The sequence below is a fragment of the Rhinichthys klamathensis genome, unplaced genomic scaffold (assembly GCF_029890125.1).
Source record: "Rhinichthys klamathensis goyatoka isolate OS25496 unplaced genomic scaffold, OSU_Roscu_1.1 h1tg000111l_1, whole genome shotgun sequence".
NCBI lineage: Eukaryota > Metazoa > Chordata > Actinopteri > Cypriniformes > Leuciscidae > Rhinichthys > Rhinichthys klamathensis.
Genome location: NW_026606649.1, coordinates 4,156,379 through 4,275,736, shown reverse-complemented (window position 1 = coordinate 4,275,736; position 119,358 = coordinate 4,156,379). Strand labels below are relative to the sequence as shown.

Sequence of the window (119,358 nt, the reverse complement as noted above, 5' to 3'; positions counted from 1 at the left end):
TGGCCACTACGGACATGCTAAAACCCTGAATAGGGCTAGACGGCTCTTTTATTGGCCCTACATGTCTGCAGACATTTCTAAACATTGTTCTCGATGCGCGGCCTGTCAGTCATGACGTTCGCCTGTGCCTCGACCACAAGCTCCGCTCATTTCCATTTCTCCTGATCGACCATTCGAAATCAGTCGACTAAAGGCAACGGTTATGTTTTAGTGATGATGGACCTGTACACTAAATTTGTAAATCTGTATCCTTTGAAGGATCAGACAGCTATCTCTGTGGCAGGTTGCATTTTTGATCATTACATACCGCAACATGGGGTTCCGGATGCCTTGCACTCCGACCAAGGCAGACAATTCGAATCTGATCTCATTCAGAATCTCTGTAAGTTATTGGGCATTAAAAAGCTCCGCACATCTCCGTACCACGCCCAATGCGACGGCGCTGTGGAGTGCTTCAATCGCACCTTAAAAGATGAGCTTGCCAAATATCTCTTTGAGTCTGGTAGGGAATGGGACGAGCACCTCCCACATGTCGCATTAGCTTACAACACCATCAATCATTCCAGTACCGGGTTCACTCCATTCTTTTTAGCACATGGACGCGAGGCCCGCGTTCCCTTAAACATGCTATTTCAGGACGGCACCTCTGTCACTTCAGCCACATCGGGTACGCCTGCAGCGTTTGCTAATTCACTACGACACAGATTATCCTCTGCTTATCGGTCAGCAACTGCCTTCCGGGACAAAGCACAAGGACAGCAACGACATTACTATGATCGTCATGTGAAGTACACTCCATACAAGGCGGGCGTCTTGGTACTCCTTGATGACCCAGCCAACAAACATAATAAACTACGTCCTCGCTGGGTGGGTCCTTATGAGGTTTTACATTCAATAGCACCTCTTGGTAGTCTTACCCCAGTGGATTTTGCTGTTCGTGATACTTCCAAACCACACGCCAAGACCAAAGTCATTCACTATAACCGCATGAAGCCATACATCACTGAGCACTCACAAACACACGCACCCCCCTCACCTCAGTTAACCGCCAAACCAAACACTCTGAACACACTATCAGGTCTCCTTCCACCTCATGTTACGCCAATGGCCCCAGGATCTCCCGCTGGACCCCTCAGGCCACGTTTGCCGCCAGCACACCAACCTTTGCCGCAGTACGGCCCCTTACCTGATGTTGCAAAGGACAATGCTAGAGACATTTGCCCCGCACCTTCCTTGGTACAGCCCCTCCAAATGCCAACTTCGGTGGTAGTGGGAGTACCCGCTGGTTCCCCAGTGTCCCCGGTCACTCAGTCCTCCACACCACACGAACGTCCAAGATTCCGTCGAATGCCGGCTTACTTGAAAGACTTTCAATTGTACTAAATGGTGTAGTTTGAGGTTCTGATGTGATTTGGTTCTATCATTATATGCATCATTCTATGCCTAGTATAAGTTTTTATATATATATATATATATATATATATATATATATACCACTGTAAGTTGTTTAACAGTATAACAAGTTCATTGTTCTCAGGGTTATACAGCAGTGAAAAACAAAAACAATTTAATAATGTGTACGTTTCATGACATGCACTGTTATAACACGTTTTCTTATGGGGTTTTGTGTCGATATACATAGAAATGAGGACATTTCTTATAGGAAGGGGAGTATTATGTAAGAATTGAAATGGGAAGGTTTAAATAAAGTTACGCGAGATATCGCGAGCGTGAGGGAAAGGAAAAAACGTGAAAAAGAGGAGGGGTCGAGGAAGCGGAAGAGGAGAGATGGGGAAAATAGAGAAATGAACAAGGTAATCGGGTGAAACGATGCAGAGTCGTAGTTAAGAGAAATGTTGAAATAAACACTGAGTTCTGAGCACAGAAGTCTTGTCTGACTCCTCTATCAGGTGACCGCGACAGATACAGAAATAGTCAAGAACCCACGCATAATACTCGGTAAGCACGGATTCCTCAAGACCCGCGAATCTGAGTATTACACAAGCAACAGCTTTCAGACCTGTGTACCTACTCATGTGCCATCTAAACCTTCCTGCTGGTCCATTTTTTTGCAGGCCAGATGGACTTGCACCCATCAAAGGCCAAGGCACAACCAAAGAAGATTTATATGACCATTATATGAGGAGACAATCCTTTAACGCAGACCCCTAGCCAGCTAAAGCTGCAAAGCATCATGCCAGGACCAGCTAGGACCGTAATGCAGACCTAAATTACTAGTAAGTATCGATAAGCCAGTCATCTACTGCTGGCTATACTGCATCTTTACCTCTAAGTTTTCAATATGTCCTTCCTGGCGCATGTTGGTCTCCAAGCAGAAGAAACTGCTTTAAATTTTAAATGCCATCAATCTACAAAAAACAAAAACAACAACATTGACTTGTGATTGAGCTTGGAATCTTAACAGAAAATAACTTGATTTGGCTCTTCTAAGCATCTAAGATTTGGCATGGATTTGGGACTTTTGGCTCCCAATCCTGACCAGTTTAAAAGCAGTTATATAGGAGATCTTAGTTTGTTTCTTGTTCTTTAGTTATGTTTCAATAGAAATTGCTAGCAGGAAACATTTAGATATTTCTCAGCCTTTACAAAAGATTTAATAGCCTCCCCCTGCTTTTTTAGAGTCAATTCCTAATTTTCAGATCTTCAGTTTGATGCTTAGAAGAGCCTATGATTCTATATGAGCCTATATTGACCAAAACACTTCATACGTGTATCAAATCAACGTAACACTAGCAAAGGTTTTCACCCAACAAACACACGTCACTCATAAAAGAACAACCTAAAAAAACTAACAGGTAACATTTTTTTCTTCTTTACAAAACAAGAATGACAGTGTATAGGGTTACAAATTTATTAAAATGTTTAATTTAGATTTCCCATACTATAGTATATAGAAGTTTATTAGTGTGAATTTATTTAACTAAGGTAAATGTCACAAACCTGTCCTGATCTTTCTATTGCAAGTTAAATTGATACCATCACCTTGTGTTTGTAAGTTCCCGTCTCAGTACGAGAAGGCCATGCCTTTACTGTTCGCGTGTTTTAGCGGGTGAAGAGTCATGCTGAGCAGGTTTGAAAACTGCTACTTTATTACTGAGACCATTTGTCTTGGGGTTCCTGTCTCAGTGCGGGAAGCTCTGCCCATCCGGTTCTCGTGTCTCTCATTTACATGCTTTGTTTCAGAGTTTCTCCCCCCCTCGATGTAAATCCCTCCTACTAAAAATGTGTATAAACTTGCAATGTAAAGTTCCCTTAGTTAGACTTGACGAACAAGGACTGCAGCTACCAACAGCTCATGTTTCTTAATAAAGAATTCTGCTTAAAAGATACAACCAAGTCTCCTGGGGCCTCATTTATAAAACTTTGAATAGGATTTGCGTCAGAAGTGGCGCACGGATGAAACATAGGACGTGCGTACGCACAGAAATATTCGGATTTATAAAACATGCCAGGACCAGCTAAAACGCCCACAAGTTAATATTCATCGATTGCGAAATCATGGCAAACATAGAGAGGAAATCAAAAAAACGTAACTTCACTCAATGTGAAGTAGAAGTTATCGTTGGCGAGGTGGAAAAGAGGAGAAAAAATGTTGTTTGGAGGGCACAGAGTGGGCATTACTAATGCCAAAAGGGCACTTGAGTGGCAAAAGGTTGCAGACGCCGTAAATGCTGTAGCCTCACAACCTCGGACTGTGGCCGAAATAAAAAAGAAATGACAAGCTACAGATGTCGGTTATAATCTACTTGGAAATGGGAAATAGTTCAGCGCAAATGTAATTTCTTGCAGCTTTCTGAATGGTTGAGACATACGTCATACGTTATTTTATCAAAAATAAAACAAACTAAAGGCATATGTATGAAATACCTGCATGAATACCATGATTCCGTAGCTGATAAAGACATTTTTACTATAAAAACAACTTTCCCCAGTGGACAAATAATACATCTATCTATTTATCTATCTATCTCTCCCTAGTTATCTATCTATCTGACTGACTATCTAGCTATATATATCTAGCTATATCTGCTCCGCCAGACGGACACATTGGCGAGAATATCAGTTTTGTACATTATTTCGTTCTGTTTACCATCTTATTTATGAGGATGAATTGTATAACATGCCAATATTATTGCAGAACATATTTCACTTTTCTTTTTGCAAATATGTGTTAATTTGCATTTCTGTTGCAGATCGATCAAACGGGTGTTAGTGTAGGCTGTTAATTGTAATACTTGCTTTGTGAAGTCTTCGTGTTATTTATGAGAGGCAGTATTGCCATTTATTTTACACAACGGTCTACAGTTTCACACACTTTCACGTGTTTCTTCCATCTGCCGACGGTGTCACCATTTCTCATTTCACCCGTTTTTGTGCGTACGCCTGGGTCAGAGCTTGCGTGAAGGACCGCACATTTTACTGTCAAGTTTGCTTTTTATAAATACCAATTATTGCGTAGAGAGCGGTGTACGCCTTCTTTTGTGCGTACACAACGTTTATAAATGAGGCCCCTGGTCTTCGCTTCTGAGTTCCTACACTTTAGAAGAAAAAGTTCACAACAGATGGTGCCCTGTGACCCGAATGGAGCTGCTCACCTGAATCCAAATTGAAACAAGCTCAACAAAGATCTCAACAAAGAATGAACTTTTCTGACTGAGTTCCAGACGGAATCTTTCCGTACAACTAATGATTTGGTGAGTTTTCACTCTATTCAAAGAACCACTGAAGACCAGTACAAATTTGTTTTTCCTCTGCGCCGCCAGAGAAAGGTTAACAGACAGCTGTAGAGTTTGGTTAACTGGTGTTATCCTCTAAAATTTTCTTTTACAGATGAAAGTTGATCCTCTGTTGTCAGGCAGGGAAGATTAGCATTACATGTTAATATTTTGCTGATCCTCTGTTCACAGAGAAGGATTAGCATTACGTGCTAGTTATTTGTTTTTTTGTTCATCCTCTGTTCACAGAGAAGGTTAGCATTACGTGCTAATATTTTGTTTTATCCTCTGTATCAGGCAGGGAAGTTTAGCGTAAAGTACTAGTAATATTGTGTTATCCTTTGCTCTGCCAAGGAAGGTTAACAATAGTTGATCTGTTAACAAGTGTACCCTCTGTTGATCAGAGAAGTTTTAGTGTTTTTGATTGTGTGATTACAAAGACACATTACAAAATGGTTAGAAGGAATGCTAGGCTGGTTCCAACAACTGAAAAAGGTGGTCTTGCTACCCCTTTGTGGTCAGATAGTGAATTTAAAACACTGTTAGGAGAACAAATGAACCTAATAGTCACTGATAAAGTTAGACAAGAACTATCGCAGAAATATGAGATTCATCCAGACAAGACTTGGACGGTAGATGAATGTAAAAAGGTACTAGGAGCAAGTGTTCACAAGAACAATGTGGAAGGAATTATCTGTTGTCACAAAGAATTTGGTTTAGCCCTAGCTACAGAACAGTCTAAACGCAACTCAGAGCTAGAGAAACAGATCAAAGAGCTCCGTGCTAGAGTATCCCGTTTGACTAAGAAATTGAACTGCAACAAAGCTGCAGCAAAAACTGATGTGGAAGAAGTTAGTCAGCCTGATAACAATTATCCTGACTTACAAGCTTTGTTTGAAACAGATGTAGCCATCCAATCAGTAACTGATGAGCCTGTAAATTCAGTGAAGGTATGTGGTGCTAGAAAAAGATCACAGGGAATCGAGGAGACGGAAAGTGTTCCTCCCAACTCTTCTGTTGTCCAAATCCAAACTGTTGCCAAAGCGCTAGGACCTAGAGATATAGAGAGAATATCGCAGAGCTTACCCTCAGCACGCACACATTTTTCTGAATTTAGAAGAGCATTGATCAGCAAAATGCGTCTCTACAGCATGTCATTGGCAGAAGTCACACAGCTGATGACACAAATTCTAATTGAATCTGAATTCAACAGTTTTGAATCTGCAGTGACTTTTGAACTACAACATGCCAGTAGAAGTGATATGAGAGAAGGTGTTTTGAAAATCCTAAAGAATATCCTAGGACCCAAAATAGATTGGTCTAGAATTACTAGTTGTGTACAAAAGAAGGATGAAACTGTTAGTGAGTACAGTTTCAAAAACTGTGATTTTGTCAGTCAGCTACAGCACACAGCGGGATAGCTGACACTTCAGAGAAGGTGCTAGATGATAATGGTCCCCTTGTTCGCACATGGTTTGATGGCCTTTTGTCAGAGCATAGAAAAGCATTGCCTTTCTTAGATGTCACATGGTCCACTAGAACCCTGCAAAGTAATTTAGACAAGTTGGCTGCATGGGAAAGAGATGCTGATGTTAAAGCCAAAGTGAAAGTAGCAGCAGCATCCTTTAAGGTCAATGTAGAGAAGCAACAGAAACGTAAATGTCCTTAGAGAGAGGGCAGTTGTTATTATTGTGGTAAGCATGGACACTGGAGAAAAGAGTGTAGGAAAAGCAAAAAGAACTTTAGAGAAGTTAACAATGTTGCTCAGCTCCTACTCAGTTTGCTTGCTACTCTGAAGCAGCCCCTCCCCACGTCACTAAACTTGTGGGGCAGCTTGTTGAGGTGTTAACCATTTGGACTGTGAGTGCTTAATTTCCCCAGTAACTTACAACAGAGATAAAATACTTATTTTTGTTTAATAGAACAAAAGGAAAGTGACTGTCTCAGCTTTCCTTTGGGGGACACTGGTTAAGTAGACTCACAGCCTTAAATGTTATGTTACAGCACAGGCCCTTCATCAGTAATGAGTTTAGGTCAGGCTGTAAACGTAAAATGCCCTCATGTAGTGACCGCAATAATGAATCAAGCAAAAGTCACTTTTGTCACCTCCTCCCGTTGGGGAAATTGGTTAACTACCCTCACAGTACAGCGTGCACCAGTCACAAACCCATCCTCATGTATGATGTCTACAATGACTGAAGTTGTGTTAGAGGATGAAGGAGCAATGACTCACGATTGTGTTACGCAGATCAAGGTACACACGTCACCGGACAGGTAGTCAAAGAAGTGTCTAGAATGTTGCAAGCCATTAGAGCCTAAGTGGCACGGACCATATCAAGTGATGTTGATTACAGCAGCTGCAGTATTGTGTTAGGGAAGAATAACCTGGACTCATGTATCACACTGTAAAGTTGTTCCCCCACCCACAGGGATAGGATAGGGCACAGGACAGTGAGGAGCCCAGGGAAGATCCGATTGCAACAGGCGCCGGTGGCCAAACCCTGCGGTGAAGACTCCCACATAGGCCTTCCCCCTCCACAGTCCATCCATACCTCACTGTTTCTTTAGGTGTCGCAAGAATTGAGAAATAGGGAAAGAAGGAACAACAATAGCAGACTCGGAAAAGGATACAACCCTAGTGTTTAAACAAATACTGCTATAACGCTAGTGTTTAAAGAAATACTGCTCTCTGTTTTTGTTTTCTTTCTTCCTCTGTGCAGATACCACTTGATGGCTGTCCCGAGACCCATATGCACAGACCTCCTCACTTGCGTATGAAGCCACAACGTTCCAGAAAACAACTAGACCCACTTCCGAGCCAACTATCAAAAAAAGAAAAAAATACACAACGCAGAGACCCACATACGGAGCCTTCAGTCATCCACCAACATGATCAAGATTGTCGTACTACTAACCATCATGGACATCGCACAAAGTCTGGACTCCAGAAACCACATATTCTTAGAGCTGATGAATATGTCAAAAACGCCTAGTTTGCTGGAAAGATTGTTTGCATGCCACACCCGAAGATGGCTGCATTTCAGGACTCCCTTGTGCACAAACAGGGTGGTCCAACAAGACATTCTTGATCTTTCAACTAAATTACACCAGATGACTGAAGATAATTCTTCATGGTTCGGAAACTTGATTGGTAAACCCTGGCTGTGGGTAAAGGAAATAGCAATTATGTTGTTGTTTGTTCTACTGGCGTATTATCTATGCGTCCACAGTATTACGTTTTTCATTCAACAAATGAATCACGTCTCTCACGAAAAAAACACAGTTCAGAAAAGACTATTGTACAGTCAAAGACCCAGAACCAAATATGAAGAATGAAGACCCGGAGTCAGGATTATAAAAAATTAAAGAAAAGTTTTACTGAAGATAGTTTGCAGTTTCATCAGCAGAAGTCAGCTTCAAGACTCACACAGGAGTTCGTAGGCCGCCTCACTTACAGTTACAAAGATCACAGCAGTTATACCATTTCCAAGGTCTAAGCTACGTCATTGCTTACAGGTTGAATGATTCTCATTGGCTAAGAAACATGAGAGCCTAAACAATTTAACACATGTGAGGAGATAGGGGTGCCTATCGCCATTAGTCAAGATAGTTGTCGTCCACTCATTAGATTTAGGTCTGTGGTGGCCTCGCAGGTTCGAGAAGGGCGCCGGGTTGTCTGGTCCGAACGTCCAGAACCTACATAGAATGTCATACGCACACACACAAATAACAGACACTAGCAAATAACAGCTCCCATCAAGGCTGAAGAGAGTTTGAGCTCCTTATTATCAGTTAAGTATACCAAAGCATAATGCTAAAACATTCACTCGTTTGGGAGAAAGACAGATAACTGGCATTTACTCCCAAGGAAGGAAATATACTGGAAAGAATACATTTTAATACAACAATTAAAGTTCGATAGTAACGCTCAATATAGCTTGACCATCTGTCCAGCGAAGGATCATATGTGTCCACGCTGCCTTTAGGACCCTCTACTGATCCCAGAGAAAGAGACAAACGGCCTTGTGGGTTACGTGGCCTTCGTGTCCTGCGTGTACTACGTGCAATCTCAAAGTAAGATTGGAATGCACCTAAAAGAAACTGGTTACTTACATCACATGCATTTAAGAAAATATAATTTCACAAGCACAAAGAATATAAAAATGATTATGTGATAATGAATATATTTGATTATTGATTTTTATAAAGGAAGTATATAAGCATTCAAAAGGATATATGATTATAGATGTATTTGAAGAGGCAAGGGATTTTGACCAACCCTTCACTATTATCCGTAAGAACTTCACGGACACTAATTGCATGTTTGTTTTCTGTGTCAGCATGCAATTACAGAAAAGCAAACACAGAGCATGAGTTTAGGTGCCTGTAACGATCACAAAGTTACAAGAGTGAACTTTTAAGTGTCTAAATTTGTATTTTGTGAGAGTTATTAGAACTCTCGTAGGGGGAAATGTAGGATTACAAATTTATTTAAATGTTTAATTTAGATTTCCAATACAATAGTATTTTATATTTAGAAAGTTCATAAATGAGGAGATCAGGAAATCTCTGCAAACGGTAGGGGTTCCCAGCGGGATTGTCCTGATCTCTCTGTCGCCTGTTGTCTTGGGGTTCCTGTCTCAGTGCGGGAAGCCCTGCTGAGCAGGTTTGAAAACCTGTATACCTCATTACTGAGACCATTTGTCTTGGAGTTCTTGTCTCAGTACGAGAAGTCCTGCCCCGTCCTGTTCTCGTGTCTCATGCTGAGCAGGTTCCAAAACGTACTCGGTTACTAACGTAACCTCGGTTCTCTCTAGAGAGGGAACGAGTACTGCGTAATAGCTTACGCTAGGGGAAAACCTCTTTTCCACGAGATATTGAAGCCAAAAATTATCCTTAATTTTTTATTAATGTAAAACGCTTTGCAGCAGCAAGCAGACACAGGCGATACAGCTCGCGCGCCTATTGGCTGCTCTTGCGGCAAATGCAGCAGCCTATCGAGAGAGACTCTGCGTGATGTAATGACCAATGGGGGCAACTCGCGCCCATATCGTCACGTACCGCCAGAAAGGGCGTGGTCTCACTCTATAAATATGCTCGTTAGGCTGGTACAAGCTGGTTTTCATCGCCGAAGCGAATTAGAGCGTATTCCAAGCACGGCAAGATACGCAGTACTCGTTCCCTCTCTAGAGAGAACCGAGGTTACGTTAGTAACCGAGTACGTTCTCTTACGAGAGTATCTCTCGTACTGCGTAATAGCTTACGCTAGGGGAACACAATGCAACACGCCGTGCGTACAGGGATCCAACACCAAAGTCCCAGGGGCCGAAGCTCAGGGCTCATATAGTGCATAATCACCATAAACTCACATAGAGTGGAGGAAGAGAGGCTGGAAGCGTCATTCCTTATAAAATAGCACCCAGCGGGGCTATCATATGACATTAAAACGCGCAGCCAGGGTGAAAGCTTTCAGCCTGATCTGGGTGGCCATACGTGTGTCAACACTCATGGGGCTGCAGTAAACTCAGCATCTGGTCCGCACAGCGGGGCAGATAGCACTGAATTTTTTTGACCGCCAAAAGCTTAGCTTGTAAGGCGGGTACCTCCAGGTTATAGTATTTCATAAATGTAGACGGCGAGGCCCAGCCCGCGGCCGTACAGATATCTTGCAGGGAAACCCCGCTAGACCATGCCCACGAAGAGGCCACGCCTCTCGTGGAGTGCGCTCTGACACCCAAGGGGCACTGCAGGCCCTTTGCAGTGTAAGTGAGCGCAATGGCATCCACTATCCATCTGGATAGGCTCTGTTTTGAGGCGGCAAGTCCCTTGGAGCGCCCGCCAAACAAAACGAAAAGCTGCTCAGTCTGTCTGAAAACAGACGAGCGCGACACATAAGCTCTTAATGCCCTGACGGGGCAAAGGAGACTCGCGTCCTCCTCCTCATTGAGAACCGGAAGGGCGGACAGGGAAATTACCTGAGCCCTAAACGGTGTATTGAGGGATTTCGGCACATACCTGTGCTTAGGTTTGAGAATGACCTTCGAGTCATTAGGCCCAAACTCCATACATGACACGCTTACTGAAAGCGCCTGTAAGTCCCTTATGCGCTTCACTGAAGCGAGAGCCATGAGAAACACTGTTTTGAACGACAGGTGTTTCATGTCCACCAGCTGGATTGGCTCGAACGGGGCGCCTTTCATGGCCTCCAGGACCGTGGAAAGGTCCCACGTCGGGACTGAAGGGGGCCTGGGAGGGTTTAGCCTTCGAGCTCCCCTAAGGAAACGCACGACTAAGTCGTTCTTCCCCAGCGACTGGCCAGACACCGGTTTTGCAAACGTTGCTATGGCCGCCACATATACTTTGAGCGTGGATGGGGTCCTGCCCTTATCCAGTAGCTCTTGAAGGAAGGAGAGCACTTCCGATTGTGGGCATTTTCAATACACTCATAACACCATCGGCTGTGGCCGGAATACCAGAAAATACACCGTTTATGTGATTTATCTGGGTCGCCGTGGGAACAGCATTTGTGTGCAGGCAAGCGGGCATGGTACTGGCTTGCTTACTGCAAAATACACTGGAACTGTGTTGTTCTTAAGGCAGTTAATAATTTAATAAATAAGTTAAATGTTTAAAAAGCATTTCTAAGAGTTTCTTATAAGTATTTCATGTTTATTTGTAAGTTTTATTTAAAAAATATTAGCGGACAATTTCATTTCCTGTGCGGCCGCGCTAACTTCCGGTTTCGGTTTCATGGTAAACAGAGCAGGCGAAATCCAGCATCGTATGATCAGCGATCTGTTGCCATTCCCTTTAAAGCACTGTCAAGGCAATGCCGTAAGTTTTTATATGTGTTTATAAGGATCTTAAGTAATGTATTTTTGTATTGTCTAGTTGGGAAATGCATTTTAAAGCGCCGATGAATGACTTTATTCTCGTCTGTCTAGAGCTCAGTTTTTCTAAGAGCATGTTGTGTATGCTTTCAGTTTTCACCATCTGGAGAAGAAATTAAAATGCAAAAACGTCCCTTGTGGTCCTGGTCTTCTTCAGTGGTTTATCTACGTGTTCATTTGGCAACATAACAGTGAAAAGGCAGCAATCAGAGCTTCATCGTGGTCAAAATGGCAGCTAGCAACAGATCTGCTACAAACGCTTCAGGTCTTTCATCTTCATCTGCAAGCAGTGCCGCTCGTGCTCGAGCCAAAGCAGAAGCGGCTAGGGTAAGAGCCTCATATGCAAGCAAGGAAGCACAGTTAAAACTGGAAAAAGTGAAAATCGACACAGAGCTACAGGTGCTAGAATTACAAAGAGAAGCAGATGCCGCAGTAGCTGAGGCAGAGGTGCTAGAAGATGCAGAGGCAATACGAGATGGGCATGAGAGCCGAAGATCAGAATCAGATAGAGTTAAAAGAGAAAGAACATGTGAATATGTGAAATCTCAAATGGATGTGAATAAACAAAATGGCCCCGCTCCAGCCACCTGCAACCAAAGTGTTGAAATAGAGGGCACATTCATCACATGGAATCCTACTGAAAATGACGTTTCAGACGCATAACCTTCACCTGTTAACACTAGGCCCCAATGCCACAACCAACACACATCCGTGGCTTTCCAAACCACATCTTCCTCTCCTATAGGTGAGACTAAACCAAAAAGTAAACAAACAAAGAACGCACTCAACCCATTCTCTAGCCCTTTCGTGCCTCCCTAACAACTCACCTGCAAGTACGTCACACCAAGCAGAGCCACTTGCACAATACATGGCACGTCGTGACCTCATCACTTCAGGTCTATACCAATATGATGACAAACCAGAGAATTTTAGAGCGTGGCTCTCCTCATTTACTGGGGCTACAGCAGACGTTCACCTCACGCCAACACAAGAGCTCGACTTGATGACAAAATGGTTAGGAAAGGAGTCAAGTAGTCAAATTAGACGCATTCGCTCTGTGTATGTCAATAACCCTGCAGTAGCTTTACAGAAAGCATGGGACAGACTCCAAGAGTGTTATGCGGCTCCTGAAATCATCGAAAAATCGCTCTTCCAGAGATTGGACAGTTTTCCTAAAATGACAGCAAAGGATAATGTGAAACTGAGGGAACTTGGGGATCTGTTACAGGAGATTCAAGGAGCAAAAGAGGATGGGTATCTGCCCGGTCTTCTCTATCTTGACACGTCACGCGGAATCAGGCCAATTGTGGACAAACTCCCATATGGAATTCAGGAGAAGTGGATGTCACTAGGTTCACAATATAAAGAGGATCATCATGACTGCTTTCCACCTTTCAGTTACTTTTGCAAGTTCATATGCAAAGAAGCTAAGAGACGTAACGATCCAAGCTTTAACCAACAGTACAGCCAAACCCAATTACATTTAGAAAGACCCAACCTGAGAAACTTTAGCTCCGCCAAACCCATCTCCGTAAATAAAACTAATATTACACCCCCCAACAAGGACTTTAAAAGCAACTGCCCGCTGCACAATAAGCCCCACCCACTCAATAAATGCAGGACATTCAGGAACAAACTGCTCGATGAAAGAAAGGCCTTCCTTAAAGAGAAAGGAATTTGTTTTAAGTGCTGTGCCTCGGACACTCATCTCGCTAAGGACTGCAAATCCACAGTAAAGTGCTCCGACTGTGAAAGTACCAGCCACGAAACAGTAATGCATCCTGGCCCTCCACCTCAAACCTTCAAGGCTCCTGCTCAAACCTTCAAGGCTCCTGCTCCCGCTCAAGAGGATGGCGGGGAGGGAAAAGACATCTCAGACAGCATCACAGTAACCACAACATGCACCAAAGTGTGCGATCCAGGTCAGTGGGGTCGTTCTTGTTCAAAAATATGTCTCACAAAGGTGTATCCAGAGGGTCGCCAGGACAGTGCGGTTAAGGCTTACGTCATACTCGATGATCAGAGCAATCGATCCTTAGCCAGGCCAGAGTTCTTTGATCTGTTCAACATTAAACATAAACTAGTCAGTTATGACCTAAGAACATGTTCAGGCCTCGTTGAAACATGGGGGAAAATGGCTGAAGGCTTTCACATTGAGTCTTTAGATGGGTCTGTGGTAATCCCACTCCCTCCTCTCATTGAATGTCAGGACATTCCTAACGAAAGAAGCGAGATCCCAACACCAAACGCTGCAAGGCACCAGCCACACCTTCGGTCCATAGCAAAGTACATTCCAGAGCTAGACCATAAGGCAGAAATACTTCTACTGCTAGGGCGAGATGTTCTACGTGCTCACAAAGTAAGGGAACAAGTTAATGGCCCTCATCATGCGCCCTTCGCCCAGCGCCTAGATTTAGGGTGGGTCGTAGTCGGGGAGGTGTGTGTAGGTAAGGTCCACAAGCCCACAGTCAACTCATTCAAAACAATTATTCTTGAAAATGGCCGCCCCACGGTTTTTGGACAGTGTGATAACTTCCGACAGCTCAAGGAAACGCCACACAGTAACAGGCACACTAAGACTCCAGAGCAAAGTCTGGGACAATCAGTTTTCAACCGCAGCAAAAACGACAATGAGCCAGCTCCCTCCATAGATGACACACTCTTTTTAGAGATCATGGATGAAAGCATGTACAGAGACGATGACAATAGCTGGGTCGCCCCACTTCCTTTCAGAGAGCCTCGCCGGAAAATGCCTAACAATAGAGAGCTAGCAGTCAGACGTTTTTTGTCTCTCAAACGGAGCATGCAAAAGAAACCCCACATGCAGCAGCAATACGTGGAGTTTATGGGAGGGATTTTCTCCAGCGGTCACGCTGAGATAGCGCCCGCACTTAAGCAAGGAGAAGAATGCTGGTATCTCCCCACGTTTGGGGTCTACCACCCTCAAAAACCCAACAAGATCAGGGTAGTTTTTGATTCCAGTGCCCAAGAGGACGGTGTCTCACTTAATAGTGTACTCCTCACTGGCCCTGACTTAAACAATAGTCTCATTGGGGTACTCCTCCGCTTCCGTAAAGAAAGCATTGCTGTCATGGCCGACATACAGCAGATGTTTCACTGCTTCATGGTGCGTGAGGATCACCGGAACTATCTTCGCTTTCTGTGGCACAAGGACAATGATGTTGAAAAGGAGGTCATTGATTATAGAATGAAGGTCCATGTGTTTGGGAACTCTCCATCTCCCGCTGTGGCTGTTTACGGTCTGCGCAAGGCCATTGAAGCTGGAGTGAAAGACTATGGGGCTGACACAGTCAAGTTTGTGGAGAGACACTTCTATGTCGATGATGGACTGATTTCTGTGCCTTCTCCAGCCGAAGCGATCGACTTGCTCCAAAGAACGCAAGCTTCACTTGCTGAGTCCAATCTGCGCCTGCATAAGTTTGCTTCTAATTCACCAGCAGCCATGCGAGCCTTCTCTCCTGAAGATTGCGCACCAGTCCTGAAAGATCTGGATCTGAGTGGTGAGGAAACACAATCACAGCGCAGTCTAGGCCTAATTTGGAAAACCATGACAGACACATTCACATTTTCAGTGGCCACAAGAAACAAGCCATTTACTCGCCGAGGTGTCTTGTCATCTGTTAATAGTGTCTTCGATCCACTAGGCTTATTAGCACCAGTTACTATTCAGGGAAGAGCTCTACTCAGAGAACTCACCTCAGAAAACTCTGATTGGGACACACCACTTCCAGAAGATAAGCAGAGCAAATGGGAAGCTTGGAGGGATTCGCTGCAGGACTTAAGGGAACTCCATGTCCCAAGAACGTACACATCTACCTCTCTCAGTCAGGCAAAGCGCAAATAACTCTATGTCTTTTCAGACGCATCGACCAAAGCAATAGGTGCAGTAGCCTACTTGAGAGCTCTGTATCCAAATGACAAAGTTGAGGTAGGGTTTGTCATGGGTAAAGCAAAACTAAATCCTCAGTCAGAGCCCACAATACCAAGACTGGAACTGTGCGCCGCTGTCTTGGCTGTAGAGATAGCTGATCTTGTCAAGAATGAGCTAGACATAGTGTTTGACGCTGTTCACTTTCATACAGACAGCAAGGTGGTCTTGGGCTACATCTGCAACGAATCAAAAAGATTCTACACATATGTTCACAACAGAGTGCAGCGTATTCGCCAGTCTTCAAAGCCGGAGCAGTGGCACTATGTGCGCACCGAGGAAAACCCAGCGGATCACGCATCACGCTCGCTCACAGCATCTCAACTAACAAAAACAACTTGGTTCACCGGACCCTCCTTCATCCGTCGCTCACCCCCAGAGGCAAAGAATGAAAACGACAATTTTGACTTAGTTGAGCCTGACAAAGACTGTGAAATCAGGCCACAAGTGAGAACTTGTGCCACTCACCTTCAAGTAGTCTCCTGTAAGCGCTTTGAGCGCTTCTCCACCTTCAAGTCTTTGGTCCGTGCAGTCGCCTTCCTCATTCACATGGCAAAATCTTTCAACGGCTCCAATTCAAACCATGGATGCAAAGGGTGGCACATATGTCAGTTTCCTCGTACACCAGATGAAATGGATCAAGCAAAACGGGTCATCCTCCAACAAGTGCAACAGGCCACCTTCGCAAAGGAGCTGTCTGCCCTCAACGTTGGCAAATCCATCACCAAACAAAGCCCTTTGCAAAAGCTCAGCCCAGTCCTGGACAACGGCATCATTTCTGTTGGAGGTCGACTCAAACACTCAGAGCTCGAGAACTCTGAAAAAAAACCGATAATTCTCCCAAAAGACAGTCATGTCTCTATCCTGCTCACTCGCCACTTCCATGAACAGGTCAAGCACCAGAGTCGTCACCTAACAGAAGGTGCAATAAGGGCTGGAGGTCTGTGGATAGTCGGTGGAAAGAGACTAGTTAATTCAGTTATCCACAAGTGTGTTATCTGTCGCAAACTGCGGGGAAAGCAGGAAGAGCAACTCATGGCAGATCTTCCCCCGGAACGTTTGAAAACATGTCCTTCCTTTAGCTACGTCGGCCTTGATGTTTTCGGGCCTTGGACAGTAACCACCAGACGTACCAGAGGTGGACATGCACAAAGTAAGCGTTGGGCTATCCTGTTTACCTGCATGAGCTCAAGAGCCGTGCACATGGAGGTAATTGAGTCCTTAGACACCAGCAGTTGTGTAAATGCCCTGAGACGCTTCTTTGCCCTGAGAGGCCCTGCCAAAAAACTTATATCGGATCGTGGCACTAATTTCATTGGGGCTTCCAAGGAGTTAGGAATGGACAAAGCTCTGCAACTATACCTGAATGATCAAGGTTGCAGTTGGGAATTCAACCCGCCTCATGCGTCCCACATGGGAGGCTCCTGGGAGCGCATGATCGGCATTGCACAGAGAATATTGGATTCAATGCTGCTTCAAAGTAAGGTGCAACTCACTCACGACGTATTGTGCACACTTATGGCTGAAGTGTCTGCAATCATAAACGCCAGGCCACTCCTTCCAATTTCGTCCGATCCAGACAATCCCTTCATTCTCTCTCCCTCTATGCTGCTAACCCAGAAATCGTGCCTTATACCTCCTCCTGGAGATTTCTTGGACAAGGACCTTTACACCAAGCAATGGAGACAAGTTCAGGCTCTTGCCAACCAGTTCTGGACACGCTGGAGGCGAGAGTACCTGCCTTTATTGCAGCAGAGGCAGAAATGGACTGTATCTTGTCGAAATCTGCAAGTTGGTGACCTTGTTTTGCTCAAGGACAAGCAGGTTCCACGGAACAGCTGGCTCATGAGTAGAGTCACAGCAACTTTCCCTGGGAAGGACAATCGAGTAAGGAAAGTCGAGGTCACAGTAAATGACCAAGGCACTCGAAAGACCTTTTTGCGACCAGTTACTGAAGTCATTCTTCTTTTGCCAAAGGACTGAATCCCGCTAAGTTTTTGTTGTTGATAGTGACCTCACTGAGGTCAGGCGGGGAATGTGTTGTTCTTAAGGCAGTTAATCATTTAATAAATAAGTTAAATGTTTAAAAAGCATTTCTAAGAGTTTCTTATAAGTATTTCATGTTTATTTGTAAGTTTTATTTAAAAAATATTAGCGGACAATTTTATTTCCTGTGCGGCCGCGCTAACTTCCGGTTTCGGTTTCATGGTAAACAGAGCAGGCGAAATCCAACATCGTATGGTCAGCGATCTGTTGCCATTCCCTTTAAAGCACTGTCAAGGCAATGCCGTAAGTTTTTATATCTGTTTATAAGGATCTTAAGTAATGTATTTTTGTATTGTCTAGTTGGGAAATGCATTTTAAAGCGCCGATGAATGACTTTATTCTCGTCTGTCTAGAGCTCAGTTTTTCTAAGAGCATGTTGTGAATGCTTTCAGTTTTCACCATCTGGAGAAGAAATTAAAATGCAAAAACGTCCCTTGTGGTCCTGGTCTTCTTCAGTGGTTTATCTACGTGTTCATTTGGCAACATAACAGGAACAGTCACATTTTCTGGAACTGAACGAGCAAAAATTTCAGTGGAAGTCTGGCCACGGCGAGACTGAAACACCGTCGATTTCCTAGGAGGCTAGGAAGACTTGTGTTGGTTTCGTTTTACAGAAACCGTGGTAGTGTTTGTGGGCACTGGGTTGTGGGCACATTCACTACATTTAATGCACAATTGACATGCGTCGATTTCATTTGTGCGAGCCCTGTACCGTGGCGGGCTGTGTTTGTGTGTAGAAATGAACACTGGGCTGTGAGCATTTTATTACACTTATAACACCATCGGCTGTGGCCGGAAAACCAGAAATACAATGATTACATGATTTTTCTGGGTCGCCGTGGAAACGGCCTTTATGTGCAGGCAAGCGGGCCGAGGTACCAGCTTGTTTACTGCAAAATACACTGGAACAGTCGCATTTTCTGGAACTGAACGAGCGAAACGTTTCGGTGGAAGTCTGGCCGCGGCGAGACTAAATTTTTATCTGCTGCAAGAGCCGGGATCCAACACGGGTCTCTCGCGCGAAGGCTTCGGGTTCTGCCACTGGGCCACAGGGGGAACTACATTAGCGCAAGCAGTTAAGAGAGCGTCATCACAGTTTTGTGTGTGTCGGCGTTTGTATGCAGGTGTGCGTGTTATACAACAGGCTCATTGCTGCAATAATGACATTTTCAGCCGCTCAAACTAGGAGCTGAGAAATGTTTGAGAAATAAAGATTAGTCCGGCCTCGGCGGGGACTAAAACACACTCTTTTCTCATTTGCCGGTGACGCACGCCGATGGGGGGCGGGGTAGATTTCTTATAACGTAAAGAAAGCTAGCCGCGGTTTTAGGGCTCGCGGTCTTGATGCTGGCCCGTTTCCCTGACGACTCGCGCGGCGGTTGCGCGGGCGCCTCCCAGTCGAGGCCGATGCTTTCCACGGCCTGAGAGAGCAGACGCATCAGCTCAGTCTCAATGCCGGCTCTCTTACCAGTGGTTTGGCGGGAAACGCTAGCGGAGGGGAGGTCCACGGAGCTCGCCCAATCCTCGCTATCAGATGCCAGAAGAGAACAAGCCTCGGTGGGTTCGTCGAACTCGTGGATGGACGCGGCGGCAGGCGGCGGCCGTTGTCCGTCAGTGAGCGACTCGAGCGAAGCCGGCGAAGCTGGCGGGCGAACTGGCGAGCTTTGGCGGGCTGGAGAGAGCTCGGGAGCGCGCTGGGCGCGGCGCTTCTTGCGGCGCGGCACCACGGCGGGCTGTGGTGAAGGCTCGGAGAATGATGCCAGGCGAGTCCTCAGAGTCACCATAGGCAAAAAGCTCGCAATGAGGGCATCCGCGGTCAGCGAGCGCGATGGCCGCGTGATCCTCACCCAGGCAGGACACACAGATGACGTGACGGTCCCCGTCGCTGAGTGGGGCGCGGCACGAGCCACAGGATGGCATCTTTAAAAAGACGCAGCTCTTTTGTGATGAGAAGTGTGAGTCGCGTCAAGTAAGCGAGCAAACACTCTCAGCAGAGTAAGGATACAAAGTGATACAAAAGGATATAGAACGCCGGAAAGCGCAGCAGGTACGGCAGTTGAAGGCGGCGAGGCCAGCGACTCCAGAGCTTGTCCCGCTGAAAAGCTTGCTTCGACGGCGCGGCTTCTCACTCCGGATCCAGCGATGCGTGTGCTTCGCTGAAGAGATGAAAATCAGCTTGTACCAGCCTAACGAGCATATTTATAGAGTGAGACCATGCCCTTTCTGGCGGGACGTGACGATATGGGCGCGAGTTGCCCCCATTGGTCATTACGTCACGCAGAGTCTCTCTCGATAGGCTGCTGCATTTGCCGCAAGAGCAGCCAATAGGCGCGCGAGCTGTATCGCCTGTGTCTGCTTGCTGCTGCAAAGCGTTTTACATTAATAAAAAATTAAGGATAATTTTTGGCTTCAATATCTCGTGGAAAAGAGGTTTTCCCCTAGCGTAAGCTATTACGCAGTACGAGAGATACTCTCGTAAGAGAACCTGTATACCTCATTTACATGCTTTGTTTCAGAGTGTCTCCACCTCTATGTAACCCAGGGGTGGACTGGGACCAAAAAGTGGCCCTGGACTTTCTGGCCCACAGCAGCCCACCACATCCAAAATCATAACACATTGGCCCATTAATGTGCAGAATATTTTTTAACACCACTTATAGCATAAAAATATAACACAATACAAAAATAAATGCTATTTAAACATTTATTTTAAGTAACACAACATATATTAGGTCATATTTGTAAAACCAAAGGGAAACAAACAGAAGAACATTAAGACACACAACATTATTAATATAAAACTATCAAGACAGCATATCAGCTAGTCAGGGGGAGCTAGAGCCATCAGAGCCTGTTGAACTGCTACTCTTCGCGCTAAATGTATAATCTGTTAATTTGAAGCATTTTACAGCATCTACCTCTAATGCTTTTTTTAACCGTCGGATGAAATTGGTCCTCGTCAGCTTTTTTTCGGCCGATTCGACATGTCGAAAGAGGGAACTCTGATTGGCTGTTCAGCTTAGTGAACGAGTCAGTGCACTGCACGAGAATAATAGCAAAACAGCGAGCAAAGAAGTCAAAACAGCACAGATAGAAGGCTGTTCTAATGTTACGTCATATTACCTGAGTGTTCCTTGGCGAATATTTAAATATTAACATGAGAGGAGTGGAATAAAGAAAGTGTTTAGCAGAATTGATATTCAGAACGGTAAGCACGCACTGCTTTGTTTACGGTGTGTATCTGCAGCCGCCAGCCGGCAGCGTCGGTTTCTCCTTTTGAATGACGAATATAGACGAATTTATCTGCAGAAATAGACAGTTGTCTCATTCACACCCAGGCGCAGAACGCGCATTCTAGCTAACAGTCGGCTGTAGTTCTCTCGGTGTGTTCAAGTGCAGCTTTTTTCCCACGACACAGGCGATGCGAGGCGACAACACAGTCGGCTTTCATCTGCGCTAGTTCATCGGCGTTGGCTTGGTGTGTTTCCAGGACGTGAAAGAGGGCGTGTTTCAAGATACGCAATGGAGTAGACCAAACTTAACAGGGAGGGAGGGCAATACACTCACATGCATGCACACGAAACACACTCCTTGTCGGCCGCGCCCGCGCGATCAATTCCCTCATCCATTTGCGTAGAAAAGAAATGTAATATTATGATTTCCGTAATTTTATATATATATATATATATATATATATATATATATATATATATATATATATATATATATATATATATATGTGTGTACCGGGCCGGCCCACATTGGCCAGCGGCCCACCAGGAAAAGTCCCGGTGCTCCAGATGGCCAGTCCGCCCTTGTGTAACCCCTCCCCCTTGAAAGGTATCTCAACTACAATGTATACTGCCTTAGGGCCCTTTCACACCTACCTTGTTTGGTCTGGACTTTCGGACTTTTCAGTTTGGTCCGAATCAAAATTACAGGTGTGAAACCTACCCCGGACCACGGTCCGGACCAAACAGATGAAATTTGGTTCGACGAAAAGAGGTAGTCTCGGTCCGGATCAAACTGAACAAAGGTTTGGTTCGTTTATAGTGTGAAAGCATTTCTGTATGGTTCGGACTTTCAGACCTTTTACATGAAGTTCTGGTGGTTCCCGCATAGCCGAAAAAACAGAAGGTGGAAGGAAAAATGAGCCGTAGCACATGGGGAGAGGAGGAGACGAGGTTTTTAATTGACTTCTTATTATGTCTGATGACATAATAAGAAGTCAACTTGCAGTCTTCTCCTCCTTTCCTGCCGGCGACGATAAAATGTTCGCACGACGAGGACGTTCATTTGGCGAATTTGAACTAGCCTTGTGTATAGTTGGTGCTGCAGGTAATTATGCCATAAAAATAACAATATAGTTGCAACGATATGCGTCTGTTCATTCATGTTGTCAAAGTTACCCGCCGAATTGACAACACATTGACGTCAGACGCACGTCCATTTACAAAACCAATCAATGTCGAGATGCAGCTCACATAGATGATGACGACAGGACGCAAGTATGTCACGTAAAGTTCTTTAGTGCGCTCGCATAATTGCAGTGTGAAACCAAACCAAAACTTGTATCAAAACGTGAACTTTGGTTCGGACCTTGGTGCGGACTTTCAGGTGTGAAAACGCCCTTAGTCAGACTTGGCTAAGATTTTTGGACGAAGCAGACTACAGCAATGCAACAGCAATAAAGAACCCTGCTTAAAAAGATACACCCAAATCTCCTGGTCTTCGCTTCTGAGTTTCCTACACTTTAGAAGGGAAAAGTTCACAACAACAGTTCTCTACTGCTTATAATTCACTGCAGTATATTACATAGTCCATGTTTACATTGCAGTACAAAATAATTCCTAAGACTAACACCTGTTTAGGTGTTCAACTACAAATTGCTTTGATAGAATATGTTTTTTATTTTATATTTAGAATATATTTCAATATGGTATTACTGTAGAAATATAGAATGTATAGATGTACAGAATATAATATAGAAATATATAATTCATGTTTGTATTAGGTTTTGAACTTAAGTTTAACAGTTTTGAAAAGAGTATGTAACTGTGCAAATTGGCCTGTAGGTACATAGAGTTTTGGCTGTGTTTGTGTCTCAATGAGAAAATAAATGTATTTAGTTATTTGAAAGATGTAGTCATTGAATGCATTTTGTGCCAAAGCAAAGATATATGATCCACAGTTTAGAGCACATAGACTGCTGTTGTGTTCACTGTGTGAAGAGTTTTGAAAAAGTATTGAGAAATAGGTGCTAGCGATTGTAAAAAACAAACAAACAAAAACTGTAATTACTATCTTATGTCTAATGTCATGTACTTTCAAAACAATAAATTTGATACAGTCACTGTCAGAGGCTTGCAATTCATAGTCACTTGAAAGAGTGACTTCTTTTTATAAGGACACACTCAGACACAAGCAGCCAGAGTATTTTTTGTTTTATTACATGCATTCTCTAACTGAATGTTGAAGGTATACGGGTGTTGTTGGAAAGAGAATGTGGAGCTCTGCTGCATCAGCAGTAGCCTGGTAATACCAAACTCTGCTACGTCGCTTTGCTTCGTAGACAGAGTCTGGAATGGCATAATTGAAAAGTGTTTTCTTTCTCGCGGGGGGGTGGGGGGGGGGGGGGGGGGGGTGGCTTGTCTGAAGTATAAAATCATTGGTTACCCGTAAGCCAATCACATAACGCAATCACCTCTCTCTCCAACTTAAACATCACCTCCATTCAAAATGTTTAACAAACACTCTTCTTGTTCGGGCTTCAGTTTGCAAATGTCGGTAATATTCTCCACAAGCGAATTGACCCTTCGCTAAGCCCTGCCCTCCGTAGTTACTGTTGCTACGCCTGTCAAGCTTTCGCGGCTGGCACGTCTATTACAGTGTGTATGCACCAGTGTCAGACATTCCCAATGAGATAATTAGTCATTTTTGGCGAACATTTGAAATATCTGAGAGAGCAAGACAAAAGGGACTGCAGTATGCATTCGAGGGATATATATCCACGACAAAATATGCAACCGATTAGAGAACAATTTCTTAAAAATTGAAGCTAAAGCCTATATTCCCAGCGCAAACAGCAACCGCCTCATACGCTGATTGTTGTGGCAAACCTTCATCTCAAACAAACATCACTGCGTAAGAGACACTCAGAGTCAAATTATATAAAATAGAAGTATTTATTCTTGCAAGAATAGGAGCAGTCTAATACACAGTTGTTACCCTGTGCAGAAGAGTGACACACCCCCAGACAGACTGAACTAGCTTTTATCTTAGTTTCAAGGCCTTCTTCCCCCCAGAGCCTTCCTCCCAGTAGTTTTCCATAGACGTCACTAGTTGGCCCACTAAGCTCCCCTGCACCAAATGGCCTTCTGACATCTAGGTCAGAGGTCCTTGTTCGTCTGTTCTCTGGAGTGTCTCCCTCTTCTGCCTCCCCAGGTACATAAACAGAATCTTCTCTCACTACAAGTGAGAGACACACATGTGACATTCTTTGAATCATCTATATTTAACTAAAGATCAATGAATATCATTAAAATTGCCACCACACTGATCATTCAAATGGGAAACACACAAATTGAGGAACAGCTATGTTCGTGCACAGCAGGGTAAGTGAAATGTGAAAATAATCTAATAATTATAAATCAAACAGTTTATCCAGATTTATCCATAAATCTTGTGGAATAACACTAACACCGGGAGTTAGTGTTAGTGTAAAGTTAACGTTACTCAGTCAGGGGTAGTAGGCCGTCGATTAACAAAATGCTTAAATATATTTTAAAGTATGTCAGTGACCCTCCGTCTTGTCTTTAATCGTCTTATTTTACGTTGAAATATATGCATTATGAACAAAGAGCCGTCATTATTTCTAACTTCCAAGTAATAGGTGTTTTTGTTAATCCTGTCGACATAGTTGTGAACGGGGTCTCCCACACTGCTTGATCCACGCCCATCATTTCTCCCCTTGGCTTTTAGATTTTTCAGGAAGGAAAACAATTCCAAACTTTTAGGATACCGGGTATCAGATTTGCACAATCCATACGCACACAACGCTCCTCGCTCGAAAGCTTGCCAGACCTCCCGCGCCTAGTTACGGTTGCTAAGACACGATTGGCCAGTGGCGGTTTTCAGGCGTGGCTTAGCGAAGGGTCAATTGCATCCCGTATCTCCATATCCGCGGTCGTTTTCGATTTTCCTAACCTCAACTACAATCTTAAACTCTGCGCTTAGCGTCCACGTCACGGCTCTCAGCCCGCCCTCTGTTCGTTGATTGGCCGGCTGTTTTCAGGCCGGAGGAAAACTGAGATAGGTCGCTATCTCAGACTGAGAGTACAGAAGCGAACTGAAATTGAGCGGAAGTACGAAGTCTGACGTAGTCAGGCTACATCAGCAGGTGAAGTGTGGCCAATGCACATTCCAGGCTCTGCTTCTCAAGTTAATGAGTGTTTAATTCAGGGCAAATGTTACATCACAGATGAATCTGAGCAGGAGCAGTAGACAAACCCAGATAATAAACAACACAATTCTACTTTCTTTGGAATGTTGGGGTAAATATACAATTGTTGCATAATTATTATGACACAAACAAATTAATGTGACTTGACAAACAAGAAACAACACCAAAAAATTAAAGGGCACCTAATAATTACAATTTCCATTAGTGTGTCGTATGCAAGGAGCCCATATTTCGATTTGCAATGAATGTTTAGGATTCAGAGCGTTCTATTCTACAACTTCTATTCTATTCTTGCTTCTATAATTACACAAGCAAGCCATGCTAGCGTGCATATGCATTTTAACCTTTAGCCTTTTCTCAGTGTTATGCGACCTCTACTGCTGAGACATTGTAGTAACATTACTTGCACAAAAAACAAGGATGACCCAGTTTTAAATGAGTGCAAAGAATTGTAATGACAGTAGACTATAAAAGTGGAAAAGAGTGAAAGTTAAAAACAAACCTATCAATAACTTCAAAGCACACCGTTGTTGAGTGATAATTGTTTTCATAAACCTTTATTAAATGACAATCACGTCAATAAAACAGTTTAAATACACATTTTCATAATTTACTTACTGCAAGTTAATTTAAAATAAAATCATTTTTAAAAAGATTTAAAAAAAAGTATGCTTGGTAACAGTAAACGTTTGTTAATATTTGACACCTTTGTAAAAAGGGAGACTATGTGTTCAGAAGAACATAAACAACTTGAGGGCTAAAACACTGAGTAATTTAAGTTCAAAGTCCTTGTGCTCGATTTGTGAAAAACAAGACTATCTTGTAGATATAAAGAGACTCTCTCTCACACACACACTCACACACACACACACACACACTAATGAGCCAAAGCTGAGGCTACTGTGACAACGTACAAGATTTGATGCGAGTAAACAGTTCTGTCAAGTAACAGTGTCCGTAAACCGATGGATGTTCATGCATGACTCCAAACACTCTTCAGCAAATATTCTCATGTGCAACAGCCCCCTTTACTCTTCCTCTCCTCTTCATCATAGTCCTCCAAACACAATGTGGGTGACTCACTTTGGGAGCGTTTTTGAATGATGGATGGCAACACCAGATCAAAGAGTGTTTCGAACATACCGTCTACATTAAATCCAGTCTTAGCACTTGTCTCGAAGCACATCTTCTCTGCTGGTGGACTGATGCCCTCTAATGCCTTATAGCGTATTATGCGGTTGTAAAGTGCTATGGCATCATCCTGATTCACCTGTTTGTGCAAGGGAAAGTCTGGGGGTGTGGGGCAGGATGGAAGGGGAAGTACACTACCTTCTTCTGCCCTGACTTCCTCTGGGGTCATAACTTGGGCTTGAGGGTCAGTGAGGTCTGCTTTGTTGCCCACGATGGCAAATATGCTGTCACTATTGGCAGAGTCAGTGAGAGAGAGGAAGCGATCTTCAAGCTCTACAAAGCTCTGCCAGTTTGTGACATCATACGTGAGAATGATGGCTGCAGCGCCACGACAATACATGGAGCCCAGACCATGGAACTGTTCACGACCTGATGGAATCAGAAGCACAGAAAAACAGAGATGAATAGATCACATATATTAAAAACTGGCTACAGTCCAAGAGTAGCATATTTCTATATAAATAAATAAACACACACGTATATAACATAAGTTATTCAGTAATTTTGCCCTCCAATGCCCTCACCTTGAGAACTGTTGTGACAGAATAGCTGAGTCTGTAAGCTGTCAGTCCAATTTGTGACTCTTTAAAATTTGTATTTGTGTGAAATGAAAATAAAAATGTAATAATGCAAAATTTTCATGTTTTGCTAACCTATTACTTTCCCTCCTTCCTTCATCAATGAGGTAAGTACATCGTGGTCAGTTCTTTTAGCCATTCTACTAACAATTAAATCAAATAATGTTCCCTTTTCAACCCCATCTCAAGGTCAAGTTTTTTTCTGATCATTTATGGGGTCAGTGGAATTTTTCTTTTTTTGACAGTGCAGATTCAGCTGTGAAATGTCTGTTCCTCACTCAAAGCTGCCACTTCAGTATGACTTCAGAAGACCTTTTGCTTTCACTGTATAGAATAGACTAGAGTATGAACATTTCACCTAGTCTCATTGTCAATAATTTCTGTTTCACAGAATAAAGAAAAGCATTGGGGTTTGGAAGACATGAGGTTGAGTAAATATGACAGAACTTTCATTTTTGGGCAAACTACCTCTTTACTATAAGCGCTTCAGCAAAAACACAAGTGTAAAAAAAAATCCACATTCATTGCTGAAACTACTAAGATTACAAAATCCTGCAAAGAACACGAGATAACTGCAGTCATTGATGCAATATGGCAACGTGCTTATCGTCACTCATCCACGCTGCTTTTAGAAACTAGAAAAATATATTTTTTTTTTAAATAGACAATTTTTTTCCCCCTCATAGAACTATAGTTAATTTTGGCAGATCATATATAATTACTCAATCAGATTTATTTAGATGATGAACAGAATCGACATCTCAGGATCGTGACATAGGATGGATCAGGGACATTCCGTAATAACACAAGACTAAGGTTTGTCACTTGATTTCATCACAATCGGATCAACTAGCTCTAAATCTAAATACCACAATTTGACATTTAAAAGAATACAACAACTAGAGCTGTAAAACTCTAAAATATATATGACTAATGTTTTAAAATAGGGCTACAGGGAATATTTACATTTAATTGCCAGCATATTTTAATTGAAGATATGTCATAATAGAAACACTATGAATGCAAATGTAATGATTTCACTCAACTAGCCTATAGGTTTTAATGAAAGCAAAGATTTCTGAAATGTACATCTAATTCATGGAAATACTGAAAATAACCTCATTAATTACAATAATTATTCAATTTTAAAATAATAACACTAGTAACAACATGTGCCAATTCTGGGGTGTGGGTCATCTTACCCCAAGGGTCTATTTTTATCTTTTTACTTCAAAATAGAACGTTTACTCCACAAATCCCTCATTAACAAATATAGATAAAATAACTTTGATAATCAACATAATACATCATACTTTGGCCAGAAACACAAAATTAGATAAATAACTCAAAACTGTTTTGACTGACTAAACCTCACAAAAGTTGAATAAGATTAATTAAAAATTACGCAGCCATTCATCAAAAGTCCTGAGATGAGATTTTGGGTCATCTATGGTCAGAATAAAAATTAAGGTATAACATTTGGATATCGATCTTACCCGCTGTATCCCAGATGGAGATGTTGTATGGACCCCACTGCTTCAAGAAAAATGCTCCACCAATTGTGCTCAAAGTGTCCTTAAAGTTTCTCTCTGTGTACCTATGCAGCAGGGACGTTTTCCCTACATTCATGTCTCCTATGACAACCATTTTAATATCGGGCTTTCTCATTTTCCCAGGTGGAGACATGATTTCAACCGAGAGGACACTCAAAATGATTTTAGACTTCCAACTCCGCGCTAAAGGTTTCCTCGTTTTTTTCTTACCGTCTGGTGGTTATCAGTTTTGGCTTATATCGTACAAAAACCTTAAGGAGCAGATTCTCACCAGGTCTTCCGAGATATTTAAGTGTTTTGAAATGGTCTTGTTCGAGCTTAAAAACACGGTCCATGTCAAAGCACTTAAAAGTTCACTTCTAGCACTGACGCAACAGGAAACTCAAGACCAATGGCACAATGCAAAAAAGTCCTGACTCCCGATTTAAACTGAAAATCTCGTCACACAAGTCAAAAGGCAGATTTAAAAAAAAAAAAAAAAAAAAAAAAAACTATATTTATAAATGAATCTTCTCCGATTGTCCCCAAGTTATTTATGTCTATAGGTGAACGAAATTAGAGGAATGACTGCTTCCCAGGCCTAATTTGAGTTCATTAATAAGTATTTAGACAGTTTTCTTCATTATTTTTTATTCTAACATATTTTACTCTTATTCTTACACTAATTGGCTAATATCACTAATATCTAATATCACTCTGTCTCTCCTCCACCAATAAGCTGGTGTGTGTTGGGCGTTCTGGCGCAATATGGCTGCCGTCGCATCATCCAGGTGGATGCTGCACATTGGTGGTGGTTGAGGAGATTCCCTGTAAAGCGCTTTGAGTGCCGAGAAAAGCGCTATATATGTAATGAATTATTATTATTATTCCCCATTTAAGGAGGAAACTTAATGACAGTGGTCCATTTTGATTTTCCAAAACCAGTTTCAAATGTTATAGGCTACTGCTTACCATGTTGACAAATGAGCATTATAAAAAAGTTTTTGTTTTCAAATAGTATTGTATCATTTTCAGACATTATGATAGTTCAGTCAAAAATGCCTGTCTTGCTAAAACAGTGGTATAATTCTTTTGAATGTACAGAGGTCTTAAGAGAAACACTACAGAATATGCTCTAATATCAAATAAATCTTTCCAGAAAAAAAAAAAAACATATGTCAAATTATGTGAAAATAGACACTGCACACAAGTCTTCCACCAATCAAACATCAAGTAGCCAAATGTGAATAACTTTGCCCTAACTTGTAACATTGTTATGATTAGTGTGTACCATTCCATTCTGACCTTGAGCCAGTGGAGCTCAATAAGGATCCTTTGCTTTAGTTATTTCTGTATAACAATGGTTGAGAAAGGGTTAAGCTCTACTTGAGGATAAACTATGAACAGAGTTGTTTTATTAACATTTACAGATTTAATATGTGGTTATGATTACACTTGTGTTCCAACTTTAGTTGGATAATAGTTATTAGGTAATAACTGGATTTTTTTTAAAGTGTCTTCAGTTGAACTGTAATTTCTTTGAAGAAAAACTTGAAGTCACCGATGAGATGCTTCATGAGAACAGCATGTCCAAGTTCTAATAGATAAAGGATTGGTCCAATTCAGTGAGTGGTTAATTCTTCCTCGTCTCTCCTCTTGTAATTTCCCAAGTGGAGATTGTGCTTCTATCCTGAAACCAAAATCAAAATATTAGCACCGTTAACCACAATAAGCCTTGCAATGTGCTTTGACAGTACGTGTTGGAGGCTTTGAAGGCTCTGCTGCACTTTGGCTGTTTCTCAATATGCGTTCTTCAGCGATCTTGCGTCCTTGTGTTCTCGTACAACGTCATCATCAACCGTCAAAGTACAATTCCAATACTCAAGAACACAAGTACAGAGGACGCATGAAAGTGCCCGGATGTGTTCTTGATAGAGGAGGCATCGAATGCAGACTTGAGAGAATCGAACCGTTAAAAATCCCAGAAGACGCTGCGAGCAGTCGAAGTACGGAAGCCTATAAGCTTTAAACTTCTCGTTTTCAAATAAAAGATTCCCGCTGCAAGTTTGAAATGCATGACAGCTCGTGAAAGTAACCATTTGTCCATCTCTTTTGCTTAATTTTAATAAAGTGATAAAGACCTTAAGAAAGCGGCAGTATTTTTATTGGCATATTAAGAAGAATCTAACATTGACGAACCATAAACACACGGTAAAGTAAAAAATAAACATATGAAAAAAATGTCTATAATAATATGAAAGAAATGTTTAATAGGTTGTGACATTTGTTTGTGATGCTATGTTGCATTTATTGTGGTTTGGTCGTTAATCGCCATTTGCTGAGATGTTCAGTTTAGCAGCAAGAACGCAGCACATCTCAATTCTCACACAGATGCATTCTGTGTCTTCGCGTCCTTCCCAGCTCGTTCTTTTCAAGGTCGCCTGGCAAGACCAGTCTCACCGAGAACGCAAGTCCGTTCTTGGAATTGAGAAACAGCCTTAGTCTAACAGGATGAAATCTTACCTTAATGTGGACTCCGAGGGGTGCTAGATTATTCCTTAAGGCATCACAGGCCTTCAGCAAGGGTATTCTGTCTGGCTGTGGATGACTTTTCTGCATTTCACTGCCAGGCTTGGGGTCTTGTGGAGCTTGGTCTTGCACAGAAAGTGCAAATTTACGAACCTCACTCCGAAAATGCACCAACTCCTCCACCACATTATTCAAAATTCCGGAGGAATCATGGACTTCCTAAGGGACACAGTGTAAAAGCATTGAAATGTAAGAGTTCACACTTACATACAGTATAATTAAACAGTGTAAAGGTTATGCGTATTTGGCGTGCTGTCCGAGGGGAGGGCTCCGAGCCCAGAATTTGGCCCGAACCCAGAATACTTCCTCATCCCAAGTTGGGATAGGAATAGTCAAAAGTGAGGAGATGGGGTGGTGGAGGGATGCTGGGAAACTGTAACGGAACAAAGGCAAGTCTGCTGTATACTGTGTATACCTCTTATGTCGTGAATTGAATTGATTAACTGAATGTGCTCCTCCTGTGTTAATTAGGTTAATTATTTGAAAGTGCTCCTCCCGAAATTTGTTATTAAAACATCATGTGTTGCAATGATTTAATATCTATAAAGAAAAAGGACGTCAATGTCTACAAGGAAGAAAATAATTTATGCAAATGTCTTGGCTGAGATACGCACAACCGGCGCTGCGTCATAGAATGTCTCTGAAAAGGTTCACGCCCACTTTTGGGGGAAATAAACTAGCCTTCCCATAGACTTCAATACAAAATAGCGTCACAAAACAACATCCGTACACAGCAGACAGGCGTGAATAACTTAAGAAATCACTAAGATTAAACATGTCAAGTAATTATATGTCCACCCTGTCTGCCATAGAGCGTGAACGATACATCAACAAACTTAATTTGGTCAATTTAAAAACATGTCCCTTCATTCTCCCAGCCTCAAATTATTTATTTTAATAATTAATTATTTTACTGTCTATGGTAACAACCCCACCCAGTGGCCAGAGGTGTCTTTCCCGGACATTTACTTGTAGTCGTACCTCATCGAGTCACCATGGTAAGCCAGTGAATGATTTTACTTCGTTTTTGAATGTAAGCATCTTTAAATGTATATATTATGTCTTATAATATACATTATAATATATCTTATAATATATATAACCCCTTTGGGTGGGGTTGTTACACCAATTTGATGCTGGGAGAATAAAGGGACATGTTTTTAAATTGACCAAATTAAGTTTGTGTATGTATCTTTCAAGCTCTATGGCAGGCAGGGTGGACATATAATTACTTGACATGTTTTATATAATTGATTTCTTAAGTTATTTACGCCTGCCGGCTGTGTACGGACGTTGTTTTTTGCCGTTATTTTGTATTGAAGTCTATGGAAAGTCTAGTTTGTTTTCCCCCAAAAAGGGGCGGGGACGAAATTGACAGTTAAGTTCCCGGATGTGCCGGTTGTGCGTATGAAAACTCTGGTTTCTGGTCAAAGGAAATAATGTTGAAAATAATGTAAGATATCAAAGAAATATGAGGCATCTACTAGAACAGCCTTTCTCAAAGTGGGTGCCGCGGCACACTGGGGTGCCCCCTGACTTTGTCAGGGGTGCCGCCAAAAAATTACGTAGGCTAAAAATATATATATATATATAAATATTTGAATTTACATAAATACATTCTTCTTCTTTTTAAACATATGAACGTATTAATAAAATTGTAAATTCATTTTAGATAAATATATATATATAAAATTAACCATAAAAATCCGTCTCACAAGACCGAAGCAAGACACACACACAACTTGACGCAACCTATAGCAACAACACCGACCGCGCGAACGCGCGTCACACAGCAACTGCAGGCTCTGACAAACACACATACAAACTATACTATACTTCTGCATAACGTGTCTCTTTTTACAACAAAAATGTGAATTCTGCCGGTATTCAGACAGTCCCATGCATACAGATACAGATCCGGCCTACAATCGCCTACGTAGGCGAAATTTGTTTGACATATGATGTTTTATAAACAAAGTTCGGGAGGAGCACGTTCAAATAATCATTCCAATCAACTTGTCATCAAACAATTACCATGGCTACCCTATCAGCACGAAAGGAAGCATATAAATATTCACTCTGTCAACTCACCTAGCATTCCTTGACAGTTTCAGCATCCCTCCACCACCCCGACTCCTCACTCTTGGCTTATCTTATTTATTTATTTCACAGCCAGGAATACGGGGGGAGTGCTCTGGGTTCGGGCCGAATACCTAACTCGGAGCCCTCTCCTCGGACAGCACGCCAAATACGCATTTATTCTATCTGACTTATTTGTAAGTGTGAACTCGTGAATTCTAATCGTAAACACAGCCATGTTGAAGCCTGCAGTAATGTTTTTCATTGATGTTATGGCAGTCCACTCTGCTTATTGTTTTTCGAGAATCTTGCACTCCTGTTTGTCATTGTGCACGAAACTTCATGCCAATAAATCATCAGAAATATTGCTGACTTGTGCGCGTTTCAAGCGCACTCTTTACGCTCGTGCTAATGCCTGTTAGTTGTCCGTGGAATCGTGGATTTGCCTATATTTGGCGCTGAAAATGGAAACGTCTTTAGACATGGAAAATCGATTTTACAATCGATTCAATGAACGTTTATGTCTCAAAAATCGATCATTGTTATTATTGTTATTGTTATTTACAGTTCGTATTATGCTCTGTTCATTACTGTTCTGTCTAAATAAACAGGACATTTGCATTTACATTTGGGTTATGCAGTGTTTTTAATTTATATTTTACACTGGGGTGCCTTGAGATTTTATGCACTTTTGAAAGGTGCCCCGACTGAAAAAAGTTTGAGAAAGGCTGTACTAGAACACACACACAAAAAAAAAACGTCCTTGGATGTAACTGTTTCTAAGTATAACATGTCCATATTATTGTGTGGGAGTGTATATGAGTGTGCAGGTATGTTTGTTTCCTTTCCTGTTCTCTGTGCTCATCAGTGTTTGACAGGCAAGCTGGTTATATGGGCAGATCGGAGAGGCTCTGAGTCAGCGGCTGCCGCTGCACTAGATAGAAGCGGTGTGAGGATCTCCATTCTTCAAGTTTCCCTCTCCTGCTTCAGACGTGTTGCTGTGTGATCTCTTAGCTCTTGTGTAACTTGCTATGTTTATTTAACTAACACCTCTTGTGTGAAGTCAAAACTGTTAAACGTTGTACACGGGTGACTGCGGCCCCGTCCACACTACTGCATTTTCGTTTAAAAACGGAGACCTTTTGCTACGTTTGCACCTCCCGTCCACACTGAAACGGCAAAAACGGAGACCCAAAACGGAGAAGTTTAGAAACGCTGCCGATCTGTTTTTCGTTTTGAATCTCCGGAGGGCGTTTTAGTGTAGACGAGTCAAAACGGAGGACTTTAGAAACGATGACGCAGTAGAGGCTCACGCTCGGCTCTATGACTGGGTGTCATCAGTCATGGCGTATATCTTTGCTAGCAGCTGTTGTACAAGTAAATTCTGCATTTTACAACGCTATAACTGCCTACATGCGCCGGAGTCAAGCTATTATTCGAGCGATCTGTGACAATTCCCGTGTGCAGCGACGGCGTTGACCGTACATGGAGCGTCGGTTTGGGGTTAACCCAGAGCATGGTGGGATAATTTTATCAATGAAGTTGTGTTTACACCGGCACGCGCATGCCCAGTGTTGGTGAAAGGTCACGTGATCCGCGTTTTCAGTCGTTTTAATGTGGACGGAGATCAATTCTAATACGCAGCTAAAACGCTGGTGTGGACGGAGATCGTATTCGTTTCAATTATCCGTTTCTAAACTAAAACGCAGTAGTGTGGATGGGGCCTGTATTGAATTCTTTATTTTAAGGTCGCTGTCTTTGTAGGGTGCAGGGTGCCAATTTATTTTATAACACGATTTCTCCTATTCATGAAAAATTAACCAATTTTATTTTGAAATGTAACATTGAAAAAAAAAGAAAAGAAAGTTTGATCTCTCACCTTTTCATCCAGTAGATCAACTCCAAAAACATCCATGATTTCCCTGACATAGGACAGCATGGCTCCAAATACAACAGGACTCCTAGGCCCATGAACCTTCCAAACACAAAAAATACAGTAAAATTAGTCTGACTAATAAATATAAATTAAGGTTTGAAATATAATATTTTGTAATGAGGATATAACGAATGTGAGGCCTCAGTGACCTACCCTATGATGTTACCTTAGTAACAGCCTGAAGCTGACAGTTGCCATGGTGAATGAGGCTCATAATGGCATCCACAGCTTTTGGGGTGTCAAAATCATCAGCGAGTACTTTCCCAACACTGGTCTGTGTAGCAGATAACCTTGACAAAAAGACAGTGAAGACAAAAAGGAGGAGGAGACAAAGGCTTTTTTATCATCAGCTTTTTCACCTAGTCAATTTTATCGTTCATCAACTGGAAAAAATTGTTCTGAAAGTGATTCCAATGATATTGTTTCTCTATGCCGTTATCGTTGTAGTTGTGGTTTGGACTCTGCTATTCTTTTACATTGATAATGATTTTAAGAACTATATCTTTGAATATTAGAACTTTGTCGTTATAGTTATCATCCTTGGTGTGAATGGTCCTTAACACTTGCAACCACAGTGACAGCATCTGAAGTAACTATCATAGATGGTGACGTCCATAACACAAGGATTTGGATCACATCCAAAACACAAAACTGACGGGAGCAGTGACTGGATATAAAACCTTTTCATGACACAGCTCATATAAATGTATATCAGAGTCTGTCTTTACCTCTCCCAGAGAAGTCCCTCCTCTATAGGCTGGCTCTGTAAATGGCCCTGCATGTAGGCCTGTGCATTGTGGCAGAAGGCAGAGATGGTGGACAAGGTAGATCGGGCTTCATACATGCTAGCATCACTATAGTCAATTGCTGGAAAGGTTAAAAGACCCACAGAAAATGTATAGTAAATGTAGAATATCTGTCTCTTTGTAGGAGTATCTATTTCAGGAGTCCCTTTCAGCATGTAACAAACCTGATCTGTATTTGGTCAGAAGGCAAAACAGTCGAAACTCATTAGCAGTGTAAGATGCCAGAAAATCCTAGATTATAAAGAGAGTTAGATTTAAAAGACACTATTGTCTATTAAACGTACAGAACACATACTTTTAAATTTTTATTTTTTTATAATTTGTTACCTTTATAGTTATATAATTCTTCAAGGATTTTGACATCTTCTCTACACTTCCTTTCAAATGAAGGTGTCCTTAAAAACAAAGTTTCCATTAAATAGAGCTTTACGAGCCGTAAAGCTAAATATTCACAGATCCTATGCTGCAAAAAAATATAGTATGCTCATTAAAATATTACTACCCATTACTACTTCTTAACCAGAAGACTGAGGGCATTACCGGAGTGCAGGAAGTAGTTTCCCCATTGTTCACACTGATGATACGCCTCAGACTGGGCAATCTCATTCTCATGATGTGGGAAGGCAAGGTCAATCCCTCCGGAGTGGATGTCCAACTGACTTCCAAACACTGAGCTACAGACAAGAAAAGCAACAAAAAAAAAAATTGTATAGGAGTTACCGTTTCATGTGAAAATATGATTTTGTAATTCTGCTAAAAACTTCATCCATTCCTAGAGAATCAACCATTCAGAAAGAGGCTTGTTACTTTTTTTGGTTATACTTATGTGTTTTATTATTCTAAAAATAAGCATAATTTTGTACAGTTAAAAACAATGTTTGTATTTGACCTTCCTTAGATTTTATATTTGTTAAAGTAAAAAATTCTAACTACTCCTCAACTGAAAACTTTAATTATCTTAAAAGTCCAAATGAAATGGAAGTAATGACAGATCTTTTCTTATCTATTGTGACATATACAGTTATTCACCAAAATTATTCAACCTCCATTGCAAATCAGGTTTATTGGCAAAATGTACAGACTTTCAGCTGTTTGTAATGAACAAATCAAACAAAAGTAATTGAAACAGCTCAACACAACAAATGTTTCAAGTGGTTTCCCCAAATTCAACTGAAAAAGCTACTTTAAATGACTCAAAATTATTCAACCCCTTCATGGCAAACATCTTTAGTACTTAGTAGAACACCCTTTTGCTGTTATGACCTGCTGCAAACAAGATGTATGACCAGACACCAGCTTCTGGCAGCGTTTCTGAATAATCTTATCCCATTCCTCATGATCAATAGCCTCCAGTTCAGTAATATTCTTGGGTTTGCGTGCTGCAACCGTCTTCTTCAAATCCCACCAGAGATTTTCGATGGGGTTCAAGTCAGGTGACTGTGATGCCACTGTAGAATCTTCCAGGACTTCTTCTGCAACCAAGCCTTAATGGAATTTGAGGTATGCTTGGGATCATTGTCCTGTTGGAAGGTCCAATGTCGCCCAAGCTTCAGCTTCCTCACTGACGGCATGACGTTTTCTCCCAGGATTTCCTGATACTTCAATGAATCCATCTTGCCTTCCACACACTGCAGGTTTCCTGTGCCAGAGGATGCAAAACCACTGCAGAGCATCACCGAGCCACCACCATGCTTAACTTTTGGCCATTGGCTTGCTTAGTTGGGGACATTAAATTTAACATTTAATTTAATATTCAACAATAATATTGATCTGCCTGCATTGACACCATTATATGAGAACTGAACTGACCTGGACGATGACATCACGGTTTTCTCCAGAGCGGCTATATATAAAAATGAACTAAATTAATAACTTTTTTACAACAAAAATGAAACATCACTGAACTTACTTAAGCTGGACTGTGACGCTATTTTCTTCTGGAAACAAACTTTGTTGCATTATTTTCCTGTTATCTCTGTAAAGCTGCTTTGAAACAATCTGTATTGTAAAAAGCGCTATATAAATAAATGTGACTTGACTTAACTGTAATGTAGGCAGAGTGTTCTTTTTAGCATATGCTTCATTCTTCTTCCTCCAGACATATCCATAGGGCCGAAAATATCAACAGAACAGAATCCCAAAACTTCTGTGGCATATTTATATGATTTTGAGCAAACTGGAGCCGACTTTTTTTGTGCTTTTGGGTCAGTAGTAGGGGTGTAACGATACACAAACCTGACGGTTCGGTTCGTCCCACGGTTTTGAGGTCTCGGTTCGGTTCGGTTCATTTCGGTGGGGTGGGGGGGTTTAGAAAGCTAAAATTGCTTTTATTTTTTATTAAACAGTGCTTTAATGAACAAATTGTGTCCTTGTCTTTAAATTAATTCAATTACAAGTAAACGTTTCTCAAGGATAACAAAATTATCTGCTAATGCTGTAAACTACAGCCCTTACTTGCACATTACTATAACATTAAAGCTTAACAACAGAGCCTAGACTATTAGCCTAAATGATATAATAATAATCAACATTCAAATAACAAATTGTATGAAAACATGTAAACTGCACATAAGGCAATTTTTGCATTAACATGTTTTTACTCTAATTTGTTATTGTTATATAATAATTTACACAGTTGCTGTTATTTTCATGACAACTATTTTAAACATACATTAAATAATCAAGATATCATAAACAGGTTAAGTAAAATATAATATATAGGCTAATATATAGCATTTATTTAGTGAAAGAGTTAGCAAACCAGCAAGCTGTGGACACTGAATGACTTGCCTGAGGTAAATATAAAGCTATGTGAAAAACTAAGCGTTTTATTGACGTATTTCCGCTGTTGAAACACTGATTGAGTGTTTACACGAGTTATGATGCCTTTCAGTATACTGTATCTTTCAACATACCTTCGGGTGTCCATTCATGTTTATTCTTTAACTGAGGAAGAGATGATCGCGCTCCGCGCTGCCGCATGCATACAGTGATATCTGTCACGCCACATCTAAGAGCGCCAAAACGGCATTTATTGTTTGCATTTCGTGATCAAATAGACATAATTTGAAAGATTACACCTTGCTTATTATCAAAAGTAACAAAACACTGAGCTTATTGCGATTATATGTGGTTAATGGTGGTTAGGCAACAGCCCTGTATTCGTTGTGTACACATAACACATGAGGTGCAATGAGCCGGGTCTGGGCGGGGCAGCAGGGGCTGGGGCGTGTTCGGTTCGCCATGAGAGTATCGCGATACGTATCGTGGGTGGTGTATCGCGGTTTTTCGGTTCGGTTTAAATATCGTTACACCCCTAGTCAGTAGTGGTGTACGTCTTGGAGTTCTGGCATGCGTTTAGTACGCTCCTTACTGTGCAAGCTGAACATTTAGTGCCGTCGCTATCTTTTTGTATCCTGTTCCTTGTTTGTGAAGGGTGATGATATCTTCTCTTAACTTTTTGGACCATTCTTTTGACTTTTTGACTATTTCTAACATGCAGTTCAAACGTGACACTCAACAAACCTAGCCAGTTCAGATAGCTCATGTGCAAGCTCAAGCACACCTGGTGCAACTAATGAAGCCCTCAATTAGTTGCATCAGGTGTGCTTGAGACCACACCTGTTTTGCAGATTTGTGTTGTCGTGAGTGATTCTATTCAGGGGGTTGAATAATTTTGAGACTGCAGAAGTCATTAAAAGTTGCATTTTCAGTTGAATTTGAGGAAACCACTAGAACATTTGTTGTGTTGAGCTGTTTCAATTACTTTTGTTTTTATTTGTTCATTGCAAACAGCTGAAAGTCTGTAGATTTAGCCAATAAACCTGAGTTACAATGGGGGTTGAATAATTTTGATTACAACTGTATCTGGATGCAACAGATTGTCGAAAAGGAAAAAATATATATTTAAAATTAATTTAGCCCTCTATGGAACTAATTGTGAAAGACTAAAATCATTTTTCAAAATTAGTTTTCTACATCTGACCTTTGACCTTTTTTTAGGGTGCCGTCATTTGTAACCAACTTTGTCCTATTAGGGTAAATTATTTTTTTTTTACAAAAAATTGCAAATTGTCTGAAACTTTAAACACATTCAAATGCATTTTCACTGTCTGAAAAGTAGTGAAAAGGTCTTAGTGTTAAAAAAAAAAACGTTTTATTAACATTCCATCTTGTGCTACAATATTTCATTTTTAACTCGCATGTGAAAATATCAAAGACTTGACACAAAATTGACTTGACGCTGCCTGGAAAGTAGTGAAACCATGTCTTAGTGTTTCAAAAAGCATTAAAAACATTGTTTCTTTCTTGGAATTCCCAATCAATGATTGTAGCACAAGTGAAAATCAACAAGACTCTTCTTTTTCAGTGTAGCTCACACTTTCCAGACGTAACTCGAATTTTACCTGTTTAGTCATCATTTTTGGAGCATCCCTGCTTGTCAGTGTAGTCATAGGCAGTGGCATCTTTCCTGACCAAAGGTTGTAGTATGGATCACATTTTCAAAACTGGCATAGGATAATGTACCAAAATGCCTCCTCTCTGCCATCAGAGACCTATTGAACTGACTGAACTAATAATGGAGTAAACCTCCATTATGTTGTGAACAATAGATACATTTTCTCAAGCGACTACCTAAGACTAAATGTACAATTGGCATCCATTCGTAATTAGATACATCAAATCAGTGCAAAACAAATATCAATATCACGTTTGGTATAAGAAGTCAATTGGTTAAAGGGATACTCCACCGTTTTTTCATATTAAACTATGTTATTCTCTTATCTAAGATGAGTTGATACATACCTCTCTCGTCTCAGTGCGTGCACTTAATCGCTCTGTCGGGCGGAGAACTTTGAGAGCAGTTAGCTTAGCCCCATTCATTGTATATGGGCCAAACAGAGATGAAGTTAGAAGCGACCAAACACATCCACGTTTTCTCTATTTAAATATAGTTACACGAGTAGTTACACGACCAAGTATGGTGACACTAAATAAAATGTGGCGCTTTTTATAAGCGGGTAAAATGGATAACTATAATGTATCAGGGTTCCTGCACACTTTTGAAAGTCAAATTTAAGGCTTTTTAAGACCTTTTTAAGACCTGAAGAAATCAAAATTAATACCGTACATTAGGGCTGTGCAGTATTGACAAAAATATATCTTGATATTTTCAACATTTTGTTGATAATAATTAGATGATATTTTACTGATTGTGTTTTTGTGCTGGTGCCATGGCTGGTTTAGGTCTGTTGTTGACAGCTGACTCACGAAGATATTCATATTTTTCATATTCTATGCAGTGGTCAGTTCACAGCAGTGACAGAAATTAATATTTTAATTAAGGGGCAATATTTGCCAGCTTAAATTGATTTTTTCAGGGGCATTTTCACCTATATATGGACATTTTTTCTAAACTTATTTAGAGTTATGCATCACCTTTAATGTCAAATACTATCATTCAAATTAAATTATACAGTAATTATACAATAATACTTAATTATATAATAATCATACAGTACCACTGTTACAGTCAAATTAAATCATTCAATCAAAATCCATCTTTGCAGTGCAGAGGTGACAGAAGCGGCATCAGAAGTGGCATTAATTTATTTACACTCCATTTACAACTGCATAAATAAAGCTATGAGATATATATTTTTAAATCAATATTCAATATTTAAATATGAAATGATTTCTAATTTTAACATTTTATTTAAAGGGTACTTTAAATATGAAACCGCAGCGGCAAATCACTGTCTTAATAAGTGAGTTGAGGGAGTCATGCATTCAACCGATTCGTTCAAACGGCTGATTCTTTCGGGAAAGAAGCAAGTGATTCGTTCAAAACGCGGATTTCAGTCAAGAAATAATCGCTGTCGGTTGCATTGAGACTCTGCTACGGTTTCATTTTGAAATTATAGTCGGCGAAATAAAGGGAAAACAAACAATATTGACAATATTGTGTCTAAAAAGTAACTCAATGTTAACTTATTGTTAATTTAACTGTTGTATAACATAAATATCACAATTGGAATTGTGCACGGGAAAACGGCACTCTTTCTGATGTGATATTCTAATATAAGAACATAATATGATATAAATATAAGACAAAAACTAACTTGGGGACATAACAGTTACACTGCACACATCACGCAGTGAAAGCACGAGACAAATGCGATGTCAGCTCGCAGTGCCTCGTACATTGTTAAAACAATGATTACAATATCATAATAGACAATACACATCGCACACCATACGCACATAAAGAATGAACTTACAACTGAACTGACATTTACGACCTTTCTTCTCCTTCTCTCCTCTCGCGTGCAGGAGACAGTTATGCTGCCGCGACTCGCGAGTGACGCGAAATGTCACGTGAACTAGCAAATCCACAAAGATAGAATAATAAATAAATAAAAATACGTACGCTAATTAGATGGTTTTAATTTGGAAAGCTTTTAAATATGTCTAAGTCAAAGTGTCATCTAAAATTTAAGACCTTTCATAAGTAAAAATAAGACTTTATAAGACTTTTTATGGCCTTAAATTTTAAAAATCTAATTTAAGACTTTTTAAGACTTTTTAAGGATCCGCGGGAACCCTGTGTATGGCGGAATAGCACTTATTGGGAGCACTTCGACTCGGCGCTGTAATATCTTCACTCCTGAAAAGTCCTCTCCCCCCTCTCCCTCTCCCTCTCCCTCTCCTTGATACTTCGTCAACTCTGCACAAAAAACTACTACTACTGCAGGCGTGCAGGTCACGTTGGTTCTGTTGACGGAAATGACAGGGAGAGGGAGAGGGGGGAGAGGACTTTTCACGAGTGAAGATATTACAGCGCCGAGTCGAAGTGCTCCCAATAAGTGCTATTCCGCCATACATTATAGTTATCCATTTTACCCGCTTATAAAAAGTGCCACATTTTATTTAGTGTCACCATACTTGGTCGTGTAACTACTCGTGTAACTATATTTAAATAGAGAAAACGTGGATGTGTTTGGTCGCTTCTAACTTCATCTCTGTTTGGCCCATATACAATGAATGGGGCTAAGCTAACTGCTCTCAAAGTTCTCCGCCCGACAGAGCGATTAAGTGCACGCACTGAGACGAGAGAGGTATGTATCAACTCGTCTTAGATAAGAGAATAACATAGTTTAATATGAAAAAACGGTGGAGTATCCCTTTAAGGCACCCACACACTACAAGATAATCAGGGGCCCCAATTTTGGGCCCAATTCTCCCCTTCCTACAATCCTAGTTAAGTCCCGTTTATATTGATGGTTCTACAGATTATATTATCAGATTTTCCTGTGATGTGATTTGTGTTAAAAGTGATTGATAAATTTACTGTAAAAAGTATTCCAAACACTATTATTGCCATTTCTTCTTGCCCGTCGTCGCCATGTTTGTTTACTCTAAAGTCACGTTTAACCTCGAGAGATTTTGCAAGATTTCCTGTGTTCACAGTCAGGCCTCTGGTTGTTTGTGAATAAAATCTGTTATTAAGTGGTGTGCTGTTTTGGACGCACTCCACACACGATAGGTACAAAATGTATGATTTTTTGTATCGTCATGTTTCTCTCACATTTTGAAAATCTGTTAATTTTTTTTAAAATATTTTATTGTGGGCCAGCCTTAAGGCAGAGCATTTACCTTGCAATTGTAGAACATTCAATGTGCCACCCAGGTCTCCCTTGTCCCCAAGATGAAACCCAGTGAGGTTCATGTGGTTTGGATGCTTTCCACAGAGCAAAGTCCCTTGGATCCCTTTTATCCTGAACCCCTAAAATACAAGAAATTGTAAAATACTCTATTGGATTTAGGTCATGGTTTCTAAAGCATATTAATTATCCCAGAAAAAAAACTTCTCTTATCTACAGACATTACATATATTATCAGTAATATTTGTAACTATTACCAGTAGTTTTGTCAAACAATTTAACACAGAAAAAGATTATAATAAATGTGCAATGACAAATGATGTGTGAAGACCTCCAAGACAAAAAAACAGATGTCATAAACATACCTTGCTCCCCAACAACGCCTCCGAGATTCACAAGCTTGCCATAACGGCTACCAATGGACTGAGTGTTGAAGTAGACGTTCCCTGGGTCAACAAATCATACTGGATATTCAGTTTCATCTTCTTTTCATATTTAGAAAAAAAAAAAAAAACTTGACTTGACCTTAAATTGTCAACAAGAAAGAGAGAGGCACCTTGATTTGTGACATAGGCATGTCCGTTTCTGATAATGCGCTCTATGAAAGCTACAATCTGGGGAATGTTGTCTGTCACCCTCATGTATACAGCTGGAGGAAGAACCTGGACAAATGAACAAAGACCAGACAAATACACATTAATGTTTCAGTCATTTAGTCAAATTGCCACAAATTTTTTTTGATTTACCCGCAGTGCTTGCATGTCCCTTTTAAACTCTTCCTCATGCATTCTTGCAAGGACGGTGGGTGAGATGTTCTCCTGCAAAAGAAATTAAACCAAAAAAAAATTCTACATGTCTTAGAATTTTGCCAAGTGTAAACATCCTTCCACATAAATGTCTAATCTTGTATATACTGAATCATGGGTGAAAGAGTATAAGTTGATACTTACCTCAAGGCTTCTTTGTATGATTTTATCATCAATGTCAGTGATGACCATAACATGGATGACATTGATTCCAAAAAGTCTAGATAAGATCCTTTGCAGAATGTCAAATCGGACATATGAGCTGCATACGAGGAAGAAAAAGAAGAAAATAAAGGAAGCTGGCAGAGAAATGTATTTACTGCTGAACAAACACCAACCCAGGGTTATTTTAGTCAACTAAAATAATAGCATTTTTGATATTTGAAATAAAATAAATGTTAACTGAAATAAAATATAAAATTATTTCATTTCAGCTAGCTGTCAAGGCAACATTTCATAAATAATAAAAATAAAAACAACAAAATTGCTAAAACTAAGATTTACTCAAATTTAAATGGAAGTTAATAACTATAATAGTATTATTATTATATTAAATAGTATAAATTCTATTAAAATAACCTAGCAAAAACCTAAAACAAGCTATGTTTCAACTTAACTGCAACTACTCTAGCAAGCACTTACCACGCATGGCCGAGATGGGCATGGTCATAAACAGTGGGACCACAGCTATACCTGGAATTGACAAAAGATGTTATAGAAAAAAAAAAACTTATATAACATGTAAGAAAATCTAAATTACCGTGATGGACCACTGTGTACCTTACCAGGAAGCAATTCTTTCTTGAGCCAAAACCAGGGGTTCTTTCTGCTTGGTAAGACTGTTGTAAGTCATTACACCGGTGTCATAGCCCACTGGTTTTATCCACTTTCTCTCCGCCCTGCTGCATATATTACAACTGGACAGCAATGGCGTTTTTGTAATTCCATTATGAATCCCATGCCTGATTCTAAAGCCAGAATCAAGCAGTTTTGCATTTGTAATGAATGCTAAAGGCAGCCTCATTTTCATTCTACTAACGTTACATAACACAAAACATTTGAACAAAGTCCAGGTGGTGGTTAAAAGATTGCGACAATGCGATGAAATATAATCTATCTCTAGACATTTAAGCGCGTTTTCCCAAATGGATTGATGATATATGGTTTCCCAATTCCCCGATCAGTTTCTTTTCAGAGTCATCACATTGAAAGTTCAGCTTCGTCGGTCCACAACTGGTAAGGATCATTCATCTGTCACACCGACACACGCACCTCTCTTTCGGCTGTTTTGCAGTGGGTTCAAGATGGCCGCGCACTGAAAAAAACCATACCGGGGCGCGATATTTTTTTTCACAGGATGGTAGGGGAAGACTCATGAATATTCATTAGGGAACTCATCCCTGATTGGTCTTAACCCCAGTGACGGGTGGGTTTAGGGGCGGGGTTAGGGGTAAGTCATCAGACCCCCAGTGACGGGTAGGTTTAGGGGCGGGGTTAGGGGGTAGGTCATCAGACCAATCAGGGATGAGTTCCCTAATGAATATTCATGAGTCGTCCCCTACCATCCTGTGAAAAAAAATATCGCTACCGGGGCAAAGCGGACAATTAGACAGTAACATGAAAAACGATGCAGTTACGGAAATGATCTCGATTATGGTTTACTAATCCAATTAACAAATTTATTAACGTTCTCCTTATAAATGCATTTGAGGGATGTAACTGTATTTTTAAGTGGGAGGATTCCGTATGTGACGCAAAAAAAAAAAAACTTCCAGCCCAGCAATGTGTCATTCCGTTCAAAGCAAGTGGTGCTGCTCACTGCAGAGCCAAATAACGTCCAGCTCCCCCTCTCTGGACGTCGTGAGCAGAGCTTGACCTGGTCCAGCAGCTTAACCAGTTCCAGTAATCTAGTACGTTACCATAAGGCGTCTAGTAAAAGGGCAAAGACAAGTTTCAGTTATCTTATGTGTGCGTTTTGAGCTGTTAGTGTTTACAACCAGAAGATATGTTATTGTTTGTCTTTTCAGTCTTTTTCAATGGTCAATTTTTTAGGTCAAATTAAAATCCCGAATGGAACTGACCTCACAACTGTGAAAAGCATTGAAAAGGAATTCGATAAGCGGCAGCCCATACAGACAGATAATGTCTAATTGAAGATAATTGCCACTGTCTGGTTACTTCCGGTTTCTGGACTGGCTGCAGTAACCAAGGGGGTAATCCATCGACCGGAAGTTGAAGTCGGCCGGGTGCCGCCATGTTGTAGCAGAACTTCACTTGCGTTAGCATTTCCATTGACTCCCATTCATTTTTGCGTCACTTTGACAGCGAATAACTTTACATCTGAGGCGTTTAAAGACTCCATTTGTCCATTATTTATTTCTAAAGAAACACGACAATGTATAAAGGGCTCCATTACCTTCTATGTTACACTATGGCCCCGTAGAAACAGATTTAGTAAAAATAGGCTAACGATTGCGTCATAACCACTCGACTCTCTGTCGCGCTGTACAGAAGTTACCGTACAGACAGGAGGAGAAGCTCGCAGGCAATCGGGGGGACGTCCCGTCAAGGGAGAAGCCCATAGATAATGAGTCCATAAAAGCAACGGAATACTTACTCCTGCTCACTCACGCCAAAGAACTCTTTGCTCAAGTTCCCCGTCTCTGCAAGATTAACGTTGGCAGTTTTCACGCACAGCTACTAGAAGATTAACGTCTGTCAGACAGGTTGCTCACGTCATCAAGCTTAGTTTGAGTCGGTTTGAGTCTGCGCGTCAGGAACGGAAGTTCTCAAAAATCGCTAAAAGTGGGCTTCAACTGTCTCAACTGAGTTCCAATGAGATCGCTCTGTCCATTTCTTTTACTGTCTATGGCAGTAACACGTCTCTGTCCATGCGGCGGCGCTCGCAGGCGAGTGCAGAATGAATGGGAGTCTATGGGGTTTCACCCCCAGAAATCCACTTTTCTCAGGATGTAATTTTTTGTCAAGTAATTTGAAAGTTGCATTCAAAAGGGAGGGCTAAGATAATACACTCAGCTGAAAATTGCATTTTTAAGTTCACTTATCTGTTCTAAAAATCCGTTCAAAAATGTGATGACGTCACATAATAGCAGAATGCTAGCGTGTTCCGGGCCAACAACGGCCTAACCTGTAAGAAATCGAAAGGACATAAGTACTCGTTCATTCGACTTTTGGCCTATAATCTATATTGAACTTGCGGAATCAACAATAAAATCTATGTTGATTCAAGGACAAGCAGGAGAAAGAGATACATTTAGCCGTTTAGCTCCATAGACTCCCATTCATTCTGCACTCGCCCGCGATCACCTCCAGTGGAATTCTAATGGAACTGCAACCAATATGATGCACAATGGGGCTAATAGAGCTGGTAAGTCCCGCCCCTTCCGCTTACCCCGCTGGACCTCTAGGTTGAAAAATCGTCAATGCAAGTGAATGAGAGAAAATAATTATTTTCTAATCCCGTTTGAATTTTGCAATGAATGTGAACATATGTTGTCTGTGAATTTTTTATATAAATTTTCGTGTAAAGAATGCTACAATTTAGCGGGTAGAATTTTCATACGGTTAGACTTTGTGTGAGAGCACTTTGTGGACTACAACTCTTCGCTGCTTTCGACGCGTTTGATATACGTCACCACCACTAGCACACGGATCCCGCTAAACATGCCTTTGTTTGAATGGTGACATTTGGGTACAAAACACACAGGCATCTCAATCTAATTCCTTAGATTATCGCACCGTGATTTGTGGAGGGAAAATGTGTTATGCGGTGACGTCACATATGCGACGTGTAGTCTTTCTCGTTATGTCTATTCCACAACTGCTAGCCAAAGAATCATACAATATACTGTCAAACTCGTTACATGAGAAATTATATAAAAAATTCACAGACAACATATGTTCACATTCATGGCACAATTCAAACGGGATCAGAAAATAATTATTTTCTCTCATTCACTTGCATTGACGCTTTTTCAACCTAGAGGTCTACTTGGAGTTTTACGGATGGGCGGGACTTACCAGCTCTATCGGAAGTGCCAAGGCTCTCCGTTAGACGGGCTCTGATACAGCATACACGGGCTGCGTTCCAAACCGCATACTTCCCTACTATTTAGTATGGGAAAAAGAGTAGGCGAGCGAAAAAGTATGTATGAATCCAAAAGAGTAGGCGAGAATTACCTGGGTGACGTACTAGTTATCGCGAGATTCGGACTTAAGTGCGTTCGAATATGCCTACTTTCCTACTATATAGTAGGCGAAAACAGTACGTGAAGGAAGCAGTACGTTCGAAACATCAGTATTCATAAAAGAGTGGGCGAGAAGTTCCCGGATGGCTTACTGCTTCCGGCCCGATTTTTGAGTGCTCAACCCATAGATATCCAGGCAGATGTCTCGTCCGCGCTGCTGGCCAATGGAGGTCGACGTCCGCACTTGGCGGCCATCTTGTCACAGGCAGCTCACTCACTCGTAACATTGTGTTTTAATGGTGCAAGTACTTTTTAAATAACCATAACTTGCTCAATTTTCTACCGATTTTCAAACAGTTTGGTTTGTTATAAACGTCAGAGATGTAGTTATGACACTGCATACTTATGAATAATAAGTGTATAAATAAATAATCATCCAGAATTATAGCCACGTTAATAACGTTTGTAAGAAACCAAACGGTTTGTAAATCCGTCAAGATTTCAACGAGATAAGAGTATTTGTGTTCGTGCTGATCGCTCATCTTACATCAGGTACCACAGAGCCCGCCAGAAAGCTTGCCTGTGACAAGATGGCCGACGGTGATGACGATAGAGACTCCGCCGTAAGACATCTAGCCTTTATTATGGATATCTATGTTTTAAACTACCCGGAGCATCTTCACGTTGGAGTCAAGTTATGCGACGCACTGAAATATTTGTATTACTATAAAATGAAACGGAAAACAGTATAAATACTATGCATAATTTGCCTCGATTGTAACGGTGATTTTGTTTAACGAGGTCAGGGTTGTTTGCCAAGGATGTGTTTTGTTTTTGACCATTGAAGGATTTTCCCTCCACAAAATGTAGAGTACAAAGTCGTAGTTAAAATGCTGAATACTGCCAGCTGGGACCCGATACACATCGCTAACTATGTAGGAGAATACTTGGACTTGGTTGAGTCTCTGCCTTTCGACCTACAAAGAAACGTGTCTCTTATGAGAGAAATTGACTCCAAATACCAAGGTAACGTTGCGTTGTTTTTTTAATAATACGCCAGTTTGTTTTCATTCTACGCGTGTGTTGTTGCAATTGTGGAAATTATGTTGGCTTTAGATATGAATTAGAGGCGAATCAGATTATTGGGAGTATGTTAAATTTGATGTTAAGACAAATCACAACAATTTCGGAACATGATCTAACGTTACCGAAATAGAGCCTCTTGGTATTTATTTATTTTACTTTGTTGTCGGTCGGTTTGAGTCCGTCCCTGGTCTTGGTTGGTCATCCTGATCATTTTTTGTTGTCATATTCTCAGCTTCTGGTGTCATACTAACGGTAAAAACGATCGTCTCCACAGTTAAATTCACAGTGCGATTAAAAAAAAGGGGGATGTTAAAGGCATGTAAAAGAAAACTCATTTACCAAAAATTGGATTCGTGATAGCATTTTTTTAGTTGCTGCACAATCACACGTCGGCTGCATTATGTCAGATGTTTGTGTTTTAAAACAAATTTCGCTAGGGTAAAAAATAGTGCCAGTCATGATACGGAGTAGGCTACTTCACACTCGCTGAGATGCATTTCGTGCATGTATGTTCATCTGGTTGTTGTCAGATAAAGTGCTTAGCTTACTGGATTTGGTTGGGTAGAATTTTGTTACAGTAGCACATGCTCCACCTCCTTTGCTTTGGATTGGATTTAAGCAAAACGTGTTTGATTTAAAGCAACATATTTCGCTCTTGAATCCGCGCATTTTGGGCGAGTTCATAGAGTGTGGTTGGTTTTTGAATATTGCATGGGCGGATCTCTGTTTTTGTTTATTAGCTTTGATTGGCCGTTTTCAACAAGTAGGGATTGGTGTTTACCTGCCGGTGTAGCCAAATTTCATATTGAATGAACGTCTAGGTGAAATGCATTTGAAGTATACTTTGTCAAGTACTTTTGAACCCGTTAAGAACTGCATTGATAGTTCACCCAAAAATGAAATATATGTCTCCATTTATACCCCCATAATAAAGATATGTTTATAAATAAATCAATAAATGTATACCCCCATAAGACTTTTTAATCTGACCAACAGAAAGTGGAGCTTGTTTGTAAGTGACTTCTGTGTAGTGAGCTGTGCTTCATACATCACTACACTATTTACAATAGACCATTTTTGCCTGTGAAATTTCACTAATGTGACCACATAATGCATTCACAATAAATATTTTGTATAATTTCAGACCTCCTCAAAGAGTTAGATGAGGCCTATGAGAAACACGGACAGGAAGAGGACCCCATCCAGCGAAGGCGTTTGCTGCACTTTATCCAAAGAGCCCTTATCCAAAGTCAGGAACTGGGCGATGAGAAGATCCAACTCGCTAGTCAGATGGTGGAGATGCTGGAGAATCGTAGCCGGCAAGTTGACAATCTTGCTGAGCTTCTGGAAGCCCGAAATGAACCCCATGAAAGCGGGACAGCTACTACCACATCTTCCATTATTCCCAGTAAGAGAAGGGAGGAGGAGAAACAAAGAGAGGAATCCCTTGGTTCCATAGATGGGCTTTCTGGGGCTAACAAGCGCTCCAGACGTCAGAAAAATAATAATAATGACGCTCTTGAGAACATCGCCATAGTTCACCATGATGAAGGGATCAGCGGTGGCACTGCCAGGGAGAAGCGGAACAAAACCTCAAAGAAGAAACAGAGGTCCAAAGCCAAAGCTGACAGAGAGCCTTCACCTACAGATCTACCTATTGATCCGAATGAGCCTACTTACTGCTTGTGTGAGCAGGTGTCATTTGGAGAGATGATTGGTTGTGATAACGATGAATGTCCAATTGAATGGTTCCATTTTTCATGTATTGGGCTTAATCACAAACCCAAAGGAAAGTGGTACTGCCCAAAATGTAGGGGAGACACAGAGAAAACCATGGACAAATCAAAAAAGGAGAGGGCATATAATAGGTAACCTATATCGGCTGATCTCTTATGCTTTATTTTCTGTTTTATCTGGAGACATGTATCAAATAATCACTTAGAAGTATCATCCAAGTGGTTGAAATCTCCTCTCTCAGAGGCAGAAATACTTTTTTCAAAAAGCATTTATTTGAAATATGGATACTAAATGAAACTTTAATTGTGTTGGGTTGTATTGTTTTTGTGAAAACCCATTCTTTGTTAGTCCCGTGCAAGCATGTGGCTAGTTATAATAAGCTTTCACATACAATGAACTTGTTTGAATAATTTACTATTTCCTGTCTTTAGACATTGAAAAAATCCCTTATTATCCCTTACTCTTTATACTAATGTGTTCATACTAATATTTCGTGTTGATTCGTTTTTATTTTTACCATATTAAAAACAAAAAACAAGCAAATTAATGAATACAGACACTGATCATACACAGATCCTGTACACAAAATTCAAAGTGTATTATATAGTACATAAGAGGCATTCAATAAAACATGGGAAAAAAAACACTTCCAGGCATGTAACAGAACACACAAAAATAGCATAGCAGGATCACTTGAAGGTCAGTTCCCATTGAGTCAAGACCAATTCAATGATGGCAGGTTCCTCTTCTTGAAAAAATGGCCCCTGCATATATCCTCGTATAGTCCAGGCTAACACAATGTATAGTCACTTTTTGGTTAGAAAATGACCAAGTGATATTGGCTGAGCACAATTTCTCCAAGGGGAAAAAGGGATGGATTTTGGGTAAAGTGCATCATAACAGTATGAAAGTTGTGTGAGAGACAGAGAGAGGAGGAAGAAAAAAATAAACTTCCTCACAGTTCACTCAACTAAACTCTAACCACACAAAGTTCTGTGTTCTGCAGTGTAAGGTCAGCTGTCCCTCCAGCTCTGCTCGACAATAGCTGACACACGCTTCTCATACTCCCGCTTGTTTTCCTGGTAAAGTTGAGCTGCTTGGCTGTTAGCTGGACTGTTTGGATTTGGTTCATCAAGCAAAGACTGAGGATAAACAACAGAGGGAAAAAAGCTGATCAAGCTTCGTTTTGATTTGATTTGCATTGATACTCATAATGGTAAAAAGCATCAACACTACAATGTTTTACCTGGATTGAGGTAAGAATTGATGACACGTCGTAAGTTGGACTCCAACGGTTTTGTAGGATGTCAAGGCATATACTTCCATCTGCATATACTAAGGTATCATTGAAAGAGAAAGGGGTGGTTAAAACACGTCAAAGAGGCAGTAGCCTTCGTAGGGCAGCGGAATTAAACTGCCAAATTATGGAAGCTTGTTGCCGCCACAGAATAAAAAATAAAGGTAATTGCGACTTTTAAAAAATTGTGAGTTCATCTCACAATTCTGAGGGAAAAAAAGTCTGAATTGTTAGTTATAAAGTCGTAATTGTGAAGTCCAAATTGGAAGATATATACTTTAAAAAAAAGTAAGAAAAGTTGCAATTATTGTTGTTGTTTTTTATTCCGTGTTGAAAAAAAAAGAATCTTACCATTAGGATGAAACATTTTTGAGATGAATCTAACTGTGGGTGGTTTGTTTGGGTATTCTTCTGTGAATTCTACTGTCAATTTGAATGTACCTAAAACAACAACAAGAAGCATGAATACAAAATACATAGCATACATGCCTTGAATGACAAGAAATTATTCATTTCAAGAAGTGCATGTTTATATTTACCATCTTCAAATGGAGTTCCTTCTGGTCTGTGAAAAAAAAAATTAAACATTTTGGTAACATTTGGATAACCACAATAATGCCACCACGTCATCATTTGCTTTCAGTTTCAGTGTGAAAACAGGCACAGGTGGATAACAAATGCTCAAATTTGTGAACTTTTTAAAAGGACGGTCTTTGTTTATGCAATTCTTAGGTGTTCACGAACGACATAAAACTGCTCGGGTTTCAGAAACGTGAATCTGACATTTAATAAACTTGGTTTAGTCCACAGCACAAATATTGTCACAAGAAGTACTTACCCAAATATCACTGCATTCCATACCATGATATTGTTTTCTGACGGTGCACCGCTAACACCGGCTGGAGGATCCTCTTGAAGTCTGTTGGGTTTGTGTCAAAATAAACAAGGGAGTCAGGTCAGTTTTAGGAAACTAAGGTCAAAATAAACACAAAACAAATTACTTTATTTTTTAAAGACGACATTTAACAGATCTTCATTTCTATTTGAATATATCATATTCAAGATGTCGGATACGAAAAATAACTTTTCTTAAAAAAAAAAAAAAATTCCCGTCTAGATATTTCTCCTTATTACCCGGTACCACCGGTACATCCGGGAGCAGTAAACAACAGCTCCTCTTATAGTTTTCTTTTATTATTCACCTTTTAAAATCCCTCATAAGTCGCCTTCGTGCTGGAGTAGACATTTTTTAAACCGTACAATTGTCAGATACAATTTTTTGTGATATAACTGTTCAAATAATATGTGCCTTTTCTCCACTTGAAAGGTCATCGACTCAAATTCGCTTTTCGGCTCAGCTTGGAGGATTTCAACACGGAATTACAGACGATACCACTTTCCTGTGGGGGAGACTAGTGGTACATTATTAACAGTCTATATAACTTCGTTAATAATGTAGAGATTGTATAGTTAACTTGTACCATTTAAATAATATACAAATGTTATATTTGCAATTTAATATGCCATATGTAGGCTGTTATATTCAATGTATTACAAATGTTTCCCCCTTTTACAAAGAATAAAATCAAAGATCCATCTGTTGAAGGCGGAGCGCTAATGACGTTGTAGGTATCGCAGTAAAGGTCGACGCAGAAGACAGGTGACACCCATAGACAGTAAGGTGACACCCGTGCATCCAAACAGGCAGGAAACCGAGGTCTTTATTTCAGATACGGTACGATGTATTTGAAAACAAAACATTTTAAATATATGCAGTGTTAAGGTTCCATTTTATTTTGATGTACAAAATGCATGTCAGAAATAAACCCAAAGTTTCTTTAAGTAGATGTAAGAAAATGTCGGAAACTTTTCTCTTACAAGAAAATCAGCCAAATATGGCAAGGTGAGCTTCTCTTCTATGGGCCGACCTTAAAATAAAAAGGGGCTTCTTTTGTGTTTTACATTTAAAAAAAAAAAAAATCAGAACACAGGGTAGAAATATAAACAAAGGAATGTCGTACATCTTTCAGCTTCTTTTTCAAAAAACAACAGTCAGCATGTCAGCTTTGCTTCTCAGTGGAAAAAAACTGACAAGCATACAACAACAATTATATACAAAATTCTCCTTTTCCAAAAAGCTGGTTTTCATTGGCACAAAACTAACGTTACAAACTAACAATTAATCCACATAAAAAAAAAATCAACTCCTTGTACTTTCTAAACTTGCATTAAAGGTAAAAAAGAAATGCACCCAGATAGCTAGGTTGAGTTCAAACACATACATAATAAAATAAATTCCTTAGGTCAGATACAAAATGCAATACATCTCCCCTTTGGTAGAAAGATTTTCCCCTTTATCAAAAACAAAAACTTTTATTATAGCCTGCATTAAGGTGCAAGATTTAATTCGTTTAAGGCGGATAGTGCTGCCACCAACCTTCCACCACTTCTAATTAAATGGACGGATATAATTTTCACTTTTATGATCCATGGAACAGCTGCACGGCACTGAGAACCTCTTGGTCATAGTGCTGCTCTACTTTCACGGTTTTAGTGTGCTCGTGACAGCTGCTTACATCTTCCAGGTCTTCTGCCGTATCTCCAAAACCATGGTAGTGTCCATAGTGGAGATATTCACCGGAGTCGGGCAGAAAAGCACCCCATGCAGGCCGGTGAGATACGCAGCTGCTTGGGCTACCATTGAGGTGCAGTGAGCCACACATGTCGTTTCTCGATTCAGCTGGAATGAAAGGGGACTGATAGCATTGCCCGTTTGTGGCGAAGCTGTTGACAGTGAAACTGTTCTGCTGCCCATGACCATTCCTCAAACCTGTGGCTATGGCTTCATCTGTCATTTAAAACAAGACATGCGTCAGAAAGTGATGATGAACAAATGGCCTTGATTACATATGAACTTGAGTCAGAACAGAGAAACAAAAACATTTTACAAATACATTGTAGTTGAAAAAACATTTCATTTTCAGTATGAGCACTTTTTTGACAGTATATAATAATTATGGATGTCCTGAGCCGATCTCAAGGATCGGTCTCTGGGCTGATTAAGTATTTTCTTAACTGATCGGTATTGGCTATCCTAAGCCCGATCCTTTATTTTACGTCACCTGTAAGACAGGTTTTAACAAGATGACAAGTCATCAAGCAGACTGTTCTCTTCCAAATGGTCACAAGGGGAAAAGGGGTAGCTTTTTTGTGTGTGTGGAGTGCACTGGAACACCCAACTGCAAAAGTCAGCAGTGATAAAATCTAGAATGTTTTTTCTTTTACTCTGAGAAAGCATAACTACTATATAAAAAAAAATCATAACATAAAATGTGCCTTAAATGTTTCAAATAAACCATTTCAACATAGAATTCAAGCAGATTGCATTTGAAATCTTTTATGTAGTAAAATATTACCCTATGCATTTATTCATTTGTAAACAAGACACATCTACATGAAATATCCTAAAAATCAGTAAGCTTTCACTGTGAAATATATTGCTGGAAGTTTTATTGCATACAAGCCTGTATTTAAGATAACAGTAAGCTAATTTACTTTTACAAAATTTATTTAGAATTACCATATACAGAATATATGGCAAAAGTTCATGGAAATGAAGCCAAGAAAACTAGCAACTCTTCAGTACGTGTCTTTCTGTATGTTTTGTCTAAAAAGTAAAATTCCCTGTATGTGCGCATACTTAAATTAAACACTTTTAGATTAGGAAAAATTGATGTTTCATCCCAAATAATATTATATTGCAGATATATTGAAGAATATATCATCCCAGTCTTTCGATCTGACAGCTTGTTGATAAGACTGGGGAAACTTGTTGATAACCTGGCCATCATAAATAAGCATAAGAGTTTGTCCATAGCCAGGGGCCAGGAACAGAAGTCATGGATGTGGGCTCCAACATTTTTAGGGTGGGAGAGGAGTTCCTCAAAGAAACACTGTCTTCATGATGTTCAAAGTCAATAGAGATTGGTGGAGAAGGTCCAGTCCCACCTGATTGGTTTTCAGCAGTTGATTCCACATTCATACTTTCAAGCTCCTCTCCAATTCCATTGTTTGTCTTCTCCGAGAAATTTGTGCCTGAATGGAAAACATACAATATAGTCAGAAAAATATGGTTTTCCTTGGATTAGAATTGACGTTTTGCACAGACTATTTACATACTCTCAGTTCTTGCTTTTTTCACATGGTTTGGCTCCGTGCAATCGAGAAATCTTTTCCTATTGGCTGTCCCATTCAGAAGACTGCGGCCCTGGATGTGCGTGTGGTCAGTCCCATTATGAGCAAATCCATTTAGCTTATTTAGCTGGTTGTGTGCGTTAGAGAGAAGCTGAGCACAATCATGGAAGCCTTGACCATGGGCCAGGTCAGCTGCTGTCAAACCATTTGCATTCCTCAAGCTGCACAGTGAGTAAAGAAAAGATGATTAGTCGGATCTGGAATTGTCTGATTAGCACGGTTATGCTAATGTTATGCTACCATTTCAAATTTAAGGCTGCAAAGACTTTCCCTTTTATTCTATAAGCTAGTTTTTGGAAAGGCCCAAAAAGTTATTTATTCACACACTGCAGCAGGAAATAATATTGTTCTGAAACCATTTTTTTTTTTTGTCTTAAAATATATCCCAAAATACTTTCTCTCTTACATAATTTTTGTGATCAAAATATAACAATCTGATACAAGTTTAATACTCATGATGATTTGGAGAATTGTAATTTTAAAAGTACTGAAGGCAGTCAATCTTTGTTTCAAGAGGTAGCTAAAACCAGAACAAACTGACCTTAGTTCATTAGAAAGTTACAGAAACGTTCAAAACATATTTATCTCCAAATGCAGTGTGTGCACTTAAATGAGAATTCAGACATGAACCAACATGTTAAATTAATAGAAGATGTTTAGACAGTAATTTTAATCAGATTACATTTTATATGGTTTAAGAATAAATGTTTGCCATTTTGCAAAAATGGACATAAGATTAAAGGAAGTTCACTTAAAAGATGAAAATTCTGTCATCATTTACTCACCATCAAGGAATAACATTTGGGTCAGCAGTTGGTTCATTTATGAATTCGGTTTTACCTATCTGTCTCTCCCTTTGTATTTTAAAAGGGGGTTACATTAAAAACAAGTAAAAAAAAAACAACAACAAACATATGTGACAATGCCTCAGAATATAAAAGACAAGTTAAGACAGTTATTCAAAAAAGTTATATGATTGGTTTGCATTCACACATTCCTGCTTAAACATCCCTTTACTGTCAAATAAAATATTAAATGCTTCCAAGTGTGTTAGATTGAATCTTTTAATCTTCCAGAAACATTCAATCAAAACATCAGACAATGCCAGACAATTCTTAAGTCTAGGAATTCACTGAACTGGAGTTAAGAATGACCATTTATATGCCCAAGTAAAAATGTCAAAAGTACTGGTACTTCAGTACCAAAATACAAAAATGTAACAATACCAGACTTTCTGCAGTAGTACTGACTTAATGTTGTGCACTAGGCTGACAGAGGGTTTCTTTCAACCGCTTACATGCAGATATTTGTGCATGTTCTCTCAGATGAGCGTCCATGTCTGATATTCAATGTATTACTGACCGTTTACCTTTTTTTAAGGCAATACTTAATAAAAATAGTAGTCAAAGGCTACATGGCATTGTTTTAATGCATTTATTTACAATTATTAATTATAATAAATGTAAAATTTAAATTGTTAAATAAAAATAAACACTTAAAAGGAGTGTTCAATAGAAATTAGCTTTTGCTATTGAATATTTGCTATTATACTAAAATGGTGGAATTGTGACAATAGAGAAAAACTAATTTTTCACGATCAAGTTGTTTCTAAAACAATTTAATATGGTTTGCTTTTAATCGTTAACCTTCATCTCACTCATGCGCAGATTGCCAAAAACCTACTTGTTCATTTATAATACATTTTATTATCATCATCATCAGTATGTTAAATCATTGATCTAAATCTTTAGATAAAGATCACAATGTAATCCAAAAGTTGTCAAATCATAAATTAGGTATCATTCGAAAGCTTAAGAACCATTTTGAAATAGGAAAACGGTTCCTTTCCTTGCTCCCCTAGTGGGCGGTGTCAGGTTTCATATTACAACATTTACTAACTACTTTATGATCAAAACCTTTTATAATCTTGACAAAAAGAATGTAATCGTAAGAGTCTAAAGGTTCCATATTTTGAGATAGAAGTGACATTTTGACAGAAATGTATTAATTTGTTAAAGGAGAATGCATAAAAAAAAATTTCAATGGAATGTGGATGACAACCGGTAGCTATTTTTTGGTACAGCGCCTATACAAGATCTCGTATGAACTTCAGTTTTTGTGATATCAACTTAAAATTTGGCACACAAATTGGTTAGACATTTGGCTTTGATTTTACAGTAATTTTAGAGTAAAAATATTTTGTAAAATATATATTTTATATAAAATAATAATTTAGTACATTTGATTTACAGAAAATGTTAACTTCCATAACTCTTTCATACTTTTATTTTTTTTGAGTGCTTTCACTTCTGCAATAATCTGCTGAGTGTCTTTAAAACAAGACCAAACTTGGTTGTAATTCAAGAATGCTTTGGAATATAGACCTATTTAAATTTGGATAGTGCATTTCCACATCTATTCTCAAAAAGGGGGTGACAGTTAGGGGGTTAAATTCATGCATTTACTTGCAAACACAATGACAGGATTTTATGCTAAACCCTCAATTGGTCAATAAGAAGGTGGTCTGCACATAGAATAAAGTTCTTCATTAAAACTGTTTTGGCATGAAAGACGTATTGCTACAACTAATTGTCTGGCACTGAAAATGAAGAGGTCCTACATTTGAGTATATTAGCTCAAGGAAGCATTTAATGTTTTAAAACATTATTTGCTTTGTAATCTTAACATAGCTTTCTACTTTTGCTTACAAGTATACTCCTATTCAAGCTAAATTCAAGCTTGATTAGCTTGAGCTACTGTATGATTAACATGTATTATTGAGCCTCCCCTTATTCTTGTTAGTTGAGAACAAATAAGTAAAGAAGAAAACAAATCTTGCAGAATAAGTAACAAGACATTGCTGTCTAGGCAAAGCATGCAGGTCTAAATGCTATCATGACTGTTCTCCTAGAATCAAAACCAATCACCACAAGAAATACCTCGACAGATTGCCAGTGTGTAGATACTGAAGGGAGCGATAGTGTGAACACTCAATGTAAGGGTGTTCGCTGAAGAACGTGTGGCAGCAGTTTTTGGAATGCTTCCCCCCTTTTCTGGGCTTTACTTGAGAAAATCAAGTCATGTTCAAATTCAACCGCTGCAAAACATTGAGATGTGTAGGGATTTTCCTTCTCTGTAACGGTTCACAATGGATCTTCAATATTTTTTGCAAACATGCTACTTTAATCAGAAAGGTAACAGATATAGTACACATCTAAGAGGCATAAAAACAAGCAGACATTCATGAAACTTATCTATAAAGTATTGACACATCCTTGCTTTTAAGTATGCTATGTTCTGCTGCACTAGCTACTGTATACCCTAGACCATCTTTCTTAAGGACAGATTTTGTGCAGATCTGACTGAAAGTAAGTTCCACTTCCTATTTGCATTTTCTGAGGGTTATAATAAGCTCATTAGAAAGATGGACACAAACATAAAAATAAAAAAAGTCAAGGCCTATATATTAAAGTCAGATGGGACACAACTAAGGCTGTCAAAGATTAAGTTTTAATGCATTCAGTTCATCTTTCTGGCTTACTGAACTAAACAGTACACTATACAACTGTATTACACCTTGCAGTGGCAGCAAATTAATTTACTTTTGTTCCAAGTTTGGATTTAATTCATAAATTAATTTACTGTTGAGTCTCTGAATTTACTAATAAACCATTTTCTAATAAACATGATCCCAACTATGGACTTTTGATGTTTTAGTATTAAAACCTGCAGCAATGCTTTTTGAAAAAATACATAGACTCCAACTGTAGAAGTCAAGCAGAACAGAGTAAAACCATTTTAATATCAAATTGGGATTTTTTTGTATTTTTGCCTAATACAATTTAATGGCGTTTAACAAATGATCTCTTTAGACTTAATCTTTCAATACATTGACTTTGACAGCCTTAGTGATTACATTTTTGGTGTAACAGCTTGAAAACTTTTTTCTTTGGTAAATGGTGTCACTCACTTGGGCTCTGTATAGTAAGAAAGTGTTAAAGCTTCAATTACAACAAAACAAAGCACTGCTATGCTACATATTGATAGTATAGACAATTCTATGGACATTTTTTCAACCAGTCTAATTTACGGTTATAAATGACAATTATCATGATATATATCAATTAGTGTTTCAATTGAAACTAAGTTTTGAAGAACTTGGCCAATTAAAATATACAAGCAAACAAAGAAATAAATTACAGACAATGCTGTATTCGAAAAAGAATGCTTTTCGGTATGTTAGCAAATGGGTCTACAAATTGATAGATATTTTAAGAATTAAGATTATTTGGGGTTTCATGTTTTTCAAAAACATGTATAAACATGTTACATACAGATGTTTTGAAGAAAAAAAGACGATGAATAATTTTCATCATTTTATAAGTCCGCTTTACAAGTAGGTTCATCACATCATGTTAAATTCAGAGATTGTTATTAGAGATTGTTAGGTGTATACTTATACTAAAAGCAGTGCTTCAGTTTTGCCACACACTACACAACTGTACAATTTTGTGGTTGTAGTCTCATTTCAAAAATGAGAAAACTTTCCAACACGTGCCAAACCAGTTCACACCAACTTGCCAAGGATATCGAACCCGGATCCAGCTAAATTTACTCAGTCTGGTCTACAGAACGTCCTTGATGCTACAGTATAACAGACTTAACCCACTGCAAAAATTTTACTCGAGAGAAAATTATTTCAATGGAAAAAACAGGCGAACTAGAAAACATAAGAACTTACTTCACAATATGAGAGATATTTGTCTGTTTATTACTAATGTTTGCCAGATTGTTAGGCCGCGTGTCCACCAAAGCGTTTTTTAGCCAGCTGAAAACTCTAGGCGCTCTGCAGAAAACGCCAAGCTGTGGGTGCTTGAGAGCGTTTTGGCAGCGTAGCGGTTTTTTCAGTTGAGACGCTTTGCTATTATACATAATATCTGCGGAAGTGTTACTAGTATCTCATTTTACGGATAGTTTGTTTCTGTTTTGTTTCTATATAAACATGTCGATACAATGTGAAGTATTTTCTCTGGCTCTTGTTTTAAATGATTTGGATCCATTATTATGCTTGTCGTCATCTGTTGACATTGAAAAGCAGAGTGTGGCGGTTGGTCGGTGTTGTATTTGTCCCGCCTCTCATCCACTGTGATTGGACGGTTGGGTAAAAAGTGACAGTGATGAGCGCTGCTTTTTACCCAAAGTTTTATGGTTTTTATGGTAAGTTTTATCGGTAAAAAATAGAGAAATAGACGCTCAGCGCCTCGTTACACTCCTGGAGTTTTAAAAACGTGGTGCTCCCGTTGAAACCAATTGGAAAAATATGCTAGCTGCAGGAAAAAAAGCTTTGGTGGACACACGGGTTTAATGCAAGTTTGTGATCTTTTCTGGGGCATGTGCTGGTATACACTGACTGATGCATCTATGAACAGTGTCGGTTTGAGAGTGCCATTAACTCATAAGAAATTTCTGAATGATTTAAAGAGAACTCAATAAAATTTTTGTTTTAAGCTAATCTGGAAAGAGAAGTCATTTCTTTAAGACAATATAATACACATTTTATGTCATTAAACACACAAACACAAGGCAACATGCTTTTAAGGTTACCTACAGACGTACTTTAAAAACAAATGCACAATTACTCAAACATCCACCCATCTTTCAGCCCTCACATACGAGTACCATTCTCAAAAAAACTATCCTTTAACTATCCTTTTTAAGACCAGTACTTACTTTAAGAATCTTCATTCACTTACTGGATTTAAAGCAAAATGTAATTGCATTTTAAGAGGTCTCTAGTAATCCAGCACAGCCAATATGAGAATCTGCATGTACCTACATGTCAGTGTAACTTTATTGGCTAAGAGTGATACCTTTGAAAGAAAAAAAGAATGGATCATTTATTTCTCATATTGAATATTTCTAAATTGCAGTTTGCGTTCTATGCCAAGATTAGTAAAAATACCTCTGATCTGCTGGGGGGAAAAAATGAGGAAATGTGCATTTGTTGTGTGATTTTCATCTTAACCTCAAACTGAATCACTAAACACAAACACACCTTTTAAGCTAAACGAGGACAAAAAGTTTAGACAGACATGTTAATTAAAGAAAAACTCCACTAAAAAAGCTCTGCTGGCCTAATGCTGACTGTAGCTGCATCCAATAAAACAGTGCAGTACATTTAAAGGATTAGTTCACCCAAAAGTGAAAATTCTGCCATTCATGTCATTCCAAACCTATAAGACTGTCGCCCATCTTCAGAACACAAATGAAGATACTTTTATATTCCCTCATAATTTTTGTCCATCCATCGCAACCAAAACTTTGACTCATGAAGAAGAACAAAAAGTATCCTTATGAATCAACCAATTTAATTCAAGTCTTCTGAAGAGACAATCGCTTAATATGACCAACAGATATGATTTAGGCTTTAATTAATATTTAAACATTGATTAAAAGAAAATAGAAGCTCAACCGTGCTTGCTTGAAGCACGAAGACCAACAAGGTAAGTGTCTTCTTAAGTGTCACACAAGCACGTTCAAGCTTCCATGAGAAACTAATGAGGTTTGTTCTGGCGTATCAAATACAGTTGAGCTTCTCTTTACCATATTTGATGTGCTCAATGTATTTTTTTTTTTTTTTTTTCTCGAATAGAAGCCCAAAATATAGCTGCAAGCAGCCACATCGGGGCTGCAGTATACGGACACGGTTTTGTCTATCGACAAAATCCATAACATTTTGTCGGCACGGTCTAGAGATGATACGATTCGATTTTGGTGAAAATCAGACAAACGGTCTAGGAGAAGTTCGAAAAAGTAGGTTTTAAAAGAAAATAAAGATGGCGGACAGGAAGTTTGGCTGACTATGGCAAAATTGTTATCCATGTTTTCGGCATAACCCAAGGAATCTATTAAGACCAGTGTCATTACAATAGGCAAATTTATTCAAAAATTATTATTAGCATTTTTGTAAATTTGTTATAACTTTTTTACCACAAGGTGGCGCTACCCCAAAACTTTTTGAGTACCTTCAAGGCATGGTGCCAATGACTCATAACGATATGCTAATGCTTTCATAAAGTATAGCATTTTATATCACAATACTGTATTGAAGTCAATGGCAATTTCATGTTTTGTTCTATTATAGCGCCACCAAGAGGCACAATCCCACAATTTTTTTTATGTGTCCTTAGAGTGAGCCCATACATGAGTGTGTCAAATTTGGTGAAAATATCTCTCATTTCGTTTTGGAGTTATAGACATTTATATGTATAAACACATAAATTACCCACACCTGACTTGGTTTACATTTTCTTGCCACTTACTATTAATGGGGAACTTGGCAACTCTAGTCATTTCTTCGCTGATTTTCACTTTTGTTGTCGCATGTTTTCTCATCGAGCTCCCCCTACAGCTGTGCGGCTAAGTTTTCACAACACTGTCATAAAAAAACTCACTTGCGGCGCCCTCCTCCCGCTTTCTGCCGCTGCTCATGTGCATTTGTTATTATCGGAGCCGGCCAACTTTATCGTGTGGAGATATGTCTACCGAGGTGGGTAATACACCATACACAGTATGTGTCATAGAATTATGTCGAATTGCCATAAAGCAGTCCGTGTTTCTCGCTCGTTCTCGCTTCTCAAGAGACTTCCTATTTCCAACCTACCGGGACGTTAGTCCCCATGTTGCAAGGTTGGTTTTCCGCCTGGGAAGGCTGGGGGGAGCGGGGAAAGTCACCATTCTCTCCAGAACAGGTTATTAAACCATTCAAATGATTTCTAAACGGTTTTATTAAGTTGAAATAGTTGCCAAGTGCCCCTTTAAAATTTTGATATTTGGGCATTAGCATATAGCCAACGACCTATGTTTCCAAACTTCCTACGGTGGTTTAGTCTCGATTGGTCTGAAGATGATCTGGTTCAATTTTCGTGAAAATCGGAGCAACGGCCTAGGAGTTAGAAAAAGTAGGTTTTTCGGATAATTCAAAATGGTGGACCAATTTTCACGACGGAAAATGACGTCATAGGGTGCAATCGGCTTGAGCCAAGGAATCAGAGGAACAAATAATTTGGTTTCTAGCCCTTATGAGTCAAAAGTTATCAGCATAAACATGAGTGACATTTTAGACAGTTGGTGGCGCTAGAGGGATTGAGTTAGAGACTCCAAATTTGCTATGGTGACAGATCAGACTGTCCTCTATCAGTGTGCCAAATTTCATAACTTTCCCACAAGCGGTTCTATGGGCTGCCATAGACTTCCAGAGCGGAAGAATAATAATAAGAACGCCAACGATTTCAATAGGTGCCTACGCACCTTCGGTGCTTGACCCCTAATTGAACCTCTCCATCACATGGACTACTTTGACACATCAAGAAGTACAAAAATATATTGTAAAGTTTTAGTAGCGTAGACTTTCAATGGATGGACAAAAATGATTAAAGAATATTAATAATACCTTCATCTGTGTTCCGAATATGAAAAGAAGTCTTATGGGATTGGAACGACATGAGGGTGAGTAAATGATGACATTTTGGGGGGCGGATGAACTATCCTTTAATTGAAATAATACAATTTAAGTGGTTGTACATTTGCAGTTGTTTCTAGAATTGAAATGTGTTTTGAAAGAAAAATCTAGGGAAATTTTGTTTCTGTGGTATGTGGAAAATGCAAATAACAAAATGACATTTATTTAGCAATTTTTTTAACTATAGACATTGTACTACAAGGGTGACAATTACTAATTGTATGCTAAATAATTCTTGCAATAATATTTGCATTTACATTCTTCTGATTGTGGCATAAAGTCAAATTATTTTTCAGGACTCAATTAATAGAAGTGTCTAAGGACTTTAAAGCTTTCTTGAGCCGATCAGGTATAAATGTGAATTATGTATCAAGGCTTTCTAGTTGCATATCATCTGGTTTCATGACATGGTCAAAATCAAAATGCAGGCTCTATGGCAGAGCTTTTTTATTTATTTATGGAGATTCCATTTAACACTGTGATGTAACAAAAAGCATCTCATGAAGTCACATGATAAAGCATTTAAAAAAAAAAAAAAAAAAAAATAAGACAGTGACTTACTCCGGTTTGGCTCCCTGGACCAACAAGGCATTAATACACTCCATGTTACCGGCCCGTGCTGCTTTGTGAATGGGTGTTTCACCCACATAATCCTGAAACCATATGGCAAATGCAACATTTTGACAGGCTTTCACAACAATAATTGAACAGTTCACCATGCAACAGTCAGGCTGACAACATTCTGTACATCAATTTATGTATCATTCAAAAGCTTTAATGGGCACAGCCATCAGCATGGTTGAAAACAATGTGGATCTAAAATGCTGTTTAAAGGTCCATGTCTGCACCTCTGGTAGATATCACTCTGAAGAAGAGAATCTAAAGGAACACTCAGCCAGTGAGTCATAAGGAAGACACTGAACTCTTCACCCTAACACAACAGCTCCCCCTAAAGGCAGTAAACTGAAGCGCAGACAATAATTTGCTCCTAAATAACCCAGATAATACCACAAAATGTAGGTCAAACCACACAATTACTGCAGAAACAGTAATATAACAGGGATTGCTCTCATTCACTTCCTCTTGAACCAACACAATAATACAGGATGGACAGCTCCATCAGTCTCTGTGCATGTTTGTCTAGTTAAAACATATGTGATGTCACTATTAAACAAAATAACAGTAAATGCAAGTCGAGCAAAGGCAAGTTGAGCCTGATTTGAACTGCCCGATTGATCGGCTGCTTATTTAAATGGTCCAGTAATCACTTTTAAAGCTGCACGATTCTGGATAAATTGAAAAAAATAAATAAAATAATAATATCACAATTTTTTGTTTAAAATAGAGATCACAAATCTGCCATAATTCTGAATAGACAACTATACAAAATATAATTTACTAGAGGTTCTGATCAAATGTTAGTTGCTGCAGTCCATTTAAATTTTATTTTTTTAATTTATGTATTTTCTTTTAATCGATTTGAATGAATGATGATTCAATGACTCAAAGACTTCACTTGATTCATTACTGGATGAATCAGAATTTATGAACAAATCTCTTGAATGGCTGATTCAATGACAAATGCATTTTTTAACAGTCACTTGTCGCCACTTACTGGTGTAACAATGTAAATGATACGATCTATATTTGAAGAGTCAAGTTACTTTCAAAAGGTGGATTACTCTATTTTGATTGTTATCTTAACCATCAGTGTTTATATCCTTTTATCCAAGTACAAGTGATAATTGTTTTTTTACAGTGTGTTCAGGGGACAGGCAGCTAGCAGATAGTGAGGAGATGTTTGCTGTATGTGACAAAAAAAGTTTTGGCCTAAAAAACGCGTGACATCGCTTAGAGCACCTTTAATGTATAGATAAATGTTGAGATAAATAAGATTAATAAATGTTGTAGAACTATTGTTCATTGTTAGTTCATGTTAACAAATGTAGTCAACTAATGTTAACAAACGAAAACTTGAAAAATGACAATCTGTCATCATCTGTCACCTTTTTTTTCTACTTGTCTTCATCTGTTGTTAAGGGGTGAGTAACCTCTAATGCCCTTTAGGCTAATTCACAGACTACAGTGCTCAACCCTTGGGGAAAGACGTCACCATTCAAAGATTTGTCTATCACAAAGAGGATCATCCCTAGCAATAGGATCAGTTTGGCAGAGATTTGTGCACCAGGACACCGGAGAGAGGATAGAGAAATGAAAGAAGTGGAAGCAGGGATGATAAGTTAGGCAACTGATAAGAGGACTTTAAGGCACTTCCTCAAAGATAAATGGTATGAAGGAAGACAGTAACTAATAAATTCAACAATACTAATATTTTACCAAAACATTGAAACTGAAATTAGTTTTAATTTAGCTGAAAACCGCAAGTTTAGTTAATTAATTAACTGTATATAATCATTTAAACTGCACACAACACAAGGCAGTTTAATATCAACTTTTTAATGTTATAATTGTTTCTACTTCAATTTGATCTTTAAATAAATTAAAGTGGCTATAACAACTTGTTTTAATCAAAGATTTATTCAAACATACATTAATGAAGACAACTGGTTAAGTAAAAATGTAATGAATATGCGATATAATGCATATATTATCAAAATGCTCCTCTCTAGAGTTCATTTTTTCTAGCTGACCAATGACCTATGGACATTTACCAGAAGTAAATGTAACATTACGTGACATACGGTTTACAAGCTGTTTGGTTTTGAAATCTTTGGAAAAAAATTCATGAGGCTGATATCACCACAAATAATAAAGTCTCAACTCATTTATCAAGTTCAAGTCACATATAGGACATCACAAGTCCTGTATATTGTCATACCAGTACAGTATAACCCTCATCACTAATGCCAGCTATTATTGTACATGGACCAACCTGTCTGTTTATTTCAGCCCCAGTGTGTAAGAGCCACAGCAGGCATTCTGGATTTCCTCCAAATGCAGCAATGTGAGCCGGGGTCTGGGCGAACTGTGTTGTCAGTGCATTAACTTCACATCCCACTTGCACCAGCCTCATAACACACTCCAGCTGTTTGTGACAGAGAGAAAAGTAAAAAAATAAAATCAACAAACCATTGAAATGACTTTGCACCATGCTTGTCAACACATGACCATCAATAGTTCCAGAACATTTTATGAGATAAGGAGTGAGCCTTTAGCTCAAGCTGCAGTTTATATCATCAGACTTCACAGTGGTTAAATATTCTCATCTTTTTTAGAAGTGTCTGTTTATAATAAACACACGAGTAAGCAGAGACATCTAGACAAGTATCTTACCTGACACTGATATTAACATGGGCAGTCTTCGTAGTTTCCACGATTTGGTTGTATTTATTAATTTTATGATTCTACTTTTTCGTCGGATACCATCCATATTGAAATTAAATTAAATTATGCGAAAGATTGGTGTTCAAACGGTAGCTCAGATAGTTCAAACCACACACACGAGGAGAAGCCTTAGTATAATACAATATCGGCAATCACAGACATTCACATGCGGACGGGGTTAGATTTCTCAGAGGACCGTTGAGTTTGCCGAAAACACTAGGTAATTTGCCCTGGAATTTTTACTGAGGTTTTGTGAGAAAAGCATAGACATGGCAGGGTCGGACAGGATCAAACTCAAAGTACGCCTGTGAAACACAAATTTCTCTAACGCCCTCCATGAAAACTAGTCCCGTGTGAATAGGGCTTCAGAAAAAAAAATGGTTTGAGCCAGACTGACTCCTGATCTCTCTGACTAGGTATTTGAAGCTCATGTTCTCTGCTCTGCTGTCAGAGACCAGCAGCTGTGTTGCAATTTCAACATGGTACACCATGGTGTAAGGGAAGTTTACTTTATTATAGCCTACACGTAATCGTATATTAAAAATAACACAAAATGTTCAAATGTACCTGATATGCTTGTCTGACTCTGCATATGTGTGCATCTTTCCCTTTCATTTTCTGACTGCATAAATCTTGATAATTTCCTATCTTTGGTCCTTTTCTCTTTTTGCATTGTGTCTGTATGGGAAAAGTGTGTATTATGTGTATTATTACATTAAGGTTTTGCTTAGTTTAAGTTATTGCATTGCTAATAACATTTATTTCACAGAAATGTAAAGGGCGAATTCACATTGTGTGTCATTCACAAAGTTAATTCTTTGTAAATGTATCACCTGTATGTTTCCTTTTCTGCATTCTGTATGAGATTGGGAGAGAAATGTAAAGGGCGAACTCACGCTGTAAAAGACTGCTTTATCTTTTATCAGTTGATGCCCATCTATTACACTACAAGACAACATAATTTACAATGGGGCAACTTATTACCCTGTTCTCTGGCTGTTCTCCCTTCTTGACATTAATCAAACTCTCCAACACATGGTAAAATTGTGGAGTAAATCCTTTAAACATTTTCAAGTCCTACCACCTCTGTTGGCAGTTTGAAACTGCTTCATGGCCAAAACATCTGTGAAATGTGCAAAATCAGCAGATGCTAGGAGCAGAAACACTTACACTCCGCTCCTCATCTAATATTTGGGAACTTAGAAAAAAGGAGGAGGGAGAGGATAAAGCGGCTAAAATGTATGGCAACACATCACTGGTAAAATACGAAGAATAGTAAAAAACTCTCAGGTGTACAGAAGTGTAGAATGGTCATCAAAAAAAAAAAAAAAAAAAACTAGAATTGTACTAAAGCTGAGGAATTTGAGCCAGTGTTGAAGTGTGGAAAACACGGCACATTTTACAGGACTGGTTCTTTGCTCAGAGGGTTTCTGTGGAAACTTCCATCAGGAATAATGCTAAAAATAGTTACACACCACTAAGGCTTTTCCTTTTTTCCATAATGAATGTTGGCTTTGAAAAATAATGAGGTGATGTATTTGAAATAACATCAGTATTAATTGTAGACATTTTCAACAACACATAAGCAAAAGCCTTCTGCACTATAACAAAACTGTCTATAATCTCATGTTACATCACATCATTGGCCTAAGATCATGCAAACTGAAATCAATATTATCATAAAATGTTAACTATTTAACAAGGGGCATAAGAGGTTGTCAACAGTGTCAGTAAACACTTCCACTCTGCAGTGAATTTGTATAATTTAAGTCACTGTGGTTTGTATTTGTAAACTAGACTATTTAGGCATAATAACATAACATCGTAAAAAAAAATCAGCGAGTGACAAATTACTGACGTTTATTGTGCAGGCTTAATAATCATTTTTTAAAAGAATTAAATCATGAATTAAAACGCATGGCATAGAACTCTTAAAAATAAAATAAATAAATCCATTAAAAAAATGGACAACAATAGAAAAAAAAAAAGGTTTTGATTTTAAATTCGCGTTTTTGGCGCGTGGTGTTTTATTGGTCTTCGCTCAGCCAATGAATGAATCAGTGAGCTCGCGCCTGTGCGTCCTGGCGCCTGATGTTGCAGCCTTCCTGGCTTAGGCTGGCTACTGTCCATGCAAGTTGATTTGTCCAAGTAATGTGATCCAGAAACAAAGAAACAACCAGTAATGTCTATACTCGGCTTGATTTCTTCTATTCGACATAACTAGCCAGGTTTATCCGTAACAACATACTCGTTACGCACTTTAGATAGACAACACTGCCACTGACGCTGTAGTCTGCTTCATCTCAGATATAAATCATAATGCTCTCACTCGCAGTTCAAACATGTATTAAGTGATTAATCTCTGCTCATACCCAGCATGCGAGTTTGCACGCAGCCGCTGCGAATATGACCTGTTTTCTGCCGATGGCCTTATTGTCCATACAATATACGGCAACGGCAACCCATTTCTTATTGATGAGATTTGTTAACATAACTGAGTTTTGTTTGTATGCACATGTTGTGGTTCAGTTCTTGATGACAGCACGCCTGACCAATGATGTTAAACCCACGTTATTCCCTAAAATCATCGCGTCTCCGGAAGCCACTGTAACGTTACTTGGAAAAGAAATGCATTAGAAAACATACATCTATGAGATTAATGTTTTTATGTTACCTTCCCGAAGTGTGCTGCCCAATGAATGGGGGTCCAGCCGTAAAACGAGTCTTCGGCAACCAGGTCCGCCTGGTTGGCGGAGCGCTGAAGCAAAGAGCACAGAACGCCGACGTCTCCATCCCTGCATGCGCGGTGAAGCGGGTAACGTATGTTCAGCACCTCGTCGTTGGAGAAACCGGGCTCCAGCTCTACAGACATGCTCCAGCAGTTCTGCTGTGACGCGGAAAACCCGAATTATTTGGCTTATGAACGCCCTAGGGGTGAGCAAGGCGCTGTGCTCAGAAAGCAGCACCGTCTACACCACACACACACAAAGGAGGCAGTGAGACTGAACTGCGAGTGAACGGCGCTCACTCTCTCAAAAAGTATCTTGAGTAGCTGTTTGAAAATCCCGTGCTGGAGTTCTTCTGGGGCTGGGGATCAGGTTTACCCCAGAGGTTGACCCAGGCGCCAGACAACGTAATGACGTATAGAAAAACCCGTCATGGATTCTCGCCAGGCGTGTTCAGGATATTGGTTTGAAACCAAAATACGCGTTTCACACATAGACAGAAGAACAATCATATGCATGGCGGTAATAATTATTAAAATTAATATAATAATGCGGTGGTCTAAATGTAAACTGAATAGTGCTTTATATGTGGCAACATCTAAAGTAACTGGTTTCATGCAAGTCAAAATATAATTGAATCTGAGTATATGAATAAATCCTTGAAGTAACCGTTACAGGTCCGATCTATGATTAATCACGTTCACCTTTTTGTTTTCACCAAGTACAACGTTTTCCTGGATCAACAAGTTTAGGCTTATAACCAGGTTTAGGTGCTTTTACATTAGCATTAGTCACCTGTCATTTCCCTTTGATTTTAGGGATAACTTAAGGGATAGGTTCAGGGGTGGGGAGTGTTAGAACGAACGAAGGATATTCTTGGACGGGAAATCGGGAATGTTGTTCAAAATATGTTGATCCAGGAACATGTCTTACTTGGCAAAATCACGGTGACCAATTTTTACTCTGCCCCTCTGGCAATCCACAAAAACTTCCCGGAGGCGCCCATGTCTGTTCTCGGTTTGGGGGATGGGTGACAGCCACAGCAGGGAGATGACTTGTTTTGCGCCGAACAGTGGAGGGCGCTAAAGACATCGTTTAAACATTTTAATAGGTCAGAGGTCTTTCGTCCAAATCCAGAGGTCTTTATCAAATGTGCACTTTTTGAAATGAAAAAAACCAATACAGCTAATGTTTCGTCTCTGTCATCTGCAGGAGAGGTAACTTTACCATTTTTACCAGTTCAAGTTTGTTGTTGAGAAATTAGTTCAGTTAAGTGGATGAAAGTGTTTCGTGTTTAGCAAGCTAGTAAGCTCATTTAAATGTTTGTTTGATGTTTCTATACCGCTTTAACCATATCAAGACTTTTCAAATAGACTTTGTCACCACAAAAGCATTTTAATCGTTTTCCAAGACCAATTCTCAGTTATAACGACGTTTTAAACTAGGATAGTTGTATCAAGACTAACGCAACCACCAGCATTACCACAAGATGTCATTGTTCCACCACTAACACACGTTCAATAATACTCAACACTTCAGGGGGGATTTTGTATAGTAGTGGGAAGTTCGGATCATTTTACTGACTCGGATCTTTGAGTCTCGTTCAGCAAAATGAACGAATCTTTTTTCGAGTCATTTCGTTCATTTCGTTCATTTCAGCATAATATAATTAAAATGGCATGTTAAATATCCCAACACATCTAGAACTTACGAAAATGTTGATTACAAATTTTGTAAAAAGAATAAAAATAAATTATAGGGTAATGCAGCCAAAGCCAAATTATAAGAAACCGAAATTTTTATGAATTGATTAGTTGTTGGGTTTTAAGTTCAGGCTATTGCAGTCTGATTCTGTTAGTTCACCTCACCTCCTCATCCGAGACGTTCTTTCCTTTGCAACTTCATATTTATCAGGTTTGTTCTCCTCCTTTTGTGTCTCAAAACGTTAGTTGTCGACTCGTCAGTGTCTGACTCTGATCTGTCTGCTGGGCCGTGCCGTGTGTGATACAGCAGGGCCGGAAAGAGTAATGATTAGTTCATCTTTCGAGTCTCGAGTTCGGGTTCGGCCGGGTCCGAGTCTTTCGTTCTTCCTGTCAGTCCCATAGAGGCTATGCTGTCAGTACCGGAAAGAGTAATGATTAGTTCATTTTCTTCGAGTCTTCGGGTTTGAGTCCTTCGTTCTTTTGTCACGTGACCGCTGGTATCTCGCATCAAATACAATATTAGATTCGTATTATTGACTGCGTCTGAATGTATATTGTTTTATATTTAGGAATTAAAATACAAAATATGTGAAATAAACATTATCTGAAAAATAAAAGTTCCATCTTATTATTGTCCCTGTCCGTTTCTTTAAATGTTTCTTGTGCATCTGTGGTGTGTTTTATTATATATTATACATTAATTAACTACTATTATATTATACATTAACTACGTGCTTGTTTGTAAAAAGGTTGTGAATTAGTAGGCTATTCAATACGGTGACAAGTCACGTGACAAAAGAACGAAGGACTCAAACCCGAAGACTCAGAAGATGAACTAATCATTACTCTTTCCGGTACTGACAGCATAGCCTCTATGGGACTGACAGGAAGAACGAAAGACTCGGACCCGGCCGAACCCGAACTCGAGACTCGAAAGATGAACTAATCATTACTCTTTCCGGTACTGACAGCATAGCCTCTATGGGACTGACAGGAAGAACGAAAGACTCGGACCCGGCCGAACCCGAACTCGAGACTCGAAAGATGAACTAATCATTACTCTTTCCGGTACTGACAGCATAGCCTCTATGGGACTGACAGGAAGAACGAAAGACTCGGACCCGGCCCGAACCCGAACTCGAGAGAGATGAACTAATCATTTCCAGTACAGATTCAGAAACCATCTGTTGCGCAATGCGCATGCGCGATCAACACAAAATGAACGAATCACTCTCTGAGACAACTCGGTAGTCCCGAGTCATATTAAAGATTCGTTCAAAATGAACGAATCGTTCATGAACGACACATCACTAATTTTGTACCGTACAGCAGATGGCCCTGTCCAATGTCAGACGTACACTGTAACGTTTGTCTAACGTTACATCTAACAGTAAACAAAAATTATCCTGTGTGTTTAAAGGATGTGGGATCAGATTGCTTCGTTCGAGTCAGAAAGCGAGACTTGGAGAAACTGGAGGCAGAAGTCAGAACACTACGAGAGTTTCTGCCAAAAGTAATCAATAGTGACTTTATTGATACTATCCATAAAGGACGGTCTCTGGACGCATGTAAGCAAAAAAAAACTATTTTATAGTAAGTTAATAGCGCACAGTTATGACACAAAAGAATATGGACTAATATGAAAACAATATGTGCTTTGTACATGCTACAGACATCGATAGTATATAAAGCTGAACTGAAGATTTTAATTCAGGAGCCGGAATTTGAATTAAACTGGCCATACCTCACAGGAAGTTGAATTGAAATTTGAATTGGAATAACAGGAAGGGGAATCTACTGCAATTTAAAAGAAACCAACCCGGTTAATGCATTCTGTAAAAATAAAGCATTTTTCCACTATAGACCTCATTCAGAGCAGTGCCATGACATGTACGAAAGCTAGGCTGTTTTCAATGGCATCCGCTGTAAAAAGCTCCTAGATCTCTTATAATTTTCCACATATCATGTTGTCTGGATTTTTTTCTTTTTGTCTACTGACATTTTGTCAGCAGAACAATCCAAAAACACATTAAATGACAGTACAATCCACTGAAAATCCCTCACAGTATCACTTTCATTCCCGTTAACAACGCTGCTGTGAATAAGGTCAATGGTTTTCAAAAGTTACAGTACTTATACAATATTTGTCACTTGTTCAATATAGCTTGTTCAAAACATAGCTTAAAGCCCAACAATCAAAGTTTGTCTTTGCAAAGGCAAACTCTTCTAATTTTTAACTCTTCTAGTTAACAGTTCCAGTTATTCCATTCATTTCTACTACTTACATTCAAATAGCAATTTAGCATCCTGTTCCCTAGATCAATTTAAATTCAGGACAAATTCTGAAACTGAACCAAAATTTAAAAGACCGTCTCAATTCGGTTCTGAATGGTGCACAACCCAGTTTAACAGCATTTGTAACAATACTAAATGGTGAATCTTAATCTGTTAATTCTGACTGTTGACTTATTAAAAAATTCTTGATTGTTATATAGTTAAAGAACGCAGTGAACGTGAGCAGCAGCAACAGAGAGACGATTGTCTGCACATCCATTCCAGACTAGATGCTGCACTGAGCGACTGTCAAAGAGAGAAACAGGTACCAAAATAGAGGAGTAAAGAAAACTAAGGATGAGACCACACTGAAAAGAAACATCATGATTTATAGGAAGATTCTAAAAAAAGCATCTGCTCAAATTATCTAAAATAAGACAAAATAAGCTTTAAAATAAGTTTAAACAAAAAAAATATTTTATATGAACAACTGGAATTGGAAACCCTAACCAATATGCATGTCAGGCTCTAAAATATTATTTTATATGAACAATTGGAATTGGAAACCCTAACCAATATGCATGTCACGCTCTAAAATATCTTATCTTTATTCATTCTTTTTAATCATATTAATATACACATTTTAATATATTAATTTGTTATATATTGCCAAAAGTTTAAAAATGTACCAGAAATATTTTGGGAACCTTTGATTATTATCTTTGACAATGAAGGGCCTAGGAGTCAAGAAGGTTGTTATGTAAGTATCTCCTACATTTGTAGGAGAAGCTGGTTCTAAAGCAGCAGTTATGGGAGTGCAGAGAGCAGCTGCAGCAACAGAAAGACTTTTGCACTGAGCTGGGCTCTGCGTCTTGCACCCTGCTCTGGAGTGCATCTCAAAGGGAGGAAGCGGTCAAAGACATATTGGCTGATGTAAGTTTGTACCATTTTGAGAGTGGACACTATTAAGTGGTGACTTCCAGTTTAAGTGAAACCTTGGTTGTTAAAAAAAAAAAAAAAAAGATGATACATTTGTTTTACCTCAACCGAGTAGGTTTACTCTGTATACACGTGTGTCCACAGGGTAAACTGGAGCCCTTCCTGAGCATAGCAGGTCAAACCTTGGAGTCGTTCATCAAGTTTCTGGATGACGATGCAAAGCCACAACAGAGTTACAACTCGCATGAGCATCATTTCGTTCTGGCGCTGGCTGGCGTTGTTACCAGTGAGGGCACTGAGTTTGTTTTAAATATTAGTTCCATCTAACGGTCATGACTTATTATTACCATCTCAAGAACATGTGAAATGGTCATTTCATCTATTCACTTGTTTTAGATGTAGCTGCTGTGTCTTGTGGACGAGACTTCCTGTCCTCTTCTGCCCACATCCTATTGGGTACTCTGATGCGGCTACTGGGACTAATGAAACCAGGAGTATTTCCCAAACTCAAAGTGTATGTCACAACTTAAAAGTACACATATTTGATATTTGTGATTTAAATGATTTATTTGTGAAAATAATAAACAAATGTGTAATTAATTTTTTACATAATGGTTACACCACATGACATTTTTTGAGTCATGAATAAAAGGTTTTAACTAGATTTTTAAAAGATTTTATGTGATTGACCCAATATGCAGTCTTACTTTCACATGCAGATTTTTTAGAAGAAATTGAGTTGTTATTGTATTTAATGTTTATTGTAAGTTTATTGTATGTTTATTGTAATGTATGTGCTTCTTTCTGAAGTATGTAACTTTATATTTTTGTTTGCAGATTGATGCTAATGGCTTTATATAACATCACTATCAGTGTGAACGGACTGCGGCTTATAAGTGAGAGTCCTGGACTTCTACCTCTTCTGTGCACGCTTCTGGAAGGTGTGTATGTATATGTTTGTGAATTTCTGTGAGAGCTTCTCAAAGCTTTAAGCTGCGTTCACACTACAAGCGACTTTGTCGCTGCATGTCGACAGTGGCTGGAGGTTAGTTTGCTGGAGGGCGTTCCCACTACTGGTTGCCTAGTAATGTTTGTGAGTGACATTCACGGATGTTACTCTATGTTGTAGACAACAAATACGTTTTCTTGCCATTTTGGAAGGAAAAGTCTAAATATAAATGGAATCGGTACATAAAATGCATAATATTAAAGATGAACGAGAAACAGTGAGTGCTCTTTAATCGCGGCTATTTAACTGCAGCAAACGGGCAAATACCGGTCTATCTGGGTTCCCGAAACCATTCAGGCATGGAGTCAGTACGGTGAATACCACTGTATGTACACGGAGATATATCATAAATTATAGGACAGTTTCTCACTGCTAAAATGAGCTTCTTGTTCAACTTGCCTCGGTCAGACTCAGCACTGAAGAGTGACGCGCTCCACTGACTTCACTCCTATTGGTTGTCGCTCCCGAAAGTCGCTCTTCATTTGCATAAAGTTAAACAGATCTCAACTTTGTCGCGTCGCCAGACACGCCCCATCCGGTCGCCAACGGTCGCTGTCGTGCGTGTCGCCGGAAATTGCCCGCTCCCCATTGAAATGAATGGTATCGTGTCGCTTTGTCGCTTGTAGTGTGAACGGGGCTTTAGAGTTCATATAATCCCAGTCAGACGGCATCACAACGCTGTTCATGAAGAGCAGGGTTTCTTGCAAAAATACAAGTTTGCGGATTTGAACTTTTAAAAGTGAAGATTTTAAGGCATAAATACTTATATATTATTATTGTAACTTGCTGTATAAAATAAAATAATCATTAGGGTACGCTCACATTTCGCGTCTTTTGCGCGCTCAAGTTCGTTATTTCAAATGTAGTCGCGCGGTATACGCGCTCATAATGGAAGCGTCGCGATGCGACGCGCTCGTTTTTTCCATGCGCGTCCGCGCCGCATCGAGATAAAAACATCTCAACTTTTCAGAATGCCGCAAGCGCACCATAAGCGCACAGTAGGTCACGTGACAAGAACCAACCGGGGCGCAACCGCCCTAGCGCTTTGGAAAAAGGAGAATGCGGCGCGCCCAGCGTTTTCTACGTGTTTTAGGCGCTATGTGAATCCGGCCTTAGGTCTATAATTATGTAATTCATTTTTACAGGACAATTGTAATTTAAAACAGTAATAAACTGTATATCTTCATTTTTATCATTAAAATAGTAATAATAGTAAGCCTTATATATGTACCGCCCTATAAATAAATAATTAAATATAATTAAAACACTTACTAAAAAAAAACTTGCATGTCATGTGACCTTTAACCAACATCAGAGAACCATGAACATGCAAATGTGATGTTCAATTATTGAAATATTAACTTAAAATCTCAGTGGCTACTTCAAGTAAATACACTACTGGGCTTTTCACATTGCACTTAAACCGGTTATCGTCGTTCTAAACACCGCTTTTAACCCCGGGTAAAGGAGCGTTTCACACTTGTAATTTAGATGTGGGGTTAGCACCGCTTTTCACCCGGGGTTATGAAACCCTGCACCGCTTTTGCGGTGTTAACTCCGCATTGCGGTGCCAAACTTGTACAGTGTGAAATGATGCGGTGTTAGAATGTTACAACTAGATGCTTAGCAACCAACAACCAATCGCGTGCCTTATATTCACGAGCTTTGGGCAGTGACAGAAACACCACGCGATGTATATAAACAGTCGTTTCTGCGTATGATAGGAAAAATGTCAAACGGCAATGGAAAACGTGTCTATTGGGGTGAAGAACAGACTGTTTCATTCCTGCCTTTATAGTTTGAAAAGTTCACTCAGAAAAAACTTGATATTACAGTCGGCAATCAATGTGTAATATGAGGAAGCACAATGGTATAGCCTTTATGTAAACAGGCAACGTGCTGCGTTTGTCCAGTCAACACTGACACCGCAAATATGCAAATAAGGACTTTAACCTGGGGTTTAGGAATGTGCAGTGTGAAACGGCAGCTTATGAATACCCAGGAGTAATTGTTAACCCTAGGTAAAGTATGAGCAGAGAGACGTGAATAAAGATAACCCAGGATTCCGTTTACCCGGGGTTTAGAATGACCCAGGGTTATCTATTTCAAGTGTGAAAAGCCCTTATATGGACAAAAGTATTAATTCTTGAATTCAGGTGTTTCAATCAGATCCATTGCTGCGACAGGTGTATAAAATCAAGCACCTTGCCATGCAGTCTGCATTTACAAACATTTGTAAACATTAGAAAAAAATTGGTTGCTCTGAAGAGCTCAGTGAATTCAAGCGTGATAGGATCCCACCTTTGCAATAAGTCAGTTTGTGGAAGAGTTTAGGAACAGTATTAACTCAACGAAGCAGAAGACCACATAGTAGGGTCACAGTGTGCTGAGGCGCATGGTGTGTAAAAGTCACCAACACTCTGCTGATTCCATAGCTGAAGAGTTCCAAACTTCCACTGGGATTAATATCAGCACAAAAACTGTAGCTGGGCAGCCTCACTTGACTGATGCATGCACCAAGTACAATGCCAAGCGTCCGATGGAGTGGTGTAAAGCAAGTAGCCACTGGACTCTGGAGCAGTGGAAATGTGTTCTGTGAAGTGATGAATCACACTTCTCTATTTCTGTCTGATGGATGAGTCTGAGTTTTGCGGATACCAGGAGAACCTTACCTGCCTGACTGCATTGTGCCAAAAAAAAGAGTTTGATGGAGGAGGGATACTGGAATGTGGCTGGTTTTCAGGGGTTTGGCTTGGCCCCTTACTTCCAGTAAAGGGAAAACTTAATGCTTCAAGGGTTAGTTCACCCAAAAATGAAAATTATGTCATTAATATCAATATCAATATATCAACTTTATTTGTATAGCACACTTAAAACAACCAAGGTTGACCAAGGTGCTTCACAGGATAAAAATACAACAAGGCACACAGTAAAACTACAACCAAAAACATTATAATATACAGTATATGATATATAGTGAAATTAAGTTTAAAATTTGCCAGGAAAGATAACAAACTTAGCTGAGAGGAAATGCCAGAGAAAAGAAATGTGTTTTTAACAGTGATTTAAAGCGTGCGAGAGTTGGGGCAGTTCTAATCTGGAGTGGCAGGTTGTTCCACAAGGGGGAATTAATGACTCACCCTCATGTCGTCCCAAGCCCGTAAGACCTCCGTTCATCTTCGGAACACAGTTTAAGATATTTTAGATTTAGTCCGAGAGCTTTCTGTCCCTCCATTGAAAAAGTATGTACGATATACTGTCTTTGTCCAGAAAGGAAATAAAGACATCATCAAAGTAGTCCATGTGACACCAGTGGGTTAGTTAGAATGTTTTGAAGCATCGAAAATACATTTTGGTCCAAAAATAACAAAAACTACGACTTTATTCAGCATTGTATTGTCTTCCGGCTCTGTTGTCAAAACGCGTTCAGTGACGCTGATGACGTAAGACGCTGCTGACGTGTATCTGGTGGGTCCGTGTATTCGGGTTCAAATAAATATGGCTGGGCAAAAAATGCAAGTCTTCCTCTGTGTCGAAATCCTTAGACATGTTTGCGAAGATTGTTTTGTTTACAGCGTGCGTCTCCCTCAGACTGTAAACGAAGCTCGGGCGCACTGATAACACGTCAGCAGCGTCTTACGTCATCAGCGTCACTGAACAGCGTCTCGACAACAGAACCGGAAGACAATACAATGCTGAATAAAGTCGTAGTTTTTGTTATTTTTGGACCAAAATGTATTTTCGATGCTTCAAAACATTCTAACTAACCCACTGGTGTCACGTGGACTACTTTGATGATGTCTTTATTTCCTTTCTGGACAAGGACAGTATATCGTACATACATTTTCAATGGAGGGACAGAAAGCTCTCGGACTAAATCTAAAATGTCTTACGGGCTTGGGACGACATGAGGGTGAGTCATTAATGACATAATTTTAATTTTTGGGTGAACTAACCCTTGAAGCATACCAAGACATTTTGGACAATGCTATGCTTCCAACTTTGTGGGAACAAATTGGGGAGGTCCTTTTGTATTCTAGCATGACTGTGACCCAGTGCACAAAGCAAGGTCCATAAAGACATGGTTGGATGAGTTTGGTGTCGAAGAAATTAACTGGAGAAGCACAGAGCCCTGACCTCAACCCCATCTTTGGGATGAACTGGAACGGAAATTGTGAGCCAGGCCTTCTCGTCCAACATCAATCCCTGACCTCACAAATGAATGGGTAAAAATTCCTACAGAAACACTCCAAAATCTTGTGGAAAGCTTTTCCAAAAGAGTGGAAGCTGTTATAGCTGCAAAACACACATTAATGTCTATGTGATTAGAATGCAATGTCCTTAAATCCCTGTTGGTCTAAAGGTGAGGTGTCCCAATACTTTTGTCCATATTGTGTATTTTGCGTCTAAGGGGTTCAAGCTGACAAAAAAGTTTGGGAACCCCTGGTGTAGTGGATTACAGACGTCTCTCTAACCCCATGACAAACAAAGAAACACACTCTCTCCCTCTCCCACAGACCCTGACCCAGAAGTGTGTCTGCAGTCATTGAGGCTCCTTCAGTCTTTACTGCTAGAGAGAGATGTCATGTCACACATGACCACTGATTTTCTCAGCTCTTTCCCACTCAATCGTATCCACCATCTAGCTTCAAGCTGCCACCCCGCTCTCAAACAAACAGCCCAGGAAACACTGGAAGATCTGGCTAGCTTTACCGACACTAAAGTCGCAGAGAAGGAGCAATGAGGCCCAGGCTTTCATACTCACTTAAAAATGAGAGGTCTAGGTTTGATCTAGGTCCACCAAACCACATACTAGTTCTGAGACTTGGCCATGTTACAGGCTTAATCATCTAAAGAAACCTAAGAAGATAGTTCCAATTGTAAGTAATGCTGAAGCAAGTGCTAACCTTTTTTGTACACACACACAAAAAAAATCCACATAGTTTTTTTTATTAAGTTTTCATCTTTTTACTGTGGCCCTGGAGATGTGTAAAAATATTTTTTGTGACGTAAATGCTAACCACCACTATAGATAGATGTGCATATCTTTTATAAAATGACAGAGGCTGTACCACATTCTTACATACTCTGTGTGCCCTTTACATCACTTTATACAATGATTATCATCAAATCAATATGTGTGCTGCCCTTTCTAGCACACCGGCAACAACAGCCATCTCTGTTGTCCAACATACGTGGAATTCTAAACTTAGTATCACTGTTAGGACTGCAGCAGAATAATCAGCAGATAGGAGTTAGACGTCATGGAACCAATTGAACTACGGCCCTTTGGAAGTCAGCAGCAAAAATGTTAGACATAATGGTGCCCAGTCTATCTAAAAAGTTAAATGCAGAGCTTTTTAAGGTTGCACTTTCAGTTGATGTTTTTTCACCAAATGTTTTACTAATAGAATGTTCTCGTTTTGATTTATTGCTTTGATTGTGGTCTTTCTCCTTTTCCTTTACACTGTTCATATGTATATTTATTTTGCAACGTTATGTTTCAGGTTATACAATTAAAAGGTTTCACAAGTTTTTTTTTTTTAATTATTATTCTGATGATTTGTTTTGCAGTAAAAGTTTTTGTCAGGGAAGCATATTAGTAAGATGTCCATCTCAGAGAAATGCAGCAAAAAAGACCATCAGCCAGGTTTCACAACGTCTTTCTCTTTCTTTATTACATTCTCACAACCCACAATGTGTGTTGCTTTTATAAATTACATAATCCTTTTGTTGAATGCCAGATAATGATAATGGAAAGAGGAAATTAAGTCATTTGATAATATGAAAGCTGACGTAAATTAGCTAATCCGGCAAAAACAGTCAAGTCTTGTCACCTTTATTTATATAGCGCTTTTTACAATACAGATTGTATCAAAGCAGCTTCACAGTGATAACATGAAAATAATACAACAAAGTTTGTTTCTAGAAGAAAATTGCGTCATCGTCCACCTTAAAGGGATACTCCACTTTTTTTGGAAATAGGCTCATTTTACAACTCCCCCAGAGTTAAACTGTTGAGTTTTACCGTTTTTGAATCCATTCAGCCGATCTCCGGTTCTGGCGGTACCACTTTTAGCATAGCTTAGCATACATCATTGAAGTGGACAAGACCATTAGCATTTCTCAAAAAAAAATGACCAAAGAGTTTCGATATTTTTCCTATTTAAAACTTGACTCTTCTGTAGTTACATCATGCACTAAGACCGACGGAAAATGTAAAGTTGCGATTTTCTAGGCTGATATGGCTAGGAACTATACTCTCATTCCTGCGTAATAATCAAAAAACTTCAATGCCGTACCATGAGAGCAGCAGGCGTAATGATATGACGCAGCGCCTGAAAATAGTTCCGTTGTGTTGACGGAAGGTGGCCTATTTTCAGGCGCTGCGTCATATCATTACGCCTGCTGCTCTCATGGTACGGCATTGAAGTTTCTTGATTATTACGCAGGAATGAGAGTATAGTCTGTCTTAGTGCACGATGTAACTACAGAAGAGTCAAGTTTTAAATAGGAAAAATATCGAAACTCTTTGGTCATTTTTTTTTGAGAAATGCTAATGGTCTTGTCCACTTCAATGATGTATGCTAAGCTATGCTAAAAGTGGTACCGCCAGAACCGGAGATCGGCTGAATGGATTAAAAAACGGTAAAACTCAACAGTTTAACTCTGGGGGAGTTGTAAAATGAGTCTATTTCCAAAAAAAGTGGAGTATCCCTTTAAAGGCGTCATATAATGGTACATGCACTTTTTCAAGTTGACTGTACTGAAATATGTGTTGGCAGTGCCTGTACACAACCATCATATAATAATAAAAATCCATCCAGTGTTTTTTTTTTTTTATCACCTTATATGTTTTCCCCTGTCTCAAATCGAGCCGTTCGACCGTGTGATGTCACACGGTCGGACGCCCCACCCATGATTGTTGATTGACAGCAGCATTTCAACACAGACCCGCCCTGAGCGAGCTCTCATCATAGTCTGTCATTGTTGATATGCTGGAGCACTGTCTATGAGCAGAATGGCGTCTAAGCGATTGTGGTGTTCTGTTCTTGGGTGTAATAACGAACACAGCAGTCATTTTGATGTTCCTAAATCCAAACCGCTGAAGACGGAGTGTCTGAGTTTTGTTTTTCGAAGGGAATATTCCCCACAAACAACGTCAATGCTTTCATGTTTGCGCGAATCATTTCTCACCAGACTGCTTTATAAACGAGGGTCAGTATAAGCTGGTTTTGCTAAGAAGCTGCTCCTGAAAAAATAATTGGTACCAACTATTCGTGTCCCTGCTGCACCTCCAGAAGAAGTGAGTGTAAAGTTTTATTAACCTTTAAGTTCTAGTAATCTTTGCAAATCGCTTGCACGCTTCACGAAGAATGCGGCTAAGGTTTACACTCAGGGTACATTACGGCATGTTTTCTATGTACGATGTTCTCAATATAATTCATAATCCCACGTTTAATGAACAACACGTTATGGTTATTGTGTTATTACAAACTGTGTACGTATACATCAGTAAACACATAGCGTTCGTATCTCACTACTCTACCCTGCCAGTACATACAAAGATAGATCAAAGTGACATTACGTTAACCAACCATTCAGAACCGTCCTGTTTGAGCCTTAATTGTCGAACTTCTTCTGGGCCGTCATCTTGTTCCGGGTCCGACTCCGGTTCAAATTGATACGGTTGCACAGATGTGTCCTCAGAGACTCCCGCTGCCATTCTTTCTCCAAAATATACCCTCAACTGTTGTCAAGGCAACACTCCACGTGTGTTGTGTCAATACGCCCCACAGAACAGAAAGGCGGGGTGACAGCTCATTATAATTTAAAGACTCATGCACTTAAACGGCGTGCTGAAAACAAAGCTGTTTTTGACCAGGTAAAATGAGTGTTTTCTTACAATACTAATGAGAATTTTGAATTAAAGTATATTACAAACTTTTCATTTAGACCGTAAATAATTATATTAACTTGTAAGAAAATGGCATTATATGACCCATTTAAGTAAGGCAGATCAATAATATTGTTGAATATTAAATGTCCCCAACTAAGCAAGCCAAAAGCCAAGGCAACAGTGGCAAGGAACCAAAACTCCCATCAGGTGACAGAATGGAGAAAAAAACCTTGGGAGAACCCAGGCTCAGTTGGGGGCCAGTTCTCCTCTGGCCAACGAGCGAACAGTGTAGGATTATGATCCAGGCAGCATTACATGTCAGAAGTCAGATTGGATCAGAACATTTAGAATATTAATCCAGTTCCATCTGGTTGGAAGTCGAAGTCATCACGCCGGTATGGAGACGAATTTGTTGAGGATTAGTGCCGATGGCTGTCGTGTCAATGAGGCCTTCACAGGGCTGATGAGGCTGGCACTTCAGGGATGCATCATGGATGGGTCCAGGTGCAGGTCCACCATCTGATCTGGATACGGCTGACAGAGTGTGTCTGACAAGGTTTTTTGTCCAATAATTAGAATCTCTGTTTTTTTCAGAATTAAGTAGTATGGTTTTGTTTTAGTAGATTGGTTTTAGGTCTATCCGCAACGTCCGTTGGTGACGCCCCTCTGGAAATGATTTGTCTTTGACGCTTTGCCAGACCATAACTCAGTTACAACTGAGAATGGTCTGGTTTTAACCAGGCTAATATGGGCCAACATTTCTAAAGAATGCTTTCAGCACCTTGTTGAATCAATGCCACGTAGAATTAAGGCAGTTCTGAAAGCGAAAGGGGGTCAAACACAGTATTAGTATGGTGTTCCTAATAATCCTTTAGGTGAGTGTTTATATATAGAATATATAGGATTAAAAGGGTCCATTTCTCCTTCTCAGCAATAATTAAGTCACAATTCCCTGCACATTCTTTTGGGTCGTAAAACTCTTATCAGTCTTAAGGTGTCCTGTAACAAGACAATGGGTTCTGCCAGTGTTGGCTTCATTTGTGGGGGAAGTTTCATAGAACTTTGTTGGAAGAGTGAGTTTGTTGGATTATTCATTAAATGTAATTAATAATTTGTGTGTGTCTGATTGGTCCAGACGCTACATTCTGATAGAAAGTCAGCAAATTCTTTGATAAAGTCTGTATGGTGCCCTGATGGCCTGTATACAGTAGCCAGCACAAATCTCAAACGTGATTTATCATGTGCACTATATATTGTTACATTAAGCACCAACACTTCAAAAGAATTATATTTGAAACTAGATTTCTTAGTAATTCTGAAAATATTACTATAAATTACAGCAACACCTCCCCCTTTGCCTTTCAGACGAGGTTTATGTTTATAACAGTAATCATGGGGGGTGGACTCATTTAAAGTATAATTGTTTGGTTTTAGCCAGGTTTCTGTCAAACACAACACGTCTAGGTTATAGTCTGTAATCATATCATTAACAATAAGTGCTTTTGAAGTAAGGGATCGAATATTCAGCAACCCAAGCTTTATCATTTGCTCATTTGTATTATATCTGTTTTTTATTTGTTGAACATCAATACAATTTTTACCCTTAGATAGGTTTGGAAGTTTTTTGTATGTCCTAATTCGGGGAACAGACAGTCTCTATATGATGATATCTAGGTGAAAGAGTCTCTATGTGATAGGATTTATCTGACCTTGGTGACGTGAGACAGCTGACAGACGGTCGGTTTAGCCAGTCTGTCTGCTTCCTGACCTGAGCCCCAGATTGTCATATTTGAGCTCTAAGACTATGTGCCATATTAATAGAGAGAAGAGCTGTACCATCCCAGGAGGGATGAATACCATTTCTTTTCAACAGGTCAGGTCTGCCCCAAAAACTTTTTCAATTGTCTATGAATGCTATATTATTTTGCGGACACCACTTCGACAGCCAGCCATTGAGTGAGGACAATCTACTAACTATCTCATCGCTCCTTCGAACAGGAAGGGGGCCAGAGCAAATTACAGTGCCTAACATCGTACTTGCGAGTTCACAACACCTCTTTAACGTTAATTTTGGTGATCTCTGACTGGTGGAGTCGAACATCATTAGTGCCGACGTGAATAATAATCTTAGAGAATTTACGATTAGCATTAGCCAGCACTTTTAAATTTGCTTTGATGTCAGGCGCTCTGGCTCCCAGCAAACATGTGACTATGGTGGCTGGTGTTTCTATTTTCACGTTCCGTGTAATAGAATCGCCAATAACTAGGGCACATTCAACAGGATTCTCAGTGGGTGTTTCACTGAGTGGGGAGAATCTATTTGTTATGGTAATCGAAACGGAAGATTCCCGCGACTACAGCGCCTCACCGTCACCCAATTGCCCTGCTGCACTGGCTCTACTACAGCCGGAACCGAGCAATGTACAGAGTTCACTAAGCTAGTCACATCCAAAGCAGTATCTAAAGCCGTATCTAAAGCCCTTGCACTCTTACAATTAACCTCGATTAAAGTTTGGATGCGTGTCTCTAGTTCTGAAATCTTCTCCGTCAGGCTGACTTTCTCCCTGCATTTATCACATGTAAATCCTATGCTGAGAGAGAAGACTATGCTATACATGTTACATGAAGTGCCGGTGACAATGAGAGTAGAAAATGACATGACTCACCGTTGACTGATCCTACTCACCTATGTTGTTTGATGAAACTCGTAAAATGCTTGTAAAAGGCGCGAGCGCCCGAGAAAAAATAAATAAAAAAATAGAGAGCGCACGGATGGCACGCTAACAGGCTAGCGAATTACTAGCATGTTGTGCTACCAATAACGGTTCAGATAGAAGCTAGCGATGTCAGGTTAATGTGTGATGTTGGGTAAGCTATATTAATCAGTATAAAATGGAATGATAGTAAATAGTGATTCAAAACAGAAAGATATACGAAGCTTACAGATGCAAACCAACGCAGCAGCAGCAACGAGGCAGACAGGAGCAATCGAGCAATCACAGTATACTCACTACAATAAACTAGACTAGCGTTTTGAGGTAGTCTCTCGGATGAGGATGAGGACTGCATCCGAGAGCATACTTCCCTACTATCAAAACGGTATGTGACCGAAGTATGTCCGAATTCATAGGCTGCACTTTCTTGAGTAGGTGCTTATTTTGAATATCGTATGCACACATCAAAATCTTGCTGAATGCAGAAGGTCGTCCTGGTACTTTTTGCCTATACTCTCTTATGAGTACTCTGAATTCGGATATACTTTTGTCACATACTGCTGTTCACCTACTTAGAAAGTATTTGTAAATGGGAGAGGACAGGTACATACAGACCAAAATTAAAGGCAAAGATCAAAAATGATCTCTCTGTCTGAATGCATGGACAACATGTCTTGATTATTACTTCCTCTGGGCTTCTTCGTAAATGGGTTACACTTAGCTTCCTCCCGGTCAAAAATGAACGAAGCCTTAAAATTTAACTTTATTTTTTCCCAGGATAACCAATCAAATATATTTTTATTCTATAATATTTTCTAATTATTATTTAGAATTTTTAGAGTTTTTTATGATACTTTGCATTAATTATATAATTTTTATGAGCTATTTTTTCCATTAGAATTAATATATATATTTTTATTTTATATATATATATTTTTTTTTCAATAAATGCAACATTTCAAATTAAAATAGAGTGCCAGCCTAAAAAAAAAAAATGTTCAAGTAGAAGAGCGCCATCTAGTGGCTTTAAAAAATAGTTACATGTGTGCAATGTCCTGTACCAGCCTGTAGGCTGCCTATATAAATACATAGAAAGGCTTTTTGATTCCTTTTGTTGTTTTAGACATGATTTCTCTATTTTATTCATTTTTTTTTTTATTTAGATATACATTATTTAGATATTCTGAAAGACTACTTCTTTATTTTTTTTAACAAAATTTTTTAGATAAGTATCAGGTTTTGCATTATGATTACAATCAAACTATAGCATTTGGTTAGAAAGGGAACACAATGCAAACATTTTTGTTACTCAGTATTTGATCATTCAAATAATTTAACAAAATAAGGGATGGTTAGTGATAATTCAAAACACTTTATACAGACATTTTGCAATAAATTGGTATTTTTTATTCATTTTAATTCAGTAAGTAATAAAAACTTAACATAACATAATAATAATAATAATAACATAACAGCAAACAATCATAATCAAACTCTAGGTTACAAAATAAAATGTTAATAATAATAATAAACATTATTTTATTGATTTTATTTCAACAAATGCAGTCTTGCCTGTTCATTTCTGACTGTGTGTGTGCGATTGTTTCATTTATTGATTTTATTTCACATTCTCAAAATTTGTTCTGTTGCAGTCTAACCAGTTAATTTTCTGTGTGTGTGTGTATTTGAGCAAGATTTTTTTTCATTTATTGATTTTATTTTGCATTTTCTATAAATTTGCTGTTGCAGTCTTGCCTTCTCTCTCTCTCTCTCTCTCTCTCTTTCTCTCTCTCTCTCTCTGTGTGTGTGTGTGTGTGTGCATTTGAGCGAGATGTTTTTTTTCATTTATTGATTTTATTTTGCATATTCAAAAAATTAGCTGTTGCAGTCTTGCCAGTTTATCTGTGTGTGTGAGTGAGTGAGTGAGTGAGTGAGTGTGTGTGTGTGTGTGTGCATTTGAGCGAGAGTCTCTTTTGTATGTTTTATTTATTTATTTTTGCATATTCTCAAAATTTGCTGTTGCAGTCTTCTCAGTTAATCTCTCTCTCTCTCTCTCTCTCTCTCTCTCTCTCTCTCTCTCTCTCTCTCTCTCTGTGTGTGTGTGTGTGTGTGTGTGTGTGTGTGTGTGTGTGTGTGTGTGTGTGTGTGTGTGTGCATTTGAGCGAGATTTTTTTTTTCATTTCTTGATTTTATTTTGCATATTCTACAAATTGGCTGTTGCAGTCTTGCCAGTTTATCTGTGTATGTGTGTGTGATTGATTGGGTGTGTGGGTGTGTGTGTGTGTGTGTGGGGGGGGGGGGGGGTCTTATTTGCACTCTCGATGTTTTAGAGTGTCACCCCTTCATTGCTGTACACTTTTTTTCTGCACAGTGGCTGATCTGTAGCTTGTACCACCAAAAGTTTCTCTGAGTTTTCCTATTTTTTCGTATTTCCCATTCATTTCCTATGTCGGTCATTTTTGACCGGGAGGAAGCTAAGTGTGACTATTTTTTTTACGACCCTTTAACATATCAGAATCATCTCCTTGATTTTTTTGTGTGTTCATATAGGTAATACAACAAAAGTCACCAAGTTTCACCCCCATCCGATGAAGCAAAAAAAATTAAACAATTCAAAACGTAAAAGTTTTCGGTCATTTTTGGACGAAGAAGCCCAGAGGGTATGATCAAAACTGACCTTATCACGTCACTCAAAAAATGTTGATTCAAAGGATAAAAAAACATCTTAATGTCTATATGATGTTTCATGTTTTAAAAAGTGGCTGTATAGTCAATTCATAATGAAGTGCAAGTCCATTAATATTTTCCTAGAAATATTAGTTTGTACAGTAGTCGCTGTGTATCACTGTGTATAAGACTATGCGGTAATTGGGTAGATGAGACAATAACTAAATCATGATTATGACAAGTATTTTTTGCTGCTTGAATAAGTACATAATCGAGGTTAGATAAATAAATACTTGTCAGTGGTCACTTTGATATGTGTATATATATATATATATATAATGTATGTATGTGTGTATATATGTATATGTGTGTATATATGTATGGATGTATATTACAACATAATAATAATATAAAAATTGTTAATTGAAGGAACGTAATAATTAAAGGGGTAGGAGTACATAAGTTTTACTTCTTCCTACTCCTTTTCACACATGTAATAGAAGTATGTTAACACAGGAAAGAAGGGTACTTTGTTTGCTGCTCATCTGTTGTTTTTTTCTCCTATGTTTTTAAACATTGTTTTATTTGTTTTATATACTTTCTCTTCCATGTTCGAAATAAAGATTTCAATTAAAAATTCAATTCATGAGATAAAAGCCCTTGTCAACGAAAGCTTGAAGAGAAAACTCCTTTCGTTGACGTATGTATTCTGCATTTGTCATGCAAATTCATGTCTTGTTGGTCTCTTTTGACATGTTGTGATTGTTCAGCAAAAAAAACAGCGCATGGAAATTTTGAGGTTATTATGCATCCATGTTGATTATGAATTAGGTAGCGATCAGATGTTTTGTTGCATCAAGCATATAAGCAAAACAGCTTAGCCAGTTGTAAACTTATACAGAATAATCATACACTCAACTATATATACATATACAACTAACCCTGTGCTATCTTTATGTGCTTGTACATTGCTGAGCCAAAACACATTCATAGGTGAACCGAATATCGTTCATCGTCTCATAACAAGGCCACATATTAAGTAGATTAGATAGTAAGCAAACAATCAGTTTCAATGTGGATGCAGGAGAAATGGGCAGGAATAAAGATTTGAGCACCAAATTGTTATGGCAAGGCGGGTATTTATGTATGTGGCTCATCGGTGTATGTACACGTATAAAAAAATATAAATGTACAATCATACCTACACTGTTAGACTTTGCCGTAATTTTACAGTTACTTACCGCAAAAAACCCCAGTAAAATACCATTTATATTATTTACGGTTAACTACTGTAATATGCACTGCATTGTGGGTATTTTTAATGAAATTTACAGTAACTTACTGTATATGGGTATTTGCAGTACTTTACTGTTTATGCAAAAGCAGTAGTGGTACTGTAAATGCATCTCTGATATATGAATGAGCATATAAGCACTGTACAATTAAGGTGTAATCATTGCCTTATAATTCATGGGATGACTGCACTTTTGTTCATTGTGTACACAACTTGAAATTACTTATAGGGCTATATGCATTTTGTATTTATGTTTTAGGCATATTAAAATGTCATATGATAATGTTTTATAGATTTTTTCCCCCATCTTGTTCTGCAGATGAAAATCATGAATCTGCATTCTCATTTATAAGCTATATGCACACACGCTGAAAGTTAAATAAAAAAAAAAAAAAAACACATGAATGGAAAGATTTCAAATGAGTTCTTAGTGAGAGACCAGAGTAATTTTTATATTAGCATTTTCTCCAATAAATATATATATATATTTTAAATGCACAACTGGTTCCCGTCTATGGTTCCCATACAGGCAATCATTTTATTTATTATTATTTTTTTTTAATTTATGCCAGGTAAAACAGCACACGTGTGGTGATATAAATGTATTTTTTCATTATTTTAAATTATATATATATAAACTTTGCTTACACCTCACAAAATTTAAATTGTTGCTCTCGTGCAAAGCCCGCGACAACCTGGCAGAATCTATTTTTTAGATCTATGGGCAGAATGTAAACTGAGGTTTGTTGTGTGACGTCACGTGTCGAGAGTGCGCGCGCTCCTAACGGACGTCCAGTGTTGCCAACTTAGCGCCTTTGTCGCTATTTTTAGCGACTTTTCAGACCCCCTTAGCGACATTTTTTCAAAAAAGCGACTAGCGACAATTTTAGCGACTTTTTGGACAAACCCCAGTAACCTCCAAATGTTGCCAGTACTGTCCTGCGAGCGCGAGGTCTTGCTTTCTCCCTGTCGTCACTCTCTCTAGCTGCGTCTCCCCTGTTCAGTGAATGGCTGAGAGGAGCGCACGGCCGCTGACAGACGCGAATGAGCAGTGTGTTTTTCCATGGACTTATCACTTATCTGCTTTTCTTTTGTTTTATATTTAAAGAATTTAGTTTGACCTTTTTAATTTTATTTCTTTTCTTGTGCTTATTACTTGTAAACACTATCACAGAGCTTAGTTTATCCGGTTCCCATTCAGATAATGTTCCACATAGGCCTATTAAAAATGTAATCATTCACTATATTATAGCTACTCGTTCAATTGTCTGACAACAAAAAAATAGGAAACGAGAACAGCTTTATTTGACATTCGGCTATATTGTATTGAATAGAACATTAATTTAGAGAGAAAACGTCTCAGGTTACGACTGTAACCGTAGTTCCCTGAGAAAGGGAACGAGACGATGCGTCACTTGACGCCTTGGGAACGCCCCCAGCGTGAATGCGTCTGAGCATCAATGTCAACTAGTCCAATGGAAAGAATGAGCGTCACGGGCGGGTGACGTCATGACCAGGAAGGGATAAAGGCTCACCCGGTGAAACGCGGCATTAGCTTCAAAAAGTCGAAGCAAGCCGATCACAGGGAAGCAGGAAGTATGGCAGGGTGACGCATCGTCTCGTTCCCTTTCTCAGGGAACTACGGTTACAGTCGTAACCTGAGACGTTCCCTTTCGAGGGAACTCTCGATGCGTCACTTGACGCCTTGGGAACGAGAATACCCAAAACGCCAGAATTCCAAGTACCTGAGTGTCAGTCTGTTGAAACTAAGCACTAAGCACCTGAGAACCTGGGGCAGCATCCAGGTCTAAGCTGTAAAACCTAACGAATGTGAGCGGTGAGGACCAGCCTGCCGCATCACAAACGTCTTGAAGAGAAACTCCAAATAGTAAGGCTTTAGAGGCCGCCATACCCCTCGTAGAGTGAGCTCTGACCACCAAAGGACACGGCTGGTCAGAGTACTCGTATGCAAGTGAAATAGCCTCAACTATCCACTTACTAACCGTCTGTTTAGAAGCAGGAAGACCCTTCTTAGGTGATCCAAAGCAAATAAATAACTGGTCGGACTTCCTCATTGAAGATGTCCGATGAACATAAGTATCCAGTGCTCGCACTGGACACAAGAGGTTCAGCCTTTCCTGGTCCGCAGATGTAAAAGGAGGACAGAAACCTGCAGCACAATAGGCCTCGGAATAATGGTAGGCACCTTTGGAACATATCCATGTTTCGGGTAAGAATGCCTTGGCCATCCCCGGTGCACTCAAGGCAGGAGGGGACCGAAAGGGCCTGAAGGTCTGACTCTAATAGGGACGAAATAGCTAGCAGAAAATAGTCTTAAAAGAAAGGAACTTCTCTGAGACCAAATCTAAGGGCTCGAAGGGAGCCCCAGATAGGCCTTCTAGAACTATTGCAAGGTCCCAAGCCAGCACCCTAGTGCAAGTTGCAGGCCTCAGCCTCAAAGTGCCACGAAGGAAACGAGTGATCAGGGGGTCTCGACCCAAAAATGTACTACCCACCAGGGCGTGGAAAGCCGCAATGGCCGCCACGTATACCTTAAGCGTGGAAGGACACAGACCTGATACAAAGCGTTCTTGCAGAAACTCGAATACTGTGTTTACTGAACAGTTAACCGGATCCCACTGACGCTGGTAACACCAAGAAGTGAAAAACTCTCGAAATAGTGAATATAGTTTCCTCGTAGCGGGAGCTCTGGAGCTTAGAATGGTCTCAACAACCTCGGTTGAGAGACCACTCTCTATGAGTTGGGCCCCCTCAGAGGCCAAACCCACAGTTTCCAAATCCCCTGCCGGGGGTGCAATATTGCATCCCCTGCCTGAGACGGAAGGTCTCTCCTGATCGGGACCTCCAAGGGAGGTCCGTCGAGGAGAAAAATTAGGTCCGCAAACCAAATTCAGCTCGGCCAGGGTGGTGCTACTAAATAGGCTTATTCCATCCTGGCGGAATCACTCCAGAACTCCTGGGAGCAGAGCAACAGGGGGAAATGCGTACAGACGTAGCCTCAGCCACGTCTGCACCATAGCAACCAGCCCCGTGGGGACTGGTTGAGTGAGGGATAACCAGAGTGGACAGTGCGTCGTACTTTTGCTGAGACGAGAACAAATCCACTTCTGCCTGGCCATAAAACTCCCATATTTGCTCCACCGCCTCGGGGTGGAGTCCCCTGGCCTCAGCCCCTGCCTCGACAGGGTGTCTGCTCCAATATTCTGCCCCCCCTGGAATATACACTGCCCTCAGACAGCGTAATTTCCTGAGGGACCAAAATAATAGGCCACCAACGTGTTGTCTGTGGGTCAAGAACCAGAGTTTCCTCCATATAACCAAGGCGCGGGGATACTGCCGCGTGATCTTGATCGTACGGAGTGGGTTTCCCCTCAGGGAGAACCCTCTGGTCCTGAGCCACCACTGTAAAGGTCTCACGTACAGCAGGTCAAAGGGTATCACATTGAACGCTGCTGCCCTGAGGCCTAACAGTCACTGTTTCAGAACAACACATGATGGCCCCTCAGGTCTGGGAGGAGATGTCTCAACGCATTGAAGACGACCATCATCTCTAGGCAATTCATGTGCCAAGCGAGATGATGACTCCTCCCAAGCCCTGAGCTGAGCGGCCTTCCAATACCGCTCCCCAGCCGGTGAGGGAAGCATCTGTCGAGATAGCAACTCGATGGCAAAGAGCTCCCAACACCGAACCCTGGGTTAAGAACCAGTGTTTCCTCCATATAACCAAGGCACGAAGGCACGGCCGCGTGATCTTGATCATACGAAGTGGGTTTCCCCTCGGGGAGAACCCTCTGGTCCTGCGCCACCACTGCAAAGGTCTCATGTACAGCAGGCCAAAAGGTATCCCGTTGGACGCTACTGCCACAAGACCCAACAGTCTCTCGAACTGTTTTACAGTGCGTGACTGGCCTAGCTTTAGCTCTATGGTGGCTGTCAGGATAGCAGCTACACGAACGGGCGATAAAGTGGCCCGCATCGTCACTGAATCCCATACCACACCAAGGAAAGTGGTTCTCTGTACTGGAGAAAGAACACTCTTCTAGGCATTGAGCCTCAACCCCAACATCTGCATATGAGCGAGAACGACACCTCGGTGCCGAACCGCTAACTGTTCTGATTCCGCTAGAATCAGCCAGTCATCTATGCAATTCAGAATGCGTATACACTGCAGCCTGGCGGGGCCAGAGCTGCGTCTATACACTTCGTGAACGTGCGGGGTGATAGAGCTAGACCGAAAGGAAGTGCCTGATACTGGTGTTCTTTGCCCCAAAGAAAACCTCAGGAACCTCCTGTGCTGAGGGAGGATGGAGATATGGAAGTATACGTCTTTTAGATCTATCGTGACAAACCAGTCCTCGGATCTGATTTGAGTCACGATCTGTTTGAGTGTCAGCATCTTGGACTTGAGTTCCAGCACCAAACACTCCAACAGACGAAGATCTAGTATGTGACGCTGCTCTCCATCCTTTTTTGGAACAATGAGATAACGACTGTAAAGACCCGACGCAATGTCGGGTGAGTACACCTGCTATATAGCTTTCTTTGCTAACAGGGCCTTTACCCCTTGCTCCATTACCAGAGAGATTACCATTACCCATAGAGATATATTTGGCAGTAGCTTCCGCGCTGCCAGAAAACCTACCAAGGGAACCAGCCCCTCGAGGCTGGCCTCTGGTGTAATAAAGACAGCCAGTTCGGGGACCTGAAACATACTGGCAGGAACCACCCGAACTGACTGTTTTCGAACCCCCCTCAGAGGGCGCGAGTCCGACGCAATGTCGAGTTGACGCTGCGCCAGAAGCTCGCTGGAGAACGCTGCGCCCCGAAGCACCAAGGGTGGCGGGGTTGGCAGAACGGTCCCCTGAGGGCACAGAGATGGAAAGGGCACCGTATAATGAGGTGTACACCATTCCACCCCGGTTGGGGCTGCCCTCACCGGTCTGACGCCGTGGCGCCAGACCTTTTCTTTTGAGCCGCAGCCTTCTCAGCATGAAGAACGGTCCTCGGATCCGGCTTCTGCTTTGAAGGCTTTGGCTGCTGTGTTGTGTATGAGAAACTAGCCGGCTGGAGCTGCTCACGCCCAGCAGCCCCAGTGGGTTGGAAATAGCGAGGGAGAGATTATCTTGTATCTTTCTCCATGATTCCCATCAAATTGAGCCAGAGGTGTCTCTCAGGGACCACATTTCTTTGGCTGCCATCCCTGAGAGATAAATCTGAGGCCCGACGGAGTTCTCAAACCCCATCGGGCCAACTCCCTCACTTCTGTCCAAATACCACAGCAGGTCAGCCTGATATGCTTGCAGCACTGCTATAGTGTGCAAGCAGGCTCGTGCTAGACCCACTGTCATATATGCTTTTCCCACAGGATTAAAAAATACTTTTCTTTAATGGTTCAGTGAGAGAAGCCGACGCCTTCAGGGACGATACTGAACCGGGAGACATAGCTCGCAAGTGTCTGTACTACCCGGGGTATTGCCCCATAGCCATACTCTCTTAACCCCCAAATATCTGAATATACATGAATGTGGGGCTAAAAAATGAGTAAGGCTTTTTCCATGATCTAGACAGCTCGCTGTGCAGATCGGGAAAAATGGAAGGCCCCGTGATGGAGGTGGAAAAATAGAGGGAAGGAAACTCGTTCAATTTGTTTTAAGGACGAGTGCCCCCTTATTTCTGCTGGCCATTAAATATTTAATTCATCTACAGCCTCAGTAAACACCTCCACCAGCTTATTATTATATATATATATTTTTTATATACATTCTTTATATATATACACTTTATTTTATATATAATATATAAACTATCATATATATATATATATATATATATCGGCTATATATAATTCTCATACGCTGGGGAAGAGATGGCAAATCCACTTCCCCCATGATTGTGTACACTTTTAATGCCCAGCACATCTACCTCCTCGGAGGTAGAGCACTGAAGTATTGATTTCTCTCCCCGGGCGGAAGAGACCGCAGCGCGGGCTTCCGAGACCGGAGAGAGTGCACTGGATCCCTCGTGGAAAGGGAGGAGATAAGATCCGCGGACCCGTCTCCAACCCCGTAACGAGATCCTATTCGCGATCCACAGGAATGCATTCTCCGCGCTGCCTCGGCAGACGCGTGTCCTGCACCCCGAGGATCGCGAGCCTGGCCACTTTCCTCGAAAAGTGACAGGCGGGAGTGGAGCATGCCAAGCGAAAGCTTCTCACAATGTTGCAATCAGCCCCCTCGGAGGCTGATACCGCATTCTCCACTCCCAAACAAACTACACAAAGCTCGTGTGTGTCCCCACCCGTTAAATAACGCGGGCAGGGAGAAGCACAGAGTTTGTAAAGTTGTTTCGCCATAACTCTTCCCAATAATATCGAACAGACAACAATAAATAGACAGAGACAGAGTAACACAGATCGCTTGCTGAGACACAGAAGCTAATGCCGCGTTTCACCGGGTGAGCCTTTATCCCTTCCTGGTCATGACGTCACCCGCCCGTGACGCTCATTCTTTCCATTGGACTAGTTGACATTGATGCTCAGACGCATTCACGCTGGGGGCGTTCCCAAGGCGTCAAGTGACGCATCGAGAGTTCCCTCGAAAGGGAACGCACTAGGCTGACAGAACGCAAGTACGACGCGATGACGTCATTAATATGCTAATTGACGTATGACGTCATCTAGCGACATTTAGCGACTTTTAGGGAAGGCCTTAGCTACTTTCCTTTGAAAATAGTTGGCAACACTGCGGACGTCCCTGCTGACTGAGTGGATCGCATCCCTTAGACGCCAGCTGTGAGTTTTTCGGAGGTAAGTACTTTTTACTGAACAAATTCTTTTATACATTACTTTTACAAAGTAAATTAATACCAATATCAATTAAATATAGCTAAATGTATGAAGAAAGTAAATAATAAAATCTAATAGGCTATTACAGGAGAATCTGAAGGAACTTTCCTCAAAAACCGCCGTTTTCATATCCCATTAACTTAACTTACATGTCATAGAATTGACTGACTGCCTTTTCCAGCAACGTTAGATGGACCCAATCTAGTATTTACACAAACAATGGTTTCCCGTCTTTTTTACGACCAGTTATGGCATATTTTACTCGTCAGTTAACGTTAAATGTGTGTGGTGTTTAGGACCTAACGTTAGGCCTAGCGCGTTTTCTCAAAGGCACTCTCTCGCGCTCTCTCATAACAAAGTGTAACTTACACGATGTAAGAGATGTGACGGCTACATACACATTCTGGATTCACTCTGCACAGGACAGAAATATGACATGTTAAAATAGTAACGAATTTAAAGCAATGTAAAGGCAGACTAATAGATTAATAGAAAAATATTCATTGCAACATATTTTAGAAATTCTATGTCAATTATTGGTAAAACTGTAATCTGATTGACTGTGTAAGTGATCAATCTAGCAGTCATCCTAGATCTGTGATTTATCATGTTCATAACATATAGTCATATTAGCCAATAATCATAGATGAAAAATAATGTTTCTTCTTTTTCTCTCTTTTCCCTGTGTCAACAGGAGCTAACTACAGCTCAAAGGCTCTTTTAAGAGCCACAGCACTGAGCATCTTTGGCTTTGTAAGTATATGTTTTGACTAACTATCAGATGCATTATGTGATTAACATTGTAATGCATAACTTGCAAGGGCTCTACGCTTACATTTATTTTTAGGAGCACTTGTGTGAATCAAGAAACATTTCTGATTATTTTCAGTTGTACACTTTTTTTTCTGGATTCTTTGAATAGAAAGTTCAAAAGAACAGCATTTAAGTTATCTGAAATAGAAAGCACTACTGTTCAGTCAGTAATTGTTTTTTTTTTTTTGGTTGTTGAATGAAATTAATACTTTTATTTAGCAAGGATGCATTATATTGACCAAAAGTGACAGTAAAAATATTTGTAATGCTACAAAAGCTTTATATTTCAGATTTAAGTTTGAAGGGCTATTAAGTTACTCAGTGTACCTTTTACGTAATTGTACATTCAGGCAATTAAAGGGATAGTTCACCCAAAAATAAAAATACTGTCAGTAACCCTCATGTTGTAAACTCATGACCATTTCTCACACATTTTCTCTGTTTTTGTTTTTTGTTTTGTTTTTTTCAGATCAGCCATCAGTGGTTTACCGGTATGGAGGCCAGTCAAGACCAACTGGGATGCTTTTTCATGCTTCATGCTTTTTTTGCGTATTGTCATGATCTCTGCTTTGATTTGTTATGAATTCAGTTTTGAATTCTCCTTTTGATTCTAAACTGAACTCAATGGCTCTGCGAATTGGGTAAGAGACAAACATAAATTACTTAATTGGGGAATTTGAGAGATGAAACCATGCTGATGACCTGGGTCTGTGGTAGAGTAGTGAGTTTGATGTGTTATTAAAATCGAGGTTCTGTGGGGTGCGGACTGATGTGGCAGGGAACCCGAGGTTACACCGTGAGTCAGTCCTAGAGCTTCTCCTGTATGATTTTAGGGGAAAATCGGGCCTATTGGATACGTCCAATATATTTCTTAGGCGCTGAAAGAACACCACAGACACAGTATAATCACCATGGGAAAATCTCAGAGTTGTGAAAAATATGATACGCCGGTGTTTTGCCAGATGAGAAGTTTATCTATGTATCATCTTTTTACTCTTTTATTTAATTTTATAACTGTATCGTATATCTCTTTTAATTCCTTATAAAACTGTTTTAAAGTGCCCCTATTATGCTATTTTAAAGTTTCCTAATGTTGTTTTGCAGTCTCCTACAACAGGTTTAGATGCATCAAAGGTCAAAAAACTGTTTAATATTCTCATAATATATATTTGCACATCACCACATTTTTCAATGATTCTCAAACTACTCGTCAGATGAATCAATCTCTCTAAATCCCTCCTTTTCACAAGCTATTCTGCTCTGATTGGCCAGAATGCTCAGTCTGTTGTGATTGGTTTACCGCGTACAGCGCGTGTGTCGAAAACAAAAACGCCCATTGCCATAACAACATCAGCTGTCCTGAGGCTTCCTACACCGTAAACTAAACACAGTGACGAACAATGACGTCGATTTTACCATATCAATCCGAGCGCGAGTCCAATAATGAAACATTGGAAGAACTCGTTATTCAACCCGAACCTCCATCACAAGGACGACTCGAGCAGGACGTTTCTCAGTGATACACTACTCAGTTTGAGGTACATTGTGAGATGCTGCAACTGTAATTCCTCAGTATCCGCATTAAAGGGTTAGTTAACCCAAAAATGAAAATTCTGTCAGTAATTACCCACCCTCATGTTGTTCTAACCCCATAAGACTTTTGTTCATCTTCGGAACACAAATGAAGACATTTTTGATTAAATCTGAGAGCTGGATCACTCCTCCATAGGCTTCTATCGGATTGAAACTTGCCGGGCCAGAAGCGCTGCGCAGTTACACTACGTGAACTAACTAGAGGCCCACAGAGAAGGAAATGAATAGTTGAATAAAGTCGTTATTTATTTTTTTGCGCACAAAAAGTATTCTCGTCACTTGATAAACTTAAGGTTGAGCCACTGTAGTCACTCGGACTATTTTAACGATGTCTTTAATAACTTTTCTGACCCGGCAAGTTTCAATCCCTTAGAAGCCTATGGAGGAGTGAGACAGCTCTCAGATTTAATCAAAAATATCTTCATTTGTGTCCCGAAGATGAACAAAAGTCTTACGGGGTTGGAACAACATGAGAGTGAGTAATTACTGACAGAATTTTCTTTTTTGGGTGAACTATCCCATTAACAAGTGCATGTCCATCAACAAACCGATTATTTTACTTGTACTTAATTATTTACAGAGTATTTTTCTAATTTATTGCGGTGAACACGTGGAAACTGTATCAATAACAGTGGATACATTAGCCGAGCTCTAGCGTGAATGACTGATGTAACAAAACAAATCTTGCTCCATGCTTAATCTTTCCTCAAAGTAGTGAGAACGACAGACAATCTGCATTAATAGACAGTTTTAGGTAATAGTGGCCCACAACTGCTTAGCAGAAGTATTTCAGTAAGACCAGTTAGCAGGAGACCTACACAATATAAAACTCAAAACTAAGTATTTGAACACCATCTTTCAAGAGCAAGCAGTTCTCGAATCCTGCATTGAACTCAGAGATTTGAGAAGCAGTCGTCAGTAAAATAAATGGAACACAGCAAAAGTTTAGGATTATACTGCTGTGGTATCATGGTAAAGATGAATTTTAACCACTGATTCTTCACATGCTCATCCTTAAACGGTAAAAAAAAACTGGCTTATTCAAAAATCCATAATAGGGGCACTTTAATTAGGGCCCAAGCCCAAAGGGCGAAGGCCCTATTGTTTTCCTTAGGATTATTTATTAGGGCCCAAGCCCAAAGGGCGAAGGCCCTATTGTTTTCCTTAGGATTATTAGGGCCCAAGCCCAAAGGGCGAAGGCCCTATTGTTTTCCTTAGGATTATTTATTAGGGCCCAAGCCTTGAAAAGGCGAAGGCCCTATTGTTTTCCTAAGGATTATTTTTTTTTTTTTTTTTTTTTTTCTCCTCTTTTATTTTTCTTACGACTATTCGGGCACTTTTGGGGCTCTTAACGTGCACGAAAACTCTTGAAACTTTGCACGCGGGTCAGAACCCGCGGCCATCAGGGTCGGGGTGAAGATGGTACCCGGGCGTGGCAGGGGGGCTCGACAGCGCCCCCTGGAACGGGGTCCGAAAACTTGGTCCATAAATCAAACACGCTTGTATGTAAGAATATGAAACTCGGTACACATATAGATCTCATCGGTTCATATATACTTCATGCTCTTACTTTTTACCCCAGCCCAACAGGAAGTCGGCTATTTAGGGTTGTTTGTAAAACGCATGCAATGGAATTTAAAGTACTTCTCCTAGAGAATTCAAAGAAATGCCACGAAACTCGGTCAGCATGAAGTCAAGACATTGAGGATGAAAAATTGCGAGGGGATTTTTGATATCTCGAACGGTTTGGCCGTGGCGAGGAAACGAAATTATGGCGAGAAACGTGAAACAGGAAGTGTGTTATAACTTCTGCATACATTAACTGATCTTGATGAAACTTCAGCAGTGTGTTCGCTGTAAGAGGCCGATCACATGGATGTGACTATTGTGAGGCAAAGTTATAGCGCCACCAACTGGCAGCAGGAAGTGTGTCACTTTCAAAATGCTTCGAAATCACCCTCTTATTTTAACCCAATTTGTTTCAAACTTCATCTGTATAATGTAAACATACGCCAGATGTAGACCTGTGAATGGATTCTTGATATCTTTGATACTGTTGCCGTGGCAACACATCAAACTTTAAAATTCTTTTTTGATGCTTTTGAGACTCTTAGCATGCTTGAAATTGCATGAAACTCGACAGACATGTCACATATATTAGCCAGTAGACATGTGCAAAGTTTCAGGAACGGGCGTGGTGCAGGGACTCAGTAGCGCCACCTTTTGACAAAAGTGAGAGGGTTAGTTTCATAGTTTTACCTGCAATCTTAAAACTCGGTAGGCATATTGTTCAGATCAAGCCGGACAACTTTCTAATTTACAGATTTTGGTTCCGAACAACAGGAAGTCAGATATTTTGGTTTAAATGGGATGTTTTGGAGTAATCTCTGTCCCTCTCTCCCTCTCTCTGCATACCTCTGTGTCTGTGGGGGGAGGGGGATGTGTCTGTTTGAGTGACAAAGCTTTTAATTATTGTTGATCAAGGTTTCGGGGGCTTTTGGGGCCCTTAACATCCTCTAAAACTCTTGAAACTTTGCACACGGGTCAGAACCCGTGGCCATCAGGGCCGGACTGAAGCTGGTACCCGGGCGTGGCAGGGCGGACCGACAGCGCCCCCTGGACTGGGATTCGAACACTTGTCCATAAATCAAAGACACTTGCATGTAATAATATGAAACTCTGTACACTTATAGATCTCATTGGGTTAAACAACTTTCGTGCTCTAAGTTTTACGACATCCCAACAGGAAGCCGGCTATCATGGTTTGTTTGGAAACGCATACCCCTGAAATTCTATTTAATTCTCCTTGGGAATTGATCGGATTTCAAGCAAACTCGGTCAGCATGACGTCAAGACATTGATGATGCTAAATTCCGGAGGGATTTTTGATATCTCGAACGGTTTGGCCGTGGCGAGGAAATTAATTTTATGACTAAAAAAGGACATATAAAGTGTGTTATAACTTAGTTAGTTTTACCTACAGTTACAAAACTCAGCTTGTATATTCTTCTCCTCAAGCCGGACACCTTTCTAATTTAAAGTCATTATCTCCGACCCTCAGAAAGTCAGATATTGTGGTTTGAATGTGGATTTCTTGAAATGGTATCTCTCTCTGTCTCTCTCTGACAGAGAGAGGGCCCCCCCCCTTTCTGTGTGTGTGTGTGTGTGTGTGTGTGTGTGTGGCTGAAGGGAGGGGAAGGGAGGGAGGGAAGGGAGGGGAGGGAGGGCTGGTGTCTGTGTTTATGTGTGTGTGTGTGTGTGTGTGTGTGGCTGTCTGTCTGTTACAGTGACAAGAGATTAAGCCTTTCATTGCTGTGTGATTTTTCCTGCATTAAAGGATAAAGAAATCTTTAAGGCCTTGTCTTTTTGCATAACAATTTTATATTTTTTTTATCAATTACAAAATATGCATAGAACCCAGATCTTTAAAATGTATAGTTTGCTTTAAATAAAATTAAGATTGTATTGGTAATTGAAGCTGTATGAATTTAAAATGAATGTGGTCATTTTCTCTCTCTCTCTCTCTGAGCCAATATGGCAAGCCGTTTTAACATTTAATCATTTTAACCTACTAGTCTCTATTTTCATGCTTCTAGTACTTATTTTTTAGATACTAGTATCTATTCCATTAAGTACTAGTACTTATTCATTAGCGACTAGTGCTTATTCTTTAGTACTAGTGCCTATTCTTTAGATACTAGTGCTTATTCTTTAGTACTAGTGCCTATTCTTTAGATACTAGTGCTTATTCTTTAGATATTCTTTTGAATGCGTATTAGTAGCTAATGAATAAGTACTGGTATCTATTTAATAGGTACTAGTATCTAAAAGGTCATTTTCTCTCTCTCTCTCTCTGAGCCAATATGGCAAGCCGTTTTAACATTTAATCATTTTAACCTTCTAGTCTCTATTTTCATGCTTCTAGTACTTATTTTTTAGATACTAGTATCTATTCCATTAAGTACTAGTACTTATTCATTAGCGACTAGTGCTTATTCTTTAGTACTAGTGCCTATTCTTTAGATACTAGTGCTTATTCTTTAGATATTCTTTTGAATGCGTATTAGTAGCTAATGAATAAGTACTGGTATCTATTTAATAGGTACTAGTATCTAAAAGGTCATTTTCTCTCTCTCTCTGAGCCAATATGGCAAGCCGTTTTAACATTTAATCATTTTAACCTACTAGTCTCTATTTTCATGCTACTAGTACTTATTTTTTAGATACTAGTATCTATTCCATTAAGTACTAGTACTTATTCATTAGCGACTAGTACTTATTCTGTTTAGAATATTCAAAGTGCTTATTAGTTTAACCCTTTAAGGCCTTGTCTTTTTGGATATATATCTTTTTTTATTAAAAAAAAATGTGCATACAACCCATATATTTTAAATGTATTGTTTGCTTTAAATTAAATTAAGATTGTATGTTTGGTTTTTTAACCTGAATAAATTTAAAATTAATTTGCTATATTTCAGAACAATATATTTGTTTTCCTTCATTTTAATCAACACTAACTTTATTCTCATCTGAATTATAAATAACTTATTTCTGTATAAAATAAAAAATCCCGAATAATCCAGACCAACCAGAGCACACTATTTCTACAACATCATCAGTGCTGTAGCGGAACTACCAGAGCCGTTCGGCAGATAGCGAGCAGATATTTTGTGTCACGTTGTGCACAATAACCCTAAAGGCACCAGGGTGGCGGTGCCACCGGCTTTTTATATATATATATATATATATATATATATATATATATATATATATATATATATATATAAATATAGCTGCGAGCAGCGATGAAGGGCCAAAGCCGGCGGCACCGCCACCCCGGTGCCTTTAGGTAACTAAAGGCACCGGGGTTGCGGTGCCACCGGCTTGGGCCCGTAATCGCTGCTCGCAGCTATATTTATTATTAGGGCCCAAGCCCAAAGGGCGAAGGCCCTATTGTTTTCCTTAGGATTATTTATTATTAGGGCCCAAGCCTTGAAAAGGCGAAGGCCCTATTGTTTTCCTAAGGATTATTATTTATTAGGGCCCAAGCCTTGAAAAGGCGAAGGCCCTATTGTTTTCCTAAGGATTATTATTATTATTATTATTTTACTACCTTTTGGGCACTTTTGGGGCTCTTAACGTGCTCAAAAACTCTTGAAACTTTGCACACGGGTCAGAACCCGCGGCCATCAGGGCCGGGCTGAAGCTGGTACCCGGGCGTGGCAGGGGGGCTCGACAGCGCCCCCTGGAACGCGGTCCGAAAACTTGGTCCATAAATCAAACACGCTTGCATGGAATAATATGAAACTCGGTACACTTATAGATCTCATCGGTTCATATATCCTTCATGCTCTGATTTTTTACCCCAGCCCGACAGGATGTCGGCTATTTAGGGTTGTTTGGAAAACCCATGCTCAGGAATTCGAAATACTCCTCCTAGAGAATTCAAACACACGGCACGAAACTCGGTCAGCATGAAGTCAAGACACTGAGGATGAAAAATTGCCAGGGGATTTTTGATATCTCGAACGCTTTGGCCGTGGCGAGGAAACGAATTTATGGCGAGAAACAAGAAACAGGAAGTGTGTTATAACTTCAGCATACATTAACTGATCTCGACGAAACTTCAGCAGTGTGTTCGTTGTAAGAGGCCGATCACATGGATGTGACTATTGTGAGTCAAAGTTATAGCGCCACCAACTGGCAGCAGGAAGTGTGTCACTTTCAAAATGCTTTGAAATCACCCTCTTATTTTTACCCGATTTGCTTCAAACTTCATCTGTATAATGTAAAAACACGGCAGATGTAGACCTGTGAAAGGATTGTTTAATATCTAAGATAATGTTGCCATGGCAACGCATCAAACTTTAATATTCTTTTTTGATGCTTTTGAGACTCTTAGCATGCTTGAAATTGCATGAAACTCGACAGACACATCTCATTTATTAGCTAGTAGACACGTGCAAAGTTTCAGAAACGGGCGTGGTGAGGGGCTCAGTAGCGCCACCTTTAGTCAAAAATGGGGTATTAGTTTTACCTACAGTAACAAAAATCGGTATGGATATTCGTCTCCTCGAGCCGGACAACTTTCTAATTGACAGTCATTAGCTCCGAACAACACAAAGTCAGATATTTTGGTTTGAATATGATTTTCAGGAGAATTTTCTCCCTCTGTCTCTGTGTGTGGGGGGGTTGGGGAATTTGACTATTATTTTAATGGTGTTCAAGGTTTCAGGGGCTTTTGGGGCCCTTAACGTGCTTGAAAACTCTTGAAACTTTGCACACAGGTCAGCGCCCACAGCCATCAGGCCCGGGCTGAAGCTGGTATCCGGGCGTGGCAAGGGGGCTCAACAGCGCCCCCTTGAACGGGGTCCCCAAAACTTGGTCCATAGATCAAACACGCTTGCATGAATTAATCTGAAACTCAATACACATATAGATCTCATCGGGCCGAACAACCTACCCTCGGTCAAGTTTTACGCCAGCCCAACAGGAAGTCGGCTATTATGGGTTGTTTGGAGAACGCTTGCTCAGGAATTTGAAGTACTTCTCCTAGAGATTGCATCCGTTTACCGCCAAACTCGGTCAGCTTGAGGTCAACACATTGAAGATGCTAAATTGCGGACGGATTTTTGATATCTCGAACGGTTTGGCCGTGGCGAGGAAACGAATTTATGGCGAGAAAAGAGAAACACGAAGTGTTATAACTTCTGCATACATTAACTGATCTTAATGAAACTTCAGCAGTGTGTTCGTGGTAAGAGGCCAATCAGATGGATGTAACTATTGTGAGTCAAAGTTATAGCGCCACCAACTGGCAGCAGGAAGTGTGTCACTTTCTAAATGCTTTTGACAAAAGTGGGGGGGTTAGTTTTATCTACAGTAACAAAACTCGATATGTATATTGTACTCTTCGAGCCGGACAACTTTCTAATTTACCGTAATTAGCTACGACCAACAGGAAGTTAGATATTTTGGTTTGAAAATTGTCATTTTATGTGTCTCTCTCTGAGCCTACGTCTCTGTGTGTGTGTCTGTGAGTGTGGGGAGGGGGAGGGGGAGGGGGGCTAGATTAACCATTTCACTGCTGTGTGGTTTTGCCTGCATTAAAAAGGAAAATAAATGGCTTACGCCTTGTATTTTTTAAATAGGTTTTATTAATAAGTAAAGGCATATAACCAAATTAATTGTAGTGCATTGAAAATAGTTTTATATAATTAGTTTATTAATTAAATTAACTTGGTCCATAAACTTGGTCTGAAAATTTGGTCCATAAATCAAACACACTTGCATGTAATATTATGAAACTCGGTATATAGATCTCATCGGGCCAAACAACTTTAAGCCAGCCCAAAAGGAAGTGGGATTTTGGTCTGAATGTGAATGTTTTGCAAAACCAGCCTCTACATTTTTACCCACTCCTCTTAAGTGGTTTATTTTATTCCCACCAAACTTTTTTAACATGATGAAAATACATTAAAGAAGCATAATTTTGAATATCTATTGAATATCTCAAATTGTTTTGCTATGGCGAGGGATTAAAATCATGTCAAAAAAATAAACACTAAAAGCCTCATATCTTTTAAAAATTTAATTATACACCATTTATTTCTAGATACAATTATAGAAATAACAGAACTAAACCCATTTTATTCTTGTTTTCAATTTAAGAATAATGTAAAAGTTTAAAAACAGCCAGGATTCACTATTCAGTCAAAAAATAAATATATCAAGTAATACATAGGGCTATACTGCCCTCTTGTGTTCAAAATCAGGTAGGCCTATTGTATTTAAATATATAAGGTAGCCTATGTGACTCCGAGAACATTTTCTCACCGGTTATTTGACGTGTAACACCGCCGGGGGGCTTTTAAATCGCTAAGTTAAAAGTGAAAGTAAAGTAAGGACGTCCGCATGGATATTTATAGTGGTGGCGCTCGCAGTGCGCTCGAATGAATTTCTATGGAAGTAGAAATGAAAAAAAGTTCGCTCTGTTTTGCTCGCTTGTCGGACGCGCACCGTTATGAATGCCAGTGCAGCCACATACTTTTTAGTGTCACCAAAGAGTATAGAAGAACAAGAGGCGAAACTTTGATGCTTTTTTGGTAACAGCTAACCGCTTCGGTAGCGCGGCCGCCATTTTGGGGTGAAAATTCCAACTGGAGTGACTGAACAACAACACAGATAACAGTTTTTTGAGGTAGTTTTTTCTTGCATTAGTGAGTATTTCCATTTTATGCAACTTTACACATCTACTATTATTAGTTACCAACTCCACTAGGCCTGAAATATATTTTGTACGTTTTAATCCCCTGGATCATGCTACAAACATGATGACCTTAACATGATGCATTGCTGTGTCCGTTATCATATAATTGCCACTTTGGACAGTGGCTGTGTTTTTTTTTGTTTACATAGGCTTGCATGAATGAGACAGTGGATGTTTATGGATTGGTCATTGACTCTTTGAGTAAATCGATTCGTTCAAAATGCTGAATCATTTGAGTCTCTTACAGCGACAAGAGTTTAACCCTTGTTCAAGTTTAAGGCCTTGTCTTTTTGGATATATATATTTTTTTTAAATTCCAAAATATGCATACAACCCATATATTTTAAATGTATTGTTTGCTTTAAATTAAATTAAGATTGTATGTTCATCTGAATTATAAATAATGTATTCCTGTATAAAATAAAAACACATTTGAACTTTATTTCTTAATCAATGTAGAATGTGTAATTGAAAAATAAACAGATTAGGGCTCCGAAGACAATAAATGAAAATCAATGCGATATGGTGAATGTCCAAAAGATGGCTCCCACAGACTGTTTTTAAATGAGGTTGGATAAATATGTTTTGCTTTTAGACAGTGTGTGCGTGTGATTTTAGTTGGGTGACAGTTGTAGGTTACAGTTTGACAGGAGTTTACAGTTTGACAAAAGCACTTTGTTGTGTTTTATTGCGACTGTACACACATATAAGTAAACAATTTGCAGTTTGAATGATGTCCTCTATGAACAAAATGACAGAGTATGTTTTTATGTGTAACAATGTTCAATCTCACACACACACACACACACACACACACACACACACACACACACACACACACACACACACACATATTGCATCATTGCAATCTTGACATCGCAGCCTGTTCATTATAGCCTTAATAATATATAATGATAAAATAGTCAACCTAACATTACCTAACACTAGTGCCTATTCTTTAGATACTAGTGCTTATTCTTTAGATATTCTTTTGAATACGTATTAGTAGCTAATGAATAAGTACTGGTATCTATTTAATAGGTACTAGTATCTAATGACTTAGTACTAGTATTTATTGAATAAATACTAGTATCTATTAATAGGTACTAGTATCTAAAAGGTCATTTTCTCTCTCTCTCTCTCTCTCTCTGAGCCAATATGGCAAGCCGTTTTAACATTTAATCATTTTAACCTACTAGTCTCTATTTTCATGCTACTAGTACTTATTTTTTAGATACTAGTATCTATTCCATTAAGTACTAGTACTTATTCATTAGCGACTAGTGCTTATTCTGTTTAGAATATTCAAAGTGCTTATTAAATTTTTATGCTAATTTATATTTTCAGAGCAGAAAATCCGATTTTTCTGCTTATTCAATATTGCATCTAAAATGTAAGTGACTTGACGTGTGTGTGTGTGTGTGTGTGTGTGTGTGTGAGAGAGAGAGAGAGAGAGAGAGATTGTGTCTGTTACAGTGACAAGAGTTTAACCCTTTAAGGCCTTGTCTTTTTGGATATATATCTTTTTTTATTACAAAATGTGCATACAACCCATATATTTTAAATGTATTGTTTGCTTTAAATTAAATTAAGATTGTATGCTTGGTAATTTAACCTAAATAAATTTAAAATGAATGTGCTATATTTCAGATTAATATAGCCTATTTGTTTTCCTTCATTTTAATCAACACTAACTTTATTCTCATCTGAATTATAAATAACTTATTTCTGTATAAAATAAAAAATCCCGAATAATCCAGACCAACCAGAGCGCACTATTTCTACAACATCATCAGTGCTGAAGCGGAACTACCAAAGCCGTTCGGCAGATAGCGAGCAGATATTTTGATATTTTGTGTCACGTTGTGCACAATAACCCTAAAGGCACCAGGGTGGCGGTGCCACCGGCTTTTTATATATATATATATATATATATATATATATATATATATATATATATAAATATAGCTGCGAGCAGCGATGAAGGGCCAAAGCCGGCGGCACCGCCACCCCGGTGCCTTTAGGTAACTAAAGGCACCGGGGTTGCGGTGGCACCGGCTTGGGCCCGTAATCGCTGCTCGCAGCTATATTTATTATTATTATTATTAGGGCCCAAGCCTTGAAAAGGCGAAGGCCCTATTGTTTTCCTTAGGATTATTAGGGCCCAAGCCCAAAGGGCGAAGGCCCTATTGTTTTCCTTAGGATTATTTATTATTATTATTATTATTATTATTATTATTATTATTATTATTTTTCTGCTACCTTTTGGACACTTTTGGAGGCCTTAACATGCTCAAAAACTCCTGAAACTTTGCACACATGTCAGAACCCGCGGCCATCAGGGCCGGGCTGAAGATGGTACCCGGGCGTGGCAGGGGGGCTCGACAGCGCCCCCTGGAACGGGGTCCGAAAACATGGTCCATAAATCAAACACGCTTGCATGTAATAATATGAAACTCGGTACACATGTAGATCTCCTCGTTTCATATATACTTCACACTCTTACTTTTTACCCCAGCCCAACAGGAAGTCGGCTATTTAGGGTTGTTGGTAAAACACACGCAATGGAATGTGAAATACTCCTCCTAGAGAATTCAAACAAACGGCACGAAACTCGGTCAGCATGAAGTCAAGACATTGAGGATGAAAGTTTGCGAGGGGATTTTTGATATCTCGAACGGTTTGGCCGTGGCGAGGAAACGAATTTATGGCGAGAAACAACAAACAAGAAGTGCGTTATAACTTCTGCATACATTAACTGATCTTGATGAAACTTCAGCAGTGTGATCGCTGTAAGAGGCCGATCACATGGATGTGACTATTGTGAGTCAAAGTTATAGCGCCACCAACTGGCAGCAGGAAGTGTGTCACTTTCTAAATGCTTTTGACAAAAGTGGGGGGGTTAGTTTTATCTACAGTAACAAAACTCGATATGTATATTGTACTCTTCGAGCCGGACAACTTTCTAATTTACCGTAATTAGCTACGACCAACAGGAAGTCAGATATTTTGGTTTGAATGTGGATTTCAGATTCTGAGTTTTTAGCTACTCCTCCTAAGTAGTTTATTTTATTCATGCCAAACTTTTTCAACATGATGAAAATACATTGAAGATGCTAAATTGTGAACAGATATTGAATATCTCAAACGGTTTTGCTATGGTTGAGGGATTCAAGTAATGTCAAAAAAAGAATCAGGGCATGTCTCATATCTTTCTAAAATGTAATTATACACCATTTATTTTTATATAAAATTATACAAATATTAGAACTAAACCCATTTTATTCCTTTTTTTCAATTTAAGAATTATTTTTAAGTTTAAAAACAGCCAGAATGGTTGTTTAGTCAAAAATAATAATAATCCAAATCATATATAGTGCTATACTGCCCTCTTGTGTTCAAAATCAGGTAGGCCTATTGAATTTATAAATATTTATATATTAGGGATGTTACTATGGGAATATTTTCCCACCGGTTAATCAACGTGTGATTGTGTAAACCAATTGTGTAAACCTCCCGCTGGGGGGTTTAAAAACACTAACTTGAAAGCGAAAGTATAATATGGACGTCCGCACGGACATTGAAATGGTGGCGCTCGAATGAATTCCTATGGAAGTAGAAATTAAATTGCTTGAATTGTGAGTTCAATAGTCTATTATTTTTCACGGAAAACACAACAATAAAAGAGTACAATGACAGATTCGCTTAAATAGGCGTTTTTACATAAAATAGCCTATTCCGTCATCATCTTTTCAGTCAGCTCTTCACTCTCGTGATTAATGAAATATTTTGATGAAATAACTTAATGAAAACTTAATGAAATAAGTTGCAGCTGATATTTGCTGCAACTTTCGTTCAGCTCACAATTTAGTAAGCAAACACGTTTCAAATGTGTTTTTATTTTATTTTTGTGTATGTGTGTGTATATGTATGTATATATATAAATATAGCTTATGTTTCAAATATGAGTTAATTAACAATCGTTGGAAAGAATGATACTTTTAAACATAACACTAAACCGTCATTAGGTGTCGCCAGGCGACCGTCTTAATGAGCGAGTCATTGATTCATTCGTTTGAACGACTGAGTCATTCATGAATGAGATAGATGTTTATGGATTGATTGGTCATTGAATCTTTGAGTCAACCGATTCGTTCAAAATGCTGAATCATTCAGTAATGAGAACGCGTTGCTGTGAGATGCGCGATGGTTCTGCTGTGATCTTTGTTTAACTATTTTCGCTGCTGAAACAGAAAAAAAGTCAATATTGCATGTAAAATGTAAGTGATTTGACTTGTGTGTGTGTGTGTGTGATTGTGTGTGTGATTGTGTCTGTTACAGTGATAAGAGTTTAACCCTTGTTAAACTTTAGGCCTTGTCTTTTTGGATATATATCTTTTTATATTAAAAAATAGTCATACAACCCATATATTTTAAATGTATTGTTTGCTTTAAATTACATTAAGATTGTATGTTTGGTAATTGAACCTGAATGAATTTTAAATGAATGTGCTATATTTCAGATCATATATTTGTTTTCCTTAAAATTTGAACTAACACTAACTTTATTCTCATCTGAATGATAGATTATTTATTTCTGTATAAAATAAAAACACATTTGATTTTTCTTTTTTAATCAATGTAGAATGTGTAACTGAAAAAATAAACAGATTAGGGCTCTGTTTGATGACAAGAAATGAAAACCAATGCGATATGATGAATGTCCAAAAGATGGCTCCCACAGACTGTTTTTAAATAGGATTGTTTGATATTTTTTGCTTTTAAACTGTGTGTGTGTGTGTGTGTGTGTAAGAGATTTTGGTTGGGTGACAGTTGTAGTTTACAGTTTGACAAGAGTTTATAGCTTGACAAAAGCACAATGTTGTGTTTTATTGCAAGTGTACACAAATATAAGTAAACACTTTGCAGTTTGAATAATGTCCTGTATGAACAAAAGGACGGAGTATGTTTTTATGTCTACATTGTTCAATTACGCCACACACACACACACACACACACACACACACACACACACACACACACACACACACACACACACACACACACACACACACACACACTATTTTTCTAATCAGATCAGGCAAGTAATATTCTGTCTTGTCTCTTAAAAAAACAATATATATATATTTATGTATATATATATATATATATATATGTGTGTGTGTGTGTGTGTGTGTGTTTGTGTGTGTATATATATAAATATAGCTGCGAGCAGCGATGAAAGGGCCAAAGCCGGCGGCACCGCCACCCCGGTTATAGCGCCACCAACTGGCAGCAGGAAGTCTGTCACTTTCAAAAAGCTTTGAAATCACCTGATTGCTTCAAACTTCACTACTATGATGTAAACACACGGCAGATGTAGACCTGGATGTAGACCTGACCTTTCAGAAAGTTGCTCTCGCATACTTTGTGGTTGATATGTGCCCTCAATGCACACTTTTGCAGAGCCCACACTGATACAAGCTCTACAGCACACTTCTTTTCGACAGTCAAAGCAGGGTTACGTTTTTGCACGTCGTGCACAATAACCCTAAAGGCACCAGGGTGGCGGTGCCACCGGCTTTATATATATATATATATATATATATATATATATATATATATATATATATATATATATATATATATATATATAGCTGCGAGCAGCGATGAAGGGCCAAAGCCGGTGGTACCGCCACCCCGGTGCCTTTAGGTAACTAAAGGCACCGGGGTTGCGGTGCCACCGGCTTGGGCCCGTAATCGCTGCTCGCAGCTATATTTATTTATTAGGGCCCAAGCCTTGAAAAGGCGAAGGCCCTATTGTTTTCCTTAGGATTATTATTATTAGGGCCCAAGCCCTGAAAGGGCGAAGGCCCTATTGTTTTCCTTAGGATTATTATTTTTTTTTTTCTCTTTTATTTTTCTTACGACTATTCGGGCACTTTTGGGGCTCTTAACGTGCACGAAAACTCTTGAAACTTTGCACACGGGTCAGAACCCGCGGCCATCAGGGCCGGGCTGAAGCTGGTACCCGGGCGTGGCAGGGGGGCTCGACAGCGCCCCCTGGAACGGGGTCCGAAAACTTGGTCCATAAATCAAACACGCTTGCATGTAAGAATATGAAACTCGGTACACATATAGATCTCATCGGTTCATATATACTTCATGCTCTTACTTTTTACCCCAGCCCAACAGGAAGTCGGCTATTTGGGGTTGTTTGTAAAACGCATGCAATGGAATTTAAAGTACTTCTCCTAGAGAATTCAAAGAAATGCTACGAAACTCGGTCAGCATGAAGTCAAGACATTGAGGATGAAAAATTGCCAGCGGATTTTTGATATCTCGAACGGTTTGGCCGTGGCGAGGAAATGAAATTATGGCGAGAAACGTGAAACAGGAAGTGTGTTATAACTTCAGCATACATTAACTGATCTTAATGAAACTTCAGCAGTGAGTTCGTTGTAAGAGGACGATCACATGGATGTGACTATTGTGAGTCAAAGTTATAGCGCCACCAACTGGCAGCAGGAAGTGTGTCACTTTCAAAATGCTGTGAAATCACCCTCTTATTTGAACCCAATTTGCTTCAAACTTCATCTGTATAATGTAAACATACGGCAGATGTAGACCTGTGAATGGATTCTTGATATCTTTGATACTGTTGCCGTGGCAACGCATCATACTTTAAAATTCTTTTAGGATGCTTTTGAGACTCTTAGCATGCTTGAAATTGCATGAAACTCGACAGACATGTCACATTTATTAGCCAGTAGACATGTGCAAAGTTTCAGGAACGGACGTGGTGCAGGGGCTCAGTAGCGCCACCTTTTGACAAAAGTGAGAGGGTTAGTTTCATAGTTTTACCTGCAATCATAAAACTCGGCAGGAATATTGTTCAGATCAAGCCGGACAACTTTCTAATTTACAGATTTTGGTTCCGAACAAAAGAAAGTCAGATATTTTGGTTTGAATGTGGATGTTTCGGAGTAATCTCTGTCACTCTCTCCCTCTCTCTGCGTACCTCTGTGTCTGTGGGGGGAGGGGGATGTGTCTGTTTGAGTGAGAATGCTTTTAATTATTGTTGTTCAAGGTTTCGGGGGCTTTTGGGGCCCTTAACATCCTCTAAAACTCTTGAAACTTTGCACACGGGTCAGAACCCGCGGCCATCAGGGCCGGGTTGAAGCTGGTACCCGGGTGTGGCAGGGCGGCTCGACAGCGCCCCCTGGACTGGGATTCGAACACTTTTCCATAAGTCAAACACACTTGCATGTAATATGAAACTCGGTACACTTATAGATCTCATTGGGTTGAACAACTTTCGTGCTCTAAGTTTTACGACAGTCCAACAGGAAGCCGGCTTTTATGGTTTGTTTGGAAACGCATACCCCTGAAATTCGATTTAATTCTCCTTGGGAATTGATCGGATTCCAACCAAACTCGGTCAGCATGAAGTCAAGACATTGAGGATGCTAAATTCCAGACGGATTTTTGATATCTCGAACGGTTTGGCCGTGGCGAGGAAATGAATTTTATGACTAAAAAAGGACACATAAAGTGTGTTATAACTTTGCTCGTTTTACCTACAGTTACAAAACTTGCCACGGATATTGTTCTCATAAAGCTGATCAATTTTCTAATTTAAAGTCATTAGCTCTGAGCAACAGAAAGTCAGATATTGTAGTTTGAATGGATTTCTTGTGCCCCCTGCCATTCTCTCTGTGTGTGTGTGTGTGTGTCTGTGTGGGGAGGGGAGCAGAGGGGAGGGGAGGAGAGGGGAGGGGAGGGGAGGGGAGGGAGGGAGGGTTGGTGTCTGTGTTTATGTGTGTGTGTGTGTGGCTGGCTATATGATTTTTCCTGCATTAAAGGATAAAGAAATCTCTAAGTCCTTGTCTTTTCGCATAACAATTTTTGTATTTTTTTTAAATGACAAAATATGCATATAACCACCATCTTTTAAATGTATAGTTTGCTTTAAATAAAAGTAAGATTGTTTTGGTAATTGAAGCTGAATGAATTTAAAATTCATGTGCTATATATTTCAATATATTTGTTTTCCTTAAAATTTTAAAACACTAACCTCATTCTCATCTGAAAAAAAAAAAAAAAAAGTCTGTATGAAATAATACTCTGACTAAAAACACTTTTGATGTTTCTTTTTTAATCAATGTAGAATGTGTAACTTAAAAATAAACAGATTAGAGCTCTGTTTGAGGACAATCCTGTGTGGGGAGGTGGCAGGGGGATTTATCTTTTGGGTGAGATTTAATTTAAATTATTGTTTTTCAAGGTAGCATTCTAATCAGGTAAAGCAAGTAATATTCTCTGTATCTTTATATAAATATACACACATGGTGGTAATGGCGCAGTGGATAAGACACATGCCTTTGGTGTGAGAGACCCGGGTTCGAATCCACTGTGAATCCGACACCAATGTGTCCCTGAGCAAGACACTTAACCCCTAGTTGCTCCAGAGGTGTGCGACCTCTGACATATATGGCAATTGTAAGTCGCTTTGGATAAAAGCGTCAGCTAAATTAATGAATGAATATGTGTGTGTGTGTGTGTGTGTGTGTGTATATATATATATATTTACAGCTACGGGCAGCGATTACGGGCCCAAGCCGGTGGCACCGCAACCCCGGGTATAGCGCCACCAACTGGCAGCAGGAAGTGTGTCACTTTCAAAATGATTTGAAATCACCCTCTTATTTTTACCTGATTTGCTTCAAACTTCACTACTATAATGTAAACACACGGCAGATGTAGACCTGGATGTAGACCTGACCTTTCAGAAGGTTGCTCACGCATACTTTGTGATTGATATGTGCCCTCGATGTGCACTTTTGCAGAGCCCACACCAATGCAAGCTCTACAGCACACTTCTTTTCGACAGTCAAAGCAGGGTTACGTTTTTTTGCACGTCGTGCACAATAACCCTAAAGGCACCAGGGTGGCGGTGCCACCGGCTTTATATATATATATATATAAATATAGCTGCGAGCAGCGATGAAGGGCCCAAGCCGGCGGCACCGCCACCCCGGTGCCTTTAGGTAACTAAAGGCACCGGGGTTGCGGTGCCACCGGCTTGGGCCCGTAATCGCTGCTCGCAGCTATATTTATTATTATTATTATTATTATTATTTTTTTACTACCTTTTGGACACTTTTGGAGGCCTTAACATGCTCAAAAACTCCTGAAACTTTGCACACATGTCAGAACCCGCGGCCATCAGGGCCGGGCTGAAGATGGTACCCGGGCGTGGCAGGGGGGCTCGACAGCGCCCCCTGGAACGGGGTCCGAAAACATGGTCCATAAATCAAACACGCTTGCATGTAATAATATGAAACTCGGTACACATGTAGATCTCCTCGTTTCATATATACTTCACACTCTTACTTTTTACCCCAGCCCAACAGGAAGTCGGCTATTTAGGGTTGTTGGTAAAACACACGCAATGGAATGTGAAATACTCCTCCTAGAGAATTCAAACAAACGGCACGAAACTCGGTCAGCATGAAGTCAAGACATTGAGGATGAAAGTTTGCGAGGGGATTTTTGATATCTCGAACGGTTTGGCCGTGGCGAGGAAACGAATTTATGGCGAGAAACAACAAACAAGAAGTGCGTTATAACTTCTGCATACATTAACTGATCTTGATGAAACTTCAGCAGTGTGATCGCTGTAAGAGGCCGATCACATGGATGTGACTATTGTGAGTCAAAGTTATAGCGCCACCAACTGGCAGCAGGAAGTGTGTCACTTTCTAAATGCTTTTGACAAAAGTGGGGGGGTTAGTTTTATCTACAGTAACAAAACTCGATATGTATATTGTACTCTTCGAGCCGGACAACTTTCTAATTTACCGTAATTAGCTACGAC

General features: G+C 39.7%; 7 protein-coding genes across 9 annotated transcripts; 3 read left to right on the top strand and 4 right to left on the bottom strand.

The window, feature by feature from the left end:
• The first annotated feature begins 15,572 nt into the window (after positions 1-15,572).
• LOC130087825 (uncharacterized) lies at positions 15,573-18,112 on the top strand. The gene is made up of 2 exons (XM_056254306.1): positions 15,573-17,864; positions 18,014-18,112. Exon 1 carries the CDS (start codon positions 15,588-15,590, stop codon positions 17,556-17,558), a length of 1,971 nt encoding a protein of 656 aa, XP_056110281.1. The 5' UTR covers positions 15,573-15,587; the 3' UTR covers positions 17,559-17,864; positions 18,014-18,112.
• Positions 18,113-25,650: 7,538 nt separating this feature from the next.
• On the bottom strand, positions 25,651-28,559 carry LOC130087746 (ras-related protein Rab-20-like). Its single transcript, XM_056254233.1, has 2 exons — positions 28,349-28,559; positions 25,651-26,643 (listed from the first exon to the last, which is right to left on the bottom strand). The coding sequence occupies exons 1-2, from the start codon at positions 28,536-28,538 to the stop codon at positions 26,093-26,095; spliced, it is 741 nt and encodes a 246-aa protein (XP_056110208.1). The 5' UTR covers positions 28,539-28,559; the 3' UTR covers positions 25,651-26,092.
• Positions 28,560-29,932: 1,373 nt separating this feature from the next.
• On the bottom strand, positions 29,933-45,536 carry cars2 (cysteinyl-tRNA synthetase 2, mitochondrial). The gene is made up of 15 exons (XM_056254305.1): positions 45,050-45,536; positions 44,907-44,957; positions 44,409-44,526; positions 44,205-44,276; positions 44,015-44,120; positions 43,824-43,904; positions 43,451-43,580; positions 36,335-36,468; positions 36,122-36,189; positions 35,959-36,025; positions 35,717-35,855; positions 35,155-35,278; positions 34,932-35,027; positions 30,908-31,132; positions 29,933-30,074 (listed from the first exon to the last, which is right to left on the bottom strand). Exons 1-15 carry the CDS (start codon positions 45,292-45,294, stop codon positions 30,018-30,020), a joined length of 1,713 nt encoding a protein of 570 aa, XP_056110280.1. The 5' UTR covers positions 45,295-45,536; the 3' UTR covers positions 29,933-30,017.
• Positions 45,537-49,362: 3,826 nt separating this feature from the next.
• On the top strand, positions 49,363-51,430 carry LOC130087745 (inhibitor of growth protein 1-like). Its single transcript, XM_056254232.1, has 2 exons — positions 49,363-49,498; positions 50,703-51,430. Exons 1-2 carry the CDS (start codon positions 49,363-49,365, stop codon positions 51,428-51,430), a joined length of 864 nt encoding a protein of 287 aa, XP_056110207.1.
• Positions 51,431-52,045: 615 nt separating this feature from the next.
• On the bottom strand, positions 52,046-53,954 carry LOC130087744 (ubiquitin-conjugating enzyme E2 A-like). 2 transcript variants are annotated; one of them, XM_056254230.1, is made up of 6 exons: positions 53,795-53,954; positions 53,431-53,511; positions 53,132-53,157; positions 52,944-53,033; positions 52,542-52,630; positions 52,046-52,437 (listed from the first exon to the last, which is right to left on the bottom strand). In XM_056254230.1, exons 1-6 carry the CDS (start codon positions 53,836-53,838, stop codon positions 52,309-52,311), a joined length of 459 nt encoding a protein of 152 aa, XP_056110205.1. In that variant the 5' UTR covers positions 53,839-53,954; the 3' UTR covers positions 52,046-52,308. The 2 variants fall into 2 exon arrangements, with proteins under 2 accessions (XP_056110205.1, XP_056110206.1); XM_056254231.1 differs by lacking the exon at positions 52,944-53,033.
• A 686-nt stretch (positions 53,955-54,640) lies between these two features.
• On the bottom strand, positions 54,641-71,721 carry ankrd10a (ankyrin repeat domain 10a). The gene is made up of 6 exons (XM_056254304.1): positions 71,387-71,721; positions 68,261-68,413; positions 65,929-66,020; positions 56,772-57,007; positions 56,601-56,687; positions 54,641-55,440 (listed from the first exon to the last, which is right to left on the bottom strand). Exons 1-6 carry the CDS (start codon positions 71,582-71,584, stop codon positions 55,073-55,075), a joined length of 1,134 nt encoding a protein of 377 aa, XP_056110279.1. The 5' UTR covers positions 71,585-71,721; the 3' UTR covers positions 54,641-55,072.
• An 830-nt stretch (positions 71,722-72,551) lies between these two features.
• hsf2bp (heat shock transcription factor 2 binding protein) lies at positions 72,552-82,898 on the top strand. Of its 2 annotated transcripts, XR_008807405.1 has the most exons (9): positions 72,552-72,655; positions 74,562-74,709; positions 75,637-75,740; positions 76,199-76,348; positions 76,499-76,640; positions 76,751-76,868; positions 77,192-77,295; positions 81,881-82,673; positions 82,708-82,898. XR_008807405.1 is itself a non-coding variant. In XM_056254302.1 (8 exons), exons 1-8 carry the CDS (start codon positions 72,605-72,607, stop codon positions 82,105-82,107), a joined length of 1,044 nt encoding a protein of 347 aa, XP_056110277.1. In that variant the 5' UTR covers positions 72,552-72,604; the 3' UTR covers positions 82,108-82,898. The 2 variants fall into 2 exon arrangements, 1 of the variants encoding a protein (XP_056110277.1); XM_056254302.1 differs by having other exon boundaries at positions 81,881-82,898.
• Positions 82,899-119,358: the final 36,460 nt, after the last annotated feature.

What these genes read in the sequence shown, in the direction of transcription:
- LOC130087746 (XM_056254233.1), bottom strand. Translation starts at nt 28,538, where the DNA reads ATGTCTCCACCTGGGAAAATGAGAAAGCCCGATATTAAAATGGTTGTC. An exon ending in CTCCATCTGGGATACAGCGG is followed by an intron (nt 26,644 to 28,348) that starts GTAAGATCGATA and finishes TGATTCCATCAG; the next exon opens with GTCGTGAACAGTTCCATGGT.
- ankrd10a (XM_056254304.1), bottom strand. Translation starts at nt 71,584, where the DNA reads ATGTCTGTAGAGCTGGAGCCCGGTTTCTCCAACGACGAGGTGCTGAAC. An exon ending in GGGCTGAAATAAACAGACAG is followed by an intron (nt 66,021 to 68,260) that starts GTTGGTCCATGT and finishes ATATGGTTTCAG; the next exon opens with GATTATGTGGGTGAAACACC. An exon ending in GTCCAGGGAGCCAAACCGGA is followed by an intron (nt 57,008 to 65,928) that starts GTAAGTCACTGT and finishes CTCACTGTGCAG; the next exon opens with CTTGAGGAATGCAAATGGTT.
- LOC130087745 (XM_056254232.1), top strand. Translation starts at nt 49,363, where the DNA reads ATGCTGAATACTGCCAGCTGGGACCCGATACACATCGCTAACTATGTA. An exon ending in AATTGACTCCAAATACCAAG is followed by an intron (nt 49,499 to 50,702) that starts GTAACGTTGCGT and finishes GTATAATTTCAG; the next exon opens with ACCTCCTCAAAGAGTTAGAT.
- hsf2bp (XM_056254302.1), top strand. Translation starts at nt 72,605, where the DNA reads ATGAAAAAAACCAATACAGCTAATGTTTCGTCTCTGTCATCTGCAGGA. An exon ending in AGGACGGTCTCTGGACGCAT is followed by an intron (nt 74,710 to 75,636) that starts GTAAGCAAAAAA and finishes ATTGTTATATAG; the next exon opens with TTAAAGAACGCAGTGAACGT. An exon ending in ACTGTCAAAGAGAGAAACAG is followed by an intron (nt 75,741 to 76,198) that starts GTACCAAAATAG and finishes CTACATTTGTAG; the next exon opens with GAGAAGCTGGTTCTAAAGCA.
- LOC130087744 (XM_056254230.1), bottom strand. Translation starts at nt 53,838, where the DNA reads ATGTCTACTCCAGCACGAAGGCGACTTATGAGGGATTTTAAAAG. An exon ending in CTTATGAGGGATTTTAAAAG is followed by an intron (nt 53,512 to 53,794) that starts GTGAATAATAAA and finishes CAAACCCAACAG; the next exon opens with ACTTCAAGAGGATCCTCCAG. An exon ending in CAATTCTTACCTCAATCCAG is followed by an intron (nt 52,438 to 52,541) that starts GTAAAACATTGT and finishes GTTTATCCTCAG; the next exon opens with TCTTTGCTTGATGAACCAAA.
- cars2 (XM_056254305.1), bottom strand. Translation starts at nt 45,294, where the DNA reads ATGAAAATGAGGCTGCCTTTAGCATTCATTACAAATGCAAAACTGCTT. An exon ending in AAACTACTTCCTGCACTCCG is followed by an intron (nt 36,190 to 36,334) that starts GTAATGCCCTCA and finishes TTTGTTTTTAAG; the next exon opens with GACACCTTCATTTGAAAGGA. An exon ending in CCCTCGGAGTCCACATTAAG is followed by an intron (nt 30,075 to 30,907) that starts GTAAGATTTCAT and finishes TTTTGGTTTCAG; the next exon opens with GATAGAAGCACAATCTCCAC.
- LOC130087825 (XM_056254306.1), top strand. Translation starts at nt 15,588, where the DNA reads ATGGGTAAAGCAAAACTAAATCCTCAGTCAGAGCCCACAATACCAAGA.